Source organism: Rhamphochromis sp. 'chilingali' (genome assembly GCF_963969265.1).
Source record: "Rhamphochromis sp. 'chilingali' genome assembly, chromosome: 6".
Lineage (NCBI taxonomy): Eukaryota > Metazoa > Chordata > Actinopteri > Cichliformes > Cichlidae > Rhamphochromis > Rhamphochromis sp. 'chilingali'.
In genome coordinates this window covers 14,583,109-14,705,004 of record NC_137933.1, presented here as the reverse complement: position 1 = coordinate 14,705,004, position 121,896 = coordinate 14,583,109, and the positions used below count along the sequence as shown (strand labels likewise).

The 121,896-nt window shown below is 40.9% G+C and overlaps 4 protein-coding genes across 7 annotated transcripts; 2 read left to right on the top strand and 2 right to left on the bottom strand.

The window, feature by feature from the left end:
• Nucleotides 1-331: 331 nt before the first annotated feature.
• Nucleotides 332-3,096, bottom strand: cyp19a1a (cytochrome P450, family 19, subfamily A, polypeptide 1a). Its single transcript, XM_080885215.1, has 9 exons — nucleotides 2,950-3,096; nucleotides 2,705-2,855; nucleotides 2,437-2,591; nucleotides 2,160-2,324; nucleotides 1,908-2,022; nucleotides 1,720-1,831; nucleotides 1,368-1,530; nucleotides 856-1,097; nucleotides 332-593 (listed from the first exon to the last, which is right to left on the bottom strand). The coding sequence occupies exons 1-9, from the start codon at nucleotides 3,026-3,028 to the stop codon at nucleotides 333-335; spliced, it is 1,443 nt and encodes a 480-aa protein (XP_080741341.1). The 5' UTR covers nucleotides 3,029-3,096; the 3' UTR covers nucleotide 332.
• Nucleotides 3,097-6,968: 3,872 nt separating this feature from the next.
• gldn (gliomedin) lies at nucleotides 6,969-11,667 on the top strand (the record flags this gene model as incomplete). Its single annotated transcript, XM_080884794.1, has 10 exons — nucleotides 6,969-7,511; nucleotides 9,084-9,135; nucleotides 9,223-9,240; nucleotides 9,392-9,490; nucleotides 10,019-10,120; nucleotides 10,219-10,335; nucleotides 10,573-10,653; nucleotides 10,738-10,863; nucleotides 10,960-11,110; nucleotides 11,202-11,667. 10 exons carry the CDS (start codon nucleotides 6,969-6,971, stop codon nucleotides 11,665-11,667), a joined length of 1,755 nt encoding a protein of 584 aa, XP_080740920.1.
• Nucleotides 11,668-12,479: 812 nt separating this feature from the next.
• Nucleotides 12,480-54,107, bottom strand: dmxl2 (Dmx-like 2). Of its 4 annotated transcripts, none has more exons than XM_080885001.1 (54): nucleotides 53,702-54,106; nucleotides 45,332-45,457; nucleotides 44,996-45,067; nucleotides 44,796-44,871; nucleotides 44,475-44,619; nucleotides 42,499-42,565; nucleotides 42,226-42,398; nucleotides 41,674-41,854; nucleotides 41,371-41,551; nucleotides 41,035-41,253; nucleotides 40,663-40,934; nucleotides 39,652-39,915; nucleotides 39,220-39,449; nucleotides 38,920-39,122; nucleotides 38,294-38,415; nucleotides 36,428-36,517; nucleotides 36,186-36,294; nucleotides 35,968-36,087; nucleotides 35,622-35,849; nucleotides 34,871-35,157; nucleotides 34,234-34,406; nucleotides 33,495-34,146; nucleotides 33,028-33,357; nucleotides 32,819-32,938; nucleotides 32,571-32,706; nucleotides 31,878-31,988; nucleotides 31,571-31,740; nucleotides 31,118-31,215; nucleotides 30,825-30,990; nucleotides 30,161-30,425; nucleotides 29,839-30,041; nucleotides 28,448-28,840; nucleotides 27,718-27,900; nucleotides 27,286-27,582; nucleotides 26,991-27,182; nucleotides 26,803-26,879; nucleotides 26,401-26,531; nucleotides 25,670-25,915; nucleotides 22,408-22,598; nucleotides 22,152-22,285; nucleotides 21,976-22,061; nucleotides 21,586-21,787; nucleotides 20,974-21,091; nucleotides 19,906-19,971; nucleotides 19,131-19,217; nucleotides 18,772-18,893; nucleotides 18,514-18,652; nucleotides 17,016-17,076; nucleotides 16,739-16,866; nucleotides 16,586-16,663; nucleotides 16,385-16,476; nucleotides 16,242-16,294; nucleotides 15,925-16,142; nucleotides 12,480-14,476 (listed from the first exon to the last, which is right to left on the bottom strand). In XM_080885001.1, exons 1-54 carry the CDS (start codon nucleotides 53,786-53,788, stop codon nucleotides 14,267-14,269), a joined length of 9,180 nt encoding a protein of 3,059 aa, XP_080741127.1. In that variant the 5' UTR covers nucleotides 53,789-54,106; the 3' UTR covers nucleotides 12,480-14,266. The 4 variants fall into 4 exon arrangements, with proteins under 4 accessions (XP_080741127.1, XP_080741128.1, XP_080741126.1 ...); XM_080885000.1 differs by having other exon boundaries at nucleotides 12,481-14,476; nucleotides 44,796-44,874; XM_080885002.1 differs by lacking the exon at nucleotides 19,906-19,971 and having other exon boundaries at nucleotides 44,796-44,874.
• A 54,224-nt stretch (nucleotides 54,108-108,331) lies between these two features.
• LOC308398468 (uncharacterized protein) lies at nucleotides 108,332-112,326 on the top strand (the record flags this gene model as incomplete). The annotated part of the gene is made up of 7 exons (XM_080885125.1): nucleotides 108,332-108,683; nucleotides 108,834-108,974; nucleotides 109,107-109,241; nucleotides 110,082-110,167; nucleotides 110,633-111,337; nucleotides 111,440-112,251; nucleotides 112,314-112,326. The coding sequence occupies 7 exons, from the start codon at nucleotides 108,332-108,334 to the stop codon at nucleotides 112,324-112,326; spliced, it is 2,244 nt and encodes a 747-aa protein (XP_080741251.1).
• Between the last annotated feature and the right edge of the window lie 9,570 nt (nucleotides 112,327-121,896).

Below are 121,896 nucleotides of genomic sequence, written 5' to 3'. Positions count from 1 at the left end.
TAATAAATTATTAATCGTGTGATTAGTTCAATTTAGGTGTAAGATATTTAAAAAAGGAGAATGAGAAAAATGTGGGGTCAAATAAAAAAAATACAAAAACAAAAAACTGTGAACTAAATATGTATGACATGCAGACAAAATGATGAGACGACAACACACATTTGTGACACAATAATCTACATTTATTTCAGTGTTAGCAGGTTTAAATGTACATTTCACATCATGCATACAGTTTGAGTACAAATACAATCTTTGCGTATATCAAAATATAAAGGCTAGCTTTGTGTCGTTATAAGATTATACAAATTAAGTATACAAAAGTACAGGTACAGCTAAAGGTTCGGGTCTCGGAGGGTTTGACAGTTGCTTCTCTGCCTGGGTAAGAACCTCATGTGGAGATGATCAGCCTCTACAGGCTGCTGGGAAAGGTTGTTGGTTTGTGTGAGGCAGTCCAGGGTCGGGCCCTCGTGAGTACAAACAGAGTACTGAGACAGCAGTGTCACCAAAATGGATTTCATCATCAGCATGGCGATGTGCTTGCCAATGCACGAGCGAGGGCCTGAACCGAACGGCTGAAAGTAGCGCCGAGGAACCTGGAGGCAGAACAAGAGGACCGATGAGAAAAAAAGTAAAAGGAAAGATGTATTTTCAAGAACACGAAGCTCAGATGATCTGTGTGGGTGTGGCTTCATCAGGCTGGACTGAAAGATTCTGATTGACGTGTTTCTAATTGCTGACTGGTGCAACTGGAACAAGTGCCAGACAAGAACAAATAAGTGTGACATCATCTTTTTCAACCAAGTTCCACCTCTTTCTAACCAGGAGAAAAAGTAAAGCAATGAAAGCACTACTCACATTCTTTTCAAAGTTTTCCAGATTAAATTGATTGCCTTTGAGGAAAAACTCGGTGCGGTGCATTTGGCCTGTGTTCAGAATGATGTTTGTGCCCTTCGGTATCCTGTAGCCTTCCATGATGTCATCAGACAGGGCTCGACGCATGGTGAATTCCACCACTGGGTGGAAGCGCAAGGATTCATTGATGAAGCTCTCAAGCACCTGCAGCTTGTGAAGATCCTGGTTCTGAAGCTGTCTCTCACCTGTAGCAGCAACAGACTGTTGTGAATTCAAGTTTTTCAGCCTGGAGCAAATGCAGTGAAATGCAATACTCCTGAGTTAATGAAGGTTATTGTGGCCAGGTTTTGTGGTTTTGGTGATATAGTTGGACTTATTCTTTTAAATGGGGTGTGTAAGCGTAATAGTAAGAGCTGTCAGTGTAGAGTGAAACAGTGCCAAGTGTCAAAATGTATCTTTGATGTGCAGCAAATCAGTTATAATTGCATTTTTTCTTAACTGCTGCAGCCTCTTACCCACAACAGCGTCTATCTCCTGTAGCAGCTGCAGCTCCACGTGTGGGTTTTGTTTGAGGAGCAGAAGCATGAAGAAGAGACTGACGGACAGAGTGTCCGGAGCTGCGATCACCATCTCCAGCACGCACTGCGTCACATCGTCAGCAGACAGCTCACCGTGGTTCTGAAAACACAGTTGAATGCAAATATGCTGTCTGACCTTACTTGGTAGGCGGAAAAGAAATCCAGCATTTCACATGCAAAGAGGAACTGCTGAGACAGCTTGAAAATGAAAAAACACAAGTACCACAAGTGAAAGGTTTTACTTTAAATGAAAGTATATTTGCAGAAGGAGAATACTTCGTAGACTGACTTGTGCAAATATGAGCTCTGCCGTGAAGTTGATGTCGTCCAGCTTATCTGCCTGCTCCATATTTTTCCTCTTTTGATCTACAAGATGTTTAATGGCATCGTGTAACTCCTGGCTGTGAGATAACAGATAACACATATTTAAAAAGATGAAACTAAAGGTGGGCTTATGTATGAGACTGAGTGACTCACGCTGCTGTCTTGTGCCTGTGGTGAATCCAGCCGAACTTGAAGTAGATGTCAGGTTTGATAAGCACATCCTGCCATGTGTGAAAATACTTTAGAATCTTCAGCATCAGCTCTTTCTCTGGATGCAAGGTAACATAAATATATTAGCATGCTAAAATCGTTCCCATATCTTTTTGATCCACTTCTGGAGACAAGAAATTCTTTATGTACAGCTTGCATGATAACGCAAGTAACATATTCATGCATCCTATTCACCATTGAGAGGTACGCCCAGGAAGAGTCTGTTAGAGATGTCCACCACGGTGCAGCGCATCAAACTGAGGATATCAACGAGTCCCAGGGTGTCCAGGTGGTCCAGGTGAGCCTTTGTGGAAGAGATGCAAACATCCACCGTCTGCTGCAAATTTGGGCCTGACAGAGCTGACAACATGAGATGGTTTTATGATTTAGTTTAGACAAATATTTGCTGTTTAAAAATCACATTTGAATAGCTGACTTTGTTTTGAAGTTCATGAAAGAGTTCCAGTTTTACCTTTAGCAAAATAGGTGCGTATCTTTTTCCACAGAGTTACGTTGTTGTTGAATATGATGCCTCTCTCGTTCATGCCGATGCAGCTGAGTCCCTGAATGCTCCCAAAACGTGAATTGTAGTTTCCGTTCTTCAGCACATGGTGCACTGCTGAAGCTCTGGTTTAAAAAAAAAAAAAAAACAATAACAAAAAATCCACTGAAGCTTTTCATTTTACTTCTTGACTGGCTTGTTTGGTAGCATCAGCACTGACAGATTGAATGCAACTAACCTGCTTAGTATGAGCGTCTCTTCTCCGTTGATCCAGACTCTAACAATGTCTCCATACTTGTTATTGTAGTAGTTGCTGGCTCTGCCTATGCCAGTCCAGATAAATCTCAGATATGACAGAAGTGGGCCCAAACCCAAACAGAAAGAAGGACCTGTTGTATTAAAAAAGCAGAAAATATATTTCAGCTCTCACAACATTCTGTTGTAAAAACAAACAAACTCCTAATTAGAGCAACCTGAACCAACCTGGCGCAATTTTCTTGTCCGTGTGACTCCAGGCAACCAACAGCAGACAGACGAGCAGTATCAGCGTTCTGGTTGCCATTGATATTCCATGCGATTGGATGGCATTTGAGATCACGGACAGATCTGCCACCACGGCGTCTAAGCCTACAGGACCCATCGCCTGTTCACAAGTAGAGATCAGATCCACGAGAAGGGTGATGATGTAGAGCAGCCTGCACAGACCTGAAGGGTCCGAATGCTCACATCTGCCTTTTTATAGGCGGTCTGAGCTGGTTACGTGCCAGGTCAGGGTAATGCAAAAGCCACAACACTGCAGGAAAAAGGTAAACAATACTGTGGCAACCTTGAGGGATTGGGTTTGTGCTTGTGCCCTTGGGTTTACAGGACCTAGTTCAGCGGTTGCATGTTGGCAAATATGAGCTCATATTTGGCATTTTGTTGATGAGAAGGTTTTCACCTCCTTTAAACTTTAAAAGAAGTTGCTTTGCCTGTGAGAACTTGAGAACATCAGTGTTATTTGCTCTAGCTGCCTATTAAAAATCAGCTTTTCAATAAATGCACATTTTTCATCTGTTTTTATTAAACAAGCGAGACAAGGGAATGGATTAAATGTTAATATTGACATATGTAATTGCATTTGAATTATATTCTTCATTACATTGATTCTAGATTTATGTTCAAAAGCTGACTTGGATTTTAGGTGATACATTTTCATTCAAAATCAGAGCTATTTGTTTTAATCAGAGCTGCTATGTATTCGTATTGTACTCACACATGTGATCATATTACAGTAAAGTCTAAAAAATAGGAAAATGCTATCCATTTAATCCTGGCTTCCTGTGTTTTAATTTATTTGGCGTTGCTCTCAGATCCAGTGAAGCCAGGAAATAAGTTACACATAATACCAGTGTTAAATGCAGATACCATACTGTATTTGTTTATTTGTTTATCAGATGAATAAATGAAGATGATATGCTCTATGTACTACAGTAAAGCTAGACTGATCTGTTCATCTCCAGCCCCCAGACAGTTTGAAGAAAGAGTGGATAGCTGTAGCTAATGGAGAGACTGGTGGAAGAATTTTCCTCGCCAGAAAACAAAGTGGAGAAAAAAAAAAAGGTCATCAGTATTAAAGCTGGTCTGTGAACTAAAAACATGGAACAACTCGGTGAATATTGACATTATCTGTGACTTTTAGCCACTTTCAGTTCTCCGCTGAGCATTATAAATTCTAAAAATCCTCAACATAACCCATGCTGTCTGCTCTTGTGCCTGCCTTTGTTTCCTTGGCTCATTCTGCATAAAGAACCCTGCAAACTCACCGCCCACACTCCAGTCCAAGAATGCGCACACTTCAAATGACTGACTGTGTGCTGTGCCCCTGCCTCGATAACGATGCCCTGTGTGATGGCGTAGACCTAGATTGTTCTGCATGATTAAGCGGCGACAGCCCCCTTTGTTTCTCCTAAAAAGTAGAAGTGTGTGTAACCTCGTCTCTGGGCTTTGAGTTGTGGTCAACCGCATCTTTATCACTAGTATATGTTTAGGGAGTTATTCAGAAACGAGCTGTTGAAAAGGTTTTTGACATGTCAGAATATGTGTTATATGTAGGATTATATTATTACATCACATATTTAGATAAACATAAAAAATTAAGTACACCCTCTTTCAGCTCTAATGCTTTACATACTGCACAAGGGTTACACACAATTTACACAACCTATAATTTATCACCATCCACAGTCATTGCAGGAGTGGACGTCCCAGCAAATTCAGACTGTGCAGTGCTCAGAACAACTGAAAACCTCAGCTAGCATCTTAAACATCAAAGTTCAAGACAGTACAATTAGAAATAGACTGAAAAGGTATGGCTAGTTGTTTTGTCCACAGGTGAAAGGCTGTTCTCTCTGAAAGATCACTGGCACATCTAGAACAGTCTCCCTGAAAGAGAGATGTCCTCAAACCTCAATGAACTCAAACACTGCTTTAAAAAAAGAGTGTGCTGATTTATACCACGTGTTGTTGTTCTTCTGAGGTTATATTTAAATAGCCTGCTAAAATCATATATATATTTTTAATCACGTGTAAAACCTCAGAAGTTAAAGAGGGTGAAGTTTCACTTTCAAACTAACAGAACAGAAGGAGAGACTGATGATTTTGACCAGCAGCGAAAGAAAGCAGACTCTCAGCTTTGTGCTGCCCGAGCAACCTTGGGGAATTTATCACATGATTCACATTTAAAGCAGCACTGGAGAGTTGGTCATGAGATATGATAACACTGTGAAGCTGAACTTGCCTTCCCCACCAGCTCCGCCGCTGCACATTACAAGCTACATGCAACAGAAAGTGTTGCCTTTACTGTTTGACATTACACGCTGAACTCCACTTTATTCTTTTCTGTTGACACTATGAGAGGACTTACCTGCAGTACAAGTAATCCCTCACTTTTATTTCTGTAGTAGTCCTAATAAATTTTAAATTTCTGAGCAGGAAGAAGTGGGAGGGTGGATGAAGTCTTCAGGAAGGCTGGCCATCTGTCTGTCCTTGGGCAGGAGTCCGAATTCGAACATGGACCTGTGGGAAGAACAGAGATAAAGCTGCTTTCCCAGCAGCTGCAGCTTAGGAAGGAGAAAAGGCTACAGGTGGGAATGTCAAAATATAGATTTAGTATGAAATAATTGATAAGCCTTTGCAAAAAAATATATCTGGAATGCAAAGAAAAGAAAAGAAAAGAAAAGAAAATTATTATAAAAACTCATATGTACATGTCTGGCTGGAGCAGTTCAAGCTGTCCAACCACTGGCCATCAGTGACCCACACTACAGGGTGAGCTCAGGGCTTGAATCTATGTTGCTTGGCTGATTTCTTCCTCTACCTCCTCCTATGCTGAACCCATGTGTGTGTGTTTGTGTAAAAGGGCTTTAACGCGGCTGCAAGAGCATGTAGGTCAGCGACATGAAGTGAGCAGTGCTCTAAAACACCACAGATGCCAATTAACTTACTCATTAAAGCACTATTAAGGTAGTCACATCTTTGTTTAAGCCAAAGCAGGCTGTACCAGCTACCTTTTGCAGGGAGAAAAGCTTCAAATGCCTTAATTTCTTTTCTGCTGAATTGTCACCTTTCCATTTTTCAGTTCTAAATCAAAGCTGTGGAAATGGGCCATTGTTGCGCCTGGTGAATGGAAGCTGTGAGGATGTGACAAGGACGAGAGCCGGGGGGAGAAATTCAAGGATACAGGAGGTGGGAAAAAGGAGAGAACTCAGTGGAGCTATAGTGGTAATATGTAATGATGTAATGTATTTTCTTTTAATGCCATATAGGCCTAACAACAACAACAACAACAACAATAATAATAATAATGTAATTGTGTAATAATGTAAATGTACCAGTGAACAGTTGTTTTTTTTTCTGGTGTATTCGTGCTTTCTTGTAATGTGTTTGAGTCCTCTTGTGTGTTCATCATATATGTGCGCGTGCATGTGTGTGTGTGAGAGAGATGTCAGTCTGCCCACGGCGGTGCAGTAGAATGGGTTCAGATGAATATAAATCAGGTGACTGAACAGGCGGGGGTTTCTCCCCAGACAAGCTCAGAAGATTGTGTAATGCCCACTCCTACATCACTGGTTTGCATGTACACACACACACACACACACACACACACACACACACACACACACACACACACACACACACACACACACACACACACACACACACACACACACACACTCACACACATACATAACCCCATCTCCACTTGGTGAACAGCCACTGTATTTACCAGTCTGCCTTCAGACAGACCACCAGTGTTGAGCTCAGATACTGAAGCTGACTAGATTTTATTTAGAGATTTCAAACAAGCTGAACGAGAGCTTAAATTTCCGCTAAAGTCTTCCTGTCTCTTGGATTACTTTGAATTTTAGATGTTTTGATTTTTGTTGGGAGCACCTTGTTCCATAAGGTCATAGAGCTAACACATCCTCTGTGCTGTTTCACTGTTCTTTCATTCTCTTTGAATGCTGAGGTCAGTGGTTGACCCCCAGAAGAGAGGAGGTGAAGTGGTGACAATGTGGATTCCCACACCCAGCATGACTCTCCCTCAGCGGATGGTGCTGTACGGGACGTGTGTCGTGGCACTGATGAACTCTATAGGCCTTCTGGTGCTCTTGGTCCAGCAGAATCAGCAGTGTGCCAGGCTGGAGCAGACAGAGGCACGGCTGATGGAGGTGGAGCAGAGCTCTGTGGTGGAGTTTCTTCAAGAGGTGCCCAGAGGAGCAGCAGGGCTGCGGGCGAGCGTGGGGGAACAGCCACAATATCAGTACCAATACTCCAGGAACAAGAGGAGCAAAGAAGAGGAAAAGGAGCTACAGCAGGAGCTGCAGGAGATTCGCCAGGAGGAGGGAAAGGAGATCAGTGAGCAGGAGGCCAGCCAGGAGGTCGGAGAGGAAACCGACAAGAGGACGAAGCACGAGAAGCACAAGCAGCGGCACAGCCAGCACTACCACAAGGCGCAGGTGCAGGACGACATGATGATGATGATGACATACTCCATGGTCCCGGTGAGTCTAGATCCTTGAATGAGAGAGAGAGAGAGAGAGAGAAGGCAAGCCAGGACATTTAGAGCAGCTCAGCCTGCTTCCTTGTTTTGTGATTGCTTAATAATGCTGTCGCTAATGGTTCACTGGACTAATGGCTGAAAGTCGTAACGCTCATGGAGCCTGACGAGCTGGCAGCGCCGAAGGCTCCAGATCCTGTTTGTGGTAATATGATTACAGGAATTTTAGTTTAGATGTCCTAATCAAACTCCAACAGAATATTTCCATTTATCAAACTACTTTTTTGTAAACACACTTGAAGTTTAATTTTGTACCATTTTAAGCTTCTACTCAGCTACATTTCACAGAAAAACTGTAGTTATTTAACATACTGAGATTCTGCATTCAAATCATGCTCGTCTTATTGAATATGACTTACTCTAGTCACTGCCACAAAGTAAATATTATTACATATCAAATAATAATAATAATAATAATAATAATATTCCTCGCAGATAATTATGTATATATCTTAAATATTATTCTATAGATACTGACTTAAAAGCACTATACAAAAGAATTTCAACCAATGTGAATGACTGAATTTGAGCCAATGAATGTTAATGTAACTTAAAAAAGGAAACATTCCTGACATTCTCAGTAACATTGAACAGTCTGATTTCTTTGGAAACACTCTGTGAAACTCATTAACTAGCTTCTGATGACTCAGAGGGTAACGGTAAGGGTTTGGGGGCGTTATGTGTAGCTGGCGGATTTCAAGATGCATAATGGATGAAGTTAGAGCCACAAATTCAACTGTGAGACAACAGCAAATCAGATTTCAAGCTAGCACTTCAGTCAGTGCAGTCCCCTTTTGCTCTGAACATGAACCCTTTACCCTTCTGCAATCAAAGCCTAGACGAGTAAAACTAGTCAGTAGTTTTTGAACTACAAAACAGAAACTGGATGTTCTATTCTAGAGACTATCATATAAAAAGACTGGAGTTAGATTTACCCCATACATCCAAAGAAAGCGACATTTAATCTTCCTTTAGAGCACCTTGCCTCAGTGCTTCTTTTTCTCCACTTCCCTACAGAGCAAAAGTGTGCAGCAGTCAGAGTTATTCTACCTGCACTTTAAAAAGGTGATGCCCGCCTTGCATGAACTAGGGTCAGCATCAACAAGCTCTTAATCTCCATGCAATATTTTAGCTCCTCTTGCTCTTTTCTCTATAATAACCAAGCTCAGAGTCAAATGTAAAACAATTAATACTCAGACTGTAGTAACATTTCTCATCTACCAAAATGATCAGTCAGTTTAATGTGTATGTCAGGCTCATGTTCTGGCCTGTGCACAGAATGCTGACTCATACCTACTGAGTGTGAACACCACACAATTAACACGATGCTAACTGCAGTTTCCTTAATGGCCGCTGGTGTCTTTTAACATGAAGGGGTTTCTGAAGTCTACACAGATAATCTTTAACTGGCACGTTAAAAGGTGCAGGGTTTTTATTTTTAATAGAGTAATTTTAGGTAAAGTATGCTGCTAAATTTACTGCATTAATATTTTTTCTATTTCCTCTTTTACTTCAGATCAAAGTGCTGATTGATATTTGCAACAGCACCAGGGGAGTCTGCATAGCTGGTATGTTTTACTCGTATGAATCATGTGATCATGTTCAGAATATTACTTTTAAAAAATTCTCTAACATTTCTAAACTTTCGTTTACAGGCCCTCCAGGTCCGCCGGGTAAGTCAACCCACAATTCCTAATCCAAATTTAAAACCTGCTGTAGGGTATGTCTCCTTTGTGGTTTAGTGACCCATATTCTTGATAAGTCTTTTTTTAATGTTTATTCTTTCGTTGAGTCCACAGTAAAGATTTTTTTGTGTTACTCTAGGTTTGCCTGGTGCAGATGGCCTGCCTGGACACAATGGGACTGATGGCATCCCAGGACTGAATGGACTTCCTGGGGCTGATGGGAAAAGAGGAAGAAAAGGTAAGGAATTAGTGCTTTCACTCGGCATCCATCCTTATTTTGTCCTCAGGCAATCTTGGCCATTTAAGCATAGAAGTACTGGCACAATGTAAAAGTCAAAAGGTTGAGTATAACCTGCAGAGAAAAGTATTAAAATAGCAAAAAAGAAGAAACAGCCACTTAAACTCCTTGGCATGCACACACACACACACACACACACACACACACACACACACGCACAGACTTCTTTCTGTCCATGTATCACAATGCAAGCAGAATTTATTCACATTTTTGCTTCATGAATGAGTGAAGAGTTTGAAACAGCTTTCTTCCCTTGCCGATATTATTCATCTCTGTGGTTTTGGGCTTCAGCTGAATGAACTGGAAAACTGTCTTCCAGTATTCTCCCACTTCACTCTGCTCTCCTCCACAGTGGATGGCATGATTCATGCCAGCAATTCAATGGGACAATTCATTTCAACAATGGGACAAAGTGTATTGAGGTTACGAATACAATGTTCTAGCTATTTTGCACGGTGTTCTCCGCAGGGCCACCAGGTGAGAAAGGAGAACCAGGAGAAAGAGGGGAGCGAGGAGAGCTGGGCCCACCCGGAGAGAAGATCCAACCATCCAATGATGCCATTATTGAGGGTGAGTAGAACTTTATTGACTTGAACCATTTTGCAGATGACCTGAAATAAAAATAAATTTAAATGGATAACATTTAGACATTCTCTCCATTTGAGCAGGTCCACCTGGGCCTCCAGGACCACCTGGGCCTATGGGTCCTCCTGGCCCGCCGGGGCCTCAGGGGCCTCCCAGAACAGGGCACCGCAGAGCTCACCTCCAAGCTTCTCATAATCAGGGTGAGAGATCAGTCATAGTTTGCAGGTGACATTTGTGTTCCTAAAAACAGTTGTTGACAAAATAATTTTCAATGCAATCAAAGCTCTCGGGAAGAAGGTTCAAATTCTCTCTCTCTTTTTAAATTCAAAGACACCCCCCCCCCCCCCCCCCCTCCCCATAAAGTGTCTAATTGAAACCTTCTGACAAACTAGTCCATCAATGACATGACTAAAACAGGATGAAACTGCTTCTAACAGGGCTACATGCCATTCCAAATGATGAAACCTCACCTGTAAAGGAGACAGAAAAACTACACGAGAAGACTGCCAAAAGGAACGGTACGTTTCCAGAGGAGGTTGTGTTCATGTGCAGTCATGTGACCTGTGAGTAAATCCCCTGAGATTTTTTGTTTTTCCCCACAGACTGCCTGATTAAGTCTCTGATCAACCCCAGAAATGTGACAAAGATGAAAACCACATTTGGCACATGGATGAAGGACACCGCTCAGCTGAACGATGAGCGAATATGGGTGGCGGATCACTTTTCTGGTAGGCTGGTTACAGAGTGTCGCGCATGTGCTCCTGTCCCCACTTTTATAATCTCCACGTCTTTTAGCAGTAAAGATTTTGCTTGTTCTTCCCCAGGTCGCATGCTGAAGGAGTACAAAAGCATTTCCTTTTTCCAGAAGAACAGCAGCGACACCATAGACGTTATAAAGTACTATCAAGGCTGCGGCCACATCGTTCACAATGGCTTCTTTTATTATCATGCTGCTGGCACTCCCAGCATTGCCAAGTAAGCCTTAAAGCCACTCGATGCACATCAAGGTGATTTTTTATGACTTCCACATCCTTCATTTAGCAGCTTCCTGCTTGTGTGTTCACAGATTTGACTTCAGCACCAAAAGACTTCAGACTCTCACTATTGAAAACTCTTTGTACAACAACCTCGCCTACCTGCTCCCCAACTCTAAGACCTACTTCAAGCTGGCAGCAGATGAGAACGGCCTGTGGCTGATCTTTGCATCCAATGTTGACGAGAGCATCATGGTGGCCCAGCTGGACCAGAAGACCTTCTCCGTCACATCCTACGTGAACACCACCTATCCTCGCATCAAAGCCGGCAACGCCTTCATCGCCTGTGGCGTCCTGTATGTCACCGACACCAAAGACACCAGAGTCACCTTTGCGTTTGACCTGCTGAAGGGAAAGCCGGTCAATGTGACCTTTGACCTGAGGTCTGCTGGTGAAGTGCTGGCAATGCTCTCCTACAGCCCAAAGGACAGACACCTGTATGTTTGGGACCACAGCTACGTCAGGCTGTATGTGGTCCACTTCATCTCTGATGAGTGAGAAACATGATGTCCGAACACGACCGTTACAGTAAATACTGAGAGCAAAACGCCTGCAGACTTTCATCTATTCACTGCATCTGAAAACTGATAACACAAGAGTGACATACACTGTGTGTGTCGCTGTTTTAAATATATTGTCCTGTGTTACTTTTGTGTTAAGTGAAATTGTAATTGACCGTCAAACTATTTCACTAAAGTAAATATGGTTTTGGTTAACAAGACGTTTGCGCTGTTGCCTCACAGCTAGAAGGTCCTGGGTTTGAATCCGCCACCTGGCCAGGGCCTTTCTGTATGGAATTTGCATGTTTCCCCCGTGTAGTCCAGCTTCCTCCCACAGTCCAAAGACATCCAGTTAGTGGGGTGAGCTCAACTGGCAATTATAAATTGCCCATAGGTGTGAATGTTTGTCTGACTATCTGTTAGCCCTGCAGCGACTGCTGACCTGTCCAGGGTGTATCCATCCTTTCGCGGAAGAAAATGTATGAATGGATGGATGAAGGAAGTGCTGTATTTACTGTACATGGAGTTTTCAAAGGACACAAGATTTACTAATAGTGTGAAAACTTATCATTTTGTATAAGCTGGCAGTTTATGCCAATCAAACCTATAACTCAACTTTTGTTGCCATTTGCGTTTTTGCATGGTGGGTCACCACTGCTTGATTTTTATACAGATGTAACTCGTGATGTCCCTTCCCCCTCTTTTTGTACATATAGACAAACCTGCCTTTGTAAGGAAGCAGCACAGCTGTCTGGCTGCAAAGGATAATAAAAATAAAAATTAAAAAAAAGAAGAAAAAAAAAAGCGCCAAATCATCCTGATGAAATAAAAAGAATTTATTCACTTTACAAAAGGTAAAACTGACCATGACCTGTTCTCTTACACACCTTCAGGCTCAAGTACCCTAATAGGCCTCTACTCATAATAATGGCTTCTTTTCGACTGTTTGATGTGCACGTACGCACACGAACGCGCGCACACACACACACACACACACACACACACACACACACACACACACACGACACCAGTGGGACCATTGGGGAAACACTTAAGATGCATACAGTACACACAGAGGGCAGAAAGAGAGGGAGAGAAACACAAATCTCTTTAATAAATACCATACATACACTTAACAAAAGTTACAACTAATCCAACTGGTATGATACAAACCAAAAATAAAGAAATGCCTTCATGTTTGTACAAGGTTGTTGTGATAGTTCATATATATATATTTATATAATTTATATAATAAAACTATTTCAAATGTTGTACTAGTAGGCCAAATAAAGCCAGACATTCATTTGTATATAATCGTTTCCTCTTTAATAACCTATTTATTTGAAATAAACTTTTAGTGTCTCCAGAATTTGAGTGCAAATATCTATTCCTTATGGATGAAACAGTAAAAACAACTAGTGAGGTAAACACACTTACAGTAGACTGTTGCACATCTCCCAGTCAGATTACAGTAAAACCCCTTACATTCCTAAAATAAAAGGCAATAAGATAAATAGTTTTAGAAAGGAATGGTCAACCAAATGAACACAAACATAAATAACTTAAATAAGAAAATCAACTCAATTAAAAAAAACAACAAATAAAATAAAATCTTTGTGATAAAACCAGAAGTGAACCTTTGTGTTTCTGCTCTGGGGTGAGTGGGTGGGTGGATCTTTAGCGTTGTACCAGACAGATGGAAACACTGAAATCACAGTCACAGGAGTAAAACACACCGTCTTCCAAACAGGAATGTTCTAGCAGTGAGTCTGCCGCACAAACAGGCATTTGAGGGCAGGTGGGCGCGCAGACGTACAGATGGCAGACACAGCAGAGTGAACACGCACGCAGAGGGCCAAACTGGAGCGGGCTGAACCCAAACCATTATAGGCCAAGTGAGTGATGGGCAGCCAGTGGAAAAAGAGAAGGGGGGGGGGGATACAGACAGGTGTCACTATCAGGACCAAATGCACCATCAACTCTTCCACGGAGCTGAGAAAGCTGGGCAAATAAAAGGCAGGAGGGTGGGGGGCAAAAACCATCGAAACAAAATGCAGATTCCAACAACTCGATTCACACTGGAAACCACTGACTTAATAACAAACCACGGTGCTGGTTACAGTAGATGCTAAGAGATTTCAGCTGTGGGCACAAAATGACAACAGTTACACACTTTTAAAATTTTTGCTTGAGCACTTTTACAGAGCACTATCAATAGACCTGTGATTGCACCGCATAACGAGAACAGGACATGCATAGCTTCCCTATGGACACACTCTAAGAGTAGAGATTCTTTGATAAAATTACAATAAAACTAGCTTTAAAATCAAGTATGATACCATTTGCTTGTAACTTTGTTTTCAGCCTTTGGGAAAATAAAATGTTTGCAGCTCCGTTTTTAATCTTCTGGATACGGCCAACAGTAAACTCATGAACACCGTTCATGCTGAAAGTTGCCAACAGCGTGGTAATCTTTTGACTAACTCTTCCCCCAGCAGCGTTTCTATTAATGCCTACAGAGTGTTACAGAAGCATTTCGGTTTTTTCCTCCACTTTCTGACCCTTTCCTCTTAGGACCCTCAGAATTACAAAAAGCATTACAGGGCGTCAACCAAGCTGCTGGGGATATTGTAGCGGTCTGGGAGGACCCTCATCTTTAGGGTGCCGTCTGCTCCGCAGGTGAAGATTCGGTTTCCGGGTCGCGTCTCCACCTGCATGACACCTGCACCGATGTTCCGGAAGATGGACTGCTTGGCGTGCTCTATGCTAAAAGAGTGCATGAGCCCGTGGCCGGCTAGCTTCCACACCTGGGTACAAAGGAAGAGAGAGCGAGAACAGAGTATATAATTAGTTTCTCTTCCCAGGGTTTTCTGGATGAAAAAAAAAAAAAAAAAAAAACCCAAACAGATCATTTTTTAAATAATGAAACTGGAGAAATTAAAAACTATTTGGCTGGGGACACCACTTGTTTGGCATTTGTGATCAATTAGCATTTTTCCATGTTGTTTCTACAAAGAGACAAATGTGCTTTAAGGATCCAGACAACCCCCCCCAAAAAGGTGGTTGCTGGAGGTTGATGGCAGTAGCAGGAAAAGAGAAAGAGGTTGGACATGGGTATAGAGTGCTAATCTGTGTTTGCTTTTGTTTCTAGCAGGTTGACGCAGTTGCCGGTAGTTTGCATACCTTGACTTGTCTGTAAACACTCGCCAAGCAGAAGTGAAATGATTGAAAGTCTGATGCAAACAAAAAACAGAAAACAGACACAGTCTGCGCCCTTTCAAATGTGTCAGTTACAGCGATCAGGCACAAATTTTACTTTGAAGGTGAGCAGCCTTAATTTCTGGTTTCCTTAAATGTTTTTACATTTCACAACATGTAGAGTAAATGGCGAGTATTTCCAGACAAGTTGGTGTCTTCCATGAAAACTACAGGTGATCACAGCAATTTTTATTAGCCAATCAACTAAGTCAGAATACAGAGAACACATTTATCAGTAATAAAAATAATTCTCAAATATTTCAGGACAGTAATTTCAACCAGTACTCCATGTGATTGTGCCAAACATTAACACACTGCTGCTTTGACTGTCACTGATAAATCCGAAGTCAGATTTGAATATATAACATACAGTAGTCTGTGTTTTAGTTAGTTCAGCCAAAGTCATAACAAACTATTTTTAGTGACAAGAAGAACAAGGTTTCCTGCAGCAGACAGTATGGCACCCACAGAGGCTTTATCATCAAATCAGTCTGAGTTTACATTAAAAGATAAAAGAATCTGAGTTGATTAAAAGCAGCATGAAAGACTCACTTCTCTAAATCTTTTGCCTTTAACATTTTCTTGTTCCTGCTTATAACATCTAAAACAAGAACGCAGTCATCCCGGCAGTGCAGTGTTGACCTTTAGACCGTATCACCTCTGTGTTTTAAGTCTTTGATCTCATCACCTTATACTGGAATACTTAATAAACAAACCACAACAGCAAAGCCTGAAAAACTAGACCTGGAATCTTAAATCCAGGGACAAAAGTGTTGTTTGAAGGCTAGAGAGCTGCACCAAATACTCCTCCAGTTTATGGATTAAAAAAAACAAACTTGGAATGAATATAAAATAATTCTCAGTAGTTTTGATGCTGAATGCTTTATACAGTGCTTATGTTTAATAACATTCACTGACACAAAAGGATATTATTCCTCAGCACACAATGTGAGCGTGTATCAGCAAGGAAGTGAGTGAGAGAAAGAGCATGCGCCACCTTCATGTTGCCCTCTGCAGAGCCAGTGACGAAGAAGTCCTCAAAGGCATCCAATGCGAGGGCCTTGATGGCTGAATCATGGGCCTGGAAAGTGTGGAGCAGCTGCCGCTGTCGGATGTCAAACACGCACACAAAGCCTTTTCTGCCTCCAGTAATCAGCAGCTGCTGTTTAGGAGCATACTGAAGCACAGTGGCCCCGTTCTCATGGCAGGGAAAAGCTGAAGGGGGAGGTAGGAAGTAAAAGTGGATAAACTTGAAATATAGGGAAAAAGAAAATCACTGAAACTCACTTATTAGAATAAATATGGATTTCTCACCATGCACCATAGTATTGTTAGGTGAAATCAGAGTGTCCCACAGGCAAACATTTCTATAAATAACATAAAGCAAAATATTATGCAGCTGGAAAAAATAAACAAAAAGAAAGAGAGCAGTGTTTGATTAGTCGTCCAAATCTGACCTGTTATCATTGGACTGTCCGGCCGTGGCGATGAGACTGGAGGATGTGATGAAAGCAAAATCCCCGCAGGTCTTAGTGTGGCATTGCCAACTCTGAGAGCAAGAACAGGAAAATAAAAGCACATTTTCATTTGAATTATACAGACCACTCATATTGTGTGTGTGCTGCGACTGTGAATAAGGAGGTGGGAGGGAACCTTACCAGGTACGGTTTAGGGTTGGACGATGTCTGGTTAACCTGCCAGAGACTGAGGAAGCCCTCTCCATCAGCGACTCCACACTACAAGAATGTTTCAGAGGAATCAGAACAATGGCACCGTACACACAAAACACAGTTGCTACTTTGTGTGTGTACCTTGTTGCCCTGGGAGTTGAAATAGAGACGGGTGACTCGAGCGTTGCCTGCTTGTCTGAAGCAAATGAGTTGCTGAGGTCTGTTCCATTCAAACATCCTCACGCTACCATCCTGAGCCCCAGTCATGTCTGATACACAGCCCCACACACACAAACCAGGAAAAGAAAGGGAGAGAGATGTTGGGGAAAGAACAGGAATACAAAGCAGGAGAAGCTATATAATTTACTTATACGTGTTAAACATGTATACTGGTGAATCCTCTCAAAGTAGCACTCACAGTACTGATATATGGGATGGGATGTCATTCTCTTCACATTGTTTAGATTCCTCTTCATAATCTGAAAGACATCAATATAAACATACATTTATCTTGTAATTAGCTTAAATTAATTGGGCAAACAATTAAGTTAACTATCTGAAAACGTCAGGCCTGAAGATCAGCCTAGTGAGTGGTTGACGACCCCCTGAGCAATAACTGTTGCCCGTTTGGGTTCCACTCTTCACAGTGTCACTACCACTTAGCGTGCATTTAGCAAGTTTTTGCAGACAAATTGGTTTACACATTAATCAAAGGCGACCATATCAATCTGCTACCAGCCAAAGCAATCGCAAACAGCTATTCAGTGCAGCGCCGATCATCAGTGGTCATCAAGCAGTCTTTAGGCATTTTTAAGTGGAGCCTTGGGCTAACCTAAGCAGTAACGTGATTGGATGATGGGCTGACTGAGGCACCGTCTATGTGCGCAAGAGTTTAAATCACTTTTATCGAATCTTCTTCTCAGACACACATGACACTCGTTCAGGTGTGCACTCGTTCAGACTTATACGTGACTATGGTAAATTACACATCACTTCAAACATCAAGCAAATTTCTGCAGATCGCCTCAATATTCCAGCTCTTTTAGTTAAAACTCATTCCTGCACTTTCATGACTTCTTCAGCATCAACAATATCTTTAAAGTATTTTACATGCATGTAATTTCACATTTTGGTCATGAAAAAACTTTTTTTCTGACCACTGCTGTAAAGACTAATTCTAAAACTGGACAGATAGTAGCTTTTAGACAGATGAAACAGCAAACTAATTTACATGAAATACAAGTGCAACTAATTTTGCTGCACATCAGAATATGATAATTGAATATGTTAAGAGAGCCCTCCTCAACCTTCACATTTAACAAAACCCCTTCCACAGTCGTTTGAACCTCTATGACACCCTCGGTCTTGTCCTCCTTTGTGTATCACACTAAACATTTATCACCGTGGCTGGGACACTGAGAACCTATCTGCGTGTTAGTCTGACGCAAATCTGTACCTTGGCTAGCCGTCTGAAAGGGCTTCTGATATCTGTGTTTATATTTGGCCATCACTGCCATGCAGACACACCCCCAGTCTGTATCTGCATCTACAGACTCAGCAGGCCAGCTGTTTAGTCGGCGTGGTTCAGCAGCGATAACAATAAAAAAACAAACTTTGCCTGAAAACGTGCAAGCCCGGCAGACTGCTGAATAAAATCCCCAAATTAAATTGATTTTTTTCCAGAAGCAGAAGTTTTAAATGAAGCGTTTTCATTTTGTAAAAATACATCTAAATCTTTACTAATGAATATTATGAAATGAAACGACTGCAGAGTCATGCCACCCTTTCTATGAGCCCTGAAACAGAACTTAATCACCCCCTACTGGTTATCGCTAAATACTGCATATGTACTGCTGCCTGGTTTTGCTGGATTCAGGTTGCACAGCTGTGTAGATTTGCAGTGAAGAATCGCGTACCACACTGGCTCCCATACTGGTCTGACCACTACCGAGCCACGGCATGGATGCAGAGACTGGCATCTGCGGTGGTGCAAAGGGGACGGAGCTAGCCTGGGCAATATTGGTGTGCGAAGAACGATGATCTACATCATCAGAGCTGTAAAACAAACAAACAAAAAAACACAAGCTATCATTTAATCGGAGAGGAGACAGGGAGTGTGCAGTCCAGGCTCGGTGAGATTTGAAGGAAATCATATGATCTGCTGCTAGTCTGACCTGCGAGACTCCTTATCAAAGTCCTCCCCAATCCACGTGTAGGGCTGGACAGCTACTAGACTGGACACATCAACCTCTTGGACATCATGGGTGGAAGCCAACACTATTTCATTAGAGTTAGCCTAGGAAAGTAAGGAAGCACGGTGGATAAGGCGAGACAACACATATCACTAGCTTCTCTGAATTCCCAGAAAGTAACTGCCATGTATTTGCTACTTAAAAAAGATTTCTAGAAACCTTCATTCAATATAAATCTATCTAATAATCCTGTCTCCATGTACAGTGTCCTCAGAATCAAAGGAAATTATGAACCACAAGTTTTCCCCAGTATTTTACACAAGTTAACACCCACAACTGACCTTATTTATGGCAAATGCCATGATTATATCAGACTCCTTGTGGATGATTTTAGCTTTTCCTCCAGGGTAGCCCAAATCAGCCTCCACCTGGAAAAGACAAAAAGAAAAGGAAAACATCAAAGCTGAAGAGAGAAACACTAAAATAAGGTTCTCCTGGGTCAGATTAATGGTATGAAGGAGATTTTTTAAAAAATAAATAGACTTTAATTTCCCTCTAGTAGGATAGAAAACAGAAAATATTGACAAGTATGACTACTGAGCTTCTGGGCTGACACCCTCCAGTTAGAAAGCCTCGCCACCACACCCTGACAGTGAGCATGCAAGTTAGTAGGTTTAAAGTGTGTGCCATCTCATTTATGTGATTTTGAGTCCTGCAGAATCAGTCCAGCTAGAAAGGATGTGAGCTACACAGGGAGATGAGTTATTGATAGGTTTGGATATGAGGTTATGTGAGTGGATAAGTGTCCCAGTGAGAGGAAGAGATTAGACATTAGATCTAAGCCATAGAGCTTCGAGTAGATTTTATGCCAAAAAATTACCAGAGCAGTCACTATCAGGCCAAGCTAGAGAGGAGACATGCAGTGCTTTACCCCAGCATGGCGGGATCTCAAAACAAACTGCAAACCAAACCCTGTGCAACTGGTGCAAGATTTCTTTTAGTGTTTAATGCACTTGCTCCTTCAAGCTTGGCTTCGCAATGACTCTCCCAGACAGAAAAGATAGACAGATGCTCAGACAGAGCCAGGGCCTGGGCTGGTACAGTAAATGATACTACCTTATAGGAACTGCTAGCTCCTGCTTTGCAGTGTGGGCTTATACGGTCCGTATGGTTCTCTACAGACTACACACACACAGAGGCAATATAGACACAGGACACACCAACACAGCACGACACAACACACATGCACAAACAGAAAAATAAATCATGAAATGAAAATGAAAAAAATTAACAAAGCTGACAGGATATTGTATACTTGGTGATAAAATGGGAGTAAGTCAGACATGTTGCAGCAGGTATGGAGACATCTTACTATTACAGCTGAATTTGACATGATGTTATTCCAGTTAGCGAAAAAGGTTTTAATTATTAACTAGGCATGAGGACAAGAATCTATAGGAGGTTTTTTTTTTTAAGTTCGAGCTGCATTGGCAGTCTGTCATAAAAGTGACTGATTCAGACATCACAGAAGGCAGTGAACCATCTTATACTTGATTATATGTTAAAGGAGTCAAAGCAAAGATAAGAAAAATATTAATAGTGATAAAAATGCTCACTCGGTGCTTTAAAAAAAAAATTAAAAAAAAATCAAGGGATGAATTTAGATACATGACTAAAAAAAATTACCAAATTGCCATTTCCAACTAATAGACTGCAAAAATATTCCAAAGAAAAGATCTGGGAAAAAAAATAAAAAATATCTGGACAACCGAGCATCTGGATACCGTTTTCCATTTTTAAGGGAAAACCTACTGTGGACATGCGGCACACTAAGAACTAAAGTTAAATTAAAAGGCATATAAAATATGTTATTTTTGTAAAAACTGTTCGGATACTTCACTTTGGTAGGGCTAGTTGTTTGATGCCTACAAGGATCATAAATCTCTGTTTATAGGCGTCGTGTCTTTACGTGTGGTTAACCTGGGCTAATGTCAGCAAATCCACTTCAGAAATTTTCTATGACAATCATGTGTTACACTAAGATGAGGAGGAAAAAAAAGAATAAAAGAAAAAACCAACATAATATAGTTGCTGACTAATGTGATGTTCAAGTACTTAAAATTCATAAAAGAAATTATAAACTTCATCTAAGGAAAAAACAAAAATTAAATGCCATGTGCCGACCTCGCTCTGCTTCCTTTTCTTTGTGAAGATGTAACGGATTAATGTCTCCTGAAGAACTTCCTGTTTGACCAGGAAATGCCACAGACGTCGGGCTGGAAAGGACTGGTGGTTCCTTGTCCTAAAGAAAAAAAAAGTGGATGAAAACAAGGTGATCACAAACAGGCTGTTTGTGACTGTCACTTTGAAAAATCAGAAGCAAAGAAACTAACAGAGTAACACAAATTCCTGTAGTCTGCATGGAAGAAAACTGTCTTGTCTGCAAACACTTGCCAGCAATCTTTAGCAAGTAAAGCCTGAAAAAACACGAAAGCTTGAAGAAATGTGATGTGAATCTGGAAAGAAAGAACAGCCATTTTCAAAATTCAAGTTATGCCTTCTGGCTGAAACCAATATGTTTCTAAGGGTGGAACTTGTTTTCCATTTCCAGTCGATTTACACTTATTTCACTACCACTTGTGAGCAGTTAGCGAGTTGTTCGGAGAGAATACTGTTTTTTCCCCCCAGCAACCTTTGGTCACTAACTGGTGTCTACATCTGTGCTACTGAGGCCTTATCTATTTATCTGCTGTAAGTACAAAGACAAAAATTACATATAGATGATGTAATACTCACTTGAAGGGTGTGTTGTCAGGCTCCAGCATGGCCTTATGTCGCAGTATTGCAGGGCCACCTCCTGTGCTGAGGTCAGTAGGGTAAGTGTTGATGTAGTTGGGAGGTGGGCCATCAAACGTATTCATTCGCTCCAACAGAAGCTGCTCCCAGGTCTCCAAAGTCTTCAAGGCAGCATTGCTCAGAGGGGACGTGACTGGCAGCTCTGTGACACAAACACATATACAAATTTGATATTCAGAAGCAAAAAGCTATGAAGCGTTTATCTGTGGATTCCATATGATTAACAAATTATTGTTGAAATGTCCTAAAATATTTCCATGCACCTTCATAAAGAATGCATCGCTTACGTTTAGAGAGGCGTTTAGGATCGGTCTTTTGGTGAGCATGTACCTGTAAAGTCCAGGCCAGTGAGAGGAATGAAGTTCTTGACATTGTGATAAGCCAGTTTCACCATGACCAGGCGGATCAGAAACCAGCTACATAACCCACAAACACACAAATAATTAAAATATGAACCTCAATGAGTCTCAGAGGAAATAAAGAGAAAGAAGCATGGCTGGCTGTACCTGTAAGAGTTGGGGTCAGAGTGCTCAGTCATCTGTGTGTCAGATAGGAAGGCGTCATCATCATCTTCGTCATCCTCGGCACCGCTTTCGTCTGAGTCATACAGGGCGTTGCTGTCTGACAGCGGCAGGAAAGGCTGAGAGGGGAAATGATCAGCAAAGAGTAAATGAAAGGCTTAAATATGTATATTGTTTTGTTTTGTTTTTTTAAACCTTAAATCTGAAGCAAAGATTCAGTTTGACAGCTTTACTCTCTTACTTTGGCCACAAAATAGTCCCACATGCTCAGCTCTGGGGGAATGAACTTCTCCCTGTAGGTGGGTCTTTCAACGGGAACAGGAGGTGGCGTGGCAGGTGTCTCCTTTACAGGGCGTCCAGGAACCAGCATCCTCATGTTGAATCTGCGTCTGTATCGGTCCACATCCTCTGCTGGGGGCTGAGGGGGAGCCACTGTAGCAGAAGAAGAATGAAGAAATGGTATATTTCAAACACAAGACAATTTGAAAAGAGGTCTGCAGTGTGCTGCATTTTATACAAAGGCTGAAGATCAGCTGAAACTCAGCATCACTTTAAATCCAAAAAAGAAGAAAGAAATAGATCCGGAGGAAAAGTACTGCATCCACATCCTACATAAAACACATAATACCTGAGAAAGGAGGCTCCTGTCTGCACCTAACTTCAGTCACAAATGACACGTCATACACTTTTGGAAAGGAGAAATACAAAAAGGCACAAAAAGCACACGTTTGGGATGTAAGCACAGGGCAAGAAACACTCGCTAGTACACAAACCTGCACCATTATCCAGGATGACCATCTCTGGTATCGCACCAGACAAAACAAGACAAGACACAAACCAGAGTAGACAGTGCAGTTAGACACACAGATACTGCACAGTCCATTACATAATAGAATCAGCGAATATTTCATGTGTGGGCACAAAGAACACATCAAACGATGGCAAATTTCTTCAGCGATCATGTGCTAAGCATTTCCTCATATCCACAGCACTTAATAGGCAAACAGGATGAGACTGGCAACTACAGTATGTTAAGGTTAAAATGAGTTAATTAGAACATGACAGTTGGGCATCAGCATGTACCTTTTCTCTAAAGCTGTGTGACTGTGGCATGCATGCAGGTTTGCCGCGGCCCTCAAAAGGACAATTTTAACAAGTGATTTTTATCAACAGGCTGGCATTTAAGATGGCCTGTCCTCTAAAGGAGCTCTTCAAAAGGCCCCTGGCCTTGCTCAGAGCTGCCTCAAGCTCTAGAGATGTGGAGTCTAAATGCCAGTCCCCATCTTCCTCCCTCACAAACACAATGTGAGCACGGTATACTCTGGCCTGATGAATATGGATGAACAGTGTCAATTTCAGCCAACAGTGACACAGTAGAGCTGTGAGCACTTTGGGAATGGCTTAGTTTTTGAAATAAACAGACAAACACCTGAATCATGTCACACAAGCGCTAGTATAAATCTATAATGCAGTAACTAACTCAACTGCAAATTACTTACGTACACCAACTCCATTTGCATTACTTCAAAATACAATCCCAGTTTCAAGAGAGTTGGGATGCCGTGTAAAATGCAAATTAAAAACAAAATGCAATTTTTGCTAATCTGTTTTCATCACAGTAGATCATAGAAACCATATCAAACATTTGAAGGGAGATTAAGTACCATTTTAAGAAGGATATTAACTCGTTCCCAATTTGATAGCAGCAACATGTCTCAAAACAGTTGGGGCAGGGCCATGTTTACCCACTGTGCAGGATCCAACCTTATTTTAATCTGTACAGTCAGGACTGTCTGAGCAGAGCAGCTGCTGGACTTTTGGGAGAGGAATGCTGTCCCATTCTTATCTGATATGGGAATGCAGCTGCTGAAATCTGCAAAGCTTTCCCTGAAAAACTAATCTGAATGGGAGCACATGTTCCTCTAAAACCTGTACATACCAGTCAGCACTGATGGTGTAATTCCAGATGTGCAAGCTGCTAGTTCCATAGGTACTAATACAGTTCCATATCATTTCTGAACGGAGCGCTCTCCTCTTTAGTCTGGAGGATGGTGCGTCCATGTTTTAACAAAAAAAAGAATTTCATCTGACCACAGATCAGTTTTTCTAGTTTGTCTGAGTCCATTTGAAATTAAGTTTGATCCAGAGAAGACAATGGTGTTGCATTCTCTGGCAACGGCCTTGTCCTTTGTGCACAGGGAAGATTTCTCCAGGTTCCTTGAATCTATGAATTTTCTTGAATTTATGGACAGTAGATGATGAGATTTTAAAAGTTTTACACTGAAGAGGACCGATGATCTTCAGCTCTTGGAGATGCTCTTTTTTTTTTTTTTTTACAAAGCAATCATGTTAGTGACATGTTGTAAATGAACCTGATTAATTGCAAAATGTTACTTTTCAGGCCTTTTGTCACCCTGTTTCAACTTTTGGTATTTGTTGCTGTCATCAAATTCAAAGTGAGCAAATATTTTTCATGAAAGAGTAAAATATCTCAATTTAAACATCTGGTAGGGTTTTTGTGTTTTATTGTAAATAAAATATAGGTTTAAGAAATGTGTAAATTATTACATTCTGTTTTTGTTTAGATTTAACACAGCACCGTAGTGGTTTTCTTGAATTGTGGTTGTATTTCATTCTAAAATCTGAACAACACACAAGTAGATATTTAGCCTGAACGCTACAGGAAGCCTCTGAAAGTGTACCTGGTTTAGTCTCAGATTCACATATAGTGGGCTGCTCAGCATTGGCCTCTGAATACTCGTTGCTAGGCCCAGCTGGTGCTTCAGTGACACAAAATGAGCACAGAGGACGTTACAACATGTACATGCAATGCAGTATACACACACACAAACACACACACAGCTGTTGGCTTGTCATAACAGTAGTGGATTTCTTTTTGTTTTGTTTGTAATGCTCATTCAGCAGTAGCTTCACGATAGAGTGGTGGGTCATTCAAGCAGCTGCAACAATGCAAACCTTTACAATTACCATGCACTGCAATTCTGCAAACCAGCACTGCAATCCACCAGCCCAGTTACTCACAGCTGGTGTTAGCTGCAGATACCACAGTGCCCACCCCCTCGTCCCTTAAAACAGGAGGAGGGGGACGTTTAGGGCGCTGGGTTTCAGTAGGGGTGACAGTGGGGTTTGAGGTGAAGTTGCTCTGCTCTGGTCTTCCTGTCTCTTGAGACTCCTCTGGCCTGGCTGCCTCAAAATCAGCTGGCGTTGGGACACAGGGCAGAGGGCACACTCACACAAGACGCTACACACGAGTAGCAGCAGCATGTTAGGAGCATCAACAGGACAGTGCTAAGTAAATATCTATGCGATAATACCAAAAGTGGAAGTGATCAGAGATGTTAAAGGGAAAACAGACGTGGGAGGAAAAAGGTCAACTTCATGTGCTGAATCAAGGGATAAAGGCAAATAATTACAACCATGAACAATGTTGACATGGTAAAGATAAAGGTTTTAGATCGCCAACTACCAAATTGTCCTTTTACCTGGTGGAGCCTCAGGCCTCTTTGGCTTAATGACGACTTTGGCCCCTCCTCCGAAGACTGCGGCCCACACCCGGTTATTGAGGGGATGTGCTGCCAGGCGGAAGAGTTCATTGCTGCTGTGAGTGCCCAGGCCATGGATTAGCAGGGAAAGATAAACTGCCACAACAGCTTCACACAGGAGCACACTGAGCTTTGGCTGGTCCTCGTCCCTCGCAGATGTCAACAATGAAATCAGGGACGACACACCTGCATAGAGGGGAAGCACATCCAACGTGATAAACGTGCAACAGATTACCCCCTAATTTACACAAATAACTTCCACAGGCAAACAAAAACACCATCTCAGCACCATCGAGAACCCATTTATGAAACCTTTTCAGGATGGCGTGATCAGTCTCTTTCTTTCCATTTCCTTCCCAGAGGCCACTGAGCTCCTATTATAGAACACCATCTGCCTCTCTGCATAAACACAGACTGCCTGCTTTGCTCTGCTCTCTCTCGTCCTGCTCTTCACATTTTCACAAAATACTGTCCTTGATGTTTACACAGAAAGCCATTTTCCCCATCCTATGCATCTGTGAGGATCCTCAAATATGACTTCAGTTTCATTTTGTAAAACTACAAATTAGAGCAAATGTGTTATTATATTCTAATCCAAATCCTCTCTTCAGTCAGAATCAAACCAACTCCCCAAATACACCACTGGGTAGCAAAGTAAGAGGTCTTATTACCTGGCCACTGTGCAGGTGCAGAGGTGGGAGTAATATGCTCTTCAATGCTTTCTGTGCGGAGTCGTTTCCTCTCACTGAGCAAAAGGCCCTGGTAAACCATCCCTGTAAACTGGTTGGCCTCTGTTTGACTGCTGCAACGCAACCAAAACATTAAACGATAAAGTCACAACAGCCCAAAACATGCATGTTCAACATTTTGTTAAATATATTTATTCTTCTTTCATAGTGTGAAACTCAAAGATACAAATGTCTGAACAGACCTGGAGTCAGACTAAGCTACACAAGCACAGCATCAAAAACAATAGTTCTCAACTACTAAATAGCAATGAGCGCATACTTTGAGCACAAGGGTAATGTGAAGCCAGTTTTGGTTTCTGGATCTGTTGCAATGCACGTGTTTACCTGTAGCTGTGACTGTCACAGAGTGCTTGATAGATGCAAGCAGACAGAGATGCTGCTAGCGTGTGCAGAGCGTTCACCTAAAAACATGAACATCACTTTTCATTATTCATCCCCAAACTGAACAACCAGACAGTAAGACTTTCAGTCATCTTAAAATGAAGTTAGAGATTTGTTTTTAAAGTACTGACCCGATCGTCCATGATGTCCGGATGTGGTGGGGTCTCCATGAGTGTGATGGTGTAGAGGATGTCGTGTATGTGATTGCTGAGGTGGAGAACAGGGTTGGCTATGACTGTCTTGGTGGGGGCAATGTAAGCAGATAACAGGGGCAGTGTAGTAGGCAGCGGCAAAGGGGACTGCAGCTGCTTCACTGTGGTCTCCTACAGAGTATGACAAAAAGTGAATTTGCCTTCTCTGTAAACTGTTTTGTACTAATAAAAAACAAACATATATAATGACATATGTATAAAGGTGCATGCATACCTGCTGGCTCTCCTGCAGGAGGAACAGAAGCTCCATGCGAACAGAGGTGACTCCGCCTCCCTTGGCTCCATGAAGGCTGCAGTAGGATAGAAACACTCTGAGCAGGGCCTGGTTCTTCCTCAGCCATGCCTTGCGCCTCTCAGAGTGCTGCTGTTTGGCCTGAAGCCGGCGGCGCTCCATCTGATGACGCTCATAGGCTCCGGCGTCTGTTCGCTCCAATACGTCATCTGATATGTCCACCGATGTTGAGCGTTCTCCCCAACGCTCCACCTCTGACTCTTCCTCCTTTCCTTCCACCTGAGTTGATAACGTTTATGGTAAAAAAAATAAAATAAAATAAATTACAATGAACCAGAACTGAAAAACATTTATAGAAACATTCAGCAGTTTTTAAAATAGGCTAAAACAACATCAAATAATATTAAAGTCGACCTTGTAGTTGCAGATTTTATGCATGGCTGCTATCTCCTTCTCCAGCCAGTTGTAGAGCTGAAAGCGGAGCTTCCCTCCGTCCACCTCAAAGCCTGTAGCCAATGTACGCAGCTCTGTCATGAGGATCTTCAGACAGGCACGGAACTTCAGCTGCTCTGCTATCACGTCGACCTCCGACTCGCCCTGAAATACATGCGAGTGACTTAAAGGACAAAGACCGTGCTTTGTAGCCTTGAATTTTATATTTGGGGCCGACCCAATTTGCAAATCAAGCCCAAAAACACTCTCTGCCACCTTTGCTGCAAGTTTCCACCTTTTGGAGAAGACCCCACCAAAAAAAACCATGTTTTTCTTTTCTCATTCAAGAACACTACATCTGAATGAGAGTCGAACCCTCACAATTGTTTTTTATTATAATAACGATTAAATTACATATCCTAATAAACATTATTCTCTCCCTGCTGAGTGTTCAGGCAGGTCTTCTTTGATGTGTTAACTCCAAATAAAAATCCTTTAAATGTAACATTTTGGTTTGTATCTGTCGTCTCCTATATGCCAGATAAGACAGTAAAGAAACTAGACAAGGATGTGCCTTCATACAACATCAAAATGAAGTTATTTTTTTTTCCTGTTTTGGTATTTTAACTGTGCAACCAAAGGAAAAAAACACAATAAAATAAAATCTGAGATCTCCACAATTACTCAAGGAGATTCTAGATATTATTGCTACCTGTGAGTCCTCTCTTTGCAGTTTCTGGCTGCCTTTTCCTGAACCTTCCTCTCCTTCGGTTTCCAGCTCTGGTTTCTTCATGGTCAGACCACCATCGTCCTCATCCTCATCATCTTCCTTGACATCTCCCCAGTCCAGCTTCAGCTCATCTTCCTCTACCTTCACCATAGGCTGGCTCCAGTCCAACCCACCAGTGCCATCATTTCCTCCCCAGGCCTGTGTCGGTGCTGCTGGAGAGCCCCAGTCCAAACCTCCCTGAGTGCCATTTTCCAAGGGTTGGCTTGTGTTTAAATTGGCCTTGGATGAAGCCTTGCTGAGAGGCGATGAGCCAGACTTCTTGCAAACCTTGGGGATCTTGGAAAGTACTTCCAGAGCTAAAACTGGGCAGCCCACCTACAAGATTCAGAGATTATATAATATGTATATGAACTTTTGTTATATAATCTCGGCATGCATGCTTTTGTAGTTATCAGAATGATACATAGGGGGATGGAAGTGATAAATTACAATTATCTTTCTTATTGTAACAAAGTGGATTTTTTTGTCTACAATGATGATTATGTAAAAGGTATGACATCAAACAGCAACAGCTAAGGCCTAAATCTGAATCCTAAATTCACAAACTCTGGTGGGTCAAGCAAAAATGTTAGTTTCTTAGTTACAGCTTATCTAATTTCCTTCATTTCACACTCAATGACATCCTGGCTGGGTTAATGCAACATGTAATTGAGAGCCTCCAAGTATAGTTTTTATTCCAGTCTATTTTTTCCTGTTATAACACTGCTACATTTCATTTCCCTTTAGAGGAGTAGAAAGAGAGCAAATTCAGCAGATCTTCATGGAGCAAAAATACAATAATGTTCTGTGATCGAGCCCAACAACAATATCATGACTTATTACTGCATTTCTGCTAAACTACAAGACAAAAATATTCTTTCTCTTTCCCTGCAAAATTGTATGCGACTGCAGTAAACTGCGTGTAACAAATTTTGCATCCTTTGATAGTGGAAGTTGATTCTTGTGTAAAGCTGTTTGCTGTGTTTGTGATTTATTTATGAAGCTCATGAACATCACGGTTTCACCCTATCCTGTTTACCCTAGTCCTGCGATTTCAGAGGAAGCAGTCTGGACATTAAAAATTGATCATCAGCTACAGGCACAAGCAACAAAGTGCACTTGAATTTATAGGCTAAAAATGTTCTTTGCTAGTTGTGTCAGAAGGCGATGATTTCACTAATCTTTTACTCTTGTCCTTACCATTTTAATGTTTACTTCAATTGTAACTGCCTCACTTTATACTACATATTTATACTTACACATATAATGTACAAGTTCCCAACTCCATCAAGAGAACTGGATTGGAGTAAATAGCTAGATTAGTATGGACTCACCTTGAAGTGTGCATTGGCCGTAGTGAAGAACAGTTTGCGCTCTATGAGGTTGATCTCATCTGCGCTGCTCTTTTCAGCAGTGAGGCCTACTGTTGTTGCTGTGCCCGCTGGATTTGCAAAGTGGCGGCGAATGATCAAAGGGTGTGTCCTTAAGTAGTTATAGAAGCTAAACACCACAGGGTTGCAAGCCTTAACCATCACATCTGATGCACAAAAATGGAAAGAAAAGGGAGAAAATATTTATTTCAGGTGAAAACAACATGAATAATGCACAATGGAACGTGCCGTTTAAAAATCACTAAAATGTCTTCAACCAACTAACCAGGGTTCTCATCGTCCTCTTTTGGGATTCGCTCCAATAATGTGTCCAAGGCTCGCGTGTAGTCTTTCATGATCCAGTAGGCTATGCTGCGGAGGAACGGATCGGGGTGCAACCTGGAACAGTGGTAACCACTCCCGTCCCTATTGCAGCCCAAGACCTTCTCATAAAGGAGGCCTTGGCAGGTGGATGAATTCTCAAAATCAGCCTCATACAGCCTTGCTACTATCATGGCTAACTGGAGATCCTCCATCTTCTCCAGCAATACCTAAACACCATGAAACAGCGTGATGAGTTAACGGTGCAGGTTTTTTTCTTTAAAGAAATAACAAGCCAAGTGCAAAAAGTTAAAGATTTCTGCAAGGTACAAACAGAAACTCACACTTCCTTTTCTGCCCATCTGTATATTTTGACTGTGTGTTGAGAAAAATCTAGGCCAACAAAGACTATGTGCTACTGTTATGCATCTTATTATTTATATAATTTAGGCTTCTCTTTTGTGATTTAAAGGCTGAAGACCCACTCTGTCATCAACATATTTCTGTACCAATATCACCTTAAAGAGAGACGACTTTATGATATTGCTGCTGCAAGTTACGCTGAAATATGCTACTGGAGTAAACACAGCGTCAGTAAGTTGTCTGTGCACTATTAAAAGTCCTCAAACCTCTATGGCATCTTTGAGGGAACCAGCCAACAGGAAGAAGGCAGCCGACTGTTCAAAGCGCTGCTTTCCCAGTAGGGAGAAAGCATTTTTGAGAGCTGCCTTTCGCCAGCGGTCTTCACTGAAGTTGTTTTTGAAGAACTGAGTCATCTTCTCGTCATGCTGAGACCTGAAAGAACAAAGCCACAGAGTTTGGTATCCATTCTGCTTTAGTAAGAAAATTCACTTAAAACCTCTTGTTCTGAACATTGGAAAAATTATTCAAATTAATTATGTGTTTAGAGAAAATGTCCAACCTGAAGAGTCCCCACAGGACAGCTTTCTTCTTCATGGCCAAGTAGAACAGGGCAGCATCTAAAGGGTCATTTTGCCTCTGGAATGCAGCTTTTCCCAACTGATTATAAACAAGCAATAGTCGTTATTTAGTTATTTCTAAAGAGTTATCAATATTTACCAATTGCTTTGATTCATAAAGTCTTTACAGTAACTCCTAGCTGTTCCTAGCTCCTATTTACTAGAAATGGAAAACTCCTTTAGGAAATTAATTACATTACAGAGTAAACTGGATGGTAAGTTTCCTTTTCTAGTTCATATACTCACCTAGAAACTGAGGCAGATATTGCCATAATCAGAATCAGAATCAGAATGGGTTTATTGCCAAATGTTGAGCAGGTTTACAACAATCAGCATTGTAATCAGCATTACATTTTGATTTTTATGTATATAAATACGCATATTTATTCTGGTACCTTCTCCACCATTCTCCTCAGAGTGTTGATGTTTCTTATCCACCAACCCACACCCACGGCCCGGAGCTCAGACCACTGTGGGTCGCCTCTCTGCATTGCTGGGATCATGTTCAGCATCTCTTCCTCTGCCTCTGAGTGGAACGCCCATGCAAAGTGACACGTTGAGAGGCCTGCAATAGAAGCAGATAGTTGGATCGGGATAGTGAATAATAGGGATAGTGAAAGGAGCAATATACCCCATAACTGTCATACAAAACGTTTTGTATACTCGTCTCACAGCAGCAGCACCATGAGCAGAGTACTTTACCTTGGTGGAGCAGCTGCATGCGGTAGAGTGGGGGCAGAGAGGTGAGCAGGCAGGTATGAAGACGCATGGCGAGCAGGTACCTTAGTCCACACTCATCAAGAGCCTCGCCACCTACACAAATACCAGCAGTTGATCAGTTTTCCCCCCGAAACACCACTCAACAAGAGGGCAAAGACCTTTAAACTCAAGTATCACTTGAGTTCATGTGATCCTGTCACACAATAGGTCTCCAGTCCTTGAACCTTCTTACCCTCTTCTCTGCTTACTTAGCACAGGAACAACCTGCTAATGTCTTCCTCACAAAAGACTAAATAAAAAGAACGAAAAACCGAAGTAAAAAAAGGCAAAAGATACTGAAAAAGAGAAAGGAGCAGTTTAACCACCAAGATTTGATAGCTGGCGAATGACTCAAGAAAAGTATTCCTTTCCTGTTTGTTAAAAACATTTATTTAACTTTAATGCAATATTGGACCGATTTGCTAGGTTTCAATTAAATACCAAGACTTAGAACCAATCTGCTTGCTAAAAATATGTAATCAACCTTTACTGCAGCAGTGCAATATCAGTAAGGATGCTGTTATGACTTCTTTTTAAGGAATACAGTGTTTATGCCAAATGTCAGATGTATTATATTGTACACAGTCTCCTGTACATATCATAAGTACGACTGGAACACACACAAACTAGACAGACCTGTGTACTGTTGATCAGTGGAGCTTGCGACCTCAGCACTTGTGGTTGCAACAGTATCAGCCAAGGCCACCAAGAACATCTGCTCTAGGCGGGTCAGGCCTGGAAGGCTGGAGTGCATGAGGTGACTGGACAGCACCTGGACACAATTGAGAAGAAAGCAAGTGAAGCAGAGAACCGATAAACAAATATTACTTCTCCATAAGTAGATTTTTATGTAAAGGGAAGCCTATTTTTTATTTCATTTTTACCTGAGCATGTTCTGGTCCAAAATAGGTAGGCCCATATTGAGAGAGGTTAATAACTCGGGATTTTTTCTCTGGTTTATCTGTGGCAAAGTTTACAAAGTCATCCGTGGTAACTGTTGGCACCTGTTAATGCAGGAAGAGAAGAGTTTAAAGTCCTTACGTGCAGGTAAACCTTTAACAACAAAATCTGTTCAAGTCTCAACTCTTCCTACCTGGAAGAGGTCAGCATACTGGTCCTCTGTGGACTTTTGGGCTGCCTCACCATCAGTCCCTTTAGTTCCCTTAGCATTCTCTTCAGGTCCTTTATAAGAGGTGTCTAGATCAGCCAACATGAGGGAGTACAGAGGCAAGGGAGGGATGGAGTTGATCTCTGTGTAGTCCCTGCCTCCGTCACGGCCCGACACTATGGTGTCTTTTGCTGTGCTGCCAGTAACGCTGATTGTCCGAGACAGATGTCTCCTGGCTCCGCCCTCACCTGCCTCCACATCCCTAACCACAGCGACTTCTCCAGCAATACATTTTACCAGGTGGGCGAGGATGGCCTGACACACACAAAAAAAGACCAAGACTTTATTAAAATCAGCTAATCTGCATCAAATCGTGTAAAAAACACTGAATAAAAACTCACTAGATTTCACTTGGATGTTTTCACTACTGAATGAGGTAGAAATGGACTCACCTTGGCACGCCGAACTCTGCCCAGGTCCATGAGTTCCAGCAGCTGGGTTGGATGGTACTGAGGAAGAGTTGGGGACAGCGAGTGAGCTGCTTCAAAGAGTCCTCCTTCTTGAAGTCCTGCCGGGGCACGAAGGGCCTCATCTACTGCAGTACTCCCCTCAAACACACTCTTTGACCTGGCCCTCCCTTCAAAGATCGAGGAGGACACTGTGCTTTGACCTCCGGCTATGTCTGCTGATGAAAGGTTGCCTTCTTCTCCCTCACCGGGCTTCTTGTCCTGATGCCACTGTGCATACACATGCATTTCACAGTCCATGCCCACCACTAGGATGCCATCCCTTACCCAGGAAAGGGAGACCGGCAGCGATGGGGTGCCATCCACAGATGACAGGAGGTCAATGGTCCGAAGCAAAATCCAGCGTGAGCGGATCCCCTGTTTGATACTGCCCCCTAGAGGAAGGGTGATAACAGCCACACCCTCCTTGCTGCTCGTCTGCTCATTGACCACACCAGAGATACGGCCATACATAAGAATGTTGGAGCCCACTCCCACAGTGAGGATGTGCGATCCATCCTCCTTTGACAGCCAGTCCAAGTGCACGTAGTGCTTAATGTTGGGTGAGCTATGGTCTCTGCTCATGTACAAGTCAGACCTGAGGTGAAGGAAAATGAATAACCTATCAGACATACAAGCAAAACACTTACTCTGACAGAATATGATAAACGTAATAGTTCCTGACCTGCTGTAGACAAAGAGATTTGAGTCCACACTGACTCTTGGATCCAGGGTGGAAGAGGGTCTGGCAAAATCATCCAGGTGGACAGTTTGCTCTAAAACCCACTCTGAGCCACCAGTAGACTCACACTCGTAGATGGACACATGCATAGAGAAGTCTTCTATGGAACTTAGACTCTGAGGACAACAGAAGACCGTTTGATTTAACATGACTGCTGTGACAAATCAGTAAGACAGTAAGGCTCTTAATACTTTTTACATGCACCTTAACACTAAATACACAGACTTGCTTATAAGCCAGACTGCTGATGTTAAATCTGAACTTATTTTCACTTCAGTGACATCTAGCTAGTTTTTAATCCCTTCTCACTAATGCTTATCATTTGTAGATGCAGCCCAAATGCAAAACTTGATCATTCTCCACTTTACATAAAAGTAAAATAATATGCTGACACAGGGCATTAGTATGCATTAATGGGAGAGTCCAGGGTCCAGCCAAATGATGTTTCTTTGCCCAATTTACATTTTTATTGCATTTTTCTTACACTTCAAGGTAATTTACACAATTTCTATGCTGCTAGTTTTTTTTGTGGTATAATACATTCACAATACAAATACAAAGCCAAATTCTAATTTCCTACCTGTCCTTGTCGTGGCTGTTTGAAAGCCACAGCCAGCCTGCCAATGTAAGAACACGACACAGCTACAGGCCGGCCTGACACACACACAGCACTGTTGTTGTCCTCCTCTTCATTCATCAGAGCCCAGGGCTCCCAGCGGTACACCCGGTTGTCCTCGCCATCCATACCATTCCCATCATCACCCTCCACAGCACAGTGCCAGAACCGCACTCGGGAATCAGAGCAGGTTGTAACAATCAAGTATGGAGCCAGGCACACGGGGTAAATAGAGGAGGAACTCAGATGTCCTGGTAGAAAGAGGAGACAAAATGAAATTTAGGAAGATTTTTCTTTAGCATATTCTTTCATTTAAACCCACCAGGAAACTAATTTCCTCAAAACTGAATGATAAAGACACACAACCTATTGAATATACTGTGTCGACAGGCATTGAATTATTACAGTAAGTAAGGACAGGTGAAATGATGCATTAATTTATGTGTAAAAAGAAAAAAGAAAGAGTTTTTACTAGTGCTGTCAGCGTTAATCTGTCAGCTGCACGGCGTCAACGCGTTAGCGAGGTTAGCTCGTTAATGCGTTAGCGCTGTGCAGCCCCACGCATAGGGCGACCCGCGCTAACTCGCTAACGGAGATTTACCGCGTTAATGCGGTTATGGCGTTAACGTCATTTTAACGAGATTAACGCTGACAGCACTAGTTTTTACACATCAGCAACAACAGCATGGTTATACTCATAAGTTTATATTCCAACCTGCAGATGGGGTTGCCCTAGTAACCTCCACCCCATGAGGAAGGTCAAGGCGTTTGCTGTAAACCAGCTTCGAGCTGAGGATCAGTTTGCTAGCAGATTGCAAGTTAGCTGTTGAAGTTGACCGTGGCAAGGGTCTGACAGGAGACGTCTCTGGAGATGAGTCAGCATTCACAACTTGATTGGGAACCATCAGCTGGCTCTGGAAGCTGTAATCTGGGCTTGGCTCATCTGCACACAGAGGCAACACATCAGAAGAGACAAGTTAATCTAAATTTAAAAAAGCAGACTTCACATTATTTTTCATTTTCACCTATAAATGCTTTGCTTCACGCACCAAAACACTTACCCACACAGGCCTGCACAGACTTAAGATGTAGATGCCACATCTGCAGAACAGAGTTCCTGTTGAGATCCTTTTCGATCACCACCAGGAAAAACTTCTCAGAGAAGGGAGGAGGTTGGTAATCTGGATAGAGTAAAATGCAGTATTATCGTCATCTAATGACAACTGGGCTGTAAAATAGGAATAAACAGACCGACACAGAGTTTAACAGAGTGCTATACCTCCCCCAGGTGGAAAGGCTGGTGTGTTTGCTTCTGGTTCTTTCTGGGGCTTGTAACCTAGAATGAAGTCCTCTTGGAAGACATGTAGCAGCTGTGTACTGGCTCCACACTGGAGGCACATGGACATAGCATCACACAGTTTACTATATCTATTGATCAGGAGGTTTCAGTAGTTCATGCCAAGAATTTTGGTCTGTCATTGATCTGAAGTGGGTGAGAAAAAATACAGAGCAGCTGCTAACCTGGTTTGTAATAGCATCCAACTCTATGATACAGCCGGGTCTGGCTGTGGACTGCTGGCTGACGATATTGAACACTTCGCCCACGAGTTTCTAAGAAGAGATATACAAGGAAAAAATAAAAACACAAAAAACACATAATCTACTTTGTATTTCATCATACTGCATTTCATTTAAAACCATTGGAGTGGTAGAAAGTGTTGCATAATATTTTTTATATTGTACAGAGGAATGAAGTCTGGAAATTGTTATAAGGGCATGAGGAAAACACATATTTTGCTTCAAAAACAACATGGCCACATGTCCTATAAATTCAGGATCTGTGTGACTGATGTAATAGTTGTTAGGTTATTTAAAAGCTGGCCTATAGCAAAAGTTAACATCTGTGAATAATGTGCGTATTTGACAGCTGCTGTTTTATGGTTGGTGTACACCTTTAAGCCAAACAAAGCCAACAAAGCAACACATAAGCCTGATTTTAATTCAGTTCTTGGTCCCTCATGACAAATTCTAAAGTTCCGCAGTGTGAGTAATGAAAACCCAGATAGGTCTGTGAAGGTTCTCAGTCATCCAGGTCATCGTAGTCAAAGGAGCTTGCAAAGAAAAGCATCTGGACTTCTTTAAGTTACTTGAAGATGTTTCACCTCTCATCCGAGAAGCTTCTTCAGTTCTAAGGTCAAATGGTGGAGAGTCCCAGATATAAACCTAGTGGGAGTTTCCCCCCACAGAGGGACAAAAGGACCCCCTGATGAGCCAAGGTGTGAAAACGGCTGTGGGTCCCAATCAGCCAGGGTTTCGGGTGAGCTCATTGTGAAATCTGGCCCCACCTTATCATGCGAATTCCTGAGGTCAGATGGCCCAGGATGTGACTGGGCGTTAAGGCGTCTGGGAAGGGATCTCAAAACTGGATTATAGATGGCAGACAGTTGGTGTCGTAAACCACCGCCTCTGTTCAAAGACGGTCGCTCACAGTGGACATAAATGGCTTCTTTCACTCCTCTTTCAAACCATCTGTCCTCTCTGTCCAAAATGTGAACATTGGCATCCTCAAAAGAGTGACCTTTATCCTTAAGATGCAGATGGACTGCTGAGTCTTGTCCTGTGGAGGTGGCTCTTCTGTGTTGTGCCATGCGCTTGTGAAGTGGCTGTTTGGTCTCTCCAATGTAGAGGTCTGGGCATTCCTCGCTGCACTGTACAGCATACACCACATTGTTAAGTCTGTGTTTTGGCGTTTTGTCTTTCGGGTGAACTAGTTTTTGTCTGAGCGTGTTGCTGGGTCTGAAATGCATCCAAGGATGTTATGCTTGGAGAAAAACTGGTTCACATTTTGGACAGAGAGGACAGATGGTTTGAAAGAGGAGTGAAAGAAGCCATTTATGTCCACTGTGAGCGACCATCTTTGAACAGAGGCGGTGGTTTACGACACCAACTGTCTGCCATCTATAATCCAGTTTTGAGATCCCTTCCCAGACGCCTTAACGCCCACTCACATCCTGGGCCATCTGATCTCAGGAATTCGCATGATAAGGTGGGGCCAGATTTCACAATGAGCTCACCCGAAACTCTGGCTGATTGGGACCCACAGCCGTTTTCACACCTTGGCTCAGGCGATTAGAGGATCATAAGGGGGTCCTTTGTCCCTCTGTGGGGGGACACTCCCACTAGGTTTATATCTGGGACTCTCCACCATTTGACCTTAGAACTGAAGAAGCTTCTCGGATGAGAGGTGAAACGTCTTCAAGCAACTTAAAGAAGTCCAGACGCTTTTCTTTGCAAGCTCCTTTGAAAACCCAGATACATTCACATAAACCTTAAATGAAAACTATCACATTGCAGTGAGCAATAACAAAACAGTGCATATATACTCACAGATGTTTCAGGATCTGACAGCTCATCCAGTAGTTTCCTGGCATCCACAACAGCTTGATAGAGACGCAGGTTTTTACCATCTGATGCCACGAAGCAGGCACTGGCACTGTTACAGTAAGTTCCTGTTAGACACAACACAAAGATTGCAGGCTTAATATTGGGCAATGCACATAACTCTGAAGGACACTCATAAATGGAGCCATCCAAGAAAACTTCTTCAAAGAGCAATAATCGGGACAAACTAGATTGAGAATGGGTTTGAATTAGAAAGGGTATATTTTTTTTTCCTTTCAAGACTTATGGCATCAGTATCAATAAGACAGAAGAACACTGCATTTTGACCGCAAAGCTGGAACATACTGCTGATTCGTTTGCTACTGCTGGAACTGAGTAGCTGTGACAGTTGTTCAGTATTTCCTGAGAAATTCCGAGAGAATATCCTCCTGCCACCTGGACAAAAAAAATAACTAAGTGCAGCAAGAGTCTCAGCAAGAGTGAAAATGCCCCTCTTAATCAAAATTCTTGTTATTAAGCTACTACTACTACTACTACTACTACTACTAATAACAACAACAACAACAACAACTCAAAAATCAGCTTTATATAAAAATGTACGGTATATTTACCAAGTACAGTGCTGGGTACTAGCGTGGGTAGCCAAGCAACATTGCTGAAGGCAGAGGTGTGCAGAGAGTTGATACGGGCCAATTCTGAGACGCCTCCAGTGCAGGACAGGGGTCCAATGTGGTCCACTCGCCACAAAATCAGCTCACTGTAGATGGCGTTGGGGTCATGGAAGGTCCTTGTAGCTGCATTACGAAGCTGCTTCCTTAATAATGGATAACAGTTACAATTACTAGCCTATCACCAGCAAACTAAACCCATTATTGACGGCTTCAGTTCTCTACCTCTACTTCATGCTATACCTGGGAAGACCCTTTGGTAGGGGAAAGGTAGGAGGCTGCTCTCCTTCCAAACTTCCAGGGGCTGAGGGAGGGGTGAGCAGGGCATTGTGGTGAGAGGAGGTCAGCAGCAGCGGCAGCACTGTGTGACAAGCTTGGTCATTCAGATGGAAACGATGGCCGCAGTACCGAAACTTATGAGATACTGTCAGTACATTGGAGAAGTCAGAACGCTCTGCAAATGTCACAGCCCACTGCAGACAGAGGAATCAAAGCTTTTTGTGAGGGAAACAGAATATGCAAAAAAACATCAAATTATAGTGTGAACTGCAAAATGATAGATTGTCTGAGAATTGCGTCAAGCCTGTGGAAACATCTTGGGCTAAAGTGGCAATTTATCAAAACATGTGAGCAAAGCCCTCAGAAAGAAGAGCGAGGTTAACCTCAACCTCGTACCTGGTTAAGAGATCCATCAACATGCTTGGAGACCATCATGACAGCTGGACTAATGTGAGGGTTGGGAGGGGAGGTCACAGCAGCAGAACTAAGGCCAGCTGAGGCTGAAGCAGAGTGGGACACATGTTGGACTATCCTTCCCTGCTTGCCTACTCCAGCGCTTACACCCTCAGTCAAAGTGCAGGCATACATGAGGATGTTTTTACTCAGTGAGTTGGCATCTCCTGTGGGAAACGCCACCGGAATACGGGAGGAGAAGGACACCTGGAGGAAAATAAAAAACAGTTGCGAATATTTTCTTAGTGTCTTAACCCTTAAATCAACATAATAATTCAGCTTCCTAATGATATTCCTTTTGGATTACTCATCTGTGCTAAACCAACTCAAACACGTATTTAACTTGTATTGTGTAGATATGTTTTAATATTAGAGCATTAAAGTCTTTTCATACTCTACTGTATTTTTGCAGTCAATGCAAAAGGGATATTTTCGAACAAATGTAAACATCTGTGCAGCTGAAGCCCAAAATTCAGTCCTTTTAAATTTAATATCCTGTTTGGTCCTCCTTAGAGGAGTGCTGAAGTGCTGCTCTTTCTAGGACAGCCGGATGCTACAGTGCAAGCTTCTCGCTGCATATCAAAGTGAAAATTAGGTGAAAAATTACTTGGGCTCTAACTTTATTAAAATGACAAAGACTTCCTTCAGTAAGTTATAACAGCTTTTGCTAATTAACATTAATTCTGTGGGTAACTTGATAAAGCGCAGAGTACTCTCCATAATTCTCTATTGGAGAAAATGAAAAAAATATATTCTGAATGTCAAATACAGCTGGAGGAATGCTGAGTCAATTTATATTTGAGAAAAAACAGTCACACAGTTTGTGCTGTGAGCAAGGTGTGTACGAGCAAGTAAACGACTGAATTCAATTTAAAACAGAAAAGTTACAATTTAGGAAAAGAGATTATGATTTGCTTGAAAAATGTTTTTCATATTCTGAATTTTTGCGCACACCTGAACCTGTCTGAAGATGCCCTGGTTGAATTCGTCCAAGTATTTTACATGCCAAACCAGGAAAGATCCATCCAGTGGATGGATGGTAAACAGCATGTCTGGGCTCTTGTTCCACTCTGTGATCAGAGTCTCCATCTTCCTCTCTAGCAGCATGGAAGGCAGAGGCATGCTAGAGCTGGATCCTGGGGAGGATGCCTTGGTGCTTCCCTGCTCCCCTGACTCACCCTCTTCTCCTTGCTCTGAGGATGCTTTGTCAGACATCTCATCCAGGTCTGGAAAAAACAAACAAAAACAAAAAATTATTTAGTCTTACACGTGCCCTTTAACATGGTAGGTTTTAAGCAGCCTTATATATTGTTAGCCTGGTCATACCAAAGTCAAACTTCATAGGGGATCCTTCAGGATCCAAGGGGTCCTCAGTAGTTTGGTCCAGCTGTTGTTCAGAGAATTTACGGAGTTGCAGCATAAAAAGGTCCATGGATGAAGTGAAGCTAAGATCCTTATTATTGAGCCAGTGAACCACAAAGCCTCCGCCACCTGTGCCATCATCTGGGTTAAACACTGCAGAGTCAGCTAGCACTGATGGGATATCTGACAGACAGAAACATGGCAGGAGCACAAATATTACACAAGCTTAGATTAAGTTTACAGCTCCATTCAATGTGCACATTGATTCATTTTAAAACCCAGTCCAACAAAAAACACTACCTGTGTTGGGATTAATACTGGCCGAGATATGGAAGTGACACAGGGCATTGGCATGATGAGTGATGTGGCGGTGAGTGTGTGCATCCTGTGTGCCCAGCTGAGAGGGCAGCAGCTCACTGTGTGCCACTAAAGCAGAGGACCGTCGCCGGCCACGGCGCAGATGTTTTAGGTGGTGGATTGACTAATTAGAGAGGGAGCACAGGAATAAAGGCAAGAGAACAGGTCTGTGTTATTCCTTTCTGAGAAATATTCCATTTTTTGGTCATTTATGAATTATTTCTGCTGAGATTGAACTAAGTGTACCTCCAAAGCATGTTGGATCTTGTCCTTATTGCCTGCCAGGCCTGGCAGGCTAGAGCTGAAGGACTGTGTGTTCTCAGTGATCTGTCCACCAAGCAGACTGTCTTCAGGTAACAGGGTCTCCGACCATAATCTACACACTCCATCCTCACAAGATGTCAGCAACACATTGCACACTGAACCCCTAGAAAATAACACAAGAATGTAATCGTCCTTCAGTAGTTCTTTTTTTGATTCATTTTGCCTTTATTAAAAATGTTCAGTCAAAACACATTTTAGGGACTCAACAACAATTTCTTAGAACAAGAGTTAAGTATGCATACCCCATGACTAAAATAAAATTATTGCTGGATGCCCAGTTATTGAACCACGTTTTTAACCAAGTGCGCTGAATATCGTTCTGGCCTAGTAACGCATCACTCAAAGGAGGCAAAACCTCATTTTATAGCCAAAACATTATGTCTGGCTTTAAAAGACAACAAGCACGCACAACAAAAGTGGACAAATAAACACGTTTACAGCATATTATGTGTGTGATCATGTGTGCTTTCTTACTTGGGCATGTACTTGCTGGTCTTCCTCCAGGACACACCAGTGACCGAGCGAGGATGAGCCAAGTAAACAAAGGAGAAGTGAACAGGAAGAGGCTTTTTATCAGACGGGTCCTGGACCACCACTGCGGATCTCCAGCCAGTAGTGGGATACCAAACCTTGAGTAAACAGTCATCCTGTACATGTGCAGAAAATCATTATATAGGCAAACTGAGGTACAAAAAAATGTTTCAACAATTTGCCATTTATAAAAAAATGTTAACATGAATCTTTAACCTTTCCAATTGTGGCAAAATACTCTCCATCAGGAGACCACTTGGCTGCGTGGACAGACGCAGCGGTCCTAAAAGAAAAGGAAAAAGAAACAAAAACAATATCAGCTATTAAGGTTTCTCATGTGATGCCAAACACATTCCTCAAGAGCTGTTCACCACGTTGGACATAATGCAATCAATGGTTGTTAGGCAATAAGATTCTCAACTGGCAGGAAATGGAAGCTCCATCAGATTGAAAGCTCTCGTTGAGTGAAATCCGTCACAAAGAAAGTGCTATAGCAAAACGTCACTGAGCAGTCTATAGCAGCGGTCCCCAACCTTTTTTGCGCCACGGGCCGGTTTATGCCCGAAAATATTTTCACGGACTTGCCTTTAAGGTGTTGTGGATAAATACAACAAAATAAAACTAATACCAGTACCGAAAAAAATATTTATTCATAACACACGTGAAAAGACCCAGGAAAACAGAGTTAACGATGAAAACGATAACAAAATAACGCTGAAAACCGATAAAAACCCTGAAAACCTGAGCCTCAACTCTCGCGGCCCGGTACCAAACGACTCACAGACCGGTACCGGTCCGAGGCCCGGGGGTTGGGGGACCGCTGGTCTATAGGACTGCAACTGTAACTGAGAGCTTCAGCCATTATTTTCCCCAGCAACCACTTCCAACCTTCTGGGAAATACTCGTTTCCCCCCCTTTGCACAGGTGTTTGCCAGATGGTCAAGGATCGATCTCTATTCCTGTGTGAGTGGGGTTTTATTCACCTGCTCCTACACTGTCACCATAATTTTCACACGTTCAACGCAGCAAAAAGTTAACCTCACATGGTTAGTGGTCAAGCGTCAGCAAAACCCTTAACATCCACTTCTCCATGGAAACAGTCTGTTTCTTTGTGCACAAGGTACTGTTGGTCGCAACCATTTCGTAGTTTTCTGTTAGTCATCATATGACAGTAACAGATGTGGTTTCATATGTCTGTGTCTACTCACACAGCTTAAGGCGTGAGAGCGGCACTGCCTGCTGACTCAGAAGACTAGTCTTCGTGTAAGGCCAGATGTGTTTGATAATCAGTAACTGACTGTAGGTTTTATGAGGGAAAGGGAAGATTACAGAATGTATTCTGCACAATGAAGTGATTAACTCTTCACTGCATAAGAGAAAATGACCAAAAAACGTTTACTTCCAAAGTAATAGTGAAAAAATAATGTATGCAAAATATTCAGCTGTTGCCTCAAAGGTACACAAACTAGAATAACTGCCTTGTTGCAGCCGACATCCATGTCTGGGCATGCTCATCATATTACACTGTGTGTTGTAAAGTGTTTTTGAAGAACATGATGGTCTGTGAACATTTGTGTGTGTGTGATATATATATATATATATATATATATATATATATATATATATATATATATATATATATATATATATATATATTTTTTTATTTATTTATTTATTTTTTTTTTTTTTATTTCTGTTTAATGTTATCATCGATGACGATTTAATTCAGTTACGACCAGAAAGGGTTTTTTTGTGACCTTTGACAAACAAAATCTAATCAGTTCCTTCCTGTTTAGATTGGTGCCAAATTTGAAGAAAATCCCTTTCTGCATTTGAGTGTTATCATGTTTAAAAGGATGGGGCAGGTAGACAGACACAGAACCCAAAAATATAATACCTTTTCAGTGCAGAGGTCTAAAAATCCACCTCAACTTTCTCAAAACGGATTTTAAATAATTTCTAGATTCCACTTAAAATTAGACAAACTTGGCTGAAGAAAACATCTTCAATTCCACAAAAAGAGATAAGAGGTGGTGGGGGAAAAGTATCTGGTCTGTTCAACACTTAATTTACTGGTTAGTTAAATGTCAAGGTATTTATCCTAAAACGGTAGCTTTGTAAGGCGCATCACCCTGACGCAGCGAGTTTTGTTTTTTAATAAAACAGTATATAGAATGTAAGCCAAAACGCACTTGCACTGCCAGACACAGTTCCAGTCACTGAGGACAGGGTGGGGCTTGTCGTCAATCATCTGCCCATCCTCCTCCTCAATCAGGGCATCCGTCAGTGGAGGTGCCCACAGCTGGAGTCGCTCGGTTGCTGCTAGGATACGGTTCCCTGAGGACACAAAAGCACTGTGTTACACACCTCATGTCCCACGTTGACTACTACACTACGCAGAGCCACATACAAACTGTGACTCTTACATAATGCACATGCTGTTTCAGCCAAATCAAAGGGTGGTAGGAGAAGGAGCTGCCTTTATCTGGTAATCATAGAAAGCATTTGTGTACCTTGTGGGTCCCAGGCCAGGTTGTAGGTGATGGCATCAAGGAAGAACTGTCCTGTCTTTTGCCACTGATAGTTAAGCTGCTGTTAGTGGTGGGAGAGCGACACACACCATGCAGTGTTAGTGGAACAAAGGTGTAATTAAATCTGCTACAAACTGATTTAAATCCTTAAATCTGCCTAAAAAGCTGGCGCTGGTACTCACCTTGTGGCGTTTATTTGGGTTGATAGAAAGAGGTTCAAAGATGCAGACTGTGTTTCCGTAGGATGCAGCAATCTAAAAATAAAGAGCTGTGTTCATCATCACAACATTACTCACCCCATCAGTGCTTTTGCACAGTCACTCCCACAGGAAAAAGGAAGGTGTGGTGTGGTGCAGGAGAGCGAAATGGCAAAGGAAGACGAGAAGTTGAAGACAAATGCAAACGAGGAAAAATTTACCTCTTTCCGCTCAGCATAATTGATAAAATCTTTTAGCCACAGGACAAAAAAAACTAAAGCTGTGTGTGGGAGTGTGTCTCTGTGAGCATTTAACACTTACCCTGCCAAGCTGGTGGGAGCACTCCACACAGCCCACCTGTATGTTTCCATTTTGAGCTCCCGGGATAATCTGAACACACTCAAAGTCACTAGCCAAGATCACTACGTCGCATCCTGAGCCATAGGCCTGAAAATACCAGAGTATAGGAAAAACAAAATCACATTTTAAGTCATTGGAAAGAGGCGTCTACAGGAAATTACATTCGTAGCTGAATGGTGGGGAGAAAGAATAACAACAGCGTGACTCTGCAGTCGCTGAAACAACCTCCTGATCTGTTTCTATTACACGCCGATATTGGTCATTTTTGGTTTTACCATTTATCACACTGAAAAAAATTTATTTTCCTGAAAATAAAGTGCATACACAGGACTGATCAGCCACTGCAATCATATCATTTAATGCACATATGTGGTGATTTTATAGCACTATAGCATGATTTCACATGATTTATTGAAAACAGCATTTGTGAACATCATTCTCATGTGGCACTGAATGAAAAACTGAGCCTTTAACAGCACATGTGACACTGCATCTGAACGACCTGAGCCTTGCCAATGCAGGATTTTTAAGACCAATGTTTGGGGATTTAAAAAGCTAATATTTTGGTACTGGTCAACATTGTTTTCCTTTTTAGATACATGAAACATATTCCCGACATTTGTTGGCTAGTTATTTACTAGTTTATGCTCTGCCTGACTGCGCTTAGAACAGCTGCTTGTTGTTTTTGTTGCATTCAGCGCTGTTGCAAACAGGAAGGTTGCAGAGTGCCCTCTGGTGGACAAATCTCCACATATTCGAAGGGTGTTTCTCCCATCTCTCATTTAATTTTCATTTGTCAGCAGCTATAAATGCCAATACTGATTGAACTGAAAGTAGCTAATATCATCCCGCCAATAAATCAATCAGGCTCTAAAACAGAAAAGCATATGAGGCACATATCCCCAGCATCTAAGATAGTCTAAGACACATTTTGTGGATCATATTTCACACAATATTTAAAGAAAACTGATAAACATTGATGAGACAAAAATTTCACTGATCACATTCACCATTATATGCATGCTATCGCACTGCCGAATAACTGCTGTAAGACTAGTTTTAGTTACTTCTCATACAAATCAAATAAAACCAATTCCAGACAAGTTCCTTTCCACCTGCAATACTTAACCATGGGAGGATATCCATGGTGTAAAGTCCATACAGTGTGCATTTTTTGTTTCCTTTTCAGTTTTGCTGAACAGACAAACGTTCATAAACAAAACTTCTGCTTTCGCTCTCATCTTGGCAGATGAACAAGGGCGAGCCACAAAACTAAGTAATATTACATTGTAACTGTCACACTTTCAGTCTCATTCATAAATAAAACCAAAGAGGAGCTTAAAAAGTTAAATTAAATGTTCAAAATATTTACATTTTGTGTTTTAGACAGTGCATGAGCAACAGTCTAGCAGCAAGGATTTTTATACACTTGTGCAGACCCGGTGTAATACCTACAATATAAAGATTTGGAACATCGACTGGAAGGTAAATTGATATGATGCTGATTGCCAGCAGCTGGCATACATGAGCAGAATGACAGCGGCACCTAGGACACCAGCAAACTGGTCTCACAGCAGCAGTACAGTCAGGATGACGGCTTGTGTCTTTCATTATTCAGGAGAACAGGAGGAGACGCTGAGAACCACTAGGTCACACAAAACACGCTATAGCTAGTTATATAACACTGAGTGACGATCAGGGGATGAAGTTATAGTGAAAACTGTCATAGGACTATACTTGAAATACTATAATTTAAAATGTGAGTGACACGTAGAAAGGAATAAGGGAGGTGCAGTGTGTACTTCATTCTTACTGCGACACTTCCCTCTGAACATTACAGCTGGAATTAAAAGCGGTCACCGTCACGCGCTGTCTAGGACTGCTTTGCACCCTCACATTCACATTTAGACACAACAGGACCTGGAGCTAGTGAGCTTAAATATACCCAAGTTAAAGAGGGTGACCCATCGTTGTTGTTTTTTTAAATCATCCTCAAATCCACATAGAGGGTTGGCATACAAAGGACTGCATTTTTTAGTAATAGAAATTTAATTCTGATATTCATGGTAAAAAAGCCAACACTTGATGCATTTTAATATAGAGTACTAAGCAAATAATATTTTTGTTATATATGGTGCTTTGTACTGCTTTGTGATTGTGTAGTGTGATAGTCTGTGTGGAAAGACACTATTAAAACATGGCGTTAGCACATCATACAAGATTAATAATCATCGCAGTGTGTGCTCAGCTTTCAAAGCTTATCCACATGCTATTGCTAACTGACAACTGATGCACTGCCAAATATGATCCAGGTGGAACTTGGCTCTAGAGTATATAGAGCCAAATAGATGGTGTACCAAACAAAGGAATCATTCTGAATTGAATGTCCCACACTGGTTTGGGACAAATACATGTATCGTTACCCTATGACAAAGACTGGCACCGTGTAACAAACAGAGAGAAGATTTAAATGGATAAAAAACATAAAAATACAACAGTGTCACCATCATCAGGTAAGAGATTCTCGGTCAAATTATACCTCAGGTTTGTCTTTTATTTTGGTGTTTTTAAAGACTGAGATATTCCACGGTCACATCTAGACAATCACGTCTCCTGTCTATAGCATCTTTGGCCTCTGACAAGCATTACCTCTGATCTGTCTGCACGGCATTATTCGTGTGCAGAAGGGAAAGGATATTAGAGAGGCAGGGAGACAGATTCTAAGATTAAAGTAGATCAACTAAGAGATGTGAAACACTATGACTTAGTCAACAGTACATTTATTTAAATGGCAGTCTATTGCAAACACCACCGTTTGCTGAAAAGTCTAATCAATGTAATGCCCAGCTAACTTTTAGGATAGTAATTTGATTCAGTAAAAGATTAAATTAGGCGGCCACTGATTGTGTCTGAATATATTTGGATCATCACACTCAAGTATCTACAGCTTCTAAATCCACCGACTTAACGAGTGTGACCCTGATGGAGCTGCATTTCTTCCCTGTCAGACATATAAGCTGCTTATATGAAGAATGTTGCCGCCAATGGATAAATATCGTCTGTCTACTGACGAAAGAGCTGCAATCAAGCAAAGAAACAATAAACTGTCAGTTTTCTGTTAAATACAAACTAGAGCTGGGCGATATAAGATTTTTTCATATCACGATATGTTTTTTTTTTTCATTTCAGGCGATAACGATATCTATCACGATATAAGCCAAATAACTATATTTGTAAGATTTAAATGTGCCGTTGCTCACAAGTAAAATGTGAAATAATCAGCAGCTTGTTTTTATTTAAATATTTATTTCCCATAATACGTTCAACAGGGTAGATGTACTTAAGGAACATGAGACTTTTTCAGATAAATAAAGGCAAATATTGCAAACTACACAAAAGGCAGCCGCTAAAGTGTTTAAGTTTCAAAATAGAACAAACGAAACAGACTAAATTGTCAATTCCACTTAGAAACAAAATATTAATTCTAAAAATAAATCTTAGTTTGTTTTACAGAAGAACAGACAAAACTGACTAACTTTTGTCAATATCAAATAAACTGAGAACTAAAAGGAAATTCTCAATCTCTCCTTGTTGTATAGCTGAGCTTTTCAAACAGTTTTAACAGTTACTTTAGTCTGACAAAAGCCGAATGACGAATTAGCGCTTCCAGTCAGAGACTGAGGCTACGTCCACACGTACACGGGTATTTTTGAAAACGGAGATTTTCCGTTTCCGTTTTAAAAAAATAATCCCGTCCACACATAAAGGCAGAAATGAAGGAAAACGCTGCTATGAACATGCCAAAGCAGCAGGTGGCGCTAGATTCCTAACCATGCAGAAAGGTTGGCCAATCAGAAGTCTAGAAGCCTCGGTGGGAAAAAGTAAACAAAGCTGGGGCATAGAAGCAGAACCGAGTCGTATGTGTGGAGGGACAGTAACTGTGTGTATATGTAAGCATTTAAACACTGCAGAGAGTAGAATTAACAGTATTGTAGAAATTCATTTCACCGAAACAATAACGTGGCGCACAGTGTGACGTCAAAAAATGCGCACACCTTTGACGCTGCGTTTTCTCCGTTTTTCTAGTCCACACGTAAATGCAATAACTGAGTTTTTAAAAATCTTCGTTTTCAGTGACGAAAAACGCCGTTTACGTGTGGACGAAAGGTGCAAACGCATAGAAAAATCTGCGTTTTCAAAAATACCCGGGTACGTGTGGACGTAGCGCATGCACCAGTTTATTGTATTTCCAGACTTGCTTTCGGCACAATTTACAGTGCACGCTACTCTGTTTTTTGTCAGACTTGAAATAGCCGAAATAACTTCACACTACGGAACTTCTATGGCTCTTCCGTTCGACAATCTCTCCGGCATTGGAACCATCATCTGTTTTCTCTTCGGTCACGCTCGGTTGATTTTTCTAGTCGGCACACTCATTTCCTCCATTACCCGGGCGGTACGGTGGCTGGCTGCTTCCCAAACAAATACACATGTGCGGCTTGGCACTTGTGCTGTACGTAACAAGTCACGTGACGTGACGCTGCGGCTGTGATTGGTTCGGCTCTGCGCTACTTAATTTGGATTGGTTGTTTTTTTTTTTTGTTTGTTTGTTTTTTTTTTTTAAAGAGGACAAGAGCGGCGAGGTCTATCGCGATAGTTTAATTTTTCTATCGAGAAAAAGTTATACCGCGATACATATCGTTATCGTTCTATCGCCCAGCTCTAATACAAACTATGTATTTTTGAGCACTATCTACTTGAGAGTAGGGCTGCACGATTAATCGTTAGAAAATCGCGATGTCGATTCATACTTATGTGCGATCTCATTTCCAAATGACAACGATTTAAAAAAGAAAAAAAAAAGAAAAAAAATGACGAAGATGCCGATTGTACCGAATTTTGATCCGGGACGTAATCTGCATGAAAACAAGCGCTCACTCTTCCTGCTCAACAAATGACAAGGGCGGAGCCTTATACCACGTGATACAGAAGCTGTGCCATGTGATGCTAAAATTAGCAGGGAAAAAAATAACGGAGAGCACGTCAGGGATGACGAGAAAGTGACAGGAGAAAATCCGTCCCGGTCAACCACCCAAACATCAATAACGGGACCCTTATACAGTGCTTCCCTATACCCGTCGAACTCCCGCAGGCACAAAGAAATTACAGAGGCTATCACTTATCACCTGACCAAAGATATGGCTCCCATCAACACTGTGCAAAATGAGGGATTTAGGAAAATGATCAACACCCTAGACAAACGCTACACAGTGCTGTCCCGCAACTATTTTTCTATTGTTGCACTACCTGCTCTATACACGCAGTGTCGAGCAACGGTGGAGACGGAATTTCAAGCAGTACAACATTTTGCGGCAACAACAAAACGTGAGACATTAGTTGTTTTTATGTTTATTTATTGTTTTTATGTTCACTTTCAACTGTTACGAAGTTGATGTGCAGTTAATAAGTGCAATAAATATTTATACTGGAAAAGAAAATCGTGAGAGAATCGTGATCTCAATTCTAAGCCAAAAAATCGTGATTCTCATGAAAGACAGCGCAGGTATCTATAACATGTGTTATTACTGATAAGAGCTAAAGAAACGAGGGACATTTTGCCAGTCTCATTTTAAATGCTATTTGCATAATGACAGAGAGGTATTTGTTAATGTCTTTTAAAATAAAGGAGTGAATGTAATTGTGTTCTGTGGTAATGAAAGTAGATATGAGGAACAAAGTGAGAGATCACTTCTGCCTTCATTACATCAAATGCCACTTTTACATAATCACGTGATCATGTTCCAAAGCCCCAGCTGCTACCATCTGTGGCATATTTGTGCAAGCTAGCAGGACTTACAGTAAACATAAAAAGCTTTTGGTGCATTGTTTTCTTTAAAGGATTGATCAATTCTGACTTGCAGTAACCTGGTAAGTCTATCAGTCTGTAAGATGTTAACCCTTGCGAATTGTATGGCACAGACCTGTACTTTGACTCTTCCACTTATAGTCACATGGCATGGTCTTTACTGTTCTCTGCAGCAAGATTGCAAGAAAACAATGAATGTTTTAATGCCAAATACAACATCTAGATTCAATCATTCTTCATTCTCTCAGGTAGTCATAGCATATTCAACTGAATCAATGTAGCCAGCCAGGCAGGTTGCTTTTAGAACAACAGGGGACCTGTTTTAGTGACACTTTTTCTTCATAGATACATAATTAACAAACATTTTTTGGCCAAGATTTATGTAATCTTAGACAATCCTATCCATCTTTGATCAATGTGCAGCACCTTCTTCTATTGCAGTAACTATAAGAACATTTTCAGAAATATGGAGCTTTGGGAGGGAGTACGTGCTCCTCCTCTCCTTGTGCTTAGTTTACAGATGTATTCTATTTTTAGCAGATCACACATCTGCAGATCTGCATATCAAACCCACTAGGCTTTTTACAGATATTAAGACACCGACTAAGGCTTAAGAATCACTTTAATAGACATGAAAATGATCTTTCTAACCAAACTTTACAGCTGTGTGTTAGCCACAGTTAACGACAGAAAAAACAACACGTGATTATTAAAAATCTGCCAATATTATATTTTTAAATATGTACTGTTCCCTTTAATTCCGACTTATAGATCAAACTGTTCTGGTTTCTCAGCACATAACCACCATCTATCAGGCCACTGCACAGAGAGAAGGCAACATCTCTGTTTTTCACTTTCCAACTCTATTTAAAAATATCTCTTCTGATTTCTGTCAATATGTCAATGCTGATAGTTTAGAATGAAACACTGCAGACGCCATGCTGAAGCTGGTGCCCTCATGGCTGCTCTAGATTAGATATGTACGTATGTGTTCGTGCGTTTTGTCAGGATCTGGCCTCCGAGCCCTAAGGGTCAGTGGGAGTGTAAATGTGTTTGCTGGACATGAAGCCCAGTGCTCTTCAAATACCCTCTCAGACACTGAAAGAAAACACCAGGCACAGAAACTGGGCCCTTTCGGCAAAGCGATATGCAATGCTTTAGCTTCAAAATCATCTTTGTCCTTTGCTGTAGCGCATATTTGAGGATACTGAAAGACGCAATGACAAAACACCACCTCATTAATAGGCAACAGGAACAAGCCCAGATCTGGCAGCTGTAATAAGCCAAAATAAAGTACATTCATCAGGCTATCAGTAAAGTCATCATTCCTCTTCTGCTATCGATTCAACACCAACACAGAGAGCAACAGTTTTGGATTCTGCTGCACGTTTACTTCAGCCTGTCAATTTGTTGGGGGTGAAAGATGACTGTGTACTGTGACATTACAGATTCTTGCCATGTCCTGTAGCACAAAGCGAAATATTGACTTGTCTATGTATTCGGGGTCGACTTGAGATAGATCTTAACATATCTTTAACACACAACACGCAACAGAGGCAGACTCAGCTCAAGATAATAGCGTTTGATCAAGATGCCTAAAAACCCATCAAGTCTATGTGACTGATGTCCGACTGCCCCATCTAAAACTGTAAACCTCTAAAGAACATCAAACACTTGGTCATGAAAAATGTAACTCATTTATAAGTCAAAGCAATGGCAAATGTCTTCTGATTATGCTCTTCCCCAGTGACAAAACACGGCCATTCAGCCGCCTAACTCATGTATCCATATAAGGCTCTCTACGTCACGGCTGGCGCAGCTGATGCCAGGATGACAGCGAGCTAACGATCTGTGAGGAGGATTTAACGCCAAATGGGAGCAAGCTAAGCTAGTTCTGCAAACACACCAAACACAGCGTTTTCCTTCTGTGAAGGTGCGCAACGTCGTCAAACCCTGACACACAAGTCGCCCCTAATCTGCACTGCAAACGAATTTCACCGGCGCGTATCCCACTGCAAATATTTGCCAATAAATGTTATGGCTGCGCAAAGGGATTCCCTTGCAGTAATTCTAATGTTACGAGATGCAGCTAAAGGTCATTTGAGTGGCTGTTTTAAAATTTCTTGGGGAGAATAATGTCAAAAACCTTCACGTAAATAGCTAATGCAAACACCGCAGCGGATCATGTACTCGTGGGGTCCTGCTTATCGGTGACTGACTGTCACGGTAAATTAAAAAAGGAGCTCGTGACACGGATGCCCCGCGTAGTCTCAACCCACTGTTTGTGAATCACTCGGTGCGGCAGTTTGGCTAGCACACTACCCGGCTAGCCAGTGCTTTAGCTCGCTAGCCAGCCCGTTTCCAGCCAATATAACGCTGGTTAGCTAACTACCCAGCTAGCTAACTTAGTCGCTAGCTTCAATGGGTGTCATCTTTGAGCAAACAATATCAAAATAAAATCTTACCGTGAACTGAATGTCGTTCACACTTCCCACCGAATAGCAGCAATCTCCTGGGTTCACAGCTCCCGTCAGCACCTGGTGCAGATGCATTTTCCTTTTATTTTAGCAGCAGACGGGCTCTCTTTTTTCTAATTATTTATAACGAGTCCACCCTTTCGGTTTCTCCATCTAGCAGCAGAGACTGGGAATTCCATCATTAACATTAACGTCGTCCTCCACAAACGGTGTTGTTGCGGAGAACCTGACTTGGACTTGAATAAATAAATTTTATCAGGTCCTGACATTTATTTAAACGTGTAAAAACGGCCGCCTGCTGCCTCTCGCTGTCAACACCATCCCGACGATTAATCGTGAGAGCCGAGGCAGCGGGATCTCTGCAGCGATCCTGACATGCGCATTCACAGCGTTGTCCAGGCACGACTGAAAAGCCCTAGATAGCTCAACCTAGACTGGAAATCTTTACTGCTGGATATGTGTGCGAGGCATCACTGGGCGTATTTCTCACTGAGAAAGGTGTGTGCTTAAGCCCTCCTATCTATGTTATAGAATGACATAAAGTTCATATCAGTAATCAACTGTACTTTTATCTGTCATGTTGTTCAGCTGTTCTAGTAGCACTCTTCTGTATTTAAGGGACTCCATCTTTGTGGATTTCAATTTATTGCTTGTAAATGTAGGGTCCGGGGTCTAATTGAACGGGTTAAATCAAAAGTGGTAAAGGGTGGGTTTTAATTTAGACAATATGATGTGTATACTGCGGACAGAAAACATTTAAAATACAACAGTGAGGGCATTTTATAACTGATCAGACACACATTCATAGAGCTCTGTGGCTCTTCTCCTTTGTGGTTCGCCACTGCCAGCTGAAAGAAGGTGGCTAAGATTGCAGACATACTGGTTACGGTTAGTTAGTTAGTTAGTTAGTTAGTTAGTTTCTTTTAGGATGCATGTGGCACAATGTTTCAGTGAAACTCCTGCTTTTTCTTTAGAGAAAAGCTAATAAATCTAGAGATGATCCAAACGGAGACTTTTCCTGTTTAATTTCACTTCAGTTTTGTAAAATAATGTATTTGTCTTTTGGTCTCAATGTCACAAACAATTTCTTTAACATTAGAATTTCCAGTGTTGTACAAAAGTCTTGAGTCACACTTTATTTCATGATATTTTGCTTCCAATGAGCACACATCTTGCAATTTTCAAAGTGGTTTTGAGCAATAGTTCTTCACGTTTTCTCAAGGCCTTTCAATTTTTTTCTTTAGACTGCCTTTTCATGCATTTTCAGTCCAGTTTTTGTACCTGGGGTGTTAAACGCATGTTTGTTTGTTTGTTAAGCCACTGACCAATGGATCATTCAAGCATAAAAGAAGCACATAACCCACGGGATGAACCACTTTTGTGTTTGTTAAGAACCCATTTTAAATTGTATATTTAAGCAATTTGTTACTAGCAGCCTGTTGCAAAAGCTTCCAATTTTTTAGTTAAAGCTATGAAAAATACAACAGTTTGATATTATTTTGCACCAACAAGGTGATATTAACTGAAAAGCTGATAGTATGTATATGAACGAAGAAAAAACAGAATAAAATTTGCGCTGCCATTCAATGCCATCTGTAGGCATCTGATTGGCAGCACCTTCCTTTTTCAGCATATCAATGATCCCAAACACACCGCTGGTGCATTAAAATCATGCACACACAGAGAAACACTATCGGTTATGGATTTGCCTTCCCAGAGCGCAGACCTCAACATTATGAAGCAGTGTGGGATCATCTTGACAGAGAACAAAACAAAAGGCAGCCAACATCCAAAGAAGAGATTTGAATGTCCTTCAAAAAGCCTGGAGAACTACTCCTGAACACTAAAGAAATGACACAAAGGCTCGCCTGAGAGAGTTCAGGCTGTGCTGAAAAATAAAGGTGGTCCAATAACACTGTGGAAGCATAATATAAAATCAGTGAAGAAATGTTCTAATGAATAAAAAGATCACATGCAACTGTCCTGCCTCTTGTTTGTACTTTTTGGATTTTGAGACTCACTCAGGCACCATTTAACAGAGAACAAAGGGAGGTGAGCAAGACCTGACTGAGCTTCAGTGTAACTGTTCCACATCTGTTTATCTGCTCTAATTCATCTCACTGATGAGATTTAACAGAACGCATCAGCACAATGCTGTTTATCCTCTTTCCCCCTTAAACTCCCTTTTACATATCGGCTGTAACACTCTCCTTCATTGTTTGTAGAAAAATGATGTGAACGATCTGTGGGGGATGATATGCAACCTACCATCATGGCACTGGCCTAGTTATTTAAGCCACACTGACATCATCAAGCACGGCCTGCCTGCCAGCCACCATGACACACAGGACATCAGAACAGAATATTGTGAGGCAGAAGCCCAGAGAGAATGTGACACATACGCATAAACAGTGTCAACAACAATGGCGGGGCACACTCATCGTGTCGTATGTGTCTATCCATTTAGCATTTGGTGACTACCATTTTTTGAACTTCAAGTGTCAGACTTTACAGCTGTTCTGCGTTCATGGACTGGTCATAATGACTGATGATTAGCAATAGGTCCTACAAAGAACATAAGTCCTCCATCAAAAGAGTTACATTTACAGTTTAACCTTCAACATCAGGTTATAATTTACGCTGTCGTAATCTTGTGTAAATTAGAAACAAATTCACCAATGACTACCGTTACATAACCCAGAGTGCCATCCACGAGCTTTAAATCCTGTGAGACTTTACCAAAAATGCTCTCTTTTGTTTGTTTTTGAAATTTTTTAAGATTGCAGAGAGGAAGTGTGACTAAAACCTTGAGTGCATTCCTTCAGGATGAAGTCTCGATGAGTGACTGTAAAAGCAGTCTAACCTGTTTATACTAATGCACGTGTTTGCATCTTATTTTGAGATAATGGAAGATATCTGCTTTAGATTATTAGGAAAAAGGGAATTGGTACCAGATATGTTGTTCAGTCACTTTGGTTTGCAGGCCAAGAATACTGAGGTCTCTGAGACTCCACTGCTGCAGCACACTATGTGTGAAGATAAGAATGTATTTAGAGCAAAAAAGAAGGAATTGTGCAAGAATGTGTATAGTAGGTGTTTGACAGGGTGAGTAATAGGTACTGTATGTCTGAATATTGCAGGAGGGTTTGATGAAGGTTGATGCAGTGTTTCTAGTCCCTCCAGTACCACTAAGAGACACTACCTTGATCTACAGAGATGAAAATTAAGTGCATTATAGATTTTCTCATTTCATGGATGGCTGCTAGCTGGAGGGAGTTCCAATCTGGGTCTGAGGTGCAAGACATTCTGCTTCCCAGCACAAACATGTATTGGGGTTTCATCACCATTATATGTGATGGGAAGTAATAAAGAAAGAGTGTTCGATACATACTGTTAAAATAGCATGTGAATGTCTCAGCATTGCATCAAGAGGTGTGCAAATAATAACACTCTGTGTAGTTGTGAAGAACTAGCAGGTAGTAAATGGTTACAGAAATAAAGATTCACTGGATCTCGGAAATTGTGTTAATTCTGAATAAAACTTCAAGATACAAGATATAAAAAAGCAGCCAAGCCTGGACGCTGAGCCAGTCAACCTTCTGCATCCTTTGGTTCTATAGTCTGAGCTTCATCTGTGCTGCAATGAGACAAATATAGTGTGTTTACATGACCGCACAAAGTTATAATTTTTCTTTATTGAACCTGTTATACATTTACAACATATCCATTGGCAAGCTTTAAACTTTTTTTTTTTGGAGGGCAGTGACCTCATCCATGGTGTACTGGCCATGAATATCATATGCTTTACAACTGCAAACCGTAATATGGAACTCTCATGAAGATGTCACAGAGGATACCTATACTAATTTACAACTTCTTTTACAATGTTTATTCTTGAACTCTGCTAAAGCAGCTTTTCATGATTCACAGTTCAGAAATGATCCTTATTCACCTTTTACTAGGCCTCGGCACAGCCTCTCAGTTCATCATCTGCCTGAGACAAGCTATTCATTTCAGCCACCTTCCGCTTCCCTTTATGTCTGTTTCTTCTGATTTTCTCACCTCACTAGAATAGATTTGGACAGCAGTCAGGTTTGGCTTTTGTATTTTATTCTGATCTGGCTGTGAGGTGACCATACATCTGCTATCACTGACATCACACAGAGCCAAGGCCAGATAAATATAAAAAAGAAGAAAAAAACTGAGTCAGAGACAGATCAGAGATTTCTGAACTATGACTTTTTGGCTCACAGGAATTGCTTGGCACTCATTGACGGATTATTAGAAACCACGTGTGTATGAGCATATATGTAACAGAGCATGCATATGACATATAATTGGTAAAAACATAGCAGACTCATTCAATATGCTCCAGTGGTTACTTTAAGCCTTTAAATGTTACTTTAACCTCATTAAGGCTGCCTTTGGATTCATCTTCTGATGTGCGCCCACCATATTAATACCCTATTTTTAGATAATTTGTCAAAAGTTTGATTAAGCTCTCTTTTAGAGTACTTAAGAGTCCTGAAAATGAATTAATATTACACTCAAAATAAGTGATGGTGTTCTCCCGAATATGGATTAAAAAAAAGAAAAGAAAACAGTCATTAGATCAACCTGTTTAACTGCTTTTTAAACTTAAATAGCCAATCAGGTGGCATCGCATGGCAGAAACTCAGTGCATTTATTCATAAGATAAGATAACCTTTGTTAGTCCCACGTGTGGGAAATTTGTTAATGAAGACTGTTCTCCAGGTAAAATGCTTTGAATGCACATTTACACAACTAAATGGCTGGAAGATTCAACAAATCCCTTTAGTACGTGACACAAACAAAAGGAAGCATTTCTATAGACAAAGAAACCCCTCCACTTGGTTCGACCTGCTGATGTCATGTGTGACTTCATCAGGACTTTAAAATGAGTAAATGCTAGGCAGGCGTTTCCCCACACCTGACCCACATGAAGACTGAAAAGACAGAACAAAGTAAATATGAACAAATGACTTAATCTGTAACATAATAAAATATAAAGAAACATGTAACTGAGTATTTGCCTGAATTTGCAGAATGTTTGATTTGCCGGCAACAGAACGCTTACAAACCCGAGACAGTGAGTGCAACAATGTTACTCCACAAATAGTAAATCACAGCAAATAAATAGAAACAAAATAATGTGTATAATGTGCAAAAAAAAAAAAAAAAAGGTCAACACATGGGACAAACGGAGAGCCTTGCAACTGCTCATCCACTTTGTCACACCTGTCCATCCCTTTATGACCACAATGTAAGCCATCTTCTGATGGCTGTTTTCAGCAGGTTAGTGCTCCATGTAAAGCTAACTTGTATTTGGTACATGGTGTCATACCTGGGGAATATTGTAAGTTGATAAAATTGTTTCCCTTACTCAAGTTTTAGTATTTGTAAAGAAATTCACCTGCTTTGGACTTTTAAAAAGACTATTATGTGTCTGGTATATGAGGAGCTTTAAATAAAATATCAGTTCCCTGTAAAACTGTGGGTTCTACAGGCCTCCAAGTCTGTTTTCAAAGATCAAACATGCAAATATTCGAGGAACTTAAAGCATCCATCATTCTATCTTAACTTGAGCTCCGCATCTTAGAGTGCATATTGACAGAGCACAAGGGCCACATATTTGATGTGAAAAAACTGAAGGTCCCAGCTCAAACATGCTCAAATGTTGAGCAGAAAGTATTTTTTCTCTCCAAGAAGAGAAGTGTCGAAAAACTCTCCTACTTTTATTTATTGTTCTTCTTTTTTTTGGGAATAAAAAGTATAATAGTCACAAACCCATTACACCATATTTGTTTTCCAGCCTGCATTGTGAAAAAGATTTTTTTTTTTAAATCATCTATTGATCTATTATCTGTTAATATTTAGTATTTTTGTCCTTAGTTGGTGGTGACAGATTGTTTGAGCTTGAGACTGAAGGCTGAAAGTCAGGCTGTCTGACACTGGAGTGAGTTGAGTAGGCTGGAAGATGCAGAGCTCTGCTGTAGTGAGCTGGCAGGTGAGCCAATGGATTGTTGTCCTGAAACACAAAGAAGAAAATTACTTTGGATTTATGCAAAAATTACTGAAGACCAGAGAGTAGAAGGTCACCATCCTTAGCTGTACACAAATTTCCACACAGATATGACAAACTGGCAAGGGGTGGACAACCAGCTTGGGTTCAAGTGCTGCAGACCTTAATTGTGGATGGGTTTTACATGTGTAGACCAAATACACAGCAGATCAAGGTTGACTGCCACGCCCAGACCTATACACACAAATACATTCACAGGAGAAAATGGAAACACAAGGAAACAAAAGAACACTCAAGAGGAAAGAGTACTGTAAAAAAAGTAAACAATGTTTGAAAGTAGCACAAGACTCACTTCTTTTAGCTGAAGAAATAATTGATAAAATCATATGGTACATGAGCAACATGTGTGCAGGTCTGCTCTTTATGTTTTTCACATTAGAAGACCTGGTGAACTTATACTATTGTCTCCATCATATCTGCTTCAAATTGAGATTAAATCTAATTTAATGATTCGATTTAATGGCTGAAAATCAATGCTGCGTTCAAAAGGACAAGCTTCTTGTCAGCCCGCTCAGCACGAGCGCTAAAGGATACAGAATAAAGGAAAGATTTGGAATCAGGTCCTTAAAAGTTCAAATATCTAAGCTAGTCATGAACAGACATGTCCTACATACCTGCAGTCACAGATCCAGACATGCAATCTCTAAATTTCTGGCTTTCTCAACAGTTTCATTTACTGTAGCTGATGGTGTTCAGCACAACACGTTGCCAGTGACAACAGCTTTTAGTGATAAATTGTCAGGTAAAAGAAATTAAACACAGAATTTTAGAAAATTCAAAGAGCAAATGAAACGCTAGGAAACATTTATAGCACAGGAACTGAAGCAGTGGCAAAAACAACACAGAGTGACATCTTTTTGTTCTTAATCTGTCAGAGGGATTAATCCTATTGCAGATTTTTGTTTGTTGACATCAGTCAAAACTAAACAGTGAGGTAAGACAGTCTATTCACTGTAAGAAGATGTTCAAACAGCATACTGCAACATAAGACTAACTAAGAAAAACACGTTAAACCTTGATGTTAAGTACAGTTTTCTTGAAACCTGGACTCCTGATGGGGTCGGAGCCTTTTTTGTCCACTTTTTCAGAACCTTTCATGTGTGTGTGGGTGCATGGGTAACACGCACCCACACACACATTCAGTAGATTTTGAATCCCACGTTGACATGTAAGATATCATATCAATCAACGTGGTACAAAAACTTTAGGTTTTTTTCAGGAAATTCTGAATTTTATGAAAACTGGAAACAAATGATTTGGTTGCTGAAAAACAATAAAAAATAAGATAGAAAAATAAAACTACTGTAATACTACACTTATTACTCTGCATACCTTTGTAGATGCTGAATTGAGTGTTATATAAGATAAATGCTGCCCTCCTATAGCAGCAACATCTGTATTCATTTCTATGCTGTTTTCATTTTATTCTTGTGAAATGTGTTTGGTTTGTGTTGGACCTTGTAATGACAGGATAGCTTAGATTGTTAATGTTTCTTAAAAAACAGAAATATGCACTGCCACAGAAAGGTGGAAAATCCTGACGGATCCTCCTTAATCTCAGTGTTTGGTAACAGCACCACTCAATAAGGCAAAACTGCCACAGCAGCCATGGATTCTGGGTGAATAGATGACAATTTATTTTCTTTCTTTAGGGACAAATTAAAACCACACACAACAGTGTAATGTGGTTTTGTATTAGTGCTTCCTCATGCCCCTAGCCTCAGTAATTTTGTACTCCATATTTGATTTTGGAGTTACGCAGCTACACTGTAAGTGTCATTGCTTTCTATCTTCTGCTCCTCCTCTATCTCTTTCTCACACACGTCTTCGGCTCTCTGAGATTTCTGTGTCTGTAGCGATACTTAAGATTGATGACAGCTATTTCAGAGTATCGTCTATGTCTTTGACACCATCCCTGATTCTCTCTCTCGCTTTCTCTCCACACTTGTCTCACTCTCCCCTCCTCTTCCCACTCTTTAGAAGGTCAGCCTCTCTTACTGTGGTTAAACTAGTCCATCTGTCTCTCCTGCATTCCTGTCCAGGCAGCCTTGAGCCAACTGATGGATCTCTCGCAATTGCAGTTGTTTCAGGGATGAATCACTGTCTGTGCCTGTGTGTGTGTGTGTGTGTATATAGACATAAAATTAATTATTTCCTTTCCTATTCACTGGTTTGAAATTCTGTCGAGGTCCTCCTGTGTTCAGTAGTATAAGTAAATGTGTGTACGTGTGGGTACACTCATCAGAGCATTTGTGTTATGAACTAACCTTTTTTCTCTAACAGGATTATCTGTTCCTTCATTTTAATGTCAATGAGCTTTACTTGGTCTTGCTATGTCTTTCTCTTTCATTCATGTCTGACTGTCTGCCGTTCCATTCTATTCTCAGCAAGCAAGCAATTAATTAATTATACACTTAATTATCTTATTTTACAGCTACTTATATGATAGATTTCAGAATGCATTCGTTTTTCAGACATGTTCTTCTATGCGACGCACAGCATATGACCAGAGCAGACCGGACTAGAGCAGATGGTGGGTGTGAGCAGCTTTGTGAGGTCACTCTTGAGTGTGAGGAGAAGATCAAGGGCTTGGCACACAAACACCCATGTGCACACAAACCCACACAATAGCAGACCATACTAATGTGTGTAATCTCAACAGAGTCGCAACAGGTTTGCAAATGACTGTGATAAACACTGATTAGTGAGGAGGAGAGAGGGTATGTGGAGAATGTCTTCATTACTATTTGTTTACACTGTCCATTTTACTTAATTAATGCATGTGCTTGAGATTGGTTTTACTGGAATATACTGGTACATGCCAATCTGCTAAGCTGCCCATCATACCTTATTTTTTGCATTTGGAAGCTTGCATATTATAATTTATTACATGTATTCAGAATGGTCTCTATATTTCAAAACTGTTCTAAATCCCTGACTAGATCATAAAAAAAGAGTGGCATGCATGTCTGGGATGTTGACAAAATCAGTGTGTAGTCACTTATTGGTATTCAGTTTGCATAGCAGGGTCAAAGGTTGGAGTCAAGCTGTGGCCACTGTGCATGAAGCTGGCTACCTATCAGCAAGCATGATTGAATCACAGAATGGGAAATGTGCATACGTGCGATCTGTAAGTGTCCTTTAACAGAGCTGTTTTTGTTAAACACCAAAGAGAAGTACACTGTGCAGCAATCAGAATTTTATTCAGTTTTGTTAGATCGCTCGAAATACTTTCAAATTGGGTTTCATAAAAAAGGGTCAGTGGCATTAATGGCCTACTGTGCATATAAAAGATTACTTTCCATTTCTGTAAATAGTGTACTCTCCCCTTTACAAAGGGAAACATTTTGTTAGTTTTAAAAAGATGCTTATTGGATGTCACCCAACAAGTATCATTCATATACGCTAAAGTGTTAATGTAACAGGATGGGTCAGAAGCAGAGGCATTCTAGTCTTCCAGCCAATGTTGTTGCAATCAAATGAAAACCTATAAAATCCAGTGAAAATGGACTTTAAACCTTTTGCCTCTGTAGAAATCAAAATCATTTTTATTTGTTGTTTCTGTCATGTTTAGATGAGATTATGTCAATGGACTGGTACTTGTATATGGTGCCTTTATACTCCATACGAGCATCATTCACAAACACACAAGTGATTATTTTATATGCTCTGTTGTCTCTGCTCACACTCACACTCACATTCAGTATCTTGTTTGACATGCAGGTTTGCTGGGATTTTGCCACCAGCCTTTCAATTAACAGTCACCTTGCTGTTCTTCTGAGCCACAGTGATAACCTAATGAATTTGCAGCATTGGTCATCTCACAGTTTTAATGTGTTTCACTCAGTAATTGTATAAAATATTTGTTTTCTAAAGTATTTTGCTTTACTGTGAGACTATTTATAGTATTGATGTCAAAACAAAGACTAGAGAAGGTTTATATTGCAATGTGTATTTTAAATATGTGGTTGTTACATGTCTCACAATATTTTAATTAATACTTGATTTCTTGAAATTTTGATCTCTTATTTTAGTCTAGCAAAAAAAACAACATTTATTATATGCCTACCAACATCTAATAGAATAGAGAAGTATCTGGTATGACACCTGAAGGTTTTGGGTGCTTAATAAAAAATAACTGTAGCAAAGAATGTGGTATTTTGGAATCTATCCATCCATCTAAATGGTTATTCAACTTCTAAGCTTTTCATCGCACAGAAATAAGCGGTTTGTCATACTGTAATTACAAATATTAACCAGAAGAGGGCAGTGTTGACTGGAGAGAACAAATCTAGATGACCCTCAGAACTGAAGCAGCTTCTTGGGGAATACATTGCCTGAACACACTACACTATTTCCCTTATCTCAGTTGGTGGGTCTTGGCAAACACCAGCAGTTCTATCTGTAGTAACGGAAAGATGTCTGTGTGTCCATATGCGCATAAAAAAATGTTACTGCTACCAAATTAGTGCATAAAGTGCACAGCCATCTGTGTTTGTTTGCAATACATTTGCAGTGTGTATGTGCATCATACTTCCCTGCATGTATATATGTGACATAGATTTACACGTGTACTATTGGCAGACGGGTGAACCCCAGGAACAGAAGCCTATAGAGTGAGAGGAAATGATTATGCCACATGGTTCCACTATTGCGGCTGGGCAGCTCAACCCCTCCCTTCCCCCCAGCTTATGCAGGGCTCTGTTGGCTCAGCAACCTACAGTGAGATTATCAGAACTGTATCAAGACACAGACCAGTATGGTAAATAAAAAATGAACACACGGTAGACAATAAGATTAGGAAAGCTACCCCACCCAACAAAAAGTGTAGCTTAGAATTCAGAATCACAAAATTTTGCACATATTTCATGCTTGTTTACTATAAAGTAAAAGAAAATATAAAAACTAGATAACATTTAGGTTTTGATTTTGTCCAAATTACCCAGACATGACCTCCTACTGTTGGACATTCTGATTCATTAAGAGGGAACTTGGCACTAATCCAATCACATTACCTGTTTCAAAGGATATCATAGTGTCATTTCTACCATTGTAGGAATGACACTATTTTGACGAAACTACTTTAGAGTTGGGACTTGTAATCGGGTTTGAAAAGGTGCTATTCCCCAATGAAAATTAGATACGACAGAAAATGAAGCAAAAAGAAAGAAAGAAAGAAAAAAAGAGAGGGGAAAAAAGAAAGAAAGAAAGAAAATGTGTCTTTGAACAGTGGCTGATTTAAAAGTGTACTTTTGTAAATGGTCCTGTCTGTGTGTGTCTTTGTACTCTGGCTGATCATTAATCTGAACTATCAGGTCTGATAAGATGTTTCTAAAGAGAGAAGCAACTGAAAGATCACTTTCAGAGTGATAGGTTTGTGTGTGTGTGTGTGTGTGTGTGTGTGTGTGTATGTGTGTGGAGACAGAAAGACAGACAGAAAGGTATAGTTTAAAGGACCTTGAGTTTGACGATGGTCATACTGCAGCTGCAGCCCTTGTAAATCTTACAGGAAGCTCATAATAGACTCCTTATCTGCACAGGAGACAATGAAGCCTATCAAGGGAGAACAAAATAAAACGAATCAGTCTGTGAGGTGGAGAAAGAGTATTCAAATGAGCACCTACAGGCATTGGCAGAAGAATTAGCAAGGTCTGGTCAGATGACATTCAGACTCACATGCACATCTAGAAATGTTAAGATGACACCTGCCTTATTTTTAGTTGTTCATTCCTAAGTTAAAGAGAAAAAAAAAGGATAAAACTTAAACGTGAGAATTGTTTGGTTAAGACTTTTAAGTCAATGAACTAATGTATTAAAATCCTGCCTATTATATTTGCGTATTATATTTCATATTAATTTACATATTGGAGAGACTGGAGAGAATGCGAGTGTGTCATTTGCCAATATGACAGGAAAAGAAAGCAGGAATAAATGCAAGTTAAAGGTTATTTGTTATTAAATACTGCATGATTAAATAATAATAAATGATTAATGACTCCAGGATGAAAAAACATCCCTTTGTCAGACATCCTTCATTATCACCTTACTCATTCTGCATGACACGTTGTGACTGTGGGGCTGTTAGTTGAAAGCACCAGGCTTAGTCAGATAATTTCCCCTGACAGTGGGTGATATGAAATGAGGTCACCCAGCAAGCACGGTGGCACAGATTCTGCTGTTTAGCTGATTCAAGTATATCATATTTAAGAGTTGGGGAACAGTTCTTCTGTCCTCTACACATCTATGTGTTATACCAGTGCTAAACATGTTTTCTTTGCAGACATCTGTGAGATGCTCTTGAGCATAAATATAGTTTGCAGCACTCCTTTTTAAAATTTATCTAGAATGACACTGCCTTTATGTAACCGTCATAAAAAGGCCAGTGGTTTTTAATGACATTCCATACTGAGTTCACATTTTGCTGCTACACTGATATAGTTCTTTACAGTCAGTAGGGGGCAATAGAGACCAAGAAAAATGCTCATCTGCAAATAACTTGAACCGTTGTTCTAGGCTTGACAATTCTTGATCATTCTTGCACCTGAGATCAACCTATGCTATTGAAAAATATGTCATTATAGAGATAATAAGAGCAGCTGCTGCTATGAGGATTTAATCTTCAAAAGCACGCAGAATAAAGCATACAAATTGCTCTGTGACTCCACTAAAGATCGAGAAAAAAAATGTGTTCATGAATAGAAACATGCTCACATGTGATCGATATGATTTGCAGCCCTTTCAGATGTTTTTTATTTCCTCTTTGTGTGTATTGAATGACTCTCTTAAGATTGTCTGTAATAGTTTGTGCTAGTGATACATGGGAGAGGGATTCAGCTGTCCCGGACTTTTCTCCACTCCGAGTATCACTCCTTTCCTGTAAATGGCAGCTGTCAGAGATGCTCTTGAGTGTATGAGTGCACACATGAAAGAACACGAATGCCTGCATGTGTGTGCTTGACAATGTGTGTGACTTGATCCAGATGGACATGTTAACAAGAGCAAGCATTGCCCTCTGGCAGCAGTTTATTTCTGTGATTAGATTGTGCCATTATGTGATTTCTTCCATAATCAACTCATAATCCCCTCCCGTCTTCACCAGTCACCCTTCCTTTGGCTCCACCTCGTCACTCTTTCCTTCCCCTTTTGGTCCTCGTGTCTCTTTTCATCCTCATCGCACAACGTGTTTGCCTCATGTCTCTTAATGTAGTGCATCTTCTCAACCTCCTGCCCCCAGTGGTTGCACTTGGCCTATAATAATGAGCAGTGAGTGAAAGGAAACCGTTGAGCGCCTATTGGCTCAGGGCGCACGATAGCCATTATGGGGCTAAAGCACTGCCAGCGTGCTTGATGAGGGGGAACAACGGAGCCTCGCCCTGGGACACTCCATTAAACTCCCCCTCTTTGTCTTTCTGTCTTTGGATAATACGAAAACACAGAGTAACACACACGCACACAGCTCCAGTGGCTCTCCCGTGTGTTCTTGTACATGACCAAAAGCCATGTCTTCAATCTTGCTTTATAGGATAAGCCATCACCTGGCCAATGGTCTTTGCAGCACCATCTTCTTCCTTCCCCACCAGCGTTACTCCATCCTTATTGCTCTTTCCTTAGCCTCCTGTGTCTTCACATAAGCATCTCTCAGGCAGCAATATAGGCTTTTAAAAAGATCCGACTGCATAATATGGTAAGAAACAGCCGTTGGCTATTTTAGATTATTGTGGGTCAAATCACATGAAATTGCCAAGGAGCTAAACACAAAGAAAATGTTAAAAGAGAGAGAGGCTTTTTATGGCACTCAACCATACTCATAAAACTAAGACAAAGACAAAATAAAAATCAATTGAGCTTCGGAGAAAAGCCGGGAGGATCACTTTTCATAGTTGTGGATATTGATCATGAATGATGCTTGTTTGCAAACAGTAAAGCCAGGATTGCTAAATGTGGCGCCTTTATTACACCGACTGTATCATTTTTCAGCAGTAAGTTGAACAAGGCTTGCCAGAATTTGTTTAAGTGAGAAATATGACATCAAAATATGTCTCAACTATTCAAAATGCATTCCTTGACACTACAATGACCTTTTGGGGGTTGAAAACTCTTCTTTCTGTATTGTTATTCATCCGAAGTAATTAGTATGCTAATGGGTTAATAAAAGTCTCCTGGTCCAAGTTGCCTTTGGAGTTGAAATATGACAAAGTTCTTTTTAATGAGGATGTGCTAGTGTTATTGCTTTTTATTGGACTCATCTTTCATCGTAAAACTTTTATTGAAAAACTTTTGCAGAGGGCTTCTATCTCGCTCTCTGAGTGAAATAATGGAGTTCGACCAACAAGCAATCATAGATTTAAATTATACTTTGAGGGAAAGTCTTAACACAGCAAGGGAATATCTTTAGACAGGTTTTTAACAAAGAATTGAAGGCTATAGTTCACTGTAGTGTCAATGCTTTAACACTCAATCTTGCATCATGAGAGCTGAAACTTCATTGAGCTTTTTTTGAAGAAGAAAAATAGACACCAAAGTATTTATTTAAAAAGTTTCAAACTGTTATAATTTTTGTGTGCATCATGGAAATGAGAGAGAACTTGATACTGGATTGGAAAGTGATACCTCGTTCTTTCACATGAAAGTAGCTTAATGGTGACGGAGTTAGGGGACCAAAAAAAGACATTCCAAGATATGCTGTCTAAGTTCATGGCTTCTACATGAACTCACACAGAGAACTGATATTGTTTTTAATGTTGTTGATTACATGCCTCTCTCTTTTTACTACCAAGTAATTGATGATGCAACAAGCAAGTGAAAATAGTGCGAGGCAGCTTTATGGGTCAGTTGAATATAATTAAGTTGAATATAATTAGTTTTTTAATGCTTTTACAAATTTGTGTATTTGGTTATGTGCAGTATAAGTAATTTAAATTTGAATAAATCTGAACTGTGGAAGGGAAGCTCTACAAGCCACTTATGTTATATCCCGGATAAACCCCCAAATATGTTACGGTTCCCAAATCCACAATTCAAAGGAACCTAATATTTTTTTTAAGATGCCACAATTCTGCTGCATTTCCAATAAACCTTTAATAAATATTACATAAATAATAAATTAATAATAATAAACAGACAATTTAAAATTTTATCTTTTGGTGGTTTATTACTAGCAGCCTGTCATAAAAACATATATTTGTTCCCATTTCTTTAGTTGAAACTATGAAAAATTTGAGAGCCATAAAATAGTATCTTTACAGAAACTGAACAAGAAAAATACAAAAGAATTTTTTTTGAGGAAAGTCTAAATAAATGTGAATGTGTGAATGACATAAAATTGTCCAATCAATTTTTTAAACAAGCCAGGTAATCTATGCTAATTGGTCAGGGAACAAAATTGTGCCCCAAGAGGCGAATTCCAAGATCCAATTGAAACTCAGCCTCAGACCCTCATGAGTTAAAAAAAAAACTTTCCATACACTACTATTTGGCCAGTGTCCATATAAGGAAGTCGAAAAATAATTATATATTTCACAAGGACCTCATGGATAATGTAACGTAAAGTTCGAACACAAAATGCATTCTGGCAGGTGGGTTCTGGCAATCACACATAGTGTATGAGCAAACTGTACTTGTAATGTAATGTATAATTTTAATGTATGCCATATTTCTGTAATTAATTGTTTATGATGGATTTTTCTCTTCCCATATTTTTATGAGGGCGGCACCCTAGCACCCTCTACTGACGAGTCGCCACTGATTTCAAGGACGGGGTGTTGGAGGTTTTGACAAAACTGATGGAATTATGAATGCACAAAAGTACCTTCATGATTGGCAACAACTTAATTTTCCAGCATAACAGTTGCCCCAAACACACAATCAATGCACTAAAAACCATACCTGGATTGAAAAACACATAATAGGAAACTATCAGTCATGGATGACCTGGACCTCAACATTATAGAAGCAGTGTGGGATCATCTTTACAGAGAATAGAAGAAAAAGCAGCCAACATCCACATAAAAGCTATTCTGAAGACTACTTAAAGAAATGCCAAGAAAACTTAGTTTAAGTTAGTTCAGTTAAGAGAGCTCAGGCTGTGTTGAAGGATATAGGTGGTCATACCAAAATAGGTTGTTAGAATTGTATAAACTCAGTATTTGAATTATATACTGCATTTCCATTTATGTTTTCATGTTTTAATCAATTGCTACAACTTTTCCCAGCAAAATATAAAGAAATTAGGGTTCACATAAGTCATTTGCAGAGTACTGTATAAAATGGCATACACACTCTCATGAGCTGAGATGTCAAATTAATCTTTTCAAAGTACACCAAAAAGGTTTTTTACAAAATCATTTTTGCCATCCAAATAATCAGCTGGCACTGTTTCTGGTCTTTTAAAGAGTAACCACTAAAATTATGCCAGTCTTAGAAAAGGTCTAGGTGTCTGCAGGTCAAGCATAGTACAGATGAGGTTAGAGTGGAGTGCAAACACCTGTTACCTCTCACAAGCAATCACCTGGATGCATTGTAAGCAGAGCTTGTGCACTATTTCCCATCTGGAAAGGACTAAAGGACAAGGTACAAAAAAAGAATATCTGAACAGTTTGTCCCCAGTTCATTTCACAGTACACGATGACAAACTACTGAAGCTGAAAATTATAGAAGATTAAATATGTATTTCACATTCTGTCGCATTCTTCTGGATAACATGAGTGCAGAATAGCCTACATATATCACAGTGATAAAAGATATGACTGTAGGCTGTGAGGCTGGTCCTGGGTATAATAAAGTAAAAATCTAGGAGTCTATCTAAAGTTCATAAGAAGGTGACTGATGCATAAATACCCCCCCAACCTGACTGGATGTTACAAAAGTAAACTTATAACTCACAAGCATCACACCAAGCTCTACCTCAGTAGTCAATATAAAACATTCATCATACAACAACTTAATACAGAACTGTATCTTTGCTTTCATCAGTCATGTCATTCACACTACGTACATCCCACATTCTGTTGTGTGTTTACTTTGATTTAAAGATAAAAAAAACAAAAACAAAACAAACCATAATGATAGCAAAGTGTGGGTAACAAAGGTTCAAGTGAGAAATATAAGATTATGATTGTCCCCCTTGTCAATATGATGGAAAAACATCTAAAATTGAAATTGCTCTGAAAGATATTCAGATGCATCACTTAGAAAAAAGTAAAGTAAAAGACTCTGGAGAATGTGCTGGACAACTTACATATTTCCTAAGGTGATGGCTGTAATCTGACACTCATACACTGGGCACAAAGATGTGGTTTTTCATTACAACCTGTGAGGTCTGAAAGTAATGTACACAAAACAGAAGCACCCAACCAGTAAAAAAAAAGGAAAAAAAAAAAGAATAAGTGCTTTCTTGGTGTTGTAATCATAGCTGGATGGGCTTATTGATTTGATGTTGGAACAATTCCTGGTGTGTGTATTTGTGTGGGTGCATGAGCTTATATTCCTACGCTTATACTCGGGCTCTGCTCTAATTGCGTGTGATGAGGAGATATACTTGTGTTCTCAGAGCCGGGAGAACGTAAAGGACATCAGAGGACATCACAGCGTTCTCGCAGACCCTTATCATCGTGCAATGTTTCATTCTAAGTGAAGAGTGCAGTAACAAAATTGCCACCATCTACCAACACGAGCTGTTTCTCTTATCATAAATAATAAAGGTGCGAGATGGCTGCGTATAAACCAGCCTTGCATAAACTGGATTGCACAAGACAAGAGTAATATGCACGGAAAACAGGCCAAAAGCTAAATGTTCTTCGTCTGGCACTTGCTGAACTTCACGTAAAATTATAAGACTCGAGAGAAAACACATGATGAAATATCTGACCATAACTCAGCAACAAAACCAAACAAAGGAGCAGAGGTACTAGATCCTCCTCCTTCTCGCACGCTGACATTACTTTCTATTCAGATCTAAATAATTCTCTATCATGAGTGCACCTGGGTGAGGATGGGTTGCTTTGGGAGAACCCATCTTAATCATCTTAGAGCTTCTCCACTGATGAAATATTAACTCCAGGTTAACAGCAGCAGAACCATTGATTCTGACCACAGCTTTGAGTGTGCAGCATTTAAAGCAGCCCTTCAGGAAAGCATGGCATGACTGGCATGTTAGCAAGGTTCCACATAAAAGGACATGGAGGAATTTGCATCGCAAAGTGCTGCTAGTAGCTCTCCTCCAAATAAAGGGGAGTGAATTGGTGTTTGACACATCAAGCTGACAGCTTGAGGTGAGGCAGGCAAATTCCTGTAATCTCTCTCTTTCTCTCTGTATGTGTATGTGAGTGTTCAGGAGAGTCTAAAGAGCACAGAAGGGCCGGAGAGGTCCCCTTGGCATTTGCTGGCTCAACAGCCACCAAGGCCCTCTAATGAGTATAATGAGTCTTTGCCACAGAACTCCTGTCACACTCCCTTCATTCATATTGATTTATGTATTGTTTCTGCAGTGACATTGTCTTTGATGTGGTGTCAGGGGGAAAACGAAGGGAAGAGAAGTCATTGTTAAAGCCGTGATTACAACACACACTCCATGTGGGTACAACGTGATGCAAGACAGGACAAACACTTTGGATTTGAGGAACCCCTGGCTCATTAAGATTTGGTGTCATGTCAGATTTAGGAGCTTTTCCTAACTAATCAGCTCTTTTTCCTTTCTCCTGTATAACCCATGACCTCACTTTAGTTTACAATTCATATTCTTTAAACTATGATTTGAAAGGGGGGGGGGGGGGGGGGTATAAGGATAATGGAATGTGTGAGTGCAATGATAAACAGAGGAAAACATAAAGGAAAGAAACCTTCTAGACCCCCTTTTTCTGATTCTAAATGATGTTGATGAGCTGCCTTTTGGCAAAAAGTGAGAGTAATTTATGCAATTTTCAATCATTTGCATTGTTTGAATTGCTTCATACACATTCGCTTTTGGCAAAAGTACATAAAAACCATTATTTACAATTTGTTTACTGCAATGCTCCATTTACATGTTTTCACTTCAAATACACCCACACACCACATGTGAATTATAGATGACATTTTGTTTTTAAACTCACTTTTAGCAATACAAGGACCCGGGGCTCTACTGTATGAGCTGTTTTAAACATATGCATTTAAACCTTTTTTCTTTTTTAGCAAAGCTATTAATGAGCGGTGAGTCAAACCTGCATAATCACAGTGACCACAAGGGCTCCATTCTTCACTTGGTACCATAGCATGTCCCTGGTGTTTTGCCTCATTAGCCAAACATCTATTCCAGTTACTGACTGGCCCATTCTAAGAACTATTTGGCTTTATTCTGCAATTTCACTGCTATATGGCTCTCACCTTCCACCGATTATAGATGGAAGAGGTTCTAAACAAGGATGGCCAATTAATTTTTCCAAGAGGCCACATGAGAAACTGGGAGTGCCATGGAAGGCTGCACCAAAAAGCTCGTAAAGACACAAGATTAATAAACTGAGTTAAACTTACTGGTGCTGCCCTCTACAAGAGTCGCTGTTAAGTATGTGGCCCCTTGGGAAAATTAATTGCCCACCCCTGAATCTGTGAGACTATTGTGTCCTGTTTTGTTTCATTTTTAATGTCTCATGAGCATCTAAACACTGTGCAACATTAAGTGTAAGGACCTTTTTTATTACACCATCCATTTATTCTTCTTTACTATCCTCTCTGCCATACATCCTTATCTTCAACTGGAAAACACACAAGGATTCTGTTGTGTTTTTCTCTGTAATCTACACAGGCCATAATTGTAACATAGAGAAGTTGCTTGGAGAAAATTTAAAGCTTTATGCATCAGATATGGTTAAATACTCCACAGTCTGGATGTGAGTGGCTTACTGCTTGCTAATATTCTTGGATGGCTGGAAACACTGCAGGACCCTAGTTTCAACATTTTGGCCAAATTCAAGGATATATATATATATATAACTAAATGAAAATTCTTGTGGGGATAGGTTAATTGGATAATCCAAATTGCCACTAGGTGTGAATGTGAGTGTGAATGGTTGTCTGTCCCTATGTGTTGGCCCTGCGACAGACTGGCGACCTGTCCAGGGTGTACCCCGCCTTTCGCCCTATGACAGCTGGGATAGGCTCCAGCGCCCCCCGCGACCCTGAAAAGGATAAGCGGAAGCGAATGGATGGATGGATAAATGAAAATTCAGTCTCATTCTCTCTTCTCCTGTAATTAGGCATTTCCAGCCTCACCTGTATGGACTGTACCACTTATCAAGGTAAGGAAGGTGCCATAAAAACAAAGAACCAAAGTATACATACACATATTACTAGCAGTAATCCTGGTTTCTGCTAACACCTTTACATATGAGTACTGATAGATATATTAGATATTCTAATGCACGTATATATGTTAAAGGAATGTCAGCTACATAAACACTCCACATGCTTCTTTTAGCTAAAATCTCAGATGTTGTTGAACATGTTTTTTGGAATAGGACCCACCCACTTGATTCCCAGGAATACAGATGACCCATAAACAATTGTGAAAAATCCGGTTGTTCAGTCTGTCGTCACTAGCCGTGTCTGGACCTAAACTCCGCTGCAGGTCCATATATCAAACGATCACTATGGCATTACTGAGAGTTGAAAAACTGTCTAAAGTCTTTCATCTTTAATAAAATGATCAGCGTTCTGCTCTACCAGGTGTAACAATTGAGTTTAACATCCAGGCATCCATGAAAACGGAATTTATGACATTTAACGGAGTTAGAAGTTAGCAGGGAGTTAGCTCGCTAGCTTCTATCTAAATACAATATAGCATGTCCTGACTGTGGGGTTTTGGAAACAAATTAAAACGTACAGCTCTGTTATCACTTCCAACATAAATGAAGACAGAAAGCTAAACAGCAGTGACGTTTGTAGGGTTACTGAAGTTTGGCTAGCTGGTATATAATGATGTGCTACGTGACCACTAGCAACACAGCTATGTTAGCATAATATAAACAAGCTAACTTTTTTTCCACTCGATAAACGTTAACGTGAGTGTTCTCGGTGGTCAGGAACAAATGTAATCGTATGGCAGGATGCTGTAAAAGGACCAAACTTCAGCCAGGAGAACAACTGAGATAATCCATCCACAATACGAGGTTAGTCATTCATATACTGCTGCATGGGCTGGGCTGTAGTTACATCCTAAGGTTTTAAAAACTGACCTTAAATAAATGATTAGTGGTAATAAAAGCCGAGGGAGGTCAACAGTGATCACTGACTGTTTTAGGAGCTTTTTGAGATCAAATAGAAGAAAATACAAAACATTAAACATGCTAACAACACAAAAGCCATATTAAAGGCAGACTACTTTAGACCCGGAAGTAGGATTCGTCATGTCATCCCTGAACAACTGGATTGCAAAACACTGAAATTGAACTGACCAAGTCAGCAACTAAATTAAACAGAAAGTCATGTAATCAATAATGAAACACTACACTGATACTACTGGGAAATGGGCACAATGGAAATGGGGAAGGAGTGACCCCTGTCAAAGGGAGAATGGACATCAGTGTAGTCCACACATTAAAGATCAGACATCCGTTTTCCATTGTTATTTGCTTGTGTATGCCTTACCCTTACCAAAGAGTTTGCTATTACATTTTGTTCCTCATATTATAGCAGCTTTAATAGACTGGAAAATGAACTCGCAGTTGGAGATAGCATTTGAATATACAGTATGGAGAATACAGTAATTGAAAGAGGTAATAATATTATAGCAAATGCTTAGACTTCATTAGCAAGTGTGTTTAAAGTTCAGCTTTTTTGGACTGCATTAAAATGTGTACTTAATAAATATTAGATCAATCTAAAAAAAAATTGACATAACAAGATCAGATATCTTCTACTGAAAAAAAAAACAGGTACTAAAAGCAAAAAATAAATAAATAAAAAAATTAATTAATAATCTCTTATTCTGTTCAGGGTTGCATGGGGCCTGGACAAGTCCTGGACAGGTCACCAGTCTGTCGCAGGGCTAACACAGAAAGATAGACAACCATTCACATTTACATGTACAATTTAAAATCACCAATTAATGTAACCCCACTAGCTGTGAGAAGAAGTCGGAGTACCCAGAAAGAACAAACACAGACATGGTGATAACATGAAAACTCCATACAGCCAGATGGTGTATGTAAGCCCAGTACATTCTTCCTGTGAGGCAACAGTCACGAGTGGACTGGTAATATGGCATACTGGGCATTTTCCTGTTGGGCTGATGGACCGGCTTGAAGCCTGCTGCACACCAGGCGTACAAGCACTGACGGCAATCGATTGGTTCATTTTCATTACAGACACTAGATTGCCCAATCAAATGTCTTAATACGACTGGCCCCTCCCCTACCTTTGCTCTGCAAAACACGCAGCTTGTAGAAAAAGTTTAGCATTGAAAAAGTGGTGAAAAAGGTGGAGCTGAAAAGCTGATAGAAAACAATGAAAAGAAACCATTTATTTTATTTTATTTTATTTTTTTGAGCAATCATAGTGGGATGCCTGGACCAAAAATGCAGGGGCTGAGTCCAACCCTGGCAACAGTGCTAACCACTGTGCCTTAATTTAGGAATCCTAGATCAAAAACAAGTGGCTTCTATTTCATATGCTAATCATAAATATATTAAATGAAAAAGCAGGTTTGAAACTTAGTTTTGAACTACAAGAGCAACTCTTAAATATTAAATTAAGTGTACATTTCTTCTTGTGCATAATATGTTTGTGCAGGAGTGATGGATTTGTGAAGAACAAGGAACATGTTGGAAGAGTGGTTTAGAAAAAAGGAAAAACCATTACAGTACATACACAAACCCCCATATCAAGGAAATACTGACAGTAATATAAATAGCAGCAACAGTAAAGATATTAGAAGGGCACTACCAAGATATCTATGTGTCTACCCCTAGTTAACATAGTGTGCCATCAGCTGGTGCAAGGAGAGGCCTGTTTTCTTATTCAACATGGCTGCTGTCCAAGTTGGACTGGTATTATCATGCTCTGAGTCAGCCTCAGACCTGACAGGGGGGATATCAACCCACTGTACAATTTCCTCCAATAACAAAACAGCCCCCAGACCATAAGAAGGAATCCTGTTTGGTGTTAGTCTAGACACTTTGATGTTAATTGTAGTTGAGAGGGTGGAGATATAATAATCCCCAGAGGTTTACGTTACTAAAAATGTTTGTAAAATCAGCATGCATGAATGGGTGCTAGATTGTACAGGGTGGGCCATTTATATGGATACATCATAATAACATGGGAATGGTTGGTGATATTAAAGTCCTGTTTGTGGCACATTAGTATATGTGAGGGGGCAAACTCCTCAAGATAGGTGGTGACCATGGTGGCCATTTAGAAGTCGGCCATCTTGGATACAACTTTTGTTTTTTCAATCAGAAGAGGGCCATGTGACACATCAAACTTATTGGTAATGTCACAAGAAAAACAACGGTGTGCTTGGTTTCAACGTAACTTTATTCTTTCATGAGTTATTTACAAGTTTCTCTATGTTCACAGCAATTGACATGTCGAAGAGGTTAACATGTGAGGAGCGGATCGAAATTGTGTTGATTTCTGGTGAACGCAGTAACCGGGTCATTGCAGCAGATTTCAATGCAAGACACCCTATGAGACCCATCTCCCATGCTACAGTCAGCAAAGTGCTTGCTAAGTTTCGTGAAACTGGTTCAGTGTTGGATTTGCCAAAATGTGGACGCAAGAAAACTGTCACTAATGAAGAAAAATCAGTGGCTGTCCTGGCTTCATTCAGCAAGAGCCCACAGCGTAGCACTCGCCGCATGTCACTGGAGAGTGGCATTAGTCGAACATCCCTTCGGCGGATATTAGCTACTAACAAATGGCACCCTTACAAACTCCAGCTACTGCAGCATCTCAGCGAGGATGACCCAGATCGGTGCACAGAATTTGCAGAATGGGCAAAACAAAAATTGGAACAGGATCCTCAGTTCACCCAGAAGATTTTGTTCAGTGATGAGGCAAACTTTTATGTGAATGATGAAGTTAACAAACAAAACCAGCGCTATTGGTCTGACACTAACCCACATTGGATGGATCCCTCCAAGACTGTTGGAACAACAAAAGTGATGGTTTGGTGTGGTATATGGGGTACAGCGATAGAGGGTCCATTCTTCATCAATGGAAACCTCAAGGCCACTGGATATTTGAAATTGCTACATGATGATGTGTTTCCCTCTTTGTGCACTGAAGCTGCACGTTCCCTGAGTTTTTCCAGCAAGATGGTGCACCACCACATTATGGGTGCCAGGTCTGAGCATTCCTAGATGAAGAGTTTCCTGGAAAGTGGATTGGTCATCGTGGGCCAATTGAATGGCCCCCAAGGTCTCCCGATCTGACCCCCTTAGACTTTTATCTTTGGGATCATCTGAAGGCAATTGTCTATGGTGTGAAGATACGAGATGTGCAGCCACCATGGTCACCACCCATCTTGAGGAGTTTGCCCCCTCACATATACTAATGTGCCACAAACAGGACTTTAATATCACCAACCATTCCCATGTTATTATGGTGTATCCATATAAATGGCCCACCCTGTATATATGTGCTCAGGTTCAGAGACCAACTTTGTCTGATTGTGTGACCATGAATTTACTGACTTCTGGATCCAGAATCCTGTCCAAGTTCATTTTCCATTATTTTAACAACACTGTCTTGAAATGCAATAGAAGAAGAACCAAATGCAGCCTGCCGAGACAGACTTGAAACGAACAAAAGGCAAGTCCAAAACAACAAGAGAACACTGCACGGAAACACACTGCAAGCAAACGAGTCTGGAACACAGTATGACACAACAGAACAGAAGCAAAATGCAGCTTTAAAGACTCACAGGGGGGATTTTAAATTTATGAAAGAGTAAAAAAATAAATAAATACTGTCTTTGCCTTCGGTCAGTATCTCTGCGTCTTCAATTTTTCCCAAATACTTTGAAGTTTCTGTGGAGCAGATGATATCTGGGGGAGATGGTTATGAAGATCAGCATTTAGTTGGTGTATTTGTCTCAATTAGTCTTTGCCAAGAGTGTGAACATGTTAATGCAGTAGCTCATGTGCTCTGTGTTCACTGTACAGGTACACACACACACACACACACACACACACACACACACACACACACACACACACACACACACACACACACACACACACACACACACACACACATTCCAATTATTTTCCTCAACACATTATCTATTGCCCCTTAACCCTTCTTCCCTCTTCGCTAATAAAAACGAGTCGACCCGGCCTTAACATAAATTTTGATGCAATCAGAACTCAGAGCAAAATATTGCAAGTAGTTTCACAGAGAGAGTCGAGAACTGTTTAATCAGCCAAAATTAAGCCGCGAGAATACAGGATAAAATATCTACACAACCTTGTTTTATTTCCCCTGACGTCGTGGACACATCTAAAGAGAGATAAGCTTTAGAAAATATTTTATCTTGTACTCACACTTAGCAGACTTATTTCAAAATATTTAAATGTGAAATATCACACTGCGTTTGCACTTTTTTCCCACATTCAAGGAAAATCACTTGTTTCATCACAGCTTGTGCTGATAAACGTTGTAGCATTTGCAATGTAAGGAACTGTTTCTTTTTCGCCCTCCTCATAAGAGTTTCAACTGTTTTGGAGAAATCCTTAACGTGTCTTGTACATGTAAAGGGGGAGAGACTTACAGCTGCATATAAGCCTTTTGGCTTATTTCTTTATTATCTTGGATTCTAATAGTTACCTGGTTCTTCTGCCATGTGCCGAGAGCATTTTTTGTCCTGCTGAGATGTGCTCCCAGCTGTGTGCTGACAGGCTAAATGCAGAGTCATATATCTTAAAGGTCTTTTCCCTCCAGATGCACTACGTGAGGACGAATGGCACAAATTTCACTCTGTCTCTGTGGAAAACAGAAGTCTGCTTTCTAAAACTGTACTATCTTTATAAAAACTGGACTCAACCCCTTTTAAGCTTACAAAGTATGGTAAAGACATATGAAGGTTTTCTACTCTGCCTTTCCAAATGAAACACATGCATGTGTGTTTACATAGTGATGGAAAGAAAGCACAGGTAAAAAGGCTTGCGTTGTCAGTAAAACACTAATAAGGCCTTCATTTTACAATAGGCTGCATCATAAATAAGACATGTGATGGCGTAAGCATCAAACTCAATTATTTACCAGGCTGAGTGTCTTGAAAATGGGGCTGATGATGCAGAGGTTTAATTTTAGCTCCCTATAATTTGCACTGTAAATGGGATGTTTCTAAACAGCCAAACCTCATTAGGAAACGCCATCATGACTCACTGTGGAAAAAGAAAGCGAAAGGCAGATAAAGATGGTGGTATCCTATGATTTGGCTGCCGTTACTGCGTCTGCTGCAAAGAAACTTTTAGTTGTATTTTTTCAGGCTTCTTTTATTTAAAGAACCGTCCATAACAATATGCCCATGAGAGCTGGAGTATTACACTTTGATGGAAATTAAGATCTGCCTTCACTTCTGAACCGCATCTTAGAAACGCAGAAGCATTGATACAAATGTTGTGATGCAGTTTTAGGAATCAAGCTAACAACCGTTTAGTGCAGAGAGTGATCTCTAAGAATCTAAGAAAGGTTTTAACTGTAGGTTCATTAGATTTTGCAGATTCTTTTAAAGATCAGTTTTAACTCAGTAATAAGTTATTGAATATTTTCAAATCAAAGTAGAAACAAATCCCAGTTCTAAAAATTCTTGAGGGTCACAAGGTAGTTAGTTACGTTACTTTATATATATGTGAGTCTGATTACAGAAAGCACCTCATCTACCCTCACTGATAAAATAATGTGCATTTTATATTATCATTATTATTATTTATGGTGGCCATTTAGAAGTCGGCCATCTTGTCAGTTGTATCAACTTTTGTTTTTTCAATAGGAAGAGGGCCATGTGACACATCAAACTTATTGGTAACGTCACAAGAAAAACAATGGTGTGCTTGGTTTCAACGTAACTTTATTCTTTCATGAGTTATTTACAAGTTTCTCTTGGTTCACAGCCATTGACATGTCGAAGAGGTTAACACGTGAGGAGCAGATCGAAATTGTGTTGATATCTAGTGAACGCAGCAACCGGGTCATTGCAGCAGATTCCAATGCAAGACACCCTACGAGACCACCCATCTCCCATGCTACAGTCAGCAAAGTGCTTGCTAAGTTTCGTGAAACTGGTTCAGTGTTGGATTTGCCAAAATGTGGACGCAAGAAAACTGTCACTAATGAAGAAAAATCAGTGGCTGTCCTAGCTTCATTCAGCAAGAGCCCACAGCGTAGCACTCGCCGCATGTCACTGGAGAGTGGCATTAGTCGAACATCCCTTCGGCTGATATTAGCTACTAACAAATGGCACCCTTACAAACTCCAGCTACTGCAGCATCTCAGCGAGGATGACCCAGATCGATGCACAGAATTTGCAGAGTAGGCAAAACAAAAATTGGAACAGGATCCTCAGTTCACCCAGAAGATTTTGTTCAGTGATGAGGCAAACTTTTATGTGAATGGTGAAGTTAACAAACAAAACCAGCGCTATTGGTCTGACACTAACCCACATTGGATGGATCCCTCCAAGACTGTTGGAACAACAAAAGTGATGGTTTGGTGTGGTATATGGGATACAACGATAGTGGGTCCATTCTTCATCAATGGAAACCTCAAGGCCACTGGATATTTGAAATTGCTACATGATGATGTGTTTCCCTCTTTGTGCACTGAAGCTGGCACGTTCCCTGAGTTTTTCCAGCAAGATGGTGCACCACCACATTATGGGTGCCAGGTCTGAGCATTCCTAGATGAACAGTTTCCTGGAAAGTGGATTGGTCATCGTGGGCCAGTTGACTGGGCCCCAAGGTCTCCCGATCTGACCCTCTTAGACTTTTACCTTTGGAGTCATCTGAAGGCAATTGTCTATGGTGTGAAGATACGAGATGTGCAGCACCTGAAACTACGGATACTGGATGCCTGTGCTGGCATTTCTCCTGCGGTGTTGCTATCAGTGTGTGAAGAGTGGGAGAAGAGGGTTGCATTGATAATCCAACACAATGAGCAGCACATTGAACACATTTTATAAGTGGTCAGAAACTTGTAAATAACTCATGAACGAATAAAGTTACGTTGAAACCAAGCACACCATTGTTTTTCTTGTGACATTACCAATAAGTTTGATGTGTCACATGGCCCTCTTCTGATTGAAAAAACAAGAGTTGTATCCAAGATGGCCGACTTCTAAATGGCCACCATGGTCACCACCCATCTTGAGGAGTTTGCCCCCTCACATATACTAATGTGCCACAAACAGGACTTTATTATCACCAACCATTCCCATGTTATTATGGTGTATCCATATAAATGGCCCATCCTGTACAATCTAGCACCCATTCATGCATGCTGATTTTACAAACATTTTTAGTAACGTAAACCTAAATGTAAAACAACTCAAAGCAACAGTAATAAAAATGAGTCAGGTCTCAGATGAATTTCAGTCCCCTCAGAGAAAATCTTGATTTTAAACCAATCCACCATCATACTTTTTCTAAAGTGGGCATTTTATGTTCCTACCTTACCACCAGGGAAATTAGGAGTACAAGACTATCCAAACTCAATTCCATTTTTTGGCTTGCCTGTATTCATAATGTTACATACCATCAGTTCATAAGACAGCTTAAAGACACGGTGGTATAATAACACTGTGACACTTAAACTTCTGCTGCTTAACGAGAGCAGACTTTTTTGCCCCCCCAAAAAGACATCACAAAATGGATATACCAAACTCCTGAGCACACTGCACATGCTGTTATTTTTCCATTAGATGTACAACTTGTGTTGTTTAATCACTAAACATGAGTAATTAGCAGGAAAAATGTTCCTCAGCTTTGTTAGCATCTCACGGGACTGGTATTATGACCACAATCACTCACAGAAGACTATGAGTGATATGTAGCTCTCGAGGTTCTGCTCTGCTCTGCTCTGCTCAGAAAGAAAGAAACAAATACATTTCATATTCCCAGTGGTGCACACCACCACGCTCACATCCATTGTGCCCACACATGTGTGAAATTAAACCTATCCCGACCTTACATCTGACTGAGAATGCTATTTCTCTTGATAAAACATTTTAGCCGCAGAAGTATCAGTGAGGACACATTTTCTTGTTTGATGGCCTGCAAGTCACAAGGGTACTGTAATGGCAACAAGATGCATCTACGTGTACTGTAGGCGATGTCGACAGAAAGAAATGACGGCTGAGTCGATGTGTGCGTGCGAGCGCGTGTGGGTGTATGCAAGTGTGGACAAGCTAGCTTATGTGTATCCATATTCATTAGAAGTGCTGAAGAGAATCCAATAACGGTTGTGTCAGTTGAGATTAAAGAGATTGACCTTTGGTGACTTCAAGTGGAGCATGGGTTTGTGAGTGTGCATGTGTGTTTGTGAGTGTTTGTGGGTATGTGTGAGACAGATGCAGGGTAGATGAAGATTTTATGTTGACACTGATGTTGGGGAGAAAAAAGACAATAACATGATGGAAACTGAAAAAAAGGGTTTCAGAAATGTAAAAGAGGGTAGACGAGTCCATATTTGTGATTGGCCATATGCTGCAAATACCACCTCTTTCATGTTAACACAACTGTTGCTAGATCAGCTTGTTATATCAAGCTGATGATACACCATTGTGGGAATGCTTAGTCTGATTATCATCTAAGGATACAAATATCCTGATTTAGGCTAGTTACCTAAATTTTACCTGAATAGGACAAAATCCTGCTCTGTTTTATCTATCAAAACCAAACAAAACTAAACAGGAAAAGCCTCCAAATGGCAAAAGCAAAACAGAGGATTTGTCGAAGCTATTTTATTGATGTGAAAACATGTGTCCAGAAAAGCTGGAACCAAACTTGTGTGTGCACATGTGCGTGTGCCTCTACATAAAAATAGCTAAAAGCTAAAAGTTGTTAATTTTCTATGGAATCAACTTAAAGCATGTCCTCCTCTCTACTGTAAACAGCCTGTTTTAAACAGCTTTGAACAAATAATGAAGTAATGGAAGACATAGTCATCATTTGTGTTAGCCTCTGTGAGAAACACTGCGTTCGTGTCGTTATTACACTGGTTGCCACCTTCACTACTTTACTTTTAAATTGATTTTTCTACCTTTTCCACTTTTCTCCATAAACACCACAGACGATGGAGAAAGTGAGTCTATTTTGGGAACAGGTAATGGAGTTTCGGCTTGGATCCCACTCGGAGAATGTCTGAATGACATTCTTTTCCATCAGAGAGAAAGTACTTTGAACACGCTGCGTCTGGGCCAGAAATGGCTCTCACGTAATCAAGGAGTCTCTATGTGTGTCTGAGACTGTTGAGGGGGGTGGAAAAGGGTGGTCATTATGTTGTGCTTGTAGAAATAGAGGGAATAGGAAGAAAGGAAAAAAGACACAAATGGAAGATCAGTTTCTCTACAGGGTGATTTTTAGTAAGGTACAGTAACTTTGCTGTAAATGCTCCCCTAGGTTCTCCTCTGAACAATAACACACAGGCAGTCAAATGCACACACACCTTTAGAGACACTTTGGAAGTTCACTCAGATCCCGTGTTTGTTTGCGAGATGATTTGCAGTCTCTATTGTATTTTTACCATGAATGGCCTCTGATAGCATGTCTAAATACAGTATCTGTGCTGCTGCAGCTGGAGCTGACTCTCCCCTGACCTTTACTTGGCCCAGTCTGCTGTTGTAGAGTAAGAGTGACTGGTGAGAATCAATGGTGTCCTCTCAGCGCGCACAGACACACATTGACAGAGAAGCCTGCACGCACACACTTGCTGCCATGATCATCATCCTGATGTCAAGGGGACATGAAGTCAGCCCTTATCCTCTGGCGTACCTCCAGAAGCTGGTGTGTCCTCACCGGCTTCTGGAGCCGGACAGCCTGACATTCAGCACAGCAGTAAGTCATCGATCCACATACAACCGGAGAGAGAGAGAGAGAGAGGGGGAGAGAGAGAGAGAGAGAGAGAGAGAGAGAGAGAGAGAGAGAGAGAGAGACTTGGGGTGAAGGGAGAGAAGCTGAGGAGCTTGTGGAGGAGGGAGAGGATACAGGGCAGGGTTGATGGAATGATATCTAGTTGTCGCAATAGATAGCATCAGATAGTTGATAAAGAGCTCAGAAATAGAGTAGGGGGTAAGAGGTGCTGGAAAGCTGACTGACTGATAGACTGATGAAAGTGGGATATCCTGCCACTGGGCTGACAGAAACTCTGTCAGCTCTGAACCCACAGTTTATTGGAGTACTGAGAACTACTGGATACTCTGAAATGGTTTGGTTTCAAATCTTGGTGATGCCTTTTGTCTTTGGTCTGCTCTGTGTGTTGGCATGCAAATCTCTGAGGTGCTGTCTAAGTTAGACTGAATAGGATTTGAAATGTGAAGGTTGTAAAGAAGCTTAGCTTTGTTTATACAGAGAGTATTTCTGAGTAAAATGAACACTGTACATTCTTCAGTATTTGGACGCCAGGAACTACATGCAGTGTCTCAAATCCTTTACGTGCACATTTACAAATGCTGATTTGAGAGAAGAAGTGCATTCATAATGACAAAATTTGACTACATGAGATGTAGGTACTTGTAATGGACTAAATTATATTGCTGAAGGTGTGTATTTGTCACCTACAGTGGTTACCATCTTAGCTGCATGGTGGAATTTTAAAGATATATTATCAATACTGATGGCAATGTCAGTGCTGCAGCATTCTGTCATAAAGCTTTTCACCTGGTTGTATCCGTCCTTGACACTACTGTCATTTTGTGACTGCAACTGGCTATTGACGCTGAAGCGTCGCTTGGCTTAGATGCCATAGGAAACTGTAGTGTGTCTCCATTTCAGCAGTGTGTCAGTCTCCCATAAACAATGGCAACAATGACAAGACAAGCTGCTGCTGACTTAACAAGATAAGTTTTCTTTTATAAACCACCTTCGGTAACGTGCAAGTTAGAGTGTGTCAGGGACCAAGCAGTAAAGCATAAAGGACACAGGTGGTTTTAATTCAAAAAATGGGTTTTATTGACCCAAAAATATGAAAATATATTTAACAAAGCCAAAACTTAAACAGGCAGACCAATAAAAGAGGTCAACTCAATAGACTAAACTCAAGATAATAATTACCAAAACCTCAAACAAACATATGGTAAACTGACCTGCTGAAATGACACACACGGGGGAAAACAAGATGGCTGCCATATAACCAACTAATACAAAACATTTAAACAAACATGAAACACCCCCCAGGCAATGAAGCATGTGGTGCAATCCAATTAGGCTGTCAGCAGTACTTCAGGTCTCCCAGCCCTTTGCCACACCTTTTGCCAGACAGGAGGAGACACCAACCCCCAGGTAACTCAAACAAAGAAAGATGTATTAATATAACATAAAACAGAACTTTGACCTTGCAAGGTTAATATGTGTGCACGCCATATAAACATTGGAAGGTGTGATGGAAAAATGAATACATTTAATAAAGAAACGATATTGAACAATAAATAGAATATTTTAAAGTAGTGACTGTAAATTAAACTAAAGTGAATCAACGGGTGATGAGGTGTGGAGCTTACCATGTGTGGCATGCCATCACAGAGTGCAGTTTAAAAAGTTTGAAATAACTCCTTTAGCACATTAGCAAGGGAAGCCTTTGATGATGGAGAGATGACATCTTATCTGGTTTATTAAAAAAGGCAAATAAAAAAAGAGGCTCAGGCTCAGCCAGCACTTAGTATCTCTGAGAAATCCCTACTATATTTAACCAACTGTTTTGCCAAAACGGCACCTTATTTTTAAGAACTCCTGCAAAAACTGACAGTTTGCACATGCACATATAAATATACATAACATCTCTCTCTCTCTCTCTCTCTCTCTCCAGATAGATAGATAGATATAGAATATGTTGCATTACTGTAAATGAACAGAAAATACAATGTTTGAAATTAGCTCAGCCTTAAATCTCATCATCAGAAATATTAATCCATAAAATACTGATAGAGAACATTTTTCTGCAGAATAATTACTTTTACTTTTATGATTTGTCGATAACACAGTTTTGTCGTCATTAGGTGTTTTCATGGTATTTTATTGCTTCTTTTACTACAAGAATGTTTCTAAAAATCCTCCACCACTCCTCATTGTCAAATAATAGTAAATAATTCTTTGCAATCAGCATATTTAAAGGTAAAAGATAGGCAGCACAAATGGTTTTTAAATCTGGTTTGATTTGCCTTGTTAAACATTAGAACAAAACTTTTTTGTGTCCCTCTGATTGACTATCTGTAAAACTCACCCCACACCACTGGTGGAAATATATGTGTTATCAGAAACTTCATTTGTAAATACTCAAAAATGCAGAAACTAGAGTTACAAATATAGCTGACTCATCATTTCTGCTCATATAAAACAACTTAAGTTTTGTTTTTTGTTTTTTTTAAATGAAACACTACTCTTTCAAAATACTGCTATAATACATAATGACAGTCTGAACACAGGTCTATTTGGAAGTGCCACACAAGCCATTTGAAATGAGATACCACTGAGATACAATCTCGATGCCTAGATGGAGTCGGCTCTGTTCTGTCATGTGGTATAATGTCATCATAATTCCATTTTTAAAATCTTTTAAAACTGTTAGTATTTTTGTAAAAAAGGAAAAAGAGAGGCCCCTTTTCCATCAGGCAGTGAGCAGCAAAAACAGGGATGACAACCAAGTAGTACAAAACCCAACAATTATTTTATTTACAATAAAGGGTGCAGGGCATTTAAAAGCAAACCAAACAAAAAACTAAATCAGAGCAACATAGCAGTCCTGTTGTATATTATGTGCATGGGTGCAACAGTTACAAATGTTCTAGAACAAACTCAGTGTCCCACTGGAAACTGCCTTTTACTGGGTCCACCTCCGCCTCCACAGACAGTGGAGGCCCAGGTTTCCTTGATACCCATGTGGCATGTCTTTTGCAACCCTGCTGTGTGTCGGCTCTCCTGACTGTGTTGACCTCCCAGGTGTTGATCATTTCCTTGATTGGGAAGCTGTGGGTAGGAAATTAAAACAGACTTTTTAAAATAAAAGCATACGAAACAACAAATAAAAAACATGCTAACTATGAAAACAAACTTTTAAAAAAACACACACACACAGAGAATAAAACATAAAAATTACTTCCACCCTATGACATTTACATGGTTTGCTGTACTGTTCTTCAGTCATCCTTTGCTCATTTGCCTGTTTATTGCAAACAGTTTTGAATTGAATTGTTGATTTTCACTGACACAAAAACAAGACTGTTTTTGCCTTGATTTCCATGTGTGGCCAATTTAAACATATAACCATCGTCTGCCCTCCTTTTTGTTCCTCAATGGTTCAAATACTGCGCTGCGCGCGGACCGGCAGGCCGCTCTCTCCGGTAAAACCAAAGGTGGAGGTGTCTGCTTCTACATCAATAGTGGCTGGTGCACAGATGTAACAGTGATTGCTCAGCACTGCTCTTCCTCTCTGGAATATCTTTTTATTCACTGCAAACCGTTTTATTCTCCGCGGGAGTTTGCTTCATTCATCCTGGCCGCTGTTTACATCCCGCCAGACGCGGATGCGCAAGCAGCTCAGTGCGCACTCGCAGAGCAGATTCTCCACACGGAGCGGACATACCCGGACTCTCTCATCATTGCTCTTGGGGACTTTAACAAAGCCAATCTGAGCCATGAGCTTCCGAAATACAAGCAGTATATTAAATGCCCGACCAGAGAGGAGAGGACATTGGACCACTGCTACAGCACGATCAGCGGGGCCTATCGCGCGGTGCCGCGCGCTTCACTCGGACTTTCTGATCACGTCATGATCCACCTAATCCCCGCGTACAGACAGAGGCTGAAGCTCTCCAAACCTGTCGTGAGGACCAAAAAACTGTGGAGCAACGAGGCTGTGGAGGAGCTTCGCACGTGTTTTGGAGACCACAGACTGGGACACAATGAAGGCTGCTTCTAACAGCTTGGACGAGTTTACGGACACTGTCACCTCCTATATCCACTTCTGTGAGGACAGCATTGTGCCATCACGCACCAGGGTGAGTTATAACAATGACAAACCCTGGTTTACTCCTAAACTCAAAAAGCTGTGGCTGGAAAAGAGTAAGGCGTTCAGAAGCGGAGACAGGGACTGCTATAGAGAGGCCAAGTACAGGTTCACTAAGGAAGTGGACATTGCCAAACATCAGCACTCTGAGAAGATGCAGCAGCAGATCTCAGAGAATGACTCGGCCTCTGTGTGGAAAGGTTTTAGGAATATTACAAACTACAAGCCTAAAACCCCCCACTCCACTGATGACTTGCTCTTAGCCAACACCCTCAACGACTTCTACTGCCGTTTTGACGAGCCATCAGGCAGCCTTCACACCTCCAACGACCCCAACAATAGAGGCACTTTGGACACTCATTCCCCCACCTCTCCCCCCTCCATAGAGCCATCACCACCTTCAAACTGTTCACCTGCAACACCCGCCCCCTCACCCCACACAAAAGAGGATTTCACACCACCTCCTCCGACCACAACTCTTCATATTCATGAAGCAGATGTGAGGAAGCAGTTTGAATGCTCGGAAAGCTCCCGGCCCAGACGGTGTGTCTCCTGCCACCCTCAGACACTGTGCAAACGAGCTGGCCCCAGTGTTTTCTGGCATCTTCAACTCCTCACTGCAGGCATGTCATGTGCCTGCCTGCTTCAAGTCCTCTACCATAATCCCTGTCCCCAAGAAACCTAGGATCACTGGACTAAATGACTACAGACCCGTGGCTCTGACATCTGTGGTCATGAAGTCATTTGAGCGCCTAGTTCTCTCCCATCTCAAGACCCTCACGGCCCCCCTCCTGGACCCCCTGCAGTTTGCATATAGAGCCAACAGGTCTGTAGACGACGCCATCAACATGGCCCTACACTTCATCCTGCAGCATCTGGACTCCCCAGGAACCTACGCCAGGATCCTGTTTGTGGACTTCAGCTCTGCCTTCAACACCATCCTTCCAGACCATCTCCGAGGCAAGCTTTCCCAGATGAATGTGCCTGATCCCATCTGCCGGTGGATCACTGACTTCCTGACGGACAGGAAGCAGCATGTGAGGCTGGGAAAGAATGTCTCGGACTCCCGGACCATCAGCACCGGCTCCCCTCAGGGCTGTGTTCTTTCTCCTCTGCTCTTCTCCCTGTACACCAACTGCTGCACCTCCACCCACCAGTCTGTCAAGCTAATCAAGTTCGCAGATGACACCACCGTCATTGGGCTCATCTCTGACGGGGATGAGTCTGCCTACAGGAGGGAGGTTGAACGTCTGGTGTCCTGGTGCAGCCACAACAACCTGGTGCTGAATGCCCAGAAGACAGTGGAGATTATTGTGGACTTCAGGAAGCACACAGCCCCACTCCCCCCCATCATCCTGACTGACACCCCCATCACCTCTGTGGACTCATTCCGCTTCCTGGGTACCACCATCACCCAGGACCTGAAGTGGGAGCCCACCATCACCTCCGTCATCAAGAAAGCCCAGCAGAGGATGTACTTCCTGAGGCAGCTGAAGAAATTCAACCTGCCAACACGGACGATGATGCAATTCTACACTGCAATCATCGAGTCCATCCTCACCTCCTCCATCACCGTGTGGTACGCTGGAGCCACTATCAGGGACAAACAGAGACTGCAGCGTGTTGTGCGGTCTGCTGAGAAGGTGATTGGCTGCAGACTCCCATCTCTGCAGGACCTGTACACATCCAGGACACTGCGGCGTGCAGCCCGGATCTCAGCTGACCCTTCTCACCCTGGACACAGTCTGTTTGACCTGCTACCCTCAGGCAGGAGGCTCCGGTCCATTCGCACCAGAACCTCTCGCCACAAGAACAGTTTCTTCCCCTCTGCTGTTGGACACATGAACAATAACCACATGACTGTCCCCGCCACTAACACATGACCCTACGCTGTGTCACTGCATCATTTCATGTCTGGCACTGATCACCACCTGCACTCATGTATATATCTTTCTACGTAGCACTCATAATTCTTATTCTCATGTATATATCTCATGTATATATCTTTCTTTCTACATAGCACTTTAATTCTTATTGTCTGCACTGAAGCACCGCAGCAATTTCCTAATGTTGTAAACCTCAACATCTGGCAATAAACCCATTCTGATTCTGATTCTGATTCTAAACAAATACAGAAAAGAAAACAAGAAAAAAACAAGAACACAATCAATTACCAATTCTGAGGATAAACAACATGCAACATATTTCACAATGTCAGCAAAAATTAAGCCAAAAGCCTGTGTAAGAAAATGTAAATGTAAAAAGTACAATGCATCCCCCCCCCCTCAAAAAAAACGAAACAAAAAATCAGATACACAACTACAGTCTTGCATGACTGTCTGTGTGTGTGTGCCTTTGACACTGAAAGAAGCCCCCCCAAGAGTCAGAGGCAGAGAGCGAAAGACCCAGGAGACCCAGACTCTGCATAGCTCCCTATGTGTACTGAAGCTTCAGTGCCACACATCTCAATGACAACTGCATGCCAACCCCAGCAGCAGGAGAAAGAAGGCCCCAGATGGCGCATCAAGGCCAAAGGGCAAGAGCCCCAGAGAACCATAACAATGCACTGCAAACCTCAGCCATCCCCAAGGGCCCTGTTCTTGACACCAGAGAACTGCCTGGTGCCTGGGGCAGTAGGCAGAAGAGCACATGGTCAACACAATGATGGTAAGGTGCCCAGGTCCTCTGACTGCAAAATCCCCCAAATCATCACTCCTCCAACTCCACTGTTTGACAGTTGACATGAGGCATTTGGGGCTGTGTTGTTTTTCCAAACGTCTCTATTTGGTCTCTTTTTCCAAAGGAAATTGTTCTTGTGTTTCTTTAAAATGCACTTTTGCAAACACAAGCCATGCTGTCTTGTTCTTTTAGAAGGACAAGGCTTTCTCCTTGGGGCGATCGTGCCTCAAGAGTTGGGCGTTTGTCTTGTAATCGGAAGGTTGCCGGTTCGAGCCCTGGCTCCGACAGTATCGGTTGTTGTGTCCTTGGGCAAGACACTTCACCCGTTGCCTACTTGTGGTGGTCAGAGGGCCCGGTGGCGCCAGTGTTTTTTGAGCACTGAACAGTATGACCTTGCTGGGAATTTGCTGGGGCGGCCAGTCCAGGGAAGATTGATGACCGTCATGTGCTGAGTGACATAAATGTCTTCCACTTGTGAATAATCTTTCTCACTGAAGAATGATGAACCCTAAACTGTTTGGAAAGGGTCTCCGAATCTTCCCAGACTGATATTTTTCCTCTTTGACATTATGTCAACACCCAACCGAATGCTCCAGATCAGCAAACTGCTAAAATGTTTGCATTGATTTCCAACACCTGGCTGCTTCTTACCCTATGAATTCCTATGGAAGCAGTAGGGGTGTGCTTAGTTTTCCACACACTGCTTCTACATTTTAGTTTTTGTTAAATAATTAATAGTTGTTACCGAGTCTGTGGATTTGCATATATGCCTAAACCCAATTGTTCAGGTTTGGTAAATTTCTATGGTGTCATTCAGTACTGAGACACTGCAAAGACTACTGTGGAAAATCAGAAGCAAAACAGCAATGAATCTAAGGGTGCAAGTAGACGCCTGAATAGGAATTTCAGCAGAAATCTCTTATCTCTTATGATATGCAAGTTCTTACTGGCAGTTAAAATTAAGTTGGTAACCAGAAAAACCTAAACCTGGGGTAGATAAAACAGTAAATCCGCATTCTTTACAACCTTTATAGCCTTTGTCCTTTGAACACGTTTATCTTTTGTTTCATGAACCTTTTTCTCTGACGTCCGCACACACAGAGTCCAATGCTTTGTCTTTTTAGCATTAGGACTGTTTGACTTTATTTCCTGTGATAATTTTTAATATCTCATAGTTGTTACCGAGTTTTTCATCATGCTGATTCCAGTTATGGTGTGAATGGTATTATACTTGCAGGTGTGTCTCAGCTTGTTGCCTTGTTGTTGTGTTGTCTGACTGCTGTTTCTGGTGAGATGTGTTTAGGCACCCTTTGTGTTTTTGTCTACTGCTCACTCATTGTTTACACCCTTTCCTGTCACTGTTATTTACAATTTCTATCTGTTCAGTCATATTTTTACACCCCTTGTTATTTTCACAAAACAAAGATGTGTTAGAGGGGATATTAACTATGCACCTAGAATATATTGGTAGGGGTGGTATTTTTAAAATATACACACTCTTGCCTTTTAGCAGACACCCTAGCTGTCGCTTTTTGAATTGGAGTAAAAACTGTGTTCTTGTCATACTTTTTTTTTTTTTTTTTAGTTTGGTTCCAGACAGAAAGCTGCTAATGACTGCTGCTGGTTCCATTCACAATCATCTGGGGTGATTAGGACTGTGACCTTTAGCAGAGTCAGATAATTCAGAGCTTAGAGATTTTTATCCCCCTCTAAATTCTAAGAGAGAGCCAGAGAGAGAGAGAAAGGAGGCACTGTTGGGCTTATCAAAAGGAAGGAGAAGCACATCTGAGAAACGAGGTGCAGGGGAGAGGATGAGAAGAGACATGAAGTGGAAGAAGGGGTGGAGGCACAGAAAAAGGTGGGAGGATCACACTTTGCAGCTCACCCCAGAGGTGCTGACATTATCTGGGAGAGACAAGCATCGAAAAGAGGTGAAGTCCATGAAAGGAGAAGGAGGACGGGAAAAAGATGGAATAAAGAGGAGTGAAATGTAGCTTCTGACGTTCTTCAGAAATACCTGACATTTACCTGGTTTTGGTGTGTGAAGTCTAGACAATTGGAGTCCAGTAAAAGGCCACCCGTCCTCTCTCTCTCTCTCTCTATTCACTGCTGAAAAGAGACTTTCTAATATCCTGAGCAGATCACTCAATGATCGGGATGTAAAAAAATATTGTTTGCCAGACCCAAAAGAATCAATTCCTTATCCAAACAGTGTGTGTTAATATGCAAGTATTGTGTGGCTGAGATTGGCTGGAGACCAGAAGGTTTAAAAAAGAAAAAAAAATAGTAACAATTGTGAGACATCAGTGAAAGTCTTACTTCATTAATTGCATCAAATGGTCTGATTGGTTTCACTGAATGGACATGTGACTTTTCCTGGCAAAAAGTAATGAAATGAAATATGTGCAGCTCTGAAATGGGGAAAATTAACAATTTAAATAATCTACAGAAGAGGATACGAACCTGGACTATAAAGCAAACAAACATTTTTTGTTGTTGTGAGGGTTTAAAACTGGTTTATTTTCAGCCATGGAAGTTCCAAAGCTTTGTGGATAACAATGTTTCTCATTTGGGCCATCTGACAGTTGGTCCATCGCTTCGCTTCAGAGTGAAATATCGTAACTAACTAAAGGATACCCATTAAGTTTGGTACAGATGTCTTTACTCACCAAAATGATGAATCCTATTGATGTTGGTGATCCCCATTAACTCTGGTACCACCAGAGGGTTTTTGCTTTGACGTCTAAAATTGTATTCCATGTTCCATAAAAATTGCCACAAAACTTCGTAAACACATTTCTAGTTCCAGGACAAATCAAATGATTTTAGTAATTCTATTGTTTTTCATTCATTATCACATTTAGGTTCACATTGGTGGTGAAAGAAATATCTCTATTATGGAAATATATTGGATAGGTTGAAAGTTTATGGCATCAATGTAGCGATGAATTTTTCATCTATTGCCATCGTCACAAGAACATTTAACACTGCAAAATAACTTAATCAGTGACAAAATGCTTGTGAATGGGAGTTCTAATAGTCTTCATCCCAGTTTGTATTATACTCTTATACTCTGTCATCTACTAATCAATGGTTGGTGGTTTGAGACCTTAGGCAAGATACCGAACCCTGAGTTGCCCCAGATGCATCCATTGGAGTGCGAGTGAGTGTGAGTCTGTTAGGTTAAAATGAGGCTTGTAGTATGAAAAGTGTTCTGAGTGTTTAAATAGAGTAGAAAAGCAGTACATAAGTACCAGCCCATTATCAATGATGGACATGAATTTTCAGGTTTTATGTTCCTCAGCATGACTTTTCATCAGTCTGCTCGCATGTGTGCTGATAAAATGGTAAAAAAAAGACAGCATTTTTAAGTTGTCCTCACTTTCCTAAAAAAACAAGCTAGTGTGATACACATTGCAATTTTTTCACACACTGTTTGATTATATTAATATTATATTAATTACAAATATGTTGCTTGGTTAGCTTTAGTTTAATGTAGGCCTTTAAAAATGAATCAATTAGGTTTAGAAAATATAATAATTTAGGTTAAAATACAACCGATACAAGTTGTTTTTTTTATATTCGTTTGCCATGGTGACACATTTTCTCTATAAATAATTTATGTGCTTCTGACATGAAATATGTTTTCTACTGAAATGCTTTGCTTGAAAATTCATGTTCACTGACACAAAAAAATAGATTCATTTTTCATTCACTCCCATGAGGCTGTGCTGTAGTGTCAACTGTACACTTCAGTTCAGTTGAACTTAAAAACGCCAACACTGCCTTTATGCATACAAGCAGCGGTAAAAACATTTTGAATTAAAGCAAAACCCAATCTAATCGTGGATTCAGTGAAGTTGAATAAAATTGTTGTTAGATTTGTATTGTTGATTGTCATTTATGCTTAGAAATATTTACTTATATATGCTTAGAGTTTTGTAATTAGTTGTAGATTGGTAGAGGTTTTGATCCTTGATAGTCTGCAAACTTTGTGTGTATTAGACAGCACTTTGGGAGCATGAGAGGTCATACCGTGTCTTATTATTTTATGGTAGGATTAACGTAGTTGCGTCTGTTCTAGTCTAAGTGCTCTTTGTTTAGATGAACTGCAGGACTTCCTCACCGTGTTATCTAGGATGAACCATCTAGGGTGAGGGGGAGGCTACCCTCTTCCTGACCAAGGATGTTTGACCCTTTGATCAGCAGTCCACACACACACACACACACACACACACACACACACACACACACACACACACACACACACACACACACAGGCAAGGTACTCTTTGTGTGTATGTAGACGTCATATGTTAATGAACTTATGCATATTCATGTAACCTCAATAAAAGAACAGTGGTATGGGAGAACGGACGAGAGCAACTGGGGTCAAGCGAAGGAACGGTGCCTGTCCGGTTCTCTCCCGTGCACGAGAAACATGAAGAAGCTTGCCTACTTGTGTCTTGCTTTGCAGTGTAATTATATTGTCTTCAACGTTCCAGCGGATGGGTTCAAGCTACAAACCTATCAATTGTTACTATCAAAAAATTCAGTGGCTGATGAGCAAGTATCGGCAGCTGCAATTGAGTGAAGAAATCAATCAATGTTAAATGCAAAGGTGACAAAAGTACAGACATGCTGTACTTTGGTAGAAGTAAACATACTAGTATTAAAAATACTCAGATAAAAGTTGAAGTACTGAGTCAACCAATTTACTCAAGTAAAAGTGAAAAAGTACCGGCTCTGAACTCCTTAAAGAACATTTCTAACACCTAATTTTGTGCAAAGCTAACTAAAGCTTGTGCTATATTAATGTAATAATAAAATAATATTAGTAGACAGAAATACAAACTTTATTTTTGTGTAAATGTTAATTCTAATAAACGTACTCAGCTTGAACTAGTTAAGCAAAATATAAAATGAAAAATAGGAAAATGAAAAATAGCTTGTTTCTGTTGCCTACATTGTAGAGGGTGGCTTTGTCTCTAAACAGGAAAATGAATGAATGGTTGAAGTGGGATTCAGCAGGTGGGGAAATCACTTGTAGTGGCTCAGTGTGGGGAAAAGAATGACAACAATAATTTCTATCGAGAGCTCCGATAGATTTCCTTAGTGTACAGGCTGTGATCAGCTGACCTGCTGCTCTTTGTGGATTTGCACACCTGAATTTAACCAGATGTCAGCAGATGTTTAATGAGTTGTCCTGGCTGATTTCCATCCTCTACACTGACAGTACACACTGTTTATGCTGTCTTATTTTCTAGATAGTATAAAGTTGGTATGAAGGTTGAATTCAGCGAATGTATCTCAGCATTATTAGTTTAACTTCATATGAATCTCTGCTACACACTGACCATGAAACCACAGCCGCTCTGAACCAGTCACACACTGTTCTTTGCTTTAAATCCATCACAGTGCAGCAAACTAACCTGTTTATCCTGCACTAACCTGCAGATAATTTTCATGCAGCCTCTAAATAACACAGTTAGTGTACCTCAGTTTGATTTGCAGGACTTTTCACAATATGAAAATATAAAGTGTCACATCTACAGACTCAATATCTGATTTAAAAACACAAGGACTTACATGTATGCTTTAAAGTTATTATCTTTAAATATGACCTCTCTTCTTCCCCGCCTGTCCCGTGTTTATGAAGTGAAGTTAACTCGCTTTCTTTTCTCTCCCTGTCAAATACAGCAGCGGGACCTTCAGTTAGAATCACACAAACTGCACACAAACAATTTGTGTGATTGCTAATGTTTATTAAGCTGATAGAAACGTTGCATTTGAAATTACCTGCCACAACACGTTACTCCGCTTGTCTTCTGTAGGGCTAGCTAGATTTTAGATAAGTTCCACAACCACAATTTATGGACATTTGAAGTTGTTCCGATGTTATGCAAGAAAAAGAAAACAAAAAATAGGAACAAATAATTTTAACCCCTTACAGTTTTGCCTCTTGCATCTCCTTTTCTCATCTCCTGCTCATTAATACATGAACAAAAATGCCTTTCATGAGTTACAGCTTCAAGTCGGTTTGATGTTTGGAGGTTAGCAGTGACATGAAATAACAACTTCTTTCAAATGTATCAAACCAAAAGTAATGAGTCTGTTTTAAAAATGTAAGGAGAAGAAAATAGAGAAATTTGTTCAAACAAGCAGGGAGTGAAAGCAAAAAGCAGTCAGAAAAATAAATTACTCAAGTAAAGTACAGATACCTGAAATTTCTACTTAAGTACTGTAACAAGGTATTTGTACTTTGTTACTTCCCACCTCTGGCTAAATGACAACATGTCTGTAAAATATAGACATTGAAAAGAGCTAATCAGCATTAGGATTTGTCTTTATAGCTTATTCAGTATTTATTGCAGTGGGACTGGTCGTTAAGGTGACGTGCCAGACTAAATTAGTGACTTAGAGGACAAATGAGACCCAGGAAGGCTAGATTAGAGCGAGCCTGAACTTATCTTGGTCAGACTCCTAATTGGGGATTAATTTAGCTTAGCTTTTTAGCACTCTTTATGCAAACAAGAAACAAACAGGTTCCTCTTTAGGTGAATGGGATCAAATGAAGAACAAAAAATTAAATAAGGAAAAGGCAATCCAGTGTGGCATTAGGTGTAAATCATTAAAGTGAATGAAGTGAGGTTCGGTGCCTATGTGTGCTTCATTAAATACAGAACACATGCATCCAACCGAAGCCTTTACTCCTTCAGCTGCTTATGTGAAAAAGCCACTGAAGGTGACGATATGTGGAGCTGTATTATTAGTAGCATGGTTAAAGGAAGGGACAACTAACCGCTGACCTCCACGTCGATTTCAAATAACTTCTTATTATAAACACCCACAGCAACTCAATTATTTAATCACGCCTCTAGGCCTGCTAAATCAGCACTATCAATGAATCTGTGGAAGAATACAGCTTTGCACCTTGCCAGGGCCGTCATTTCATCATGATTAAAACTCAGTGGTTCGGGAACTTGTCAGATGCCGCACAATTACCCTGTTTGGCAAAATGCCAAATGCACAATGTGCATTCACATCCACAGTTGTGTGAACATGTCTCCAAGGTGAACCTGCACTATGAAGGTAAATTTGCATTATCAAGCTCAATTATTAAAAAGAAAGAAAAAAAATCAATTATACAAATCAACAAAAAAAACACAAGGTGCAGAAACCATAGCTATTTTTTGTTATTTTTTCAAATTGACGTATAAATACCAAAAAAAAGGTAGTTACAAAACAAATGTGACACTTTTTGTGTGCATCTCTGTTTACAAGGGCAGCTGTGGCAGATAAAATGATCCTTTTATTTGAGCCACAAGAAATGAAACTGTAAAATTTGTGTCTCCGGCTGGAATCGAACCAGCTATCAAGGAGTTAGGTTCAATAAGTGAATTAGGTTAATTGGCAACAGTTCATTAACATGACAAGGTATGAAAAGAGCATCTTAGATCAGTAAGGATGGTGACAGGTTCACCAATGTGCAACAAAAAGTTAAAAAAAATTATTTTATGATGAGCATGATGCTGTCAGAAGATTTTAAAATCTTTCTGTGCTAGACAAAGATGCTGATGTTGTGCATTGGCAATATATGAAACAAACTGAACTGAATTGATTAGAAATATATTTCTGGAAATGGCTGTGGTGAAAAGGATGTGCATCACAATTTTTAATCTTTTTAACAGGGCAATTCAGAAAACACAAACACACACACAAGGGAATTGCAAGCATTTACAGGTAGCACTGACGTGCCAGCTGTTCTCTGCAAGACACCAAACATCGACTGCCAGTGACACAAACACTTGAATGCAGTTTCATTTTCCTTGCACAGTGACATCTTGATAAAGAGCTGTTTTGCATCTCCCACAATGAAATGTTCCTATGCAGGTAACAGGAATTTGCATTTGTCACCCAAAAAAGATAAAACAATAAATACATTGGATAGTAAAATGACATTCAAGATGGAATATGAGATTAAATAATGGTGTCGGAAGACAGAACCACAGGAGAGATTAGTGTAGGTCAGAAGGAAGTGCAGTGGTTTTCCTGAGATCTCAGCTGACCTGAATGACTGACTGCTGGCTAGATCTATCACTCCAGGAGAAAAAGACATATACTGTAAAAAAAGTAAACAAAGTCTAACAAAGTCTAACAAAGTTCTGGATTTCCTGTTTTGATTTCTTGCTTATTCTATTATATTTTGAGGCTTTGATCCATAATCGTGTTTCTATGTGTCATTATTCTTGTGATTTTATTTAGTCTGTTGCTGTTTTTAATTTCTGGCCACCAGCTGTCACCCGACCACATTTTATTCACTTTGGTAATTTTTAACTTGTTACTGTCCGACATGTCACAGAGGCCTGTCTGTTTATTGAATGTTTGCCTATTTGGCATTCCCCAATGAAGATGTCAATGACACAGGAACTGTTAGCCCAAAATGCATGTAGGACACATTACACAGATATTACCTCCTCGTGTCTGAAAATAAGTTTGATTTTTTGGTTACTGATAAGGTTGCTGATAAGCTGGGGAACCATTTATGGAGAGCAAAGAAAGAGTACTCAGTGCTACAAGTTGGTGGAACCACTTGTCCGGCACCTGTACAATGAGAGCGGTCTGAGTGTTTATTTGCTTTTTATAGACAAAAGGAATTATTTTTTTTAAAAACACCAGAAAAATATCAATATAATAGCATGACTAAATATCAGTTACAGAAAAAAATATCAGTCCATGGCTTTACCCGGGCTTTAAATACACCGGATACTTATTTTAGCCCTCACAGCGATTTGCAACAACATTGTTGCCTCAGTTGTGCTTTGATACTTCTTCCACAGGCCCAATCTGTCCTGTCCCCTGAGTTATGGAGGCCTGTATTTGACTCAAACAACAAAATTAAAGAGGAGACAGGAGAGCTGGCTAATTAGAGCACATGTTGCATATGTCTTGGGAGAATTAAATATATTGCACTGCATAATAACAAAACTTTTTTGTGTTTGCTGGTTAACTGAATTGATTCCTGAAAAGCTGCTTGCTCGATTAAGCCTGTGTGTGCTCTTCTTTTGGCAGGCGGGCCTGCTTCATCTTCATTCTGCAAAATAAATGTTGTTGTTTTACGGTAATTTATTCATGTGTATGTAACACTAAGGCACATTTAGAAGCTCATGAGGATTTATACATGGGGACTTAACTCTTGGCTACATTCTACATGTAGCCAGGGTGAACTGAAATACTCACAGAAAACTGCTCATTTATCAGGGTTTCCAATTCCAGAATAATCACAGCAATTTGTAAAACTATACAACGGTTGCATGGTAATTTACACCAAAAAGGTCAATTCAAGAGCTTCTTTCTTCATTCATTCCTTCAGGGGGAACCATACACGTACAGAAGCGTCTTAGAGTGTGTGTGTGTGTGTGTGTTTAAGCGTAACCTCAGTGGCAAGTTCACTGTGCTCTGCTGAGGTATGTTTCAGAAGAGAAGCCAGAGGAGGGTAGAGTCAAATATCTGCTCTGACCTCGTATGTGTGGGATCTGTCTGTGGTCCCGCAACACTGGCCCTCTGCCAGGTGAAACAGCCCACACAGTGAAATCCTGCGAATGTTGTGAGTCAAAATTGTGGATATCTTCATTTCAGTAATGCAGGGATTATACAGTCAAAACGTCATCCCTGCTGACCTGCCAGGTGCAGCAAAGTGAAGTGAGAGCTATAAAAGATCTTATGTAATTCCATTTTAAAAACTGCACTTTTGAGAGGCAAAAAAAAGTTTGAATATGTTACTTGCGGAGTGAAAAAGTCACAATCGCAACAGTTACAATCCCCCAGTCCCCATTTAACTTTTCCACTGTTATCTTTCAAAACTGGGTGCAGTAATAAATGGTTCCCAACCAAAAAAGTAAAAAAACAACAACCCCGTCTTCATTCTGTTTTCTTTTTCATTTCACTTGCACTTTTTTTTGTTATATCGCTGCGATTTCGCCAATGCATTTCTCGTAAATCAGTTTTTGCTCACGGTGCTCGCAGATTTGAAAAATGACATTGAAAACATTGAAGCACTACGTGTCCTTCCAGATAATCTGCAAAACACGCTGTGAGATCAGTCAGTGTGACAAGCAGAAACACAAACCTCATTCCGTGCACCCTCATTGTGCTGGGCTGACAGGCGCAGTCTCGGGTAACTTAAAACTTTGCAGGGCATAGTTTATGGTTAAGGAAAGTTATATGTAGAGGCAAAAATGTGCTTTCTTTGTAGTTTCTTTGAAATGAGTCTCGATATTGTTTGATAAATGACAGAATATTGATCTTTCTCCCTCCAAAATACCATTTTGAATATATCTGATTGTAACTACTTAGCAGAGAATAAAACTGAGAGCTTCTGCATATCACAAAAATCATTTATGAGTTAACATTACTGTTACATATGAATATTATATGCCTGGTGAAGCTGGAGAGAACCCATTTATGCATTTGTTTTGCACATGATACAGCAACCTGTGTCATGTGCAATCTGAGTATATGTATTGGGAAGGCGTCGGAGGATAGAACTGAGAGGATAATGCAGCTGAAATCACTGGCACGACTTTGTCTTGGACTCAGTGTCATGGTTTATTAACCTCTGACACATGATTGGTTAAAGATGGCTGTCTGTCAGTTCGTTATTACCAATTTCCCCCCCAATGAGAAGCTGTTAGCTTCCTTTCCAGCAACAAGTTAGCTGCCATGGTGAGATTTCACTTCTTTCTGCTCTGTTCCCTAACCTTCCCCATTACTGATAATTTGGACTATTAGTTAGGGAGTGCCATCTGGGTACTCTAATTATCCTCTTATGTTTCCCAGCTTCTCTTAACTACGTCCTGTCCTTTCCCAGACATCTTTTCTCTCATTCTCTGACAGCTTTAGAGAGAGAAGTGAACATAGTAAGGGATAAAAGTTAAGGAGTGCTGAAGATGAGAGACAGAACGCTCCATTAAAAAGGATACTGGGAAGTGGAAAAAAAATCAGATTTGATGAATTCTAAATGAGAAGAGGAAACTAATCTTTTTCACCCCCTTTATGTTGTCTCCTCACTGTCTGCTGTGTTTGCTTACAGCACTTCAGAAGACACCGTACTTCAAACTATTTGATAAAAGAGAACACGCGCTGTGATTTCAAATATTAGAAAAGTTAGCTTTTTATTGCCGTTCTATGTTTTTCTAACCAAACGTTTGTTCCAGTTTCAATAAATAACCACAAAAAACCCCCTTTTAATTTAAATAGTCGTCTCTTCTTAAGTGTGTTGCATAAGTATTGTGCCAGTGGGGCTCAAAATATCACAACAAGCACACGCGCTCACACGCAAACAAATCCAATTACCATATATCTGTATCCCTCTCTCCAAATGTCATGCAGACAGCTGCCTGAATTATCACTGAACAGCAAATCATTCGCCATATGTTAATTATAAAACTAATAAAAAGCAATAATGATTCCGATGAACATTTGGAGAATAATGTCAGTGACATCACACTGCAGGCCCACAATAATTAGCACATTGCTTCCAGTACATTCTGTACAGTAGGTGATAGACAGTTAATCTTTTTATAGAGATTTTTGCCTCGCTTTGCTTAAAGAAACTAGTTCTGCATCTGGAACTCTTTTGTGCTGACACAATGTATTGGCACAGGGGGTCATTATCTGTGACAAGACTAAATACAATTTAGCTTTACGTAATTGTATCTAGTGGCTCACACATTCCCCTAAAAAGTGAAAGAACCCCGGTTTGACCGCGGGAGGAGACACAAATCCCTTCGGGGTTGTGCCAGGAAGGCCATTCCAGTGTAAAAATCTGCCAAATCAAACATGGGGAACTACCCGCTGTGGCGAACCCTTGTTAACGAGGGAGCAGCCAAAGTAGCACATCAAATGTAGAAACCAAGATGTTCTTAGAAACTTCTCAAATCACTCCTGCACCATCCTTTCTATATTCTCACCGAAATGTCTTCAGTATCCAGTCTGAAATACCAAAATACAAAAGGTTTGATTTGGTCATTAGATAGTTGAGAAACACTCATTTTGGCAGTGAAACGAGCTGTAGACACAGACTCTTTTCATAGCTGATATTTTGACTCAGTGGAGCAACCAAGAACATAGAAAGTTGTTCTTTTCTTTAAAGGGGAATCCACACAGGAAGTGGCTCGTTTATCGTGCATCACTTTATCGCTGATGATTGGTTAGAAGCACCTGAGACATTGTGGTTGCCTAGGTAACTGTGTAATGTATTTATCACCCTTTCATATGTCAATCAAAAACATTATTTTCCGTCATTAGTAGCTTCTTTAATTATTTGCCAAGAAGTTGAATAGGTTTAGCTCTGGACCCACGCACTTTGCGTTGCAGTGGCTATTTTGCCTGTCTCGAGTTAGTACTTTGTTGCAAATCTCTCCCTGTGTGGATGCACTTTAAATATCTCAGTGTAAGCCAGTATGCACAATATCAGGAACCTAAAACTGAAGCATGGAATTAAATCTTCAATTTCATTTTCACAGAACTAAAAAACATACTTATCACTTTTTATAAAGTGTAATGTCACGTGCCTTCTGTTCACTCTAACAACTCTGGTATACCAGCTTGTTGTGGATGTTGATTGTTTGGTACTTGGGAAGTTGGTGTAATGAGTTTCAATTACCCACTTTCATTTGTTGATGTTAGAATATTGATTAGTGCAACTTTATGTCGTGATAGTTAATAACTCTACAAAGATAATATTTGCACATATTTTCACATGTGTGTGAGAGCCTCTCTGTTATTCACCCATCTCAATAACTGCTCGTTCAATCAACTTCAAGCGTAGTTAAAGTAACCGCAGTGTAGAGTTTGAGGTCGATTCAGATGAACACTCACCCCTCACACAGAAACTATTTCTCTGTGTGAGGGGTGTAGCAGACACAAACATTTCTGTCTTTGTGAGGACGATCATTGCCATAATGTGTTCAAGATGAATTCCCTTTTAATTGTCAAGCAGCTGCCTTGCAGTTCCTGCATTTTGTGTTCATTAGCAGGACACACACATGTGTTTAGCATACTTGAAAAGTTGTCTACTTTTCAAACCAGCAATGTTATATGTTAATCTGTTAGCTTTCACAACTGATTGCTTACATGTGAGGCATTTAAGGGACATCTGTAACTTGTAGACTGAAACCCTGATTAAACAAAGAAAGTTCCGGTGTTCATGAGTGGTTACTCATGTTTGTATGTGTGTGTATGTGTGTGTGTGTGTGTTTCTAATGTCTAATATCCCTGTTTTTAATAGCAAATAAGTTGTAGTCAACAGGCTTTGGCATGCAGGTGAACATGTAAAAAAATGGATCCTGCATTATTATCACTTTTTGGGGCGATCGTGGCTCAAGAGTTGGGAATTCGCCTTGTAATCGGAAGGTTGCCGGTTCGAGCAGTCTGGGTCGTTGTGTCCTTGGGCAAGACACTTCACCCGTTGCCTACTGGTGGTGGTCAGAGGGCCCGGTGGCGCCAGTGTCCAGCAGCCTCGCCTCTGTCAGTGCGCCCCAGGATGGCTGTGGCTACAATGTAGCTTGCCACCACCTGTGTGTGTGTGAATGGGTGGATGACTGGATGTGTAGGATTAGCCAGATAATCTGGCTAATCAGATAATCTGGCCTGTAAAAATGGCCCGTATACAAATACAGGCCATTTTTTGTGTTCACATAATAATGATGCCAGTTCTTTTAGCCAGTAAAATATAATTAAAGAACTTTTAAAGGTAATTTTGACAAATCCTGAATGCAGCTTCTAAATTTTATGTATGTTGCAGCCTGGCATTGCTTCAATTGATGGCAAAGGGACACTTAGTAAGAAGAAAATAATAACATCCCATTAGCTAGCACTACAGAAGAGTAGCGAGCAGAAACAGAGAAACATTTTAAGTGGCCAGAAATTTCATATTTCAACAAATATGAGCGAGCGCACAATCTGTTTCTGTGCAGTTTGTCATAAAATGTATCTGTGAGCTGAATGTACAGCTGCTGTACATCCTAGAGCGAGTAAAAAAGTTCATTTGTGATGATGACAGATGGTGAAAACTGTCAGAAAGAGAGGACGGGAGAGGAAGATGAAAGATTCTTTTTAAAGCTAAGAACTGCTCAGCAAGTGCAGTTTTACAAAATGTTCTACATAAATTTACAATGTTCTGATTCATTTTAAAGGTTTTAGGTAAGATGTTGGAAGCAAACATGTTGCTGAATCATGTTTTTGAGAAATATCCTGCAAAAAAAATACACAGATTTTGTGTTATAAGCTGTTATAATCTCGTATATCTGAATGCAGGTTATACTGGTTAGTTTACAGCACTGTGCTATGCACCTATGTTGGACGGCTGTTGGAGCAGGCCATGAAGTATTATCAGTTAAATCAACGGCAGCAAACATGAGATCCTATCTTTCATACTCATGAAACATCTGCTTATGTCTGGTTGAATTCTGTTGGCTAAATCCACAAAGCGCAGTGAAAATCAGAGTAGCAGCGCAGGTCAAATGATCACAGCCTGTAAACAAAGAGAAATCTGCTGGAGCTCATAGAACAAGTTATTAGGTGATTTAAGTAATTCTTCCCCCATGCTGCACCACTGGACTGTTCCCCCACCTGCCAAATCCTGCTTTAACCCCTGCCTCTAACAGGCTGTGTACTACTGTATTTGGAAACACTTGAGTGAGCCTTTATATTCTTTCCATCTTTCCTTATTTCCACTTGCCCTCTAGCCACACATCCCACCTTTCTTTCAGCAGTCCCTCCTTTCACAAAGCACTGGATGGTAAAATCAAATACCTCTACATGGCCCATCTAGTAGTGCCTCGCTACAAGGTTATCTGGCAGCTTTACTCTTTGTACTGGGTTTACAGAAAAGTGATGATTACCCCTAACTGCTCAGTTTTTATAGATAGAGAGAAGAACGGTATGAAAAATTCAAAATCAGAATACAAAAATGGGTGTACCAGGAGTATTTGCTGTCTTGAAGCCTGAGAAAACAAGCAGCTTGACCTTTCTCTTTCTCTCTCTCTAAAACTAAATGGACAGGGGAGAGAGGAACAGTGGTGGACCAATGTGGTGTGTAGGAAAAAAAGAATAGGGAATGAAAGTGATAATGGTAGAAAGCACACACACACACACACACACAGACACACACACACACACAGACACCGCACTCTCAGCAGACTTGCTGTTCTTTTCAATTGCACACACAGTACTGACAGCTTGTCAGTCCTACACACACACACACCCACACACACACACACACAAACAGAGAGACAACGTTTCAGTCTTGATTTAAGCTGTTTTGTCAGTTTCACAGTAGTAGATTTTTCTTCCAGTTTTATGCTGCCAGGAAGACAACAACGCTTTTTATACCATGCTTTATACAGCTGTCTCTCCGACACACACACACACACACACACACACACACACACACACACACACACACACACACACACAGCTGTTAGAAATCACTGATGAATTCTCTTGGTTGAATTATTGCACCTGCCAATCAAATCCCCTATTATTCTTGTGAGTTTTGCTGTTTTTTTCAGAGCATTTGTTTTGTGTGGGTGGATGAAGAAATAATCTTACTTTTTCCCCTCTGTCTTCTTTGTTTGTGTTTCTGATTTACAGTGAACTAAACTCATGCGATCTATATGTCTTTTACCAGCTTCCACCCAACATCAAGGCTACATGCTTCTTACTTGCACCCTGTAGCAATGTAAGGAAGAGGACTCCCTTACTGCATTTATTTATATTGTATTGTCTGTATAGCACTTTAGAGCACACCTTTCACTTTATTAAAAGCACCTTATCAAGCACTTTATGTAGCATTGCACTTTAAGCATGGATTTGCACACAAGAAGTTTAAATATTTATTGACTATTTATTGGGAATTTTAAAATCAGTTGGTGGCCTTGTTTCAGATCCTGCACAGCTGCTCCTCATCAAGGAATGTGGTGGTTGTCTGTCAGGAGAGAAGAATGGTGATTGAGATTGTGATTAAGGTTTACCAATAAGGAAAACTAAGGCAAATGTGTGTGTGAAATCTAGGGATAAAAGTGGTGCAAATAAGTGTTTGTAAGTTAATGATTACTCACCTTTCTTGCCTGTGTCCTCTTCAAGGTGTTTGGGCAAATGTTTCCCCGGGGGTCCAGACACCATTTAAAGGTTCCGGGAGAGACCATGGGTAAAGAGTGTGGTGAATCTTTTTGTGCTTTGGGTTTCTGGGTTTTTATAATATTGGGTTTGGTGTAACATTAAAGTGTGAAGTATTTATTAATATGTAAATGTGAAGATGTATTTATGTATTTATTTATTCTTATTGATATATTGTATACTGTGGTGGAAGGTTGGGATTTAAGAATTTACCTGAGAGTGGAATAATGGTTAAGTCTGTGACAGCTGAACATATTTAAGGCTGCCAGTTGTCATTAGAGGGGGATTTTTTGTGCTGTGAAGAAGCTCGACAAGTTAATTGGTTTAAGGAGAGCCATATAGCAAATAAATACTTTGTTCCACTACACTTGCCTTGGTCTGTCTCACTGTGTTTCCAGCCGCTAAGGGCTGCCCTGTTACAAGTGGTGTCAGGAGTGTGTCACTCATGCCACAGTGAGAAGATGATGACAAGAGGTGGAAGAAAGCCAGGCCAAGAGGAGCAGCCTGATGAAGGAGTTGGAGCTTCATCTGAGCTAGAGGCCATGGCAGCAACAAGCCCTGAGAACAAATTGGAGGAGTTAACAGGGTTGGTGAAATCTCTTATGCGGTCTCAAGCAGCCAGAGACCAAAAGTGGGAGAAGGATTTGTCACGTCAGGAGCAAAGGTGGAAAGGCATGCAGCATCAATTTCAGCAAATCCAGCTACAAGTTAACGCTGTAACTGATAAGCCTGACCCACCAGAGGCGCCAGCGCCCCCTACAACATCTGAAGAACAAGAACTTGGATTCAATGGTGAAGACATTCCAGTGGCCAGTGGGTCCAGGTCTTTAATTGAACCAAAACTTTTTCCTCTGTCACCAGAAGATGACATTGAACATTTTCTGACTACGTTTGAAAGAATGGCAAACGTGTGTCGATGGCCCAGAGATGAGTGGGCTATTCATCTGGTTCCCCTGTTGACAGGTAGAGCCCACACAGCCTACATTCTTATGGATTTAACAGACTCTGAGAATTATGATAGGGTGAAAGAGGCAATTCTGGCAAAATATGAGATCACTGCTGACACCTACAGACGCCGCTTCAGATCTCTGAAAGTTGAGCCAGGTGAGACGCCACGTGAACTTTATGTAAGATTGAAAGACCTGTTTTCAAGATGGATTAAACCTGAAAAATCAACTGTAGAAGAAATATCTGAGCAGATAATTCTGGAGCAGTTTTTGAGAATGGTTAATCCAGAGCTGGAGATTTGGATACGTGAGCATGACCCGAAGACTGCAAAGGAAGCAGCTAGCCTCGCAGAGGTTTTCACTTCAGCCAGAAAAGGAAGCAAGAGCACCTACTTCAGCCGGGAGACCCACTACGCCCAACCAAGTAAGTCCATTGGGGGTGAACAGGGTTCTGGTCAAGTTCAGGCTAGAAATCTTTCTAGTTCTAGGCAGCTCCCTTCCCATAGACCTCACAATGTGAAGAAATCCTTTAAGTCTTCAGTTCAGGATATTAAATGTTATCACTGTCATAACTTTGGCCATACACAACAATTTTGCCCTGCACTTAAGTCAAAACCATCTCTTTTATGTGCAGTTCCAAGACCAGCCACAGAGCCAGTAGGAAAGAAAGCTTGTACTGTCCCTGTTTTAATTAATGGGCGTAAAGAGGAAGCTTTGCTTGACTCTGGGTGCTTTCAGACTCTTGTACACTCTAGCATAATTTCAGGAGAAAAGCTAAGTGGGGTTGGGGCTACAATAAGTTGTGTGCATGGAGACGAACACAGGTACCCCACTGCTGAGGTTTACCTGACAGTAGGAGGTCAAACCTGCTTGTTAGTGGTAGCTGTTGTTCCCAGTTTGCCATATTCAGTGATACTTGGTAATGACATCCCCACTCTTTTTGATCTAATACACCAGTCAGATTATGACCCTCAAGTGAGTGCTGAGAAAGACATTCAAGGCTTAGGTGATGAATCTGGAAGCTCACTTCCTCTAGATATGACAGTTGAGCCATTTAAATCCTGTCATGTAGTCACAAGAGCACAAAGTGCAAAGGAAATGATGCAAGAACTACCCTTTTTTGAGGAGTCTCTCGAAACGGAGCCAGGGAAGATTAGGAAGTCTAGGGCTCAGAAAAGAAGAGAAAAGTTCAAAGGCTCAGGGGAAAAAGGTACAGCATTGTTCCCTAAGCCAAATAACCAACTTGAGTTTGATGTTCCCTCAGATTTAGGTGCACTCCAAAGAAGCGACCCTACTCTAAAACCCTGGTTTGAGAAGGTAACAGAGGTAGAGGGGGCTAGTCAAGGTCAGGTAAGCTGTCTTGCAGACACTGTTTACTTGATTAAAGGAGGCATCTTGTACCAGAGAAAGGGGAAGTGCGAAGCTGTGGCACTCCCACAACAGTTCAGAGACAAAGTTATGGATTTGGGTCATTCAATTCCATGGGCAGGTCATATGGCTTTTCACAAAACACTGAATAGGATCAGCAGCCGTTTTGTTTGGCCAGGGATGTATGTCCAGGTTTCTGAGTTTTGCCGTTCCTGTGAAAAATGTCAGTTGACCTCAGGCAAAGGAGTAGCGCGAGCCCAGTTGCAACCACTGCCAATTATTGAAACACCATTTGAGAGGCTAGGCATGGATATTGTGGGCCCTTTAGAGAGGAGCTCCACCGGTCATCGCTACATATTAGTCATATGTGACTATGCAACACGGTTTCCTGAGGCCTTCCCACTCAGATCAATTAAAGCTCGTCACATTGCTAATTGTCTTCTGCAGCTTTTCTCTAGGGTAGGCATACCAAGAGAAATTCTGACAGATTGTGGAACGAACTTTCTATCCAAGTTGTTGCAGCAGGTTTATAAGTTGTTAGGGATAAAGGGACTTAAGACCACCCCTTATCACCCCCAAACGGACGGGCTAGTGGAGAGATACAACCAGACTCTCAAAAGTATGCTGCGCAAGTTTGTCTCTGACACAGGTTCTGACTGGGATCAATGGCTGCCCTACCTTCTGTTCGCCTACCGGGAGGTCCCGCAGGTTTCCACTGGCTTCTCGCCTTTTGAACTTTTATACGGTCGCCAAGTGAGAGGCCCCCTGGATCTGCTTAAGGACTGCTGGGAGGAATCCAAAGCAGAGGGCGAAAACATCGCAGCCTACGTCATCACCATGAGAGAGAGGTTGGAGAAAATGGCATCATTGATGCAAGACAACATGAAAGCTGCACAAAAACATCAAAAGACTTGGTATGATCAGAAGGCCAGGGATAGGGTCTTCCTTCCAGGTCAGAAAGTACTGTTATTGCTTCCCACTAGCGATAACAAGTTGCTGACAAAATGGCATGGACCATACGAGATCATCAGACAAGTGAGTAAAGTCACTTATGAGCTGAATATGCCAGAAAGAGTTAAAAAATATCAGACATTTCACGTGAACTTGTTGAAGGCATTCCACAGCCGACAAGAGCCGGTCTATCAGTTACTGGTGCGTTCAGTTAAGGATGAGGAGGTGACTGAGAAGTTCTTTCCAACTAACATTCAAGTTTGTGCTTCAGTTGACCTTTCTCATTTGTCTCCTACTGAGCAGGCTGATATAAAACCACTCGTGGACCCACAGCTCTTTCGAGAAACACCAGGCTTCACATCACTGGTTCAGCACAAGATACGGGTGAAGGAGGATGCACCCGTTCGACAAAAGAGTTACAGAATTCCTGAACGGTTGGTGCCAGTGCTACAGAAAGAAATAAAACTGATGTTGGACCTGGGAATCATTGAGGTGTCAAGCAGTGAGTGGTGCAGCCCGATTGTTTTGGTACCAAAGAAAGATGACACCCTGAGATTCTGTATTGATTTCAGATATTTGAATGCAGTATCCAAGTTTGATCCCTACCCAATGCCCAGGGTGGATGACCTGCTGGAGAGAGTTGGATCAGCAAGGTACATTACAACACTTGATCTGTGTAAAGGATACTGGCAAGTGGCTTTGGCGCCAGAAGCGAGAGAGCTGACAGCCTTCAAAACTCCTTTTGGTATGTACCAATTTAAAGTCATGCCATTTGGGCTTCAAGGTGCACCAGCGACATTCCAACGATTAATGGACCATGTACTGAGAGATGTGTCAGCATTCTCTGCAGCATATCTGGATGACGTGGTGGTGTACAGCCAGTCCTGGGAAGAGCATGTCATTCACCTACAGAAGGTGCTACACTCCATCAGAATGGCTGGACTGACTATCAATCCCAAGAAGTGCTCCATAGCCAAGAGAGAAGTGGAGTACTTGGGCTGTGTAGTTGGCTCTGGGAAGATAAAGCCGCAGGTTGGAAAGATTGAAGCAATTCAGTCCTTCCCAGTTCCGACAACTAAAAGGAAGGTGAGAGGTTTTCTGGGTCTAGTAGGCTGGTACCGGAAATTCATACCTTCTTTTGCAGAGCGATCCACTGTACTTAATAACCTCACAAAAGGCTCAGCCCCTAACAAAGTGCGTTGGACAGAAGACTGTGAGCGAGCATTCAGAGACCTCAAGGAAGCAGTTTGCACACATCCAGTTCTACACAGTCCAGACTTCAACAAGCCATTCATCTTGCAAACTGATGCTTCGGGAGTTGGCCTTGGTGCTGTCCTTCAGCAAGAGGTGGATGGTGAAAGAAGGCCTGTGGTGTTTCTGAGTCGGAAACTACTCGACAGGGAGACGAGGTACTCGACGGTGGAGAAAGAGTGCTTGGCCATGAAATGGGCTATTGAGGCCTTGAGGTATTATCTTCTGGGACGTCACTTCACTCTGGAGACTGATCATCGTGCCCTCCAGTGGTTGAACCGCATGAGGGATGCGAATGCCCGCATTGCAGGATGGTACCTGTCTCTGCAGCCTTATGACTTTACGGTCCAGTATAGGCCGGGGAAGTCAAATGTGGTTGCTGATTGTTTATCTAGGATGACAGAGGACTGAAGCACTTCGTGCTTAAGAGAGGGAGGAGGAAATGTAAGGAAGAGGACTCCCTTACTGCATTTATTTATATTGTATTGTCTGTATAGCACTTTAGAGCACACCTTTCACTTTATTAAAAGCACCTTATCAAGCACTTTATGTAGCATTGCACTTTAAGCATGGATTTGCACACAAGAAGTTTAAATATTTATTGACTATTTATTGGGAATTTTAAAATCAGTTGGTGGCCTTGTTTCAGATCCTGCACAGCTGCTCCTCATCAAGGAATGTGGTGGTTGTCTGTCAGGAGAGAAGAATGGTGATTGAGATTGTGATTAAGGTTTACCAATAAGGAAAACTAAGGCAAATGTGTGTGTGAAATCTAGGGATAAAAGTGGTGCAAATAAGTGTTTGTAAGTTAATGATTACTCACCTTTCTTGCCTGTGTCCTCTTCAAGGTGTTTGGGCAAATGTTTCCCCGGGGGTCCAGACACCATTTAAAGGTTCCGGGAGAGACCATGGGTAAAGAGTGTGGTGAATCTTTTTGTGCTTTGGGTTTCTGGGTTTTTATAATATTGGGTTTGGTGTAACATTAAAGTGTGAAGTATTTATTAATATGTAAATGTGAAGATGTATTTATGTATTTATTTATTCTTATTGATATATTGTATACTGTGGTGGAAGGTTGGGATTTAAGAATTTACCTGAGAGTGGAATAATGGTTAAGTCTGTGACAGCTGAACATATTTAAGGCTGCCAGTTGTCATTAGAGGGGGATTTTTGTGCTGTGAAGAAGCTCGACAAGTTAATTGGTTTAAGGAGAGCCATATAGCAAATAAATACTTTGTTCCACTACACTTGCCTTGGTCTGTCTCACTGTGTTTCCAGCCGCTAAGGGCTGCCCTGTTACAAGCAATGACGTGACAATGTATATCTGTCTCTCCACTGTGAGCGGGTCATGTACATTTATGAATGACTGTACATGCCTGGATGCCATTTTATTCAAGCTACCTCTCAGGAGTTTTGCTTTTTTCGCATGGTGACACTGGCCCACGGCCCCGGGAGACCCTCCATGTCAGAGCTCTTTCTATCTCCGCAGATATATACATTATTTAACAGGGTTTTTTTCTTTTATTTTGAAAGGGTCACACCATAAAGAAGTATGGAAGATGGAAAGTTCAGCAGTGCGTGAAAAGCAAGTTTTGAGAGCAAGAGGCCAACCTATCCTGTGCTGATCTGCACAATAAGGAAAACAGATAGAAAAAAAAAAAAACAGATACATAGACATGACAGATCATTCGAGACGAGTTATTACTGAAGTGGCATCTCTCTGCAATATGCGTTCATTTGCCAGTAATGTTTAGAAGATCTGAGCTGGTCACGTCTGCTCCAAAAATAATGGATGAAACTAAATACACATACATTACTTGACAAAGAATGCTTCAGCTTGAGACCGACAGCATGCTTTGTGTAGGTTCTCTGTGTGTGTAGAGATGTTTGCCAGGAGTGTTTCAGGAATGTTAACAGAAAGTATTTCCCAGAATCCACAGTGCAGAAGGCTTTAGTTTTCAGTCTCATAGTAATTAGTATGTAGCTATGTAGTTTATATTGTGGTGGCCCCAGTAAGCTATATTAAGAATGCTTAGCTAACAAAAATGTACTCAATCCACCTGCTGTAGAGTTATTCTAAAATATAATGTTAGTTGCTCTAATTGAGGAAGTTAGCAAACGCAAAGTCTGCTACACTGTGCGGCTGTCACTGGTAGCAGGCACAAGCAGGCTATGACTTAGCTATGACTTGTCACCACACGAACATCAAACTGATCACTGGATTCGCCTTTAGGATCCTCATTAGCCTCTGCTAAACTTATGGCGTATCTTAGCTCCTGAGGGTGAGTTTTTAGGAGTGTGGACACTGCATTTAATCAATAGTTATTATTAATCTCTTCAACAGCGTGTCTTTTGTGCTGTCTTCCTCCCTTTAGCTCCAAAAGGCCGTGGCAGATGGCCAGGCTAAGGTTGGGGCAGGCTGCCCTTAAAGGCGACTGCTGTTGTGATTTGGCATTGTATAAATAAAATTGAATCGAATTAAATACCTGAGTTTGGGGTCTTTAGTAAAGATAGGCTATAGCACTGATAACGATTTGAGGTCACTTTCTTGCGACAGTGAAAGCCCTGATAAGCTCCTGGAACCAAAATAACAAGTGCTGCTTCTTAGAGGAGGGAAGATGGCAGAGGACAGTTAAGACAACAATGGTTTGGCTGATTTAAAGAGCACAAACAACCTGACTGGATGCCTAGCAGAAGCAGGGATGAGGGGGTTGTTGCCCAGTAAAGGTGGGGTTGTGAAGCTGTGTGGTTTATTAAAACATGGCTTGTGAGCTAAGTGTGCCTGTGCAGAGCAGGAGATAGAGCCATATCTCATAGTTCCAGTTAAAGAGGCATGATCAGTCACTGCCACTGGCTCGACTACACTGCCAGAACACACAGCTGTTGGCATGTAGGTAAGTGGGAGATTTTGTGTGTTTGTAAGCATTACTGCTTGTATTTTTGGCAGCATTTGTATTTTACTCTGGCAGAAATATGTGGCTAACCGTACTGTTATTGAGAATTAAAGCATCTCTTGAGAAGGGTCATGAAAACAAACCTGGTAGTCGGAGGGCTGAGTTCAGAGATGGATTCTGTTGGTTTGCTGCTGTTCCATACAGTATCTGTAGCAGAAATGTAATCAGGGTTATGTGTGCCCTCTGGGGCTCTTAGTGAGGGATGTTGCCATTCTGTACGGAGCAGATAGAGCTGGTTTGGCCTGAGATGGCCTGATCATTTACATTGACACTGATGACGCCATTAGCCAGCTGCCAGGAAACCTGTCAGACATGTTTCACTAGGCAGAGCCGCAGACACCACACGTCATGTATCAGGCTTTAAAGTGCAACCTCTTCCTATCTGGTTTTAATGTTAGTTCGTTCAACGATTTAAAGGTCAGGATTCAATGGAAATTGCTCAAAATTGCTATAAGGAAATGCACAGCATTATTAACTGTGCCAATAATGAATTGAAATGAAAGCACAAGTCTTATTTGCAAAGTGCCCGAAGAATATTGCACACGCTCCTTACTGCAGGGGGTATGTCCAGCTGATCTATTTGCATAAACAAATGCTCGGATAACTGCTTTAGTTTGAAGAGACAGTAAAATGGCAAATATGTTTGTAATAACACTTCTCTGCTTAACTGTGAACTGCTGAGGGATTCTTTGACGTTGAGAAGCTGAAATAGTTTCAGACAGATGTCAAACTCACACTACACATCCAATTCACAAAATGCAGGCTTGTGTAAACCAAACATCCTAGCACCTTTTTTTCCTTTAGCATAAATGGTAACTCTTTGTTCCCCCAGTTTTCACATGATTCACTCAAAGAAAAAGTAAGAATCTTCTAGAGAGCACACAAGGACACACACACACAAAATATTTCAATACTACCTCATGGCTATTGTGGTGTGATGTGGATAAATGCAGTGCTGCAGGCCTCGATTACCTTTCCTAGTTACGTCTCAGCAAACGACAGGTACACTCAGCACTTCTTCAGATTTTCTTTTTAGCAGGCAGAGATGATACAAGTCAATAGCTGTGCTCCTGCAGTATCCTTTTTATACAGAGAATTGATACTTAGCAATTGTTATCTGTATTGGAGAAGAATGATACTTAATATAATGCATGAAGTATTCAAACCACATGTTATTATCTAAGCAATTACTGCTCCTGTCATTCCGGAGCTGCAGTTCGCTATTATGACTCATACCTCCTTAGACGATCAGAACATAGTTTGTGTAGTTTTATTTAGTTTGAGGTTGAATAGTGGGAGTTTGGAAAACATGACAATTTGTTTCAAAGTAAAATCAAGATGATTATATGATTTATTTGTACTGTAAACATATTTTTTGTTATCCTGTCAAAACAATTTTAGGCAAAATAGATATATCTGCAGTAAAGTGCACTCATGGTAAACGGTTGAGGTGGGTTCATAAAGTGGTATGCAGAGGCAGCAGCAGAAACTGCAGGCCTATGTGGGCTGAAACAGCTTAAATAGCACGCCCCATATATATTTTGCAATTAGGATGTGCATAAGGGTAAAGCTTATGTGGGCTGGCACTGAGATCGGCTGATCTGCCAGGATTTCTGGCAGAGCTCGACTTAGTGATCTCCCAGAACTAAAGCTATGCAGCTATGCTGGTATCACTCATTCCTGACAACACATATGAAACACCAACTGGTTAGCTCAGCTTATCAATAACAGTGGACAACAGCTAGACCTGCATCTAAAGGTAGTCCATGCCAATCAGTACTGCTGCTCAATGACTTCTGCATAAAAAAACAAACAAATCCAAAACAGTTTGGCATATAACACTTTATGTCTAGTGCAAAGATGTGTGAGAGTAACAGTCCTCATATTTAAGCCCCTGAAAGAAAGCACAGTGGCCTAGTTCCCAAACAAAAGTCTGAGTTTAGCTTTCTTCTGTATATAGAAGAAAGCATGTCCTCATTTAAATTGACAGCCTCAACATACTTCTATCACTTTCTGTTGTTTCCTTCTTCCTGTAAGTGAGTGTAAGTCACATTTCCAACACTGTAAATAGACACTCATTTAATTACAAACACTGCAACCTTTCTAGGAGGATTTGTGTTTAATTTTAAAGAGATGAGTCATAGACCGTGTTATTTTTTAAAAAAAGAAAAAGGAATTTCTATAAGCATCAAGTTGGCTTAGGCTCAGTTTAAAAATAAAGGTTTGTTTTCCCAAGTGTGCAGTGGGATGTACTGCAAGTCAGCTTTAAAAAGAGCTGAAGGAGAGGTTAGTGACGGTAACTGTGGAATCGCAGTCAAGTATGAGAGCTTAAACTAATAATGCATTACACTTAATGCATGAGAAAGGCCATAAAGCGATTTGTCACTGCTGCTGGTCAAGTATAGCATTGGTTTTATTGTATGTCTGCCCTGTGGTCATTTAAACTGCAATTAGATGAGAACATCAGCGAATGTGTTAGGCTATGTCTTTGTACCACAAAACAAATGGACTGCCACAGAGTACACAGTATATTTCTACATGTATTATGCATTGTGCTTGACCTCATATTACTACAGGTCTTCCTCCTATGGGAACCAAACTGAACGTTCTCATCTGCTGTAGTATGTTCCGTCTAAATGTAAATGGACACACTGACATGCACAATCCACGAGGCCAGCGGGGGCCACTGTCCTCCTTTCTAGCCCATTAAATGGGGACTCCATTATCTGAACTCCATACTACACAAACATACATACAGACGACAGCAACACAGACTATAGGCACATAAAGCAGTCCTCCTTGAATAGCTCCCGCCATGCTGCGTCGTGCATATTTTATAACATCCAGCATTAAAAGCCAAAGAAATAAGGAATGCCTAGGCAGGCGGGCGGGTTAGCTCTATGCCCCACTTCTTTTCTAGTTCAGCTGTTTTTGTTTTGTTGCAAACATAAAGAGAGCTGGACAGAGGCAGTGTTGTGGAAAGTGGAAAATAAGATCGCTAATTGTGTGAATGTAGAGTTGAAAAAGAGATTACATATGCTAGAAAACACGACCATGGGACAGTATTCCATAGGTGGCCGGCTGGATTTCACCAGTGCTGGTTTTCTCGATGACCTTTTGCCCTGCATCTTTCTACTGGGAATTATTCAGGCTTCCACTTGAATGACAATTTATTGCAAAGCCCAATAACAATTAGGTGAAAGAAGCTTGGTTTAGCAAAGAAACTGATACTCGTCAGTATATAATTGGCTGATAATAGTGTGTTTGTTTTGAGTGCATATTCTCTCTTGTGTTTATCAATGTTTGAGTGATTACAGCACAAACTACTGGATTTTTCTATGTCTGTGTTTGTTTACATGTGTTGCTGTATATCAGACTAACACCCTGGTAAGTCAACATCTTTTCCCGTCATCGCCGCCGCTGTTATGCAGACACCTCACACCGGGTCACGCAGGCAGGTTGTTGTGTTGTTACTTTGTCCAGCTTTTCCTCCTCCCGATGGCGGTCAGCCGAGAATTGTGGGGTCAGGTAAGAGTCGCTTCTGTCACACAAACACCTTCACGACTCACACGGTTGTTCTCTCCTCCACCTCATCTCTGAGAATAAATATTTAATTGCTGTCCTCGCTTTTATTTATCAAGTGCTTACAGACTCGAATGATCAGCAATGTGCATCGTCTATGTCAGTGTGGAACTTCACAGCTGGAACTGTACAGTCGGGTTAGCTTGTTTGAAGTGTTTACTGTGATTGAGGCGACTCTCTTTAGTTAGTGCTTCAACTGTGTGGCTGTGCCGCCCTTCCATCAAAGCCTGTGCTATTTTGGTTTGTTGTATTTGTTTATTGTGATTGGTGGTTGTCCTTACATGTGGTCTTTTGCTTGATCAAGGCTTCTAGAGCTGCTTCAATCATCATCCATCATGGAAAATTTAGGTGAAATTATGTGTTTTTAAGGTCAGGTCTGAAAGGTTTAGAGTTGCTCATTTTTCCTAAACCAGTGATGGTCTTGGGTTTATGTGTGGTATTTCTAGAGCAGTGTTTTTCTGTGCCTTGTTTTGGAATTTTATTTTTCTCGTAATCATACTCCTCGTTTCTCTATATTTTGCTAGAAAACCTAAAAAGCTTTTAAGTCATTATTTTCTCTCTTTCTTTCTCTGAAGGACATTCAAAGCTCATCTTTGGATAATCACTGCCTTTTGTTCAATTCTCCGTCAAAATGATCAATAAATAATGTTCATATTGAGGTCTGTACTCTGGGGAGTCTGATCCATGACTGATATTCTTCTTTTGTGTTTTTCTACCCAGGTATCCTTATACTGCACTTGCAGAGTGTTTGGGATTATTTTCATGTTGAAAAATGAAGCCACTGCCAGATGCTTTTCAGATGATATTTCATGGTGGATCTAAATCTCCTGATGATGATTCAAACCAAAAATTTTAATTTGGATTCATCGCTCCATCAGACTTGCTGCCACTGATTTTTATTCAAGGTTTTGTGTAATTTTGGCATACCTCAGTCTTTTCTCCCTATTTTCCTTCCTTAATAATGGCTTCTTTGGCAGCCACCCTTCTACTGAGACCATTTCTGATGAGACTTCAGCAAACAGGCGATGGATCGACTGAAGGGCCAGATGTATCTTTCATGCACTGTTTCAGATCTTTGCTGTTTTCTCACCATTTCTTACAGACAGGACTTTCACATACAGCACTGTTCCTATGTTGTAGTTTTTTTTAGGCCTAACACAACTTTGGCCATAACTTGTCCAGTTTCCTCAGTTTTTTTAAGGACACACCACACCAAGATATACCAAGACATCAGCTAACAGCTCTTTGAGAATCACCTTGTTAGCACAAAAATCCTATTTTATACTTGTCAAAGTGTCTTTGGCATTTTTCATATTCAGCTAACAAAAAATGAAAAAAATAACTGGTAACTGGTTCTTTCACAAGTTTTCTGTTATGTTTAGACACAACACTGTGGTTCATCCCTTGAGTTAGGTGGCTTTTTAAAGTGGAATGTTTCATATGTCAGTATTACATGGCTCGGCAGCGAGTTAAATGCTCAGTAGCCAAAAAAGAACTTTAAAAGACCATCAGAAAACCTGAAGAACTATTGCTTCAGATAGAAGAAAGTTTGGCTCTTTGGAAGTGCCTGAACCCTGAAGTACTGTTATGGTGTTCTTGTTATGGATAAAAAGTGTATTTTTTTGTTAAATATCTGATCTGCACTTTGCCAACATCTGTCAACAAATATAATTCTAATAAAGTTGTTCTATATAGTGTGTTGATATGGCACACTGACGTCTGGGGGAATTTTAGATGGCACTCATCTTCAGAAAGGTTGCCGACCCCCGGGTTAGAGTGTTTCAGCTGTGTGACCGTATTTATTTGTTATTTTGGTTCGTTGCTTTTGTTCAGTTTGTTTCATGGTTATGCGGGATGACTATTTAAAGCATCTTGCATTCATCACAGAAGTTTTATAATTAGATTTATATGTTTCAGATCAGCCCTGTGACAAACTGGCGACCTGCCTAGGGTGTACCCTGCCTTTCACCCTAAGACAGCTGGGATAGGCTTCAGTCCCCCTGCGACCTTGAAAAGGATAGGCAGAAGAGAATGGCTCGATGGATGAATGGATGTTTCTGATCATGTTCAGAGGTTCAGAATCACTCAGTTTAACTAAACCATTAACTGAATGTACCTTTTTTACACTACTGCATATTTTACAAGAACAGGTGTATATATATAAACTTGATTTGACATTGTAAAACTTAAAGCAAACTGTAGAGTAAACATAAACAGTGATTAGCTTTGTGTGTTGTTGGGCTCGATTATAAAGAAGCAGAAAAAGACGCATTCCAGTTTGGTAAGGTTCTGTGAAGATTAAACAGGCGGTTGGCCATCTTGGAACACCGCGCCGTCCAAGAGAGCTGTAACCTGGCAGCAAGAAACTCCAGGATACAAGGCCCTGGCTCTTGAGGTGTATGCACACATGTGTGTTTTTGTGTGTGTGTGTGCTTAGCTGGCATGTTTGGTCGCCATCTGCAATCTCCAGGGATCCTGGCTAAGGTGGGCACACATGCACACAGACAACCACAGAAAGATAGGCGTCGCATACACGCAAGAACATGAACACTACACACTCTGCATCCTCGCAGCTGTGGCTTGCTAAAGTTTGGCTGCCAGCGTGTGTGCACCAAGTGAACTATAATCATACTCAATGCAAAAGATCAAAATCCTATTTCGGGGAAAGCAGGCGAACAAAACCTCCAGGAAATTCTTTTTTTCTCTCTCTTACTCTCTCTCACACACACACACACCCACACATGTCCTGGGATATTAAGGAATGTGATATCACTGCAGGCGATCAGTTATATTGGCCAGCACAGATCCACAAGGTGCTGTAATATTCACATATTTTGCCACTCCTGTGATCAGCTGAAAGAAATGTATAAAACATGAAATATAAATGTCAGGGATGTAAATGAGGGGTGATGTTGCCAAGGGGACAAAAAAGTTCATTATGAACGTTTTAGTGATTTGGCAGAGATCAATTCT

Bases quoted from the DNA above. Each gene is read 5' to 3' on its own strand.
- cyp19a1a (XM_080885215.1), bottom strand. From the start codon at position 3,028: ATGGCAACCAGAACGCTGATACTGCTCGTCTGTCTGCTGTTGGTTGCC. The intron at 2,592-2,704 runs GTTAGTTGCATT...TTTTTAAACCAG, and splicing joins GAGACGCTCATACTAAGCAG to AGCTTCAGCAGTGCACCATG. The intron at 2,023-2,159 runs GTGAATAGGATG...CCTTGCATCCAG, and splicing joins CCTGGGCGTACCTCTCAATG to AGAAAGAGCTGATGCTGAAG.
- dmxl2 (XM_080885000.1), bottom strand. From the start codon at position 53,788: ATGCATCTGCACCAGGTGCTGACGGGAGCTGTGAACCCAGGAGATTGC. The intron at 41,855-42,225 runs GTAAGAAAGCAC...GTTATTTTCTAG, and splicing joins ACCAGCAAGTACATGCCCAA to GGGTTCAGTGTGCAATGTGT. The intron at 18,894-19,130 runs GTCAGTTGTGGG...TTACTTTCCTAG, and splicing joins TGGCATTTGCCATAAATAAG to GCTAACTCTAATGAAATAGT.